Source organism: Eptesicus fuscus, chromosome 16 (genome assembly GCF_027574615.1).
Source record: "Eptesicus fuscus isolate TK198812 chromosome 16, DD_ASM_mEF_20220401, whole genome shotgun sequence".
Lineage (NCBI taxonomy): Eukaryota > Metazoa > Chordata > Mammalia > Chiroptera > Vespertilionidae > Eptesicus > Eptesicus fuscus.
Window position 1 is genome coordinate 2,603,122 of NC_072488.1, and position 136,879 is coordinate 2,740,000.

Genomic DNA, 136,879 nt, shown 5'->3' on the forward strand with positions numbered 1-136,879 from the left:
CCCCTTCATCCTGTAAGTCAGTGACCTCCACCTGACTCTCAAGTCCCCTTAGGCCAGTGGTCGGCAAACTCATTAGTCAACAGAGCCAGATATCAACAGTACAACGACTGAAATTTCTTTTGAGAGCCACATTTTTTAAACTTAAACTTCTTCTAACGCCACTTCTTCAAAATAGACGTGCCCAGGCCGTGGTGTTTTGTGGAAGAGCCACACTCAAGGGGCCAGAGAACCGCATGTGGCTCGCGAGCCGCAGTTTGCCGGCCACTGGCCTTAGGACGTCACTCCCCGCGCCAAGGTCCAGGGAGAAGGGAGGTGTGGAGGGGGTTTTTTAAGAGCCGTTTCCTCCTCTGGGGGTGAGAATGCTGTCGGCAGCAGAGAGAAAAGAAATGAATGATCTTACCTAACAAGACGTTCCAAGGAGAGGTGGGTCCGGAGTTGGTCAGCTCAGGGACTGGATGCCCTCCGACACCCCGTGCTGCCCACCGCCCCCCCCCCCCCACGCACTCAGCAGGTGGACCTGCCTCCACCCGGCTCTCCTGGTGGCCAGAGGGCTGCGGCGGTCCGGGCATCACCTCCGAACCAAGCCAGGCTCTCATTGGCCAGGGTTGCTCCTCAGGCCTGCCGCCTAAACCAATCACGAGCAAGGGGAATGAGACCCCAGCGACGGGCCTCGGCCTCCCCTGAATCCTGTGGGCACGGCGAACATGTATTTTATTTTATTTCTTAAATATATTTTTACTGATTTCAGAGAGGAGGGGAGGGGAGAGAGAGAGAGAAACATCAATGGTGAGAGAGGAGCATGGATCGGCTGCCTCCTGCACGCCCCCTTCTGGGGACAGAGCCCGCACCCCGGACCTGTGCCCTTGACCGGAATCGAACCTGGGACCCTTCAGTCCCCAGGCCGACGCTCTATCCCCGGAGCCACACCAGCCAGGGCCAGAGCGGACATTTAGACACAATCAGCCAGGAGAAAGGAGAAATGAAGATGAGATGCGGAGCCAGCTGCCCACGGCTATGGGGTTTCCCTGTTCCACTTCCTTCTTAGTCACTCGGAGCGGAGCGAGGGGTTTGGATCCGGACAGCACCGTCCTCCTCACAAAGGAATTGGGCTGCGGAGACAAGAGCAGGCCCTGCGGGGCTGATGGTAATGGGCTCCAATTCCACTTCAAATTGTGGAAACGTCACCTTCAAGCTCACATCCCCCCCCCCCCCCCACCCCCAGGGGCTCCACTGCTCAGGAACAGCCTGTCAGTCACCCAGAGGGAACGGAGAACAGGGCCGTTCTGTGCCGTTTGTCCGGAGCCGGGGCCGGGCTCGCTTGTTTGTTGGAGACAATATTGCGGCTTGCCAAGCGTGTGAATGCTCCCTGCGCTCTGAAAGCCCCAATAAATGCAGCTCTTACCAGTAAAACTCTGCGGAACCGAGTTCCTCTGTTGTTCTGTAGCTTTAACGAAACTAACAGACACAAAGAACGGTGCCTCTGGCTGCAGCCCCGGGTGGTTTTCCTGTGGGCGCCGCAGTGTAAGACGCTGTTTCCCAAAACGTGCAAAAAACGGTGACAACGGCCCACTTTGCAAGAGCACTGTGTGCGTGTACGTGCGCATGTATGTGTGTGTGTGTGTGTGAGAGAGTGAGAGAGAGAGAGAGAGAGAGAGAGAGAGAGAGAGAAAGGAGAGAGAGAGAGAGAGAATGCACATTATCTGCCCTGGCCGGGCTGGAGCATCATCCGTGCACCAAAAGGTTTAGGGTTCAACTCCAGATCAGAACACATACCCAGGTTGTGAGTTCAGTCCCCGGGCCATGACGCCTGGGGGAGGCCACTGGTCAATGTTTCTCTCTCCCTCCTCTCTCTCTCTCAAATCAATAAAGAGCCCTGGCTGGTGTGGCTCAGTGGATAGAGCGTCGGCCGGCAGACTGAAGGGTCCCGGGTTCAATTACGGTCAAGGGCACATGCTGGGGTTGTGGGCTCCATCCCCAGTCGGGGGCGTGCAGGAGGCAGCCGAGCCATGGTTCTCTCTCATCATTGATGTTTCTATCTCCTTCTCCCTTCCTCTCTGAGATCAATAAAAACATTTGTAAACAAATAAAAAGAAACCAATTTTTAAAATCAATAAAGACATGTCCTCAGGTGAGAAAAACACACACAACCTGTTGAGCAAGGACACGCTGACCCCTCCTCCTGTGGACAGTGTGGGTGACACGGACCCCTCCTCCTGTGGACAGTGTGGGGGACGCTGACCCTCCTCCTGTGGACAGTGTGGGGGACACTGACCCTCCTCCTCCTGTGGACAGTGTGGGGGACGCTGACCCTCCTCCTGTGGACAGTGTGGCTTTAACTTCCTGACACACACCCTTCCCTGATTGCCCTCCCGTTCGGGGTGATGTCCAGAGGGCCCGTCGCTCACGGCCCCCTGCGCCCCATCCCACCCTCACACCTCGTGGGCCAGGTGTCTCCTCTCTCCCTGCTCCTTGGCGTAGATTTCCCCTCGGTCTAGAACACCCGCCCCCCTCCCTCCTCGGCCTGGATGCCGCGCCCGCAGGTTGGAGGAAGGGCTTCCGCTGAAAGCCCGCAAGAAGCCTCGGGCCCTGCCTCCCCCTCCAAGGCGTCAGGGTCAGGGGTCAGGAGTCAGGGTCGCTCCGGCAGCGGCGCTCTTCCCAGTTGTAAGCAAAGGCCTGGCGGCCGCGCTCAGCCACCAGGGACGCGGTGATGGCGGGGGCTGAGCGAGAGCGTGCCGCTCCGGCTGCCGGCCCTGCAGCAATCACCAGGCCGTTATCCGCGGGGAACGCCCTCCTTCCATCAGCGGCTCTGTCTCAGGGGGAGCGCGGGGAAGCGTTCAAAGCCTCGAGCGCGAACACGTGAGTTTCCTCTTAAAGACGGTCCCCAGGTGAACGCTCTGCTCCGAGCGCGGTCCCCAGACGCGGGTGTTTTGCCGTTAATTCCACAGCCACCGCGCACCGGCCCGTCTCCCACGCCCCCCCCCCCCCCCCCCCCCCGAGAGAGCCAGCGCCAGCGCGTGCGGTCAGGGAGGACCCGGGAGGTGAGACCTGCTTTTACGCATTTATTTTTTAAAATATATTTTCATTGATGTCAGAGAGGAAGGGAGAGGGAGAGAGAAACATCAACGATGAGAGAGAATCGTGGACCGGCTGCCTCCTGCACGCCCCCCACTGGGGACGGAGCCCACAACCCGGGCCATGTGCCCTGACCGGGAATCAAACCGTGACCTCCTGGGTCCTAGGTCGACGCTCACCCCCTGAGCCGCGCCGGCCGGGCTGTTCTTTGTCTCCTTTAAAAGCAATAGAGCGTGAGTGACCCTCTGAGACCACAGTGCCCCATCCCCTCCTTCAGAAAGCTGACTCCTGAGGATGACGGCTCTTTCCGACCCGCGCCCTGGTGATCTGAGCGGCAAGGGGAGAGAGAGAGCAGCCGTCTGGTGGCACGTCTGGGACCACCTGCGTCCCCGACCGCAGCCCCCAGACCTACTGGTCAGCGGGGACCACAGAGGAGGGGGGAGCCCCTGGCCAGCTCACAGCTGTGGCGGGGAACCACCCCCCGCGGCTTCCCCGGGCCCAGTCTCCTCGCCCGGCGGGAGGAGTCGTGGGTCCCTCTGAGGTCGAACGCTCGGGTCGTTACGGTCGGAAACAGCGACAGGAGCCATGGCTCGGGTCACATGTTCACCGAGGGGAGGCCCCCGCGTGCGCGTGGTCAGAGGAGTGGGAAGGCGTGGCCGGCGCCCGACAGGGACTCCCGCTGACTCCCCTGGGCGGTGGGCCGTGCTCAGTGCGGCAGGGACACGGCCCGCCCTCGAGATGAACTTCGCAGCCGCCTCCCACTGTCCCCACGGCAACAGCCACAGGCTTGCTCTCCGGGACTGGTTGTCTATGACCAAGTAGACCTTCTATGGGGCGGGCGTTAGCATCTCATCAGCGCCGCAGAGCCGGGACTAACCTGCTCTTGGTCCCTCCCATCGCCTCCCCAGGTCCCCTCACGGGTCTAGAGTCAAAGGGGTGGGCGGTAACCATCCCCTGTCCTCGGGGCTAACGCAGCGGAGAGGCCAAGGAGATGGCTACACCCAGGTCTGAGCAGGGACCAGGTCTGAGCAGGGGCCAGGCCTGAGCAGGGACCAGGCCTGAGCAGGGACCAGGCCTGAGCAGGGATCAGGCATGAACAGGGACCAGGCCTGATCAGGGACCGGGTCTGAGCAGGGATCAGGTCTGAGCAGGGACCAGGACTGAGCAGGGACCAGGTCTGAGCAGGGACCAGGCCTGAGCAGGGACCGGGCCTGAGCAGGGACCAGGCCTGAGCAGGGACCAGGTCTGAGCAGGGGCCAGGTCTGAGCAGGGACCAGGTCTGAGCAGGGACCGGGCCTGAGCAGGGACCAGGTCTGAGCAGGGACCAGGTCTGAGCAGGGACCAGGTCTGAGCAGGGACCAGGACTGAGCAGGGACCAGGTCTGAGCAGGGACCAGGCCTGAGCAGGGACCGAGTCTGAGCAGGGACCAGGTCTGAGCAGGGACCAGGTCTGAGCAGGGACCAGGTCTGAGCAGGGACCAGGTCTGAGCAGGGACCGGGCCTGAGCAGGGACCGGGCCTGAGCAGGGACCAGGTCTGAGCAGGGACCGGGCCTGAGCAGGGACCAGGCCTGAGCAGGGACCAGGCCTGAGCAGAGACCAGGTCTGAGCAGGGACCAGGTCTGAGCAGGGACCAGGCCTGAGCAGGGGCCAGTGCAGTGATGGCGGCTGCCTGGGCCCTTTCCAAAAGCAGTCTCGCGTAGCTACGGAACTTGGTGGAATAGTATACAGCTGTAAAAACGAATGGGATTTTCCTATCTGGGCCTTGAAAATGTGGTGAGTAAAGTAAGCCGGACACAGACAAACACGGCACGCTCCCACTTCTGTGGGTTCTTAGCGTAGCCAAGGTACAGGGACAGAAGGCAGACCAGAGGTCCCCGGGCCCAGGAGGCAGGGGAAGGGTTGGGGCAGGGGGAGGGTTAGGGCCCGGGAGGCAGGGGAAGGGCTGGGGCAGGGGAAGGGTTGGGGCAGGGGAAGGGCTGGGGCAGGGGAAGGGCTGGGGCAGGGGGAGGGTTGGGCCAGGGAGGCAGGGGGAGGGTTGGGGCAGGGGGAGGGTTGGGGCAGGGGGAGGACTGGGGCAGGGGAAGGGTTGGGGCCCGGGAGGCAGGGGGAGGGTTGGGGCAGGGGGAGGGTTGGGCCCGGGAGGCAGGGGAAGGGTTGGGGCAGGGGAAGGGCTGGGGCAGGGGGAGGACTGGGGCAGGGGGAGGGTTGGGGCCCGGGAGGCAGGGGAAGGGTTGGGGCCCAGGAGGCAGGGGGAGGGTTGGGGCAGGGGGAGGGTTGGGCCCGGGAGGCAGGGGGAGGGTTGGGGCAGGGGGAGGGTTGGGGCAGGGGGAGGGTTGGGCCCAGGAGGCAGGGGGAGGGTTGGGCCCGGGAGGCAGGGGGAGGGTTGGGGCAGGGGGAGGGTTGGGGCAGGGGGAGGGCTGGGGCAGGGGGAGGGTTGGGGCAGGGGGAGGGCTGGGGCAGGGGAAGGTTTGGGGCAGGGGGAGGGTTGGGGCAGGGGGAGGGCTGGGGCAGGGGAAGGTTTGGGGCAGGGGGAGGGTTGGGACAGGGGAAGGGTTGGGGCAGGGGGAGGACTGGGGCAGGGGGAGGGTTAGGGCCTGGGAGGCAGGGGAAGGGTTGGGGCCCAGGAGGCAGGGGGAGGGTTGGGGCCCAGGAGGCAGGGGGGAGGGTTAGGGCCCGGGAGGCAGGGGAAGGGTTGGGGCCCAGGAGGCAGGGGGAGGGTTGGGGCAGAGGGAGGGTTGGGCCCGGGAAGCAGGGGGAGGGTTGGGGCAGGGGGAGGGTTGGGCCAGGGAGGCAGGGGGAGGGTTGGGGCAGGGGGAGGGTTGGGGCAGGGGGAGGGTTGGGGCAGGGGGAGGGTTGGGGCAGGGGGAGGGTTGGGGCAGGGGGAGGGTTGGGGCCTGTGTTCAGTGGCACGGGCTCCATGCTGGGACGATAACCGTCTCCGGGATGATCGTGGTGATGGTTGCACAACACTGAGTGTCCTCATGCCGGTGACTGTACACCGACAGATGGTTAGATCGTACACACCACGTTATGTATATTTTACGATGATTTGTAAAAAACCTGCTGGGCCAAGAATGGGCGCTCGGTCCTGGCCTCAGAAATGAGAAGTGGGGAGAGGGGCCGTCTGCTGGGATGGGAAGGTCAGGCCTGGGCACGGACTCCCGGCCTGTGGCGGGCGGAGGCCTCAGAGGCAGTGCCCTGGGCACAGCTGTGGGCCAGACGTGGCGTCCAGGTGCCCCGGCCGCGGCGCTTACAGCTCACCCTGCCCGTCATCTTTATCCCCCGCAGATCAGGCGAACCAGCAGCCGGCCGCTCCTCCGCCACCGGCCGGTGACAAACGCTCGCGATCGAGGACGAGAGCCGGATCCATTTGTCACGCTGACATGACGAGTCCAGCAGGTCTTGTTGAGCGCGGGGCCCCCGTCCCACCGGACGGGACAGGCCGTTTACCAGCCGGCACCGAGGTCTTTCACAGTCACTCAATTTCCACGCAGCGAGCACAGCCTGGGGGATTGAAGCAATAGAATGTTAACACTTAATTACTCTGCTTCCTCACCGACAAGACAGCTACATGCCATGCAATTTGTCATGTCATTAGGCAATAAACATGGAAAGCGGCAAACAGACCGCTGGGAGCCAGCAGAGCGCACTCGGCCCAGCAGCAGGGCCTGAGCTGGTGCCACGGGGCCACTGTGGCCTTGCCCCTCACCTCTCACGCGGAACAAGGTGAAACCCCGGGCTGGGGCTGCAGCAGGCGCTCTGTCATCAGGAGGTGCCTACCGTCTGAGAACCCGGTCAGTCAAATTCTGCTCCGCTCCCCGACGCTGGCCTTCGGACCCTCCCGGCCGGCTCCTGCCCCAGGGCCTTTGCACTGGCTGTTCCCGCTCCCGACTGCTCTTTCCCCCCTCCGCACATCGCTCCCTCATGTCATCCAGGCCCGTCCTGCCGTGTCACTTCATCAGACTTCGCCCAGTCCCCTGACCTAACCACGCCGGCGCCCGCCCTCGCTCTCCATCCCTTCGCCCTGCACACTCCTTGGCACCGCTTCTCACCACCCGGCCTCTTGTGGGTATGATGTGCTCAGGTCGATGCCTGTTGGCTGTTTGTCTTATTCTGCTGCCCCCGCTCCACGTGAGCTCCGTGAGAGCAAGTCCCTTGGTATCCACTGCCTCGCGCGGTGCCTGGCGTGGAGACGGTACTTGAGAGGACGTGTTAAACGAATAGCTCGTGGCCTAACCGGTGTGGCTCAGTGGATAGAGCGTCAGCCTGCGGACGGAAGGGTCCCAGGTTCGATTCCCGTCAAGGGCGTGTACCTTGGTTGCGGGCACATCCCCAGTAGGAGGTGGGCAGGAGGCAGCTGATCGATGTTTCTCTCTCCCCGATGTTTCTAGCTCTCAATCCCTCTCCCTTCCTTTCTGTAAAAAATCAATAAGAAATATATTTTTTTAAATGAACAGCTCGCGTCCTTCCCGTCGTCACCCCGCATTGCCACGAACGATGCCGGCCTGCTGTCCGAATCAAGTCAGCGATGTTAGGCGACATCACCAGAGCGACTGTCAGACGCCTGAGGGATGCCCATCACCACGCCAACGTGGCTCTGGGCGGCAAACACGGGACCGAAATGTGCGGAGGGCCTGCCAGCCCCGCAGACAAGCACCCACCCACGTGCCCGCCGCCTCCCGCCTCGCGGCTCCCGGGCTGTGAGCACCACGGCTGTGCCCCAGCAGCAGCTCAGCCGCGGGCAGAGCCTGGGATGAAGGCGTCTCTCCTTTCCCTCAGCCGATGGTGGTTCTCACGACAGCCCGGGCCGGCCGCTGTTTACTCCCTCACCGCGGCCGGGCCGAGAAGTGAGAGTTCGTGCGTCTGCCTTGAGGTGGTGACAACGATGGCCGTGAGCTCTGGGCCGTACGGTTAGCGCAGGGGGCTGAGGAGCTCGGGGTGCCACCCGCTCCCACGTGATGCCAGTGTGCTGCATCTGAGCTGCACGCCCGGGACCCCGGGACCCCGGCACGGGCAGGGAATGGGCCTGCCGGGTAGGTTCCCGGGACAGGAAGCAGGTGCGTGCGGGGGCAGCCAGGGCGGGCGCTGGGAGTCCTCGGGCCGGGCCCGGCCCAGCCCCCTGGCCGGTGACGCCAGAGAAGCAGCTAGCATCTGGCTGGGGCTCAGGACCCCTCCTTCCGGAGCCGTTTGTTTTAATCCTCACCCGAGGATATGTTCCCCCTGATTTTTAGGGAGAATAGAAGAGAGGGAAAGACAGAAACATCGATGTGAGAGAAACCCATCGATGGGTTGCCGCCTGCACGCGCCCCGACCAGGGCTCAGGCCAGGGAGGAGCCTAAAACCGAGGTACGTGCCCTTGACCGGATAGAACCCGGGACCCTTTGGACTGCAGGCTGACGCTCTGTCCACTGGGCCACACCGGCCGGGGCCTTGGTGAGCCTTCATCTGACCTTCAGCTTCGCAAACAGCAGCTGCGCAGGAAGTGGCTGTGACGTGAAGGAGTGTGGCCGAAGGAACGCACGGAGGCGAGGCACGCGGTCCCCTGTGGATTCGCACCGTGACAGCATCGCTGACCGGTCAGGACGGCCCCGAGGCCGAGGCTCTCCCCCACCCCCAGCCCTCGGGGCCCCGGAGACACGGAGTCTGCAGAGGCTCCGAGCACGCGGAGGCGAGTGTGCAGCAGGGAGAGGGAGCAGAGAACATTCTGGGGGCACGGGCCAGCGAGAGGCCACGCAGGTCACGGGCACCGTCCCGCTCCCAGGGCCGGGCACCCAAGGCGAGCCCAGCGCTTTCTCCTCTGGCCTCCCTCTCCCAGGCCCTGCTGCCTCCCTCTCCCAGGCCCTGCTGGCCTCCCTCTCCCAGGCCCTGCGGCCTCCCTCTCCCAGGCCCTGCGGCCTCCCTCTCCCAGGCCCTGCGGCCTCCCTCTCCCAGGCCCTGCCGGCCTCCCTCTCCCAGGCCCTGCGGCCTCCCTCTCCCAGGCCCTGCTGGCCTCCCTCTCCCAGGCCCTGCGGCCTCCCTCTCCCAGGCCCTGCGGCCTCCCTCTCCCAGGCCCTGCTGGCCTCCCTCTCCCAGGCCCTGCGGCCTCCCTCTCCCAGGCCCTGCTGGCCTCCCTCTCCCAGGCCCTGCGGCCTCCCTCTCCCAGGCCCTGCGGCCTCCCTCTCCCAGGCCCTGCTGCCTCCCTCGGGGCACCTGCCATGCCGCTCACTTTCTGCTGGGAAGGAAAGGGTCTCCCATCTCCCAGGCGCCTGGCTCCTCGCGGTGCCCTGGGCTGGAGAGGCAGACCAGATGGAGCGTGCGAAGCTACAGGCTGCCCCCTGCTGGCCCACACGTGTTGCTGCGATCACTCCCAATGCAACTCCTTTCCTAAGACGCACCCAGCTGCAGAGTCAAGGTCACCAAGCTGAGGCCCTGCCCGCTGTCCAGCGCCCCGCCCCGGGGCCCAGAGTCCTCAGAACGTAAACACTGAGTGATGCGTTCGGGGGCCGGAGTCAAACCGTTTATGTGGGTGCTCTTCCTGGGCACGGAACAACTTCAGAGACCAGGACTCGCGGGGGTCCGGTCCTGGCACCGCATTCCCTGCCCGTGTGACTGGTGAGGGTCCTGGTGTCCTGAGCCCCCAGGTTCTGCACCCAAACCCAGATATGACCCCCCGCCCCTGCCAGGCTGTTGGAGAGCACCCCGCCCAGGTGGGCCCGCTCTCAAACCTGAGTGCAGAGCGACTCCTACTTGTAAGTGTGGAGTCTGTCAGGGAGGTTAACTGATGCCGAGGAGGCGAGGCTGGGGTTGGCTACCTGGGATCGCCCTGACCGGTTCGGCTCAGTGGATAGAGCGTCGGCCTGCGGACTGAAAGGTCCCAGGTTCGATTCCGGTCAAGGGCATGTACCTTGGTTGCGGGTACATCCCCAGTGGGGGGTGTGCAAGAGGCAGCTGATCGATGTTTCTCTCTCATCGATGTTTCTGGCTCTCTGTCCCTCTCCCTTCCTCTCTGTTAAAAAATCAATAAAATATATTTTAAAAACAACAAACAAAAAAACACCTGGGATCTAACAGCTGGAAGTTACGGAGGAGGCTCCTGGGGCGCGGCGGGGAGGAGGTACGTGCAGGCAGCCGAGTCCCAGCCGGGCAGTGACAGCGACAGGACCTCAGGGCCCGGACCCGAGGCCTGCTGGGTTCCACCCCGCTTCACTGGCTGCCTCCGTCCTGGCTTTAGTTTTCTCCTCCGTAAAATGGAGCCAATACGATTCGCCTGAGGAGACGGGGTGACAGGGAGTTGGGGTGAAACACTTCGTAAGCGAATCCCAGCCTCAGAGGGCGCCGCCGCCGATGTATCCTAGCGAAGTCATTTTCCTGAACTGCAAACACGGCCCTCTCTCTCCGGCTTCAAGCTCTTCAATAAGACTGTTGTGTGTTTTTTAGACTTATAGCGGGATTTTGATCCTGCCTCCCTTGCTTGCCCCGCACTGAACACTCCCTTCCCCATGGCTTTGTGCATGCTGTTCCTGCCGGAATGCCCTTCCCACCTTGTCGGCCTGATGGACTCCTGCTCATCCTTCAAGACCCCGCTCCAGGGATCTCCTCACCGGGGGCCTCTCCCCTTCCCGATGGGCGTGACCAGCGTGTCTACCCCCTTCCTGGGTGAAGCACGCCGTGCTGCAGTGACCCGTCTCCCCAGGCCGTGGGCTCCCTACGAGAAAGGACAATGACGTCATTCCTGCCCCCCACGCCCAGCACCCAGGGAAATGACGTTCAGTTGTGCCGGACGAATGAGCGAAGGGGAGAAGGAATCTGGCCAAAAGAAGAGTGGTCAGCCCTAGCTGGTGTGGCTCCGTGGATAAGAGCGTCGGCCTGTGGACTGAAGGGTCCTGGGTTCGATTCCAGTCAAGGGCACATGCCCGGGTTGTGAGCTCGATCCCCAGTAGGGGGCATGCAGGAGGCAGCCGATCAATGATTCTCTCTCATCATTGATGTTTCTACCTCTCTATCCCTCTCCCTTCCTCTCTGAAATCAATAAAAATATTTTTTAAAAGAAGAAGAAGAAGAGTGGTCAGAGGACCACCTGGAAGATGGGCAGGCAGCGAGTCGACCAAGGCGCTGGCCACACCGACGGGGACCTTGTGAGGTTTAGGGAAGGTTTCGCGTCGGCGCTGCTGGCCTTGGCGGGCTTCGGTCTGTTCCGGGAGAGAACGTTCCGTGCCCGGGACCTGGAATCCTACACCGCGCTCCTGGTCCGGGCTTCCAGCCCACGGGGTCTCTCTGTGCCGCGGCCTCCGAGCAGCCTGACCAGGGGGGACACCCACACCGCCCAGCAGTGTGGCCCCTGGGCCGGACTCTCCGGGTGAGAGCCGGGGTCTCGTTCCACAGCTGGTCCTGTCACTTCTCGACACAGAGAAGCAGAGCGTGAACCGCACGTATCTTGGCTCTCTTTTTTCTACGCTCTAAGGTTCCCAGGAGACTTGCCACGAGGGGACCGGCGGGCAGCGGCACCTCGTCCCAGCCTAACCCCCGAACCGGTCCCCACCCTGTAACTGCTTCCAGGACACGTCTGCCTGTGACTTCCTCTCTAAGAGGCCGAGGCAGCGCTCCGAGCAGCCGCGCGGACCCCGCTCGGATCCTCGTCCAGGGTCCTTTCACTTTGCATGTTCGATTAACTTCCTCTGGCGCCAGCGTTTTGGGCTCTGAATTCTCAAAGCCGGCATTGCCGGTAACACGGGTAGGCTGCCGAGAACCAATCCCAGCGTGTAATAATTACAAGAGTTTTACCAAAAGGTTGGTGAAGCTTGGGGAGCTCAACAGGGTGGAGTCACATGTAGTTTACCTGTTGGAAATGGCTACATGGCACTTCCCCCAAACCTGAATAGGATTGTCTGCTGCCAGACAGCTCAGGGCAGTTCATTGCCTCCTGTTGGCCAAACACCTGAACAGCTGTAGGCTGTTCCCCAAACTGACAATCTCTGTAAACCCTTTGATACTGTACCCTTTGAAGGGTATATGTCCACCTTGCCTTGGGACAGATTGTGTTAATAAAAGCTCGGGTCCTGGGACAAGGAGAGTCTTCAGCTCCTTCAGCTGAAGCTCCTCTGACCCCCAATGCCTATCAAAAATATCTTTCGTCCACGGACTCCTTCTTCATCATCTACGCGCAGCCCTTTCTCCCGAATGCCGCACCCTCTGTGAGGCTGGGGAAAGAACCCCACAGTAGGTGATTCAGCATACTGCCTAATGCTCCGTGGTGTAATTAATACTCACTGAAGAGGAAGACTGTACGGTCTGTAATCGAATGCTCATCAATACACTCTCCTTGACAGAGATCTTTCTGGCCCCTCATCCTTCCAGAACATTCCATTGTCTCCTAGGACCCTGTCCAGGTGGCTCACCTAGGACCCGTTTTGAAATTACCATAGCGATGGAGCTCTCCAGTGTGCACATCTGTGACCCAATGAAGAGTGGTGTCGCCCGGCTGGCTTAGCTCAGCGGTTGAACGTCAACCTATGAACCTGGAGGTCACGGTTCAATTCCGGGTCAGGGCACATTTTTTTTAAAAAAGAGAAGAGTGGCGTTGACTCTGACCTTCCCAGGGGCTGTGCTGAAAGCGGGCAGCCTGCTCTCGAGGCCACTCAAGTTTTATAAGACGATGCCACCGGCTGTCGGTGCAGCCAACGGTGAGGAAGACACGCCTGCACGCGGGCACCTGGCTGCCTTTGCCAATTAGGGGCATTTTATTGTATTTATTATTTTTTAAAAATATATTTTCATTGATTTCAGAGAGGAAGGGAGAGAGAAACATCAGTGATGAGAGAGAATCATTGATCAACTGCCTCCTACACACCCCCAACTGGGGATCGAGCCTGCAACCCAGGCCTGTGCCCTTGACTGGAATCGAACCTGGGCTGACACTCTACCCACGGAGCCAAACCAGCGAGGGTAATTAGGTGCATTTTAAACCCGTGTCAGGGATGGCATTTCAACCTCACTGCCATCCTTGGCAAAAGCCTCGCCGAGAGAACCAGACTTGATGAGAGCGACCAGCAGGGGGCCCAGTCATGCTCCCTAATTGGTGCGCATGCAATGCGCTTGGGAGTTTTGTTAAAAGGAAGGTTCTGGGTCAGTGTGTGTGTGTGTGTGTGTGTGTGTGTGTGTGTTATACATTATATACATGAGGTATGTGAATATATACAGAAAATGTATATATATGGCTGAATTATGTCCCACATTATTGCCATAGTTGTCTTCAAAAATGTTCACCTCACACTAATCTTATTTCATCTACATCTCCACCCTCTCACCCAAACCCTCAGCATTTTAAGGGAAATTCCAGACATCGTATTCAGCCTGTAAACATTTCAGGATGGATGTCTAAAAGATAAGGACTAAACACACACACACAGGCATAAGCTTTGTTTTCCTCTTAAAAGTTTCCTTCTACACATCCTGTTCTCCTTCAGCTGTGGAGGGAGGACTCGAAACCAGCTGGTTTTTTGCCAGGTGAGGCCAGGTGGAGGAGGGAGGAGGGAGGATGGGGCACAGAGAGGCTGAGGTTCAGAGCACAAAGCCAGCCATCCTGGATGCTGGCGCTGCCTGGTGTGTGTTTTCTCTGCTCCATAACCTGGATTCCATACCCATGCAATTTTGAGAGTTTGAAAAATGCACCCCATCCCTCCTTTTGTGTCATCTAAGCTGCCTTCTTTTATCAACAGAAGTCCCCTTTACCTCCTTAAGGAAACGTCCCCTGTGGAGTGCCGCCGTGCGAGGCGTGGGTGGGGGCGGGTTCCTGTCTAAGGCCCTAGCCCCCGGGAAGGAGGTTTCAGGGGCAGGGGCGCTCCCATTCTCAGCCGGGGGAGTCTCTGTCCCCCCAGGACGGTGGCCAGTCCTCCAGCTTCCCCGGGCCTGTTTCCCGTCTCTAAAGGGAGGAGGATGCGCATCCACAAAGGTGGGTAGTAAAGGTGGTTACAAGCGTTAATCTCTGCAACGTGCAGTCAGAAAACCAAAGAAAAACCCTTTTAGGAGTGAAAAACCCCAACAACATGGTCCGTCTGCTGTCGGCAGTTAGACCGATGGGAGCAGAGCAAGGACGTGGGCCTGGCAGGGAAGGTCGCCAGGGCGGAAGCCCCCAGGTCCTGGCAGGGGACAATCGATTGTAGGGCGGGGCCTCGCCCCCAGGGTGACCTTTCCCTCCCTCGCTATCGCTGGACCCCCTGACCTTTGCTCCCTGGAGATAACATCCAGGCCTCAGTTGTCTGGCAGCTCTGGGCCCAGATAAGCAGCCAAATCAGCCACGGCTGACCTCCGGCCCAGCTGCATGGAATGGTGACCCCGCCTGGTGCCTGCCAAGCCATCAGTGCAGACCGAAACCCGACAAGGACGCACCTAGAAAACTTCAGAACATTCCACTGAGGTCTTCCCTGGAGCTGCCCTGCAATCTCCGCCCTTAACACCAGGAGGAGGGAGGACCCAGTGTGCTCTCCCTCCTAGGAGCGGGCCCACAGCTTTCCTCTCCCTTCCCTTCGGGGATACCGCCCCCCCCCCCACCCCAACCTCCCAGGCACCTTACCACTAGCTTCCTCACTCCCAGGTTCCAAGGGCCCTTCTTTACCTCCGTAACTCATTCCCTAAGCCCATTTCTTCTAGGAATTACTGCTTCTGCTGGATCGCAAATCAGGGAGCTGGACCAGACGCCGAATGAGCCCATTCATTAGGAGTCATCCTTATTGCGTGCAGGTTCAGAGCAGATTACCTCTGTCAAATTCTGAACAGACACAGGAGGGAGTATTTTCTTCTTATACCCTTCTAGTTCTTTGTGTAAGACAGCTTGTAACCTTGAATACATAGTATACCTAATCAAACACCTGTCATATCTACACAGACAACTTGTAACTTTTGAGTACATATTATATCTAATCAAACACCTGTAACCTTGGATGAACAAACACTTGGCAGAATATGTGAATTAATAGAGTGTATCAGCCCCTTTAGATGGCTAGCTTGCAAGGTCAGACAGTTAAGTTTATCTTTTCTTATTAAAAAAAAAAAGTTATTTTACAGTCTGAAAATAAGAGTTGACCCACGGAATAAGAGACTGTCTAAGAATAACAGAGTAGTTCACACAGCAGTTTTTCCGAAGGAGGGACCACTCCGCTTCACTTCTACCTCTGAGATTCACCGAATAGCTGTTCTCTTGTAGTTTGGGTCTTGGCTCTGAGTTCCTTCCTGAACTGAACCTCAAGCAGGGAGGTTGCTAAACCCAGCTTTGGCCTGACCCCACCGGTCAGACACCTGGAGCCGTTCAGCCGCCTACAATACATCCCCCTGCGAGGGGTGCCCGTCTGCCCTTCCGGGGTCTGCCCACCCAACCCGTGCGGAGGCGGGGCTGCGGGGGAGGCGGGCTCCCGGGGCTCAGAACGCGCGGGCTGACTTCACGCGGAAAAGTGAATCAGCAGCGGGCGTAGGGCTGACTCATTGCGGGCCTGGGCGGGGCCTGGGCGGGGCGACCCGGGAGCGGGGTGGAATCGGATTGGACCATTCGGACGTGGGCGGGGCGTCCCAGACCAATTGGGTCTCTTGGTGGGCGTGGTCAGTCAGGGAGGGGCGGGGTCGGTGGGAGGAGTAGACACTAGCTGGGCGGGGTGAACCCGGCGGGAGCGCCGACCCAGTCCGACTGGGAGGACCCCGACTGGGCGGGATCGGACTGGGCGGACCCGGACTGGGCGGACCCCGACTGGGCGGACCCCGACTGGGCGGACCCCGACTGGGCGGGCTCGGGCGGGGCCGGGGCACCGCGGAGGCCTGCGGCCAGGGAAGGCGGAAGGACTGGGCAAGCCCCGCATCCGAGCGCTGAGCGGCTCCCCCTCGCGCTGCGGCCGGACCCGCGGAGCCCGCGCCCCGACCCGAGCCGCCGGCGCCATGGGCTCGGCGCTGCTGTGGTTCTGCAACTGGAGCACCCTGGGCGTGTGCGCGGCGCTCAAGCTGCCGCAGATCTCCGCCCTGCTGGCGGCGCGCAGCGCGCGGGGCCTCAGCCTCCCGAGTCTGCTGCTGGAGCTGGCGGGGTAGGTGCCCTGGCGCCGGCCTTGCCCTCGCCTCTGCCGGCGGGGCCCGAGAGCCGCGGGCGCGGTGGAGCCGGGGAGGGGGCGGAGCCGTGAGGGGCACCTCCCGGGCCAGCACTGCCCCCCGCCATTTGTGCCACCACCTGCGTGGCACACCCACTTTGCGGATGAGGAAGCCGACACCCGGTCACCGTCACTCGCTCCCGCCAGTGACGGAGCGGCCGGGCTGTGAGCCAGGCCGTCTGCGCCCGGAGGCGCTCGGATGCCGGCCCCGGTCACACGGCGGCGTCTGGGTCCGCCGCGCACCGCGCCGCCGCGGCGGTTCGGGTGAACATGGAGCCGGAATAGCTCCATCGCCCAGCGGGTGGGCCCTCGCCGGGGACCTGGCCCAGGACGCCGCATCCCTCCGGCTGTGGCGATGCTGGTGTGAGCCCCGCACCCGCGCCGCCCGGGAGGACCGCGCCCACCCCGCCCCCCGCCCGGCGCGGCCACGCCCCGGCTTTGTCTGCGTGACGGGCACCCGGCGCCCCTGTGCGGTCCCGGGGCGCACCTGCCTCGGGGTGCATCTCCCAGCACCCCCTAAAGGGCCTGACGGACCTCACCCCTAACCACGCCCCGCCTCACCCCGCGGCTCAGACCTCGGTTTCCTCACCTGTCAGACGAGGGCTTGGGCTTTTCCAAGGACGCTGTGACTTTAAACTCCACGTTTTGGGGTGGTGGGGGGGGTGTAAATGGGGGGAATGGAGGGCTCTTTGGAGCCGCGGAGGGGGCCCTGGGTTGAAGGGCGGGCGGAGCCCAGCAGAGGCCGCTCCTGGAGAGGGGGGCTCCCCATCAGGGTGGGAGTGGGTGCCCTGACTCCGGGGGTAAGGCCTAAAGGAGGTCGCAGACTAGGGAGACTGGGTGGGGAGATTCGAGTGAGGGGGACCACCTGACCCAGCAAACCTGGGGGTCTGGCCCCTCCCCTCGGCTGGGCCCTCCCTTCCCTGCTCCCCCCCCCCCCATCTCCCGGGAGGTTCTGCGGGCCTGTCCTGGCACCAGCACCCCAGGAGGGGCAGCCCGGGGCACCCCTGGGACCGGAGGGGGAGGACAGTCTGGGAAGGAGGCAGGCAGAGGAGGCCGGAGGTGGAGGGTGAGGCCCAGCCAATGAGAGGCTCTGTCCGGAAAGGCCTGGCCGAGGGGAGGGGAGTGACCCACCCTCTGGGCCCTGCACTTGGTGGAAGACCAGGAGCCTGCCCCCTCCCTGCCACCTTCTGAGATAAAGGAGGTCAGGGCGTGACCTTCACCCAGCCCCTGCCCTGTCACTCCATCTAACAGTTACCTGAGCCAAAACCAGCCCTCGGGCCGGTGCGGCTCCTCTGGCCCCGGGAGCCTGCGGTGGGGCTGAGGTGGGGCGTGGAGCGGGAGGTGGCTGGGCTCGGTGATGCCAGTGAGAGGACTGGGCACAGAGAGGACCCGGAGCTGGGGGGGGGGGGGTTGGGGATGGGGGGGGGGGGGCCCGGACAGACCTCTGCTGTCACTTTCGCTGTTCCTGGAACAGCTGTCCAGACAGGTGTCCAGCTTTGGGGACAGGCAGACTGTCTATCGCTAACCCTGGTCCGCCCACTGCCCTCCGTAAGAGTCGGTGTAGGTGGCCATCCTGACGCCCTGAGGTACACCCAGAGCCCCGCCAGAGGGGTGCTCCAGCCACCTCAGGTCCTGAAGTGAACATCCCTCCCCGTGCTCTGGGCGTGGCGGGCTCCCTGACGGGGCAGCGAGGTCAGGGGTGCCCTCCCTCTCCCCAGGTTCCTGGTGTTCCTCCGGTACCAGGTTTACTACGAGTACCCGCTGCTGACCTACCTGGAGTACCCCATTCTCATCGCACAAGGTAACGAGCCCCCTCCCCTTCCCCTTTCCCCCCTCTCCTCCCCCCCTGCACCCACCCACCCGCCTGTCACCGCCCTGGGCCCCGCCTCCCTCACGCAGAGCCTTTCCCCCCAGATTTCATCCTGCTGCTCTGCGTGTTCCGTTTCAACGGGAACGTGTACCGGGCGGCGCCCTACATCGCCCTGTATCCTTCTGCATTTTGGGGGGGGGGGGGGGGAGATGGGTCTTATTCAGCGGCCGTCACCCCTCGCGCCTTTCGGTCGCACCAACGAGAATCCCCAGTGCAGACTCCGTGCGAGCCAGTGTCTCCCCGGCCAGGGGTGCCCGCCCCGCCCCGGCCAGGGCGCTGGATGTGGGCGGTGGATGGGGGCTCACCGCGGGGCTGCTGAGCAGAAGCACCCCTGCTCCGAGGCCTACCTTTCCTTTAGGGGGCGCTGTCTTTCTTCCCCCGCAAACATCCCCCCAGAATCTAAGTCAGGGGGACGAGGACGTCTGACATGAACCCAGCGCGCTGACACACCCGGTCACCTGTTGGCGGCTGGTGCGGCTCCTGGCAGCTTGTCCCAGGCCACGGTCAGGCCCCTCGTGCAGACTTCAGGGGGGTCTCCGTGGGGGTGCGGTCCTCACACAGACACGGCCCATCTGCCCAGCCCGGTCCTGGCTTTCAACTCTTTGTGGAAACTCACTCTCCTGTTGACTTCCACCCCTTAAAGGGCCAGGCCAGCCTTTGACGGGCAGTCGTTAAACCTGCCACACCTGGGACCTGGGACCTGGTGTTCCCCAGAGAGGACCTTGCGCCCCCTCCGCCCGGGCAGCCCCGGCCAGGGCCCGTGCCCGCTCTGAGCTGCCGCTGCCGGCCTGTGCGGTGGGCTAGCGAGGCCTCTTCAGGGTTTTGAGGGAACTAGCAAGTCCCGGGAGCACAGGACCGGCGGAGGGCCTGGACAGGCGGCGTGGCTGTTTTCCCAGAAGCCCCTCTGCAGAGTGGAGCTGGGTGTGCACCGTCCCGGCCCTCTGCTGTTCGGTCGCGTTCCCCCCTGACTCAGTTTCCCTCTGCACACCCAGGGGTCGCAGTCCTCCTGCCCTTGGGCGCTTCAACGTTAGCCCCAGCTGCTCACAGGTTTTGAGCACGGAGTCCTCTGACGATGAGAAGCGTGGCGTGATCTACTATTTAAATAAAATGCAGCAACTCACCTCGGTGCCCGTGGGGAGGCTGCAGATTCGAAAACACGGGTGCCCTCGGCGCCTCAGGAGCATCAGCGGGATGTTCGTCATCAACGGGTCCCAGATATTGCGGGGGACGTGCTTCCGAGAACCCATTGTTACGGGCCTGAAATCCACATTTAGCTGGGTGCCCTGTCATTTTACTTGCTACACCTGGCCGCCCTACAGAAAAGTCACCTCTAGGGTCTCGGTAGCGGCTAGCGTAGGTCACGTTTTATAAAACGTCCATCGGGGCTGAACGGGGTGAGGTGCAGCGGTAGAATATCGGGCCAAGGTCACTGCAGATTTCTTTCTAAAAACGGAGCCCGCTTCCATCCACCGAGTCAGGCGGCCTCTCTGGGGTTGCCCGGGTTGCAGTAGCTCGTCGACTGGCTTTCAGCACAGAACATTGTCTATTTCGGCCCCTCCTTTAACTCATGTTCTTCACTAAGCTCACAGCCACCTGCGGGGTCCCTCCAATGAGCCACGGAGCACGGAGCAGGGAGAGGGGGCAGAGAATGCTAAGTCCGTTTGGCAGATGAGCAAACCCAGGCGGAGAGACGGACCTGAACTTGCCCGTGGTCGCAGCAGAGGCCCGGCGGTCCTCAGGGCCTGGCCTTGCTCCAGCTTCCCTAGCTGAGCTGTCTGTCCCTCAGCATCCTCGGAAGTCAGACGTCGCTCCTCCTGTCGGCCGGCTCTGCTGCCCGCTGCCGTCACCCCATGTTCACACAGGGGTTCGTGAAGAGGGGAAAGCGGAGAGAGTTTCACGTGACACGGGTTTTGCAGGATGTTGGCCCCTTGTAAGAGCTGAGCTCGGGCCATCACACAGGCCGGGAACGAAGCCGGAAGCTAAAATCAATCTCCTGGGAATTCCCAGCCCTACGGCAGGCCATGGGGGCGCTGTGCCTTCTCCCATCAGCTGCTTCCGTGCTTAGGGCTCCTGGCTCCCAGCGGGAGGCCGGCCTTGTCTTTGCCAAGTCTGCCAGTTCCCCTGGGGTCGGGGTTAGTTTCCAAGGCACCGGCCACTTCCTTAACTCGGCAAGGTTTGTGGCGTCCTGGTTCCTCCTCTCCCTGCGGAAGTGGATCATGGACCTGGCCATGGTGAGTGCGCCCCGAGACAGCAGCCCCTCCCTCCCCTCTCCCTGTCCCCTGCTCCCCCACCCCACCCCCCAGCACCGGATAGACCAAAGGTTCCACCTGCTCATTCCACCGGCACCGAAGGGGAGGGAAGCGAGTGCAGCTCCCCCCACAGGGAGCCTTTTACTTCCCTTTGGCCCCGGAGAACCAGACCGGGGCCTGAGCAGAAGTTAAAGAGCTTCCGGGCCGGTTAGCCATGACACAGTGGCCACTTGCGCGTTCTTTTTGTCCTCCTGGAAGGGGGTCATACGCCCCGTCCTGGCACTCTGCCTTCCCGGTTAAGGGCCCAAATGCGCATGCTGTGAGAACAGGGTGCCGGCGGGGGTCAGGGAGCATCGGACCACAGATCTCTCCAGGCGACAGAGTGGAGGGCTCCACCCAGGGGCAGAGAGGGCACAAGGCACCGCCTGCCACACCCAACTCCTGCGCTTCGCCCCCTCCCCCAACATCTAAGCACCCTTCCTTCCCGACCCGCTCTGGGTTGGACCCTGTGCCGGGAAAGCCGGCTCACCGGCAGCTGCATCTGTATCGTGAGACTGTCCAGGCCTTGGCTGTGTCCCCAAGGAAACGCCCGGCTCCACCCGCAGCCCAAGTGGGTTTGTAGAGGCCCGGGGTGGGCGCAGCCAGGCAGCGGCTCGCCGCTCAGTCGCCCGGCGGGTGCAGGGCCTGATGCGTCACCACGCGGGCCCCTCACAGAGCCAGAAGCCAGAGGTGGCGCCCCAGCCGCTGCTGGGACTCTGTGAGCCTGTAGGTCAACGCGGCATGGCCCCCCTGGGCTCTGAAACACAGTCTCTCTCTCTTTTTTAATATCTTTTTTTTTTTATTGATGTCAGAGAGGAAGGGAGAGGGAGAGGAGAGAGAAACATCAATGATGAGAGAACCATGGATTGGCTGCCTCCTGCACGCCCCCCCACTGGGGATCGAGCCCGCACCCAGGCGTGTGACTGGGAATTGAACCAGTGACCTCTCGGTTCCTAGGTGTGAGACTCAACCACTGAGCTCAGCCGGCCGGGCCGGGCCTCTCTTTTTTGTTGCGGGTGGCCCAGCCGTGACCTTTCTTACTCTCTCTTCTCACCAGCTCCAGGCAGCAGGTGCTCACCCAGGACTAGGTGACCCCATCGCGTGGCCTTTGTCACCAGCCTGGGCCTCGCCCTGGTACACACGGGCTCCCCGTTCACCTGGAACGGTGGCTCCCAGGGCTTCCCGTCTCCGGTGCCTTTTCTCCCGGGGGCACTCCTAACGCTCCCGTTTATCTGCCACAGAACCTGTGCACCCTCCTCAGCGCCGCCAGCAAGTTCGCGCAGCTGCAGTGCCTGTGGGCGGCCCGGGACGCGGGGGCCGTGAGCGCGCTCACCTGGGGCCTGGCCGCCTACACCAGCGCCAGTAAGAACGGGAGCCCTTCCCGCCCGCATCCGCCCATCCACCGGGGCCGTTTCCTGTATTTATAAAACCAGGGGGTAGACTGCAGTGACTTAACACGGATTGTACTGCGTGGGAGCCTTTCCCTCAATGAACCCTTCCAGGGGCTGACTATGTAAATGAGATTTTCGGAAAGTTGGGTTGGGTTTGGGGTGGGGGAGTGTGAGCTGCCACAGGGCGGAAGGGGAGCGGGCGGGCATGGCTGGCTTTGCTGCTCTATGAAACACAGCACGTGTGAGTGTTCGGTGCCGGCAAAGTCTTTCAGGAACAGCGAGCATCCAGTCCTGTCTTTAAAATGGAACATTAGCTAAACACCCAGCTGTCTGAGAAGCGAGTTGGTACTTACTGCCGAAACCTTTCTGTTGCAGCAAGAATAATAACCACCTTAATGACCACCAATGACCTTACAAGTAAGCAAAATGTTTTTCTGCCCTCTTCCTTGTTAAATGTGCCTTTTGCCGCCTTCGTCTGTCAATGTCGCAGGGGTCAGCAGGTCCCCTGGCTCCCCCGTGTGATACGTGTAGAGGCCATACCAGGCATAGGCTCCTGGTCTCGGTTTTGGTACTGAGCATCTCCTTTTGTGGTAGCCGGCAGTCAATGCCTACCTTGGTGGAGCGTCCGCACGGCCAGCGGACAGGGACAGGAAAGCAGCCACCCCGTAGCCGGTGAAGAATGTTGAGCTGTGTTTGAAGGAGTAGGACGGGTGGGCACCTGCAGGGAGCCTGCGGGCTGGAGGGAGCTGGGAAGGTCCACTGGAAGGTGGGCGACCTGGAGAAGGTGGGAAGAGACTGTCACAAGCAGCAGCGTGTGGAGGTCACACGGGACCCAAGAGGATGCAAGGCCTGGTCTGGGAGGGTCAGAAGGGCGGACTGCGCGGGGGGCGCCTGAGGAGGGGAGGGACGAGGTGGCAGGATGGTCCAGCCCCTCAAACAGCCCTCAAGCAGCGGAGGGCCCTTTACAGCAGGCGGGGGGCAGGGGGGGAGTGGACAGACCCTTTTGACTCCATGTCCTTGCTTTCCTTAAAAGGGGTCCTGTGATGGGGAGAAGGCTTGGGTCACCCTAAGAGTTTTTACCTCCCAAACTGTGCATGTGAAAACGTTTTGGGAAATGCTTACAACAGATGGGGGTCACCTGGTCCTGAAACACGCCCCCGGGCACAGAGCCTGCTTGCAGCGAGCTCACCATCAGTGAGAAGCACTGCTGCAGAGAGCGGTGCATGGCGGTCCCTTCCCCGTGCAGCTTTGGACACTTGGTCGCTCCGAGAGGGGGAAAGCGAGCTGTGGTCGCAGCACAAACTTGGCCGCGAGAGGATGGGGAGGCGGCCTTCCTCACGGACCGCCGTCCCCGCGCGGAAGGAAGGGCCGAACCATAACCCAACAAAGCCATCTGCCCGTTGAAAATTAAGTTTAAAGATTGAGAATTGTTTTGTGGCACCGGAGGCCGCCTCAGGGACACCTGTCCCCGAAGGCATCCCTGTCTCTGTGGGACACCCTTCGAAAGCCCGTTAGGCTCATTAATACCGCACCAGGGCTCACAGCCAGACACCGCTCATCAGCCTTCCTCCCCAGGCGTGCTCCGCACCAGCACTTTTTGGGAAAGAGCCACGTTCCCATGGTTACCTCACTACAGACGGGGCTTTGACGTCTGTGCATCTTTTCAGGATTACCTCAGCAGAGGGCGCCCCGCCTTTCCTTCCCACGCGGTGCTGAGACTCCCCTCCCTGCCCTCAAGACTTAAAAATGACTAAAGTGTGTGTGTGTGTGGGGGGTGAACAGTTGTTATATTTCTTATCAGCCAGAGCCAGATTCCTCCCAGTTACACATTGAAGATGATACATTATTATTCATGAAGTCAGGCCAAGTGGCCGATGGTAGTCATGATGGGAAGATCGTTTTCCCAGAAATATTTGGAACCACATTGGGGACCAACGTTGTTCAGAAGTTCTCATGATCTGTCGTTCCAAGTCTCATTTCTTTGAGGGGGAGGGGTGTGTGTGTGAAGCTTTCTTTAGGCTTTCAGAGCAGAATGGTTTTGTTCTCTGATGTGAAAACAGTATTTAACATCACTTTTTCTCTTCTTGCCTGACCTCAGTCCTTGTCCGTTTTGTGATCATGCTGGCTTTAAACCTGTGGGTGACGGCGACCGTACTCCGCTACCGGAAGACGGGGGTAAAGGCTGAATGATGGATGCGTAATTCTGACACACAGAGTGGATTTTGAGCAACCGAACCAAAGGAAAGAAGAGCTCATTGCTAAATTGAGGTCTTTTATAAACTAGTCAATCGTTTCTGAAACTCTGGAGCCAAAGGTATTTTAGACTTGAGCCATTCAAACACGTGTTTAAAAATGATCCCCTCCCCCCACTTTACTAGGTCAAGTTGGGACTGACATCTGCAGTGTTGAGGTTGGTGGTTAATGGAAACCATCCAAGAACCACTGTGAGATTGCTTTGCCTCTTCAAAGTCATGATTAAGTTCTCTCCAAAGAGCTGACTACATCTATTTTTCAGCTTTCAGAATCTTTTAAGAAATAAGTCCTCTCCACAGCACAAATGAGCGTTCAGTGGGGTTCTGCTGGGTCAGAAGAAGAGTTGTAATCAATTACTAGGGGTTCCCTTTCTGGGACTAGTGTCCAATTGCAGCAGATATGACAGGATGGCTTTGTTGTATCATAACACAGTATAATACCCGCTTAGGCATCACAAGTCTATCAGGGCAAGCAGAAATGTAACTGGCTTGAATTCATATGCCAATGCAGTCCTTTAACTTCATACTGTGCCTTTAAGTAATTCCTAACAAAATGTGCTATTGGATGCAATCTCTGTGATGAAGCCATTCATGTTCTGATTTAAGATAAGCACAATGCTGCCTTTTTTAACAACTGCTTTTGAGATATATATATATACTAGTACTTATACACACACACACACACACACACATATACATACATACATATATTATTGATTCCGGAGAGGGAGCTATAGAAACATCAAAAATGAGAAAGAATCATTTCATTGATTGGCTGCCTCCTGCATACCTCCCTCTGGGGATCAAGCCTGCAAGCCGGGCATGTGCCCTGACCAGAAGTCGAACAGTGACCTCCTGGTTCATAGAACAATGCTCAAGCACTGAGTCACACTGGCCAGGCAATGCTGCCGTTTTCATAGGGGCCACAGCCATGCAATTAACCATTCTTAGAATTTGGTACAAAACACAGCTTATCTCGACCAGGTTTTGTGTATTGAAAATATATGTAGTAAAGAGTATTGCTGAGTTCTGGAAATTCTTATGGATTTTATTCTCATTACAGTATCATATTCTAAACATGACAAGATTATTATTGTACATGGTATTTTTCTATAAAAGTTTATAAAGCTTAACACTTAAAAAAACTCTTTTCCCCTTATAACTGAATGGCATTATTTTGGTGTGTATATACATATATGTAGTAAGTAAATGATACTTATTAGATGTTTTGGTTTCCTGTGTAAAATAAACTTTTAAATTTTGAACTCTGCTGAGTCTTAAAACTGTTTCAATGTGATTCATTTTCAATGCTGTAAAGTGTCATTTGAAAACATAGATTGTGGTTAACCCTTTTAGAAAGACTGCTTGGGAACAGCAGGAACAGAAACATGGCATCTAAAAATAAAATCATTCATTCTGTAGTTCCTAAATCATAGTTGTCACTTTTTAAAAATCCAAGTAAGCCCCTTCTCGTGTGTGCAGTTACAATCTGATGATGGGTATACATACACATTGACTTTAGGCCCTCATGTTAGTTCTTACCAGTTCTTTATCATTGTTTGAAGTCACTCCTTTAAGAACGTGCCCGGGGGTGACGGCCCCCATCTTTTCCCTTTGGGAGGAAGGGAGTAACTCAGCCATTGCAGACTCCACACGAGTCTCCTCTCCGATCCCCAAGGGCCTGGCAGCGAACCACTCCCCTTTGCAGCGCAGGGAGTGGCCTGGCCCAGGTGAGGGCCAAGCCGCGTCCTAGGAACGCTGGTCACCAGAGCAATGCTTCCGGACCCCCTCCCCGGCAGCACACTATTCCCGACAGCCCAGGCGCCGGCTCTCCTTTGTCCTCAAACACCGAGATCAAATGACAGTCGGACTCGCGCGAAACTCCACCTTGTGTGTTTCTCTGTGCGCTCAACGACAGGGCCCCAGATTCGCACGTCTGACCAGGTAACTACCACGCGTCCAAAATGGGAACCATCCCCACATGCCACGATATTTTGAATTTAATAAAAAAAAAAAAAAAAAAAACTACTAAATTTGCAATGAATATTATAAAAATAAATATGTTACTCACAATTCGGGTGTTCTTGAATATTTTTCAGCTGCAAATTCTCACGAAAAATGGTTTTAAAGTTGGTCAGGGCTGCCACTTAGGGAAAACTTTTTTTCTATAGACGCGCATGGTGTGTGGGGAAGGCCGGCCGCTTGTGTCTACAGACGCTTATGGTGGACAAGGGGTTAAGTTTAGTTATGACTTATTAGCTATACCCATCTTCTATATCCGTTTTAGGGAAGGCAAATTTGGGGAGTAAATGTTAGGTTGCAGCATGCCAGGAGTACTTCACAGGAAAAGTATAAAAATGCTTATGTCTTAATTATTTATTTTTTAATATAAAAAGCAGGCATAAAATACAATTACATTACTACAAAGATGCAACAAATTTAAAAGAAAGAAAAATCAGGGGGATAGGATTTTTGTTCAAAGGGGACAGCTGATCAAATATTTGTGATTATCTAAATCATGCAGTTCAACTTAGTACAACTTCAAACAAAACTCATTCCGGGGAAGGGAACCAGGAGCGACGTCCCCCAGCTTAACACCCAGCACTGTCACACAGCGCCACCCTCAAAGTGCTTCCCGAACAGAACAGCCTATCCGGAGGACGGGAGTCAGTAGCAGTGTCAGCACAGGCGGAGAGACGCAGGTGTGACCTCCTCCGTCGGAATTTAAACGCGCTTCTCAGAGCGTGCTCCGGCAGGGCCGGTGCCGAGGCCGGTGCACCAGGCCCCGGGCCGGGTTAGCAGCAGCAGCACCTCTGCAGCGGGGCCTGGCCCCGGGCGCTCCTCCTCCGGGACCTGGCAGACGGGAAGGCGCCTGCCGGGCCGGGTTCCTGTGACCAGCGTAGGCTAGCTTTACAAACACTCACCTACATCTGAGATTTTCTGGTACACTTATCCTTTGGCCATAGCATTTTAAATGTTCAGATTTTTTAAAAAAATTCTTCTAGATAACAATTTTTTAATAATTTTCAAAAATTCACTATACACTAATTTTCAACAGTAACACCAGTTTTACTTCTACTTGTCTCGCTTATCCCCACAAAAGTACAAAAATCTAAGAAAACCCCGGCATTCACTACTTCTTAGTTCTCAATAGGAGATATTTATGGCTCTAGGAGAAACCAGGTGTGAGGAAAGAAGCAACTTTTGGTCTCTCATTTATCCTGGAGGCTTTGGAGCCTCCAGAAAAAGAGAAGCTGGCACACAATCTGGCTGTCACACCAAGTCAGTGTCACACGCAGTGAGTGCTGGGAAGAGAACATTTGGGTAGGTGCATGCATCACTCATGTTCGTACATGAAACCAGCAACAGGGTAAAAAGCCAATTCTTACCCAAGGTCAGAATCTTTTATTAAGCACATTTCTGTTAGCTGGACAACTTTAGAAATCTTATGTCAAACCACATAATGTGAATAATCTCCATGGGAGAGATTTGTTTCACCCCTTAGAATATCTTCCCCCAACCCCCAAAAGTCACATTGATCTTCCTCGTATAGTTGCATCACACCATGATTCTCCATATTCTCTAATATATACAGCATTCAAAATTTAAACTTTTGCCATTTTTACTCAAATATTTCAATTACTCATGTGTAAACTTCAAATTATTTCACCTTAATAAAGTTTATTAAAAATATATATATATACTCTCCAATTCAGAATATGATAGAGCCTCCCATAGTGTAACAAAATCTTTATATAAAATATTAATTCAGTCTCCTTTTAACAAGTCTAATGAGTGGAAATATTTATTCTATATAAATTTTATATATTTTTCATTTTAAAATCTTACTTTAAAAAAAATCTGTGTCCCCAAACCAGAACCGCAGAACACACCTGCGAGGGACCGCCTCCCGCACGCCGCCCAGTTTCAGCACAGACGGCATGAGGGGGTGCAGGCCGGACACCGGAAGAGTAACGAGATTCCATTTTAGGACATCGGCAGCCACAGGCCACTCTTCAGTTTCCACAACAGTATCTGTAACTGGGGACCCACCTTTAAACACCTCCACACTGACCCCCCAGGGAACAATGAAAAATGTCTTAGCTCCTTCATTGAAATATCGGATGACGTACTTCAGTATCACACCAAACTGTATGTTTGTGTACAGAGACTGATACAAGACCACAGTTTTCTACCTGATGCTTCTCGCTGATGCACAGTCACAGTGAAACACAGACTTCCGTGGGTGAGAAATCCAGCAGGGATGGCCCTGCCTGTGCTGTCACTTTAACAGCATTTAAATACAAAGCTAAGTGCCTCTGAGGCCACTTCTTCCCAGGCACCAGTTTTCACAACCCAATACTGAAATATTGCCATACACAATTGTGTGGTTAAGGGGTCACATTTCAATACTTAAAATATATCTAGAGTATATTTTAGTTTTCTTTATATTTGAGATAATTTTTGAATGTTGAGTGTGAAATGTAAAAATAGTCACAAATGTCCTTACCAGAAATAAAAACATATCTAGGGTAGTCAGCAAATTCCAAGCAAAGAAAACATTTCAGTCACACACTAATACTGAGGTCTGTAAAAAGGCTTGGATGAATAACAGATATACGTAAAAGATATATTAGTTCTAATACTATCCATTATTGTTTCTATCACCATACTTTAAAAAATTGTTATACAATCAAAATAGGCTGACATTGATAACTATTATATGTAAAAATAGTGCACTATCTTCTTCTGCAAAGCAAATTTGCATCCTAAGAGTTGGTAAACACTTTTTAATACAGAAAAGGGATGAGACTTGGAAAAAATTAAATTAAGGCATTCAAAATGGATAAAGTTGCCTATCATGAAGCAATAGGAAACCGATATAATTAAGTTCAAAGTTTCTGTTACAGCAACATGAACATGCAGCTCCATCAGGTACACACAATGAGTGCTATAACCCAATGTATGGCTTTATACAAGTGCATAGTTGCAACTGTAGTAAGTAATGGTATCTGATTAATGAGTATAAAAAATAAAGTGGGAAGTTAAAAAACCCTCTTGCAGTATTACAGTACTACATATGTGTGTGTGTACATGTACACACACACGCACACACACACGCACACACACAGTATAATGGTCACTTCTTCAAGACGCAGTCTGTCTCACTGTAGTGAAATCCGTTCCCAGATTCTTGCGGCGAACGTGCTGGTGAAACCTCTCTGCTGAAGCTGAGCAGATGACTCCTGTGACTCTTCTCAACCCTCTGTGCCACGTGCTGTGAGTGTGAGTGATGCCAAGACAGCTTTATGGAGCTTTTGGAAGAGTTAACCAATCTCCGCTGGTTCAACCTATTGTTCCAAAGGAGCCTAGAAAAATCTCTCCAAGATTTATAATTTATATTGCGGGAATAAAGGGAATATGTATGTGTGTGTATCAGTCTCTCAGGAAAATACAGCTTTTCAATAAATTTGGGCCATCATATTTCAGTCTTGTTTTAACTGGAAGAATAGGATCACCTTGAATAATGACTGCATTCATAGAAGGCAGTTAGCTGCAAAGAAAAGAAAAATAAAGTTGAGACAGTGAAATAATAAGAGATTGTTAAATTCTTTGAAAAGGCATTCCATGTACACCATTAAACTAGATAGTCTTCCAACTACAATACTTGTAACACCTAAATCATGCATAAAACATATTTATCGTGCTACTTTTTTATTTTTAGGTACATGCAATTATAGTATTTTTCATATTTTCCTATATTGGTTACAAACATGACACACAGTTTTAATACGGTTAACTGACTGGCAGGTTCAGACAATATGTTCATGTGAACGTAAGTGTGACTGGAGTGTAACTGCTAGCTGCCTCAGTAGCTGAAAGAACAGTGAACTTATGGACCAGCCTTTACTTGACTATTTGACCCTTAAAATCATGAAATGGAAACATACACATTGTAGTAAATAAAATGCTCTGTATATCCTGGTTATAAACAGATCCCCAGTATTACATGATTTAAGTATGTTTTGCAATGTGCTTACTTAGATTAAGATAGACCTTTTTAAAAATCCATCCCATGCAAAACATTTAACTCAGGAGGTTATATTTTCACTCGAATCTACTCCAGCCACTATTAACCATTTTTTTTTTTACATTTTCTAAAAGCATAAGAACTCTCACACCATATCATTGACATCCTTCAGCAAGAGAAACATTACATTTCCAAAGAGCAAACATTTCACAGCATCACAAAGCAGCCCAGATCAGAAACAACTATTTCACAGCACTTATTAGACTTACAAAGTTCTAACGGTTTCAATTCTTGCAGTTAGAAGGAAAGAGGAGGAAGGCAGGGAGGTAAGAGAGGATGGAGGGAGAAAAGAACCTCATGCTATGTTCACAAACTAATACATTTGTAGGAACTTGAAAACACTGTAAATTGTACTTCTCTGAATATGGCTTCTTTGGAATAAACAGAAAGTACCATATTTAGTTCCTTTTGTTATTTCTACATGTTTTGTTCCTAAGATAAAAATTATAATTCCAATTGTATTGAAAAGTATATAGCCAAAAAAGAATCTGAACATAGCATTTCACTTTTCTATTTAACATAAAAATTTTAGTTAGGAACTTTCTTGAAAACTACTTTTCAAATATATACTATTAAAAAATTAATAAAATTTCAAAAGTAGCAAAAAAATAATGAAAACCCAGTGCAAACAGCATGCACTACTTGAAAGGACTAAAATAACTCATTTTTCACTTTTTGATTTACCCCATTTATTTCTTCAGAAATCAAAAACATCGTCATCATCATCACCACCATCAACATCATCAAATGACCAATCCCAGTCTTTAAATGCCAAATCAAGCAATCTGTAATGGGAGGTTTGCAAATTTATACTCTAAGAATACTCTTTAGGAACAACAGTTTCATAAACTATGACCTAGAAATCACACTTTGAATGTGCATGAGCATGTTTACTTTCCCTACATCAATAACATGATTAAGATGGAAACAGCCAGGAAATCTTCTTTCTTTTATATATAAACTAGAGGCCCGGTGCACGAATTTGTACAGGGGAGGGAGTCGATCAGGACCTGCTGGCCGGGGGAAGGACCGCAGGAGGTTGGCCAGCAGGCCCTGATCTAGCTGTGTAGATGTGCTGAGGTAGCGGCACGCAAAGACCACAGACAGAGCGCCCCAAAACGGCCTGAACACCAGCTATGCTCTGAGGTGGAAATACAGCTCTACTTCGCTGCCTGCACTCAGGCCGCCTCTCTCTCCCCGGGGCGGAGTGGCTGACAGACAGACAGGTTGTCTCTCCTACCTAAGCCACACATTTTTTCAGGGCTCTGCCCCCAATCATGATAGGGAGCTGACTTCAGCTCATGGTGGCACAACGCCGTAGGAGCACTAGCCAATCAGCAGTTGGGAGCCCGGAAAGGCATGGGGCTGAGCTAGAAGTGGCTGATGGGGGCAGAAGGGCAAGCGGTGCGTGTGCACAGTGCGGTGGCAGAGGTAAGATGGTGGTGGTGCTTACTTTACGTCTTTGCAGTTAGGCTGCTGCCTTGCCCCTTCTGCACCCTCCGAGCTGCTACTCTGTCTCCATCAGGGTTGCTCTCCTCCTACAGGCTTCCCGGACCCAGATTCTCCAGGGCCTGGAGCCTTAGCCGGGGGGGAGGGACCACGGGAGGTTGGCCAGCACAGGAGGTTGACTGTGGAAGCACACTGACCATCAGGGGGCAGTTCCTGCATTGAGTGTCTGCCCCCTGGTGGTCAGTGTGCATCATAGTGACTGGTCGACCGGTTGTTCGGCTGTAACGGTCGCTTAGGCTTTTATATATATAGATGCATATAATCATGTTGGCCAGGTATGTTTTCCAGAATACCAGAGAACTGAAGACAAAGATAGGAAGTAGTAGTATTCAGAATGTAGCTTTCTCCATTCCAGCAGGACCCTACTTGCTCAATGGGTCACCAACAGTTATGCGCTCCATGAAAAACTAGACGAGGGAAAATCCACAGGTATATAAGCAGCATTAGCAACTCATCTTGGCTAAAGAAAATGGACTTACAGCAGAGGTACATGTGGTCTTCTTTCCAACCCAATCCAATAATCTAAAACAGTGCAATCATCTTTATTTTAAAAATAGGAATAGCTTTTGTTCATGCATCAACTTATGTCAAGGAACTCATCTGGTCCCTGAAGTCCCATCTGTGATCACTGTCCTGGGTTCTTAAATTTTAGTATATGTGATTTTCCCAATGCTATTTATAATGTACTAGAGGCCCAGTGCATGATTGAATCACGCACGTGTAGGGTCCCCTACACGCTTACGCTTTCGCTTTCGATCACGGGGGAGCTGGGTGCCTGTCCGCTGGTGCACCAGGCCTTTCAGAAGCCTCTGGCGCGGCGAAGGCTTCTGAAAGGCCTGGTGCCTGAGTGGAGAGGCACCCAGCTCCCACGCTTTTGCTTTCGATCACAGGGGAGCTGGGTATCTGTCCGCTGGTGCACCAGGCCTTTCAGAAGCCTCTGGTGCGGCAAAGGCTTCTGAAAGGCCTGGTGCCTGAGCGGACAGGCACCCAGCTCCCCCGCTTTTGATGGTCCGTGGTGGGACGTGATCTCGCTGCCCCAGAGGCCCCTTCTGTGCCGCAGCACAGCCATGGCGCAGACGCTGAGCTCGAGCCGCCCAATCAGCCACCCCGGCCACCCTGAGTCCCGCCCCCCCGCGCCTCCTGGCCAATCACGGGCATAGCGAAGGTACGGTCAATTTGTATATTTGTCGATTATTAGGTAGGATGTTCCCAGGATATATCCCAGGAGATTCTGATATAATTGGACTGAACAAAAGGAAGGCAAATATTTGCATTTTAAGTAAAATCCCGAGGTAAATACTGATGCAGCTGGTTGGCTCTGAGAATCACTGACAGAGCAGGTTGATGGATGATTACCCTAATTTAAAAGTAAACAAACCAACTCAAATTACTCTATTAAAAAAATGGGCTGAATGCAGAATCATATCTGAAAAAATATACAAACTCAGATATAATTACTCATTTAACAGGTATCACAACCTAACACATACTAACTTTTCTAGGCTTACGCAGAAAATAACTTTTAGCTATGGTTTCAACTCTCCCGCTCGGGAGATTGAGATCAGTGGGCCTTCCTGGGTGTCCACCCAATTTTAGCTATTTTATGAGAAACCTGCACTTTAAATCCTTCCAAACATCTGAAGTGTGTACCTCTCAAATTTTAAAAGTCTAATCACTAGTTCTTGGAGCAATGCATGACAAGCACTTCCCTTAAAACCTCTCCCTCACCCCCTCCCAGTCATCTAATTCTTGTTATTTCAACTTAAGAAATCTTTCTTTAGCCTGGTTTCTCCCACTGTCAGCTCTTCAGGGCAGGACCTCATCAAGTCTAAACATACCAACCTCTTGTTGGAAGACTTCAATCTGAAGAACAAAAGATAAACTCCTACAGCAAAACGTACATGGTTCCTTTCAACCTGGCTCAGCGCTTCCTCTCCAGCACCATTCCCTACCACTCAATAAAAGACCACAAACTCTAAGGAATTCTGACAATCTAGTCCCTCTGCACATCACATTGTGCCTGGAATTTCTTTTCCTGGAAAATTACCGATACTCCATTTTTTGGACATCTTTCTTGATGCCTTCAGGCAAAATTCTCCACACTTTCCTTTGGCCTCCATAACATTAATGAATCTGATAAACATTTAAACTTACTGTAAGTATCTGTTTAATTGTCTCTCTCATTCATTTAATTAATCAATCACTTCAGGCCTGTGAAACTTACTGCCAAAGACTACTTCAGAAAGGGTATAGTTAATTCTGTGTTCTGCTAGCAGAACATGAGAGTGCCCATTTCTTCACACACTGCCAATACTAAGTTTCTTAACCCATACCAGTTTGGCAGGTGAAAATGATTTTAACATTTTAATTTAAATTTCTTCGCTTAATAACCAGGTTGCACTTTTTCATCTTTATGGCAATGCCTGCATATTCCTCACTAATTTTTATATTGGGAAGAGGCAACCTCCTTTTTGTTCATGATTTCTTTGAGAACTATCCATATATATATGGATATATATAAATGCAAATAGATGTTTTTAAAATTTACAAGGCTTTATTTTTGGTTAGTCAATTTTTAACTTCCTTTTTTCTTTGTTTTTATTCTTAGAAAATTCTCCAATCTAAGATTAGATACATTATTTCTTCTAATTTATTTATGGTGTGTTTTATTTTTTGACATTTCAAATTGTATATAACCTTATTCGCTTTCCCCAAAAAATTACTTTTAATTTTCTGATATTTAGAAATGGGGGAAAAAAAGGTAATAATGACATAATAGTTCCCTCCACTCCTAGTTTAAACTGTGTTTGCAATGCCTTACTTCATAAAACTGGAAGAGAATTTTTTGAGTTCTTGCTTTATACTTTTCTTTAAGGCTTAAATACTGCATTTTTAAAAAATATATATTTTATTGATTTTTTTACAGAGAGGAAGGGAGAGGGATAGAGAGTTAGAAACATCGATGAGAGAGAAACATCAATCAGCTGTCTCCTGCACACCCACCACTGGGGATGTGCTTGCAACCAAGGTATATGCCCTTGACCAGAACCGAACCCGGGACCCTTCAGTCCACAGGCCGACGCTCTATCCACTGAGCCAAACCGGTTAGGGCTAAATGTTGCATTTTTAACAAAAGATCTTTGGTGGCGTGAAGAAGACCTAATATATGGTGATGGAAGATTTGATTTTGGATGGTGGACACACAGTGCAATATATAGACCTTGCATCATATAAATCTACACTTGAAACCTATATGAGCCTATTAACCAATGTCACCCCAATAAATTTAAGAAAAAAAGATCTTTAAAAGAAAACCAATTAAAGAGAAATGGTCCTCAGCAGAGACCAGTAATTTGTGTCTGGAACTCAAACAAATTAGAATCTCCCCAGACTATCTTCATCAGAAGTTATCACTTTACTCACAAATTTCCTAATTTTCCAACACAGTATTTTACTTTTAATTCAAAATGACCAAGGAAACATTTCTCCGGAATAGCATTTTTGTACGTCTATAAGCTGTCAATTTATTTCTCCTCAAGTGCCTGAAGCAGTGGAGCATTCCAGCTGAGACGTGGCACTGGGAACGAGACTTCCATCTGAACTCTTGGCTCTGCACTTAGCCGGTGACCTCAGGCACACAATGCTTCCGTGTGTCAGTCTCTCATCGTGAAGCGGAGAAATTAATGGCTGACACACAGGTTGGTTCTGAGGATAATTAGTACAGTTCAAGAAGAGTACCTGGCATATAACATGCCCTCAAAAATATTACCTTATAATAGACAAATATGCAAATTGACCGCACCTTCGCTACGCCCAAGCCATGCCCACCAACCAAGCCACGCCCATCAACCACGCCCACCAGGAAACCGTTGCAGGGAAGCGCCTGCTCCAATCACAGGAGCGAGCCGATCCGGTCGCAGGGACGCTGGGGTGCGGGCGGAGCCCAAGGCCCGGAAAGCCGCCCGGGGCTTTCCGGGCCTTGGGCGCCAGCCGGGTGTGCCTGCTCCGACCTGGGGGGTCGGCTCGCTCCTGCGATCGGGTCACAGGGACGCTAGGGTGCAGTTTTCACCTGCACCAGTTTTCTGCCGGTGCTGGGACCCTGAAAGAAGGTAGAAGGCGGTGGCCACAGCCAAGGCCTGGGTCCCCGGTGCAGGCAGAAAACTGGTGCAGGCAGCCAGGTGAATGAAGGTCTATTGCACGAATCTTCGTGCAAACGGGCTACTAGTATTACTAACAACAACAGCTAACACCCATTTAATTATTACTTTAAAACAATTCACCACAGAAAAAAGGGAAGTGCTGCAAAGAGGAGGATCAGAACCAGGAATGCCACAGAAGCCACAGGGGAAAATGTAATGGTACAAACACTGAAAAAGAAGTTAAAAAATAAAATTAGTTGTGCCCTGGCTGGTGTGGATGGGTTGAGTGTCATCCGGTGCACCAAAAGGTTGCCGTTTCTAGTCCCAGTCAGGGTTGTGGGCTTGATCCCTGGTAGGGCACATGCAGGAGGCAGCTGACTGATGTCTTACTCTCACATGTCTCTCTCTCTCTCTCCCTTTCCATCTCTTCTCTCCAAAAGTAATTTAAAAAATCTTAAAAAAAAAAAATTGGATGTATTTATGGGTATTTTGTTTTAGTGTATGATGGTATCTAACAAAGCCAAACATTTGTTTTAAAAAAGACACCATATAAATTAAAGTATAGCTACACTGAGTAGTGCTAAGACTATTATTAAATAAATACAAATAAAGAGCTAGATATGAAATTACTGCTGCTATACACCAGGAATTCTGTCCCTAAGTTTCTTAGATGACCTTTTAACCGATCGCCCACCTTTCTCCAGGAATGTGCTGTAAGTCAGTAGAACATTAAAGGCCATCTATCAGTGCTTGACTCGCCCCTGGAGCCGTGCTGCACATACAACAGACGGAGGAGCCGGCACGCTAACCGTGTTGCCACGCAGCATCTCAATCAGGTCAACAGTTTATGAACCCTCTTCTTCCCAGTTTAAAACTCTGACTGTCTGATAGCTTTCCCTTCCAAAGTTAAAAATGTGCCTCTCTGCTCGGTTCTTGTTCTAAATCTTCGTTGCTGCCCTAACTGGTTTGGCTCAGTGGATAGAGCATCGGCCTGTGGACTGAATGGTCCCAGGTTCGATACCGGTCAAGGGCATGTACCTTGGTTGTGGGCACATCCCCAGTAGGAGGGTGTGCAGGAGGCAGCTGATCGATGTTTCTCTCTCATCGATGTTTCTAACTCTCTATCCCTCTCCCTTCCTCTCTGTAAAAATCAATAAAATATATTTTAAAAAATACGTTATTTAATAAATAAATAAATAAATAAATAAATAAATAAATAAATCTTCATTGCTATTTATGATCTCCCATCCTTACAAATAATTTCTTCAGAAGACTATCCTTAATTTCTTCCTTGCTACATGAAGATAAATAAATAAATCTTCATTGCTATTTATGATCTCCCATCCTTACAAATAATTTCTTCAGAAGACTATCCTTAATTTCTTCCTTGCTACAAACGAACCACTACTACCTCAGTTATTCTCTTCTGTACACCCTCCAATTTGTGCTACTCTTAAAATGTGACACCCAAAAACTGAGTGCAAACTGTATGGTTATTCACATAAGACAAAACATATACAATTTTATGAGTTAATGAAGCAATGGAGGCATAGATGTTAAAAGCAATGGAAATATTGTTGCAGAGGCATAATAAAAAACAAAATCATATTTTAAATGTGCCCATCTTTACATTTAAAATGTCAGAGTATATTAGATTAAAACTTTTTCACAAAACACCCTATGCATATTATAGTTTTGCTATTAGTTTTATCTACATGCATAGTTGTGAGAGAAAGAAATCCCTACTTACTGTTGGCTATGCAAAATGTATTAAAAAATCAATGAAGAATGATTCGAAGGGCAGGGCCAGAACTAAAACAAAACAAAAAGCAACAAAAATCAAAAGTACAGGTGCTTTTACAAAGACCATGATGCTGAGTTAGGGGGAGAAGGAAACTGAGTGAACAAGAAATGGTTATGGAAGCGAAGTATGCCTCATTTTGTCTGAAAATTGCTTCTTTATATAAATTAATTCTATGTGTTATCATATGTAGTGACAGCATGAACTTGTCCAACAGGACAAAAGAATAAAAAATATAAAAAAAGACTACTGCTCCTACAGTCCTGAAACTAAACGAATTATTTGTCCTTCTAGAGTCTAAATCATAAAGAAAGATAATACCACCCACCTGGCATGGCTCAGTGGTTGAGTGCCGACCTATAAACCAGGAGGTCACAGTTCAATTCCCCATCAGGGCACATGCCTCAGTTGCAGGCTTGATCCCAGTGTGGGAAGCACAGGAGGCAGCCGATCAATGACTCTCTCTCATCATTGATGTTTCTCTCTCTCTCCTCCCTCTCCCTTCCTCTCTGAAATCAATAAAATAATTAAAAAAGAAAAAGATAATACCAAATCTACCCCACAAGAGTATTTTAAAAATCAAATAAAAGAATACATAGTTAAATTATATATGGAAGCACCTCAAAAGCTGTGGAACACGATATAAAGTATTAAAATGCCATTTATGCACTAATAGTTCTATAATATTAATACTAGAAATTTAATCATTTTTAGATGTTTGCTACATGGCACATGGAAATGACCTTGAGCATCTCTGAATTCTTTAAGTTTCTTCAGCTTAATTACTATCATATAATCACTAATTTTGTAATATTTTTAGCATACCTCACATAAAAATTCAACATTTTCACTGCTGAAACACCAATTCTACCTTTGTCATTCTAAATTATTTCCTTGTGATATTAGTTTCAAGAAAAGTCTCATGTAAGATGTTTGTGGTTAGAATGAAAGAGTTCTGATAACACAGCCAATGAACATCATCATTCATACCCTGAAGGTCCCGTGTTAGGGAACAAAAAGGACACCTGAAATTAGATACCTGATCTAAGTGTACCCTTTAGCTAACCAAATCTTCATGTTCACTTTAATAAATAGCAACATTGATAAATGCTGTATCTAGTAAGACAGGATATGGTTTATTCTGAATAAAGAACTACATTACTATAATGTTGCTGTACAAAAATGTTTCCCCCAAATATTTTTGTGCATTAATGATCCTCTCTGAACTTACACCATATTCCCAACTTCACCTCAATTACAAGGAATGTTCACTTCACCCATGTTAATATCTGCATTTTTAAAGCTGATCTATATTGCCCTTTAAGTAAAAGACAAATTATTGTTTTAAACTTAGAAATTTGAATGAAGATTTCAGTCCTACCTCCCAAGTCATCTAACATGAGAGGTTTAAGAAGTTTGCAATATTAAACACAATGGGTGTACCTGACACTTGGAGATCTGTGTGTGCATCCTGTCTACTAAAGCATGAAATTGGTCAATGTGCTTATACACTGAGTGGCCAGATTATGATCATCTCTGAACGCATAATAATCTGGCCACTCAATGTTTGTATATTAGAGGCCCGGTGCATAAATTCGTGCATGGGTGGGGTCTGGCCAGCCTGGCCAGGGGGAGGGGACATGGGTGGTTGGCCGGTCTGCCTGCTGGTGGAACTCCTGGTCGAGGGGACAATTTGCATATTAGCCTTTTATTATATAGGATATACACTGAGTGGCCAGATTATTATGCGTTCAGAGATCATAATAATCTGGCCACTCAGTGTACAACCCTAGAATGCTATGATTACATACCTAAGCATGGCAAAAAATTAGCCCTTTAAATATTTTTGGTTGAGTGTAATATATGTGTGTGATTTAGTAAATAAATTTATATTACATTTACCTAAATCAATGAATGAGACATGCATGCTTAAATAGTTTCAAAGATTTGGTATTCCATAATTCATTAAAAAATCAAGGAAAAGAAAATTGTAATTAGAAAAATCTGTAGTTTGAATATGAATAGTAAAGTATTTCTAAAAACGCTTTCATCTTTACCACATTCTTAGCTATTACCTTGGTTTATTCGGGGCAAGCTGTCGACTTGGCCGTCTAATAGACTGGTTCTGTTGTATCTTCATTGAAGTTCTAGGAGATGACCGTGCAAAAGGGTCTGGAGCTGGAGGCTTTTTAGGTATCTTTTTCACCAACCGACTAACCCACTTTTGCTGCTCTTCTGTAGAGTTTGCTAATACCAACAGATTCTTTGCCGTTGAAATATCATAATAGACTATAAAAAATATTTGAAAAAAATTAATGTGTTTAAAATGATATGAACATAAATATTGATGGAGCAAGTAACTTACTATTTACCTTTGCAAGGTGCTATAATCTCTTCCTTTTTGTCCATGTGGTCTTTATGACATTTAATATGGCAGCGACGGCATTCCAAAGCAGGAGGAGGCTTGAACATATGCCACAATGGCTTCATACAAGCCTCACAGTTGGTTGGAAAATGATAGAGAGTAGGAATAAATTCATGTCCTTTGTGGCAAATATAATTTGACTTTTCTCCCACTGGCTCCACTGGAAATTCTTGTTCCTTCTTACTTTCTCCTTCATTGGCATACAGAATCTATAAATACCAACAAGTACAATGAGTGATTTCTAAACATAAGCTATTTTTTAAATAGTAAATTCTTATAGCATAAATAAAGTAAAATTAACCTAAGCTATTCAATAAGAAGAAAATGCACCTGACGTTCAAACATGAGTAGGTTCTGTCTCATCAAGAGCTTTTATGAGAAAAGTCATTATACAGTCACTTTGGTTAATTTCAAAAGAATCATTCCTGTTCAAATGGTGCCTCTTTTTTTCTCCATGATATCTTACTATGTTCAGCAGTCTTATCAGAACAGGCTAGCAAGAGGTAAATTTGCACGTGATTTGTGTTAGAAAGTTTTTCTGGGAGGTAGTATTCAAAATAATCACCTGAAGAGATGTGGCAATTATATGACTTGATGCTTTTATGATTTTCAAAAACAGACAACTGGTGATAACTGTAAACACAGCTATAACTGAAAAGACTTGTGTTTGGAGAGTTAAGGAAGAAAAAAGAAAAAGATGTATGATATACTCCAAATAAACATGCTAAGCACCAGAAAATAATTTCCCCATAGTACACCAAACACAATGGTTTTTACACAGAAGGAGCTCAATAACTAACTTTTGGTCTAATTTTTTTTTTAAGAAATTTTATTTTTTGTTGTTGTTAATCCTCACCGAGGATATTTTTCTATTGATTTTTAGGGAGAGTGGAAGAGAGAGGGAAAGGCAGAGAAACATCGATGTGAAAGAAATACACATCGACTGGTTGCCTCCTGCACGTGCCCTGATCAGGGCCCAGGCCGGGGAGGAGCCTGCAACCAAGGTACGTGCCCTTGACTAGAATCAAACCCGGGACCCACTGGTCCACAGGCTGATGCTCTATCCACTGAGCCAAACTGGCTAAGGCTGGTCTGACCTATTTTAAAATGGAAGTAGTAAAAAGAAGAAGTAGGCTTTACTTTAAATCAGAAGGAAAGGGCTACTGGGTTCAAAAGCAACTTTTTTCACTTCCTAGAGAGCTGAACATAAAACCACCAACAGAAGAAGAAAGTTTATGCTTAAAAAAATGTCATAAGCAACCTTGAACAAAAGAATAGCAAAGGCCAGAAACATGATAGAAATACACTACAGACTTTAAAATGTAAGATGGAGAGAGAAATGAAGATATATATTCAATAGAACAAGCATGAAAATCACAAAAGAATGAACCACCTTTAAATGGAACTAAAATTGAAAGGTAATCTGAAGATAGCCCAAGAATAAAAAAATTTGGTATGTCACGTCACTCTTAGAATCTCTAAAGGTGAAAAGAAAAAAAAACAAAAAAAAACCAACAACCAAAAACAAAATAAAACTATGTTTACCTGAAATATCCTTGGAATTTCTTTAGCATCTGCTCTATATACATCTGTCTGTGTAACTGGTCGGACATGAAACAACTTGCTATAAAAGATTTTTAATAAAGAAATCAACTATTACCAAAAGATCAAATTACATTAGTTATCCTATACTAGTCAGAAGTTAAAACTGACTACTTTGACCCATGTTAGAAGGTCAGAGAACATCTTGCTAATTCTATTACATCAATCACTCCTTGAGATTTGGAGAAAATTTTAATGTCAGAAAACTTTTTAATTCATTTCAGAAAACAACTAGTAAAAACCCATGAAATAAAAATGTCTTAGCTAACTTATATCTCAGACGTCCATCTATGTGCATGAAGCAAATATAAGAAATATAACCATAGTCCAGCAGCAGCTATACTATATGAGTAAATAGACATACCATGTGACTAATATATGCACTAACTTGACAAAAAAAGTCATGTTACTCTCTTATACTTTAAAAAAGAAGTTCCTAAATGTTCTAATAAAAATACTTACTCTATATCTAAAACCATATACGGATTAGAATGTTCTTTGTCTTGTTCGCTGTCATAGAAAAGAATCTTCTTACTGCTTACGATCACATACTGTTAAAAAGGGAAGAATTAAACACCGATTAAAGCTGATATATAATGATTAAAGTTGTATATAATTTAAATAAGCAAACTGAAAAGGAACTTAAATATTTTTGGACTGATTCAGCTTAAGATCCAGTAACACAGGTAGCCAACCTGTTGCTATGGTTTGAATGTTTATGTTCCCCCAAATCCCTATGTTAAACCCTAACTCCTAATGGGATGGGATGAGGAGGAGGGGCCTCTGGAGGGGGACTAGGTCATGAGAGCCAAGTCCTCATGAATGCGATTAATGGAGTTCCAGAGAGGACCCAGCCCTTCTACCACGTGAGGACACAACGGCAACTCTGCAACCTGAGAGAAGGACTTGGCCAGACCCCAAACAGGCCGGCACTCTGGACTTGCAGCTCCAGAACTGTGAGAAATAAGTTTCTGTTTTTCATAAGCTACCACGTTGCGGTATTTTGTTATACAAGCCTCAATGAACTAAGACACCTCAAAGACGAACATAACATCAATAATCATAGTAACAGAGGAAAATAAATAAATGGGTCTTTCTGTCATATCCAGAGTTGTTTTCCCACCAAAAAAGCAAAAGCACCAAAACCTATTTTATTATTAACAAGATATTAATGATAAAAGTTATTTTTTACAAATATATATAAAACCATGCCATTCCAAATCAGACAGTACAAAAAAGTTTTATGTGTCTGCATGTTCTAGTTATATTACTTCTATGTTCTTTATACCTACAAAAGTGAAATGGCTGTATGTGGCTAACCCAACCAAAAGCAAAGCAGAAGAACCACCATGAAAAGTGCTAATTACCTTTCTAGCCCACCCAAACTTCTTAGTGTTGTTTCTCACAGGCAATGAGAGCCACCCCTCCAGTCTGGATTCTATAAACAAACATATGAGGGTAAATATAACAATTCTAAGAAAATGAGAAATTTAACAACATTTTAATATAAAAGTCACAAAACAAATCAATTCTGTCCTTCAGAATTTACCATTGCTCATTATCTAGGACATAATAACAATGCGGGATCAGTATAAGCAAGTTATGCAATGCAAAACAAAATCCAGGTTATCTCTCATTGGAAATATATGTCCTCTAGTTTATAAAGTCAAATGCCCTGCTGATTAAATTCATGCATTTGCACAGTGCAGCCGAAAAGTTGCAAGAAGAGAAGCAGCTCTGTATGCTCACTGATACACCTGTACTAGATCGAACCCTTTGGTTTTCCTTTGGAAGGAGGCCTAGTCATAGATACACTGCACATTTTCTTTGAAGAGAAAACATTTTAAGGGCGTAATTGCATGTTCAGATAAAGTTATATAAATTACAAATTAAAATTGATTAATGCGTAGCAATATAACCACATGATTTCTATGCCAGCTTAAGGGACTAAATCAGATGACATCTAACACTATGCAGAAGACTGAAATAATTTTATTGCTAAGCTCTAAAACAAATTCAACACGATCACTTATGATTTATATTATATACTGATATATATGCCTGGAAAATGTGACAATGTAAGTAACTATAGTTATTGTACTTTGAATTCAATTAATAAGAGACTAAATTTTACCTTACATTCAACTGCTCATCCATTAATTTCCTGTGGCATTTACATTACATGTTTTTGTACCCAGACTAACTTTATGTTAAACATAATTTCATGTATTTTCTATCCTGTTTCTTCATTTAAACGATAAGAGCAAGGATCAGGTCAAATCGTCTTATACTCTCTTTTAAGGCCTAGCAAAATGTTGCCTAGGCAAGCACTCAATGAAAACCCAAACGCCTTCTCTGAGACAGTCTACATGCTTTTTCTGTACTGTCACTCTTGATATGAAGCCTCAGGAAGAGTTTCTTCTTGGTTGAAAATGGCTGAAACAGGCAGTGAAACCACATGCCCTTAAATGATATGAAGTACTGTAAGCTGACTAAGTCTATCAATTGTCACAGCAATGCCAAGTGCAAATACCCCCTAAAACAAACTCTTTGTCCATGCAGGAGTCTCTTTTTAACTGAGACTAGAGCAATTCGTTAGTTAGTGAATATTAGTTAATGTTACAAAAGTTTTTCACAAGGACTAAAATTAAGGGTAGTCAGAAAAACCTCAAAGGTGAAAGATTTTCAGGATATCACCTGTATCATTAGGTTCCGATGAAATAGGTAAGTAAGGCAAAGATTCTTCTTCTGAGTCAGAACCAGAGTCAAGAAGCATATGAGAACTGGAAGGCTTAGTAGCAATATTGAGAGAGGTAGAGGAACGTTGGTAGGTGAATGACATGGATTCCATAGTGTGTGACTGAGTGATATGAACTAAACACCCAACATAAAGAAAGTAAGAATGCAGAAAAGAGTTAAGAGAAAATAAAATGAAAGCTTAAAAAGAGAGCTACCTATAATATATAATGAGCTAATTCAAATAACTAAATATGTGAAATTTTCTTTTGCATTTTTTTTAATGAAAATTTTTGTCAAAGATCACTAAGTAAAATAAGTTAAAACTGTCGTTTGAATCCCTACTCCAAGGAGTAGGTTTTTGCCTTAAAGAAATGACAAACACTTTTCCTCAAGAACAAAGTCAGTCACGGTTTAAATAATCAACAGATTTAAATTTAAGACAAAAGGCTTTTAATAAAATAAAGATAGGGCTGAAAACAAGTGTGTTGTACCTGGAAACCCGTCATCTGCCTCAGCCTCCCCTGGTCCACTGCCTGTACTGGAACTGTCCATGCCCATATGTAAGGCCTGGAGCTGTGACCGGAGCTGCTCAATGTCACTGTCTTTACTGTCCAGTGTCATCTGCAGTTCAATGCGAATCTGGCTCTCTTCAGCTATTTGCTATGAGGAATTAAATTGTATTAAATTAACTGGATGCCATATATCTCATAATTTTGCTTCTTAGTCCAGTAATTAATAGAAATGTTCTATAATCAATAAAATATATACAGACATGAAAATAATTCTACTTCTTAAAAAAGAAGTCTTTAAACTAGAATTCAAAAAGTATTCTTACAGCCTGCATTTCATTCAGTTCTTTCTGATACTTGATCATCTGCTGGGTCAATTTTTCACGTTCAGATTTAAGCTCCATATGCAGCTTTCTATTCTCCTTCTCTTTTCTCCGCACATCTGTGTCACTACCACGCTTGATAGGTTCTTTTCGATTCATGATCTCAGCCAACTTATTCACAGCCTTAAAAACATAAAAATAAAGTATAAAAACAAAAAAATACATTACGTAGATGGTTTCTTGGTAACTCACCAATAGCAAGTTATATAGCCGCTAATAATCTCCTTCCCTATACACAGGGCCACAAAGAAACACCTTACATATTAGAAAACACACCTCCTTTCATTACTCATTATCCTTCCCCAACCTCTATTCTACTAGTTTTTCACTCATGTTTTCAGAGAACTGTGATTTAAAATGCTTATAGGTCTGATCTGATGTCACTTTCTTCCACTTTGAGTTTGTAGTTTTAAGAGACTTTTACTAGACACATCTTCTTTTATCTGGAAGAGAATTCTGCAGTTGTATTCCATTAATAAAATACATGTCCAACCACAGAGCAAAACATATGGGACTCAAAAGTATTGCTGCTGAATTACACAACCATGAGAGTTGACAGAGTGGTCAATATCACAGGTACCTTTTTTTCAGACTGACCCTTTTTTAGGCTGTCAGCAAATGGTCATTCTCTAAAGTTTCTTAAAAAGCAGAAAAAACTTATCAGATTATAATAAAAAATTAGGAAGGAATGTGATTCTATATGGAAAAATTAACAAAAACTTTAATAAATATTGAACTGAACAATGTTAATCAAATCTAACTTCTATTACCTTGGCAAAAGTCAGATAACTGGGACTGTTCATAATACTGATACATTCACGGACAGCTACGGCCAATTTGTAATGCCAGAAGTCAAGTAGAAAAAACAGAAACTAAAAAAATTTCAAAATCCTATTTAGAGTTTATTATACATACTTGAGTTTTGAGTGTTCTCTCTGTTAATAACTGCTTCTCAAATTGTGCTTTAATAGCTGCTGCACTTATCTCTTCATCTTTCAACCTTGACAGTTCTGAAACACAGAAAAATGTCACCATTATATTGACAACTAAGCCACTGACCACCATTGGGTATATTTAAAATTAACATTCTTCGTTAATACATACGTTCTTGAGCATCTTTCAATTTGTTATTTAATTCTTCTTTCTCATTTGCAAGATTGGCAACATCACTAGTTAATGTCCTATTAGTTTCTTCAAGCTAAGGAATTAAAATAGAATAGATATCATAACCCAATTTACAAATTTAAGTTATCAACCAAGAATTCAAAATAAAAATATCCTAGTATGTTACTAAAACTCCTGTTTTTCTAAGTACATCTATCTCTAAACTTTCTGTCTTTGTGCTACCTTACCAAACTTCACTTTTGAAGAAAATTTAAACCATAGTATACTTCATATGCATCCCAGGAAGCCAAAAAAAATGCCCTCTTCTTAAATATCCTCAGCAGTATTTTTGAGAAAAAAACTTAATAAACAAAAAAAAAAAAAGCGCAATAAGAAAAGCGCAAATACTATAACAAAGCTCTGCATTGCACCGTGCAGAATAAACAAAAAAACTGCAGTCTTTCTTTCAGAACATTATTTTAAAACAGAACATAAAATTTACTAAAGAAGTGGATGTCCTTTTGTATTCTCTCCAAATCCTATTCTTCCTTCCTGAAGGAATTTTTACTGTGAACTTCGTGTTCATCCTTCATTCACGATTGTATACTTTTATTACATACACATGAAATAATATATAGTGGATTTTTATGTGATTTTAAATTGTCCATAAATAGCACCAAGCTGTATTTATCTTTCTGTAACTACTTTCACTCGATATTTAGTTGTTGATATAGAGACCTAATTAATTTATTTTAACTGATATAGTTCCATATTCTACCACATCGCATCCATTCATTCATTCCTCTATTGATAAGACATTTGAATTTTTGCTATTACAAATATATTTACTGCTATGAGTATTTTGCCTAAATTCCTCTAGCATATTTATCTTAATGTTGACTTTCTTTGGATAATATGAACATTTAAAATATACTGGAAATTGCCATACTATTTACAATACTACTATGTCATGCTAAATCTACACTCCCCATAGCAGTCAATACAAATGCCATTTTCCAAACATCCTTCAAACATTTAAAATTAGTCAAGGTACTTAATTTCTGCCAGTGTGATGGGTGGAAACAATACTAGAAGCGGACAGTTAAGTGGATCGAAAATCTTGCAGCCAGCATGTACAATTTTTCATTTGGATCTATGTTATTTTTCTAGACCTTGTAAGGAAGATTTATGATACAGTAATTTAATTATAATAAAAAAGGAACCAAGAATTTTACTTACAGATGCAATTGTAGCATCTTTTTCACTGAGTTCCTGTTTATGCCTAGCCATCATCTCTTTGATCTCCAGCTCTTTCATGATTTTCTCTTTTTCCAAATCAGAATACTGTTCTTCAGCAATTGAACGAGCCAGCTGCTCAGAATCTGCTTTGGTCAAGGTGATCTCCAGTTGAGCAGCCAAGGAGTCCCTACATTTTAGAGACATGGCATCTTCAATTGTCACTCTGAAGTCAAAGTTTACGTCTCATTCACCTCATCAACAATTTTTATCTGGAGTATAGCAGGCCCTCTTCCAGGGGCAGGCCCTCTTCCAGGGGCAGGGCATGTGGTTATGAACAAAAGAGACAGGACCCTGTCCTTACCTTTCATCCTGTAATTCCTGTTTCTTCTGCTGCAATTCTTTACAAAGTTTGGTCTTTTCTTCACACTCTTCTTTAAGTTCCCTAACCTGGGTTTTATAGAGTGTCTAAACAGCAAAATATAACAGACACATATCATCATCATCATCATCATCAAGAATAGTTCTACATTCAAAAATCTATCCAGACAAAAAGTTGATACATACAAATATATTAATAACACTGAGTAATGTTGAGCCCCTGAGCAAATTAATACGCTTTTTTATTTTCGTATAATCAACCAATCCTACCTAATAAAAGAGTAATATGCAAACTGACCCTAACTCCGCTACACCCACAAGCCACACCCACCAGCCAATCAGAGCGAGTATGCAAATTAACCCAACCAAGATGGCTACAGCCACGGAGAAAGTAGGAGGGAGGCTTGGGTTTCCAAGGCGATAGAAGAAGCCAAGCTTTCCCCTGCCTTGGCCGGCCTAAGCCTCCACTCAAGGCTACAAAGTTTCAATTATAGAAGGTAAACAAATCCAAACAGAAATAGCTGCCGGCCACGGAGCGAGCAGGAGGCTTGGCTCCGCTCCAGGATACAAAGTTTCAATTGTAGAAGGTAAATAAATTCCAGATACCAGGGCCTCCGCTTGGGTCGCCAGGGGGCATGGTTGGCCTGCAAACCACCACAGGCCCCTCGCTCAGGCCGCCCCACGCCCCAAGGGAACCCCCACCCTGATCCAGGACACCAGGGCAAACCAACTGGCCCCCACCCTTGCACCAGGCCTCTATCCTATCTAATAAAAGAGTAATATGCAGATTGACCATCACTCCAACACACAATATAGCTGCTCCCATGTGGTCAAAGATCTTGCCCCCATGTGGACACAAAATGGCCACAAGATGGTCAGCAGGGGAGGGCAGTTGGGAGGTACCAGGCCTGCAAGGGAGGGCAGTTGGGAGGGACCAGGCCTACAAGGGAGGGCAGTTGGAGGCGATCAACCCTGCAGGGGAGGGCAGTTAGGGGTGACCAGGCCGGCAGAGGAGGGAAGTTGGGGACAAACAGGCTGGCAGGGGAGCAGTTAGACATCAATCAGGCTGGCAGGGGAGTGGTTAGGGGGTGATCAGGCTGGCAGGCAGAAGCGGTTAGGGGCAATCAGGAAGGCAGGCAGGCGAGCAGTTGGGAGCCAGCAGATCCCAGTGGGATCGGGCCTAAACGGGCAGTCGGACATCCCTCAAGGGGTCCCAGATTGGAGAGGGTGCAGGCTGGGCTGAGGGACACCCCCCCAACCCCCGTGCACGAATTTTGTGCACCGGGCTTCTAGTTAACCAATAAAGTTCAGCTAATAATTTAGAAGTGAGATTTTCAACAGAATATCATACTGAGATTTTTCTCATTAAATAACATAGACTGATAGGGATAAAGAGGCAAAAAAAATATATTACTAATTTAAATAAGAAATTTTGTTGGCTTAAATCAATGAAACAGTTGACATATACTATTTCATATTTTAAAACTGAGCTCAAAAAAGTACAAATGTTAAAATGACAATTTTATTTCTTTCACAGTCTTCCTCTAAAAGCAATGCTTTTAATCAACTTCATAAGATATGGGCATGTGCTTAGAACTATTTTTCTAACAATGATAATACAAACTATTCTAAAGGCAAGAATCATTCTCCTGGCTCTGCAGCAACAATATTTTTAGTTCAATAATTTTTTAATGAATGTGCCTGGAACTTACTGAGAAATACTGTTCTGCTTCCAGCTGATCTTGGAGCTCTTTCATTTGCCCATCTGCATCTTGACGTTCTCTGTGGTAACATTAAGTCAAATGTTTAAATAAGTTATACACATATTAAGCCAGTGACTCTTCAACTGTGTTCTGGGGAAACCCTGGAAGTCCCTGAGACCCTTTCAGACAATCCATGAAGTCATATCATTTTCATAACACTAATAAATAAGCATCATTGTGTTTGTTTTGTTAATCCTCACCCAAGCATATTTTTCCATTGACTTTTTTTTTAGAGTGAAAGGGAGGGGGAGAGAGAGAAACATCAATGTGAGATAGGCACATGGATTATCTCCCACACGTGCCCAATCAGGGCTGCAGCCGAGATGCATGCCCTTGACTGGAATTGAACCCAGGACCCTTCAGTTCAAGGGCCAAAGCTCTATCCACTGAGCCAAACCAACTGGGGCTCATTGGTGTGTTTTTTTTTAACTCTCATTCTCTCACTAGTTGTATATGGACTTTTCTTGAGGATAAAAGACATATCATGATATCATACTCCAACAGCTAATGGAATGTATGTTTTTATGTTTTAAAATGGTTTTAATTTCTAAGACAAAAAATATCATTAGATGTAACTCACATAAACAAACATTCTTTGGCCCTCAATAATTTTTAAGAGTATAAAGGGGTCCTGAGACCAAATAGTGCTATGTTAAACCAGTAACACAAAATTACGTATTTTCATACATGCACTGTTTATCAGCCACTTATGCCAACCAAGTTTTAGAATTAAATGAGCGCCCCCAAATTGGTTATCTTATATGAGTGAAGAAGTGACTGGGAGAGGGCTTAAGTAGACATTAGGAGTGCAGGGTTTCATACCTAAATGTGATGGTAAGTGCAAAGATTTGTAAACACTTTACAAAAACCCAGTAAGTTCTACACTTATTTGTGTACTTTTTCTGTTCATATGTTAATTTTCAATAAAGAAATAAAGTTAAATTAAATTAAAAGCAAGCCTAATTCTAGGCTTATTAAAAAAACCAAATATTATAATTTTTCAAAAATGTATCTTAATATGTTTTCTAGATTCTAATAAATAGGGCATTTAAATTTTTAAAGCTCTTTTTAGAGTATATCCTTAAAAAGAGCTTTAAAAATTTATATGGTATTTTCTTAACAGTGAAACATTTCCAAGTCCTAGGTACTAAGGGACAAACAAAAAATACTTGGGGAGTAAGCTTAGGGACAGTCCCAAGAAGAATCTTAAGAGCATGGGTGAAAATCCAGACGTTTTCTTCGCTCCAATACCACCGCTCTTTGCGTCACTGCATCGTAATGAGGTGGTAGTAATAAAACTTCTTGAAGAACAACAGTGGCACTCAGCACATCACTCATACAACAAAAAGAGACAACATGGTCAGGAAAATAAAATGGTCCAAAAAATCCTCAGGGAAACCAAAATTAAGGTAATTTACATGTAGATAGTTGTGCGTATTAGTAAAACTTTGTCTCAAACAATTAACTTACTTTCGAAGTTCAGCATTCTGTTTTTCCAAGTTCATTTTCATTTCCATGAGATGATTATTCTCTTGTTTTAACTGCTTTTCTGACATTTTTAGTGTGTTAACTTGCTGTGTCTGCATCTTCAAGTCATTTTGTGTGAGGCAGCGCTTTTGAGTTTCCTGCTCTATTTTTAATGTCAAGTTTCTAACCTAAAAAAATAAATTGTGTACTTGGTATGTAAGTAAATTATTTTGATTTTTCTTATCAATGAAGTCTGCAGTATATATGATGATGCAAAACAGATTTTTTTTGCCTCAGGAAGTGAATTCATTTCACAGTAAAATACTTTTGTATTTTTGATAATGTTTTAAAAAATAAAATATGGCTTTTACATTAAAAATAACTTTACAGTTTTTAAAATTATGATTTGTTTAGTATATTATCCAAATTCAGTAAAATTTAAAGGTTATAAAATGTTATTTTATACGAAAACAATTTTACTTATGAAATCATTGTTCCTTTACAAATAAACCTAGTTTCCTACTAATTCATTAAATAATGTTATTTATTAGAAACATACTTACATCTTCGTTGAGCACATCTTTCTGTTTAAGGAGCTCGTTTGTTTTCTGCTGTGACTGTTTGAGGTCACAGTCTAATATCGAGCATTTTTTCTCGGCTTCCAGCAACAGGTTCTCCACTTTCTGTTTTAAAGTCCTTTCCTCCAAGAGCTTTTTTTCCATTTCTATTGCCACAAAATAAACATAACCATGAACGTATAAACAAAAGCAGCATATCAAATACATGATGTAGTGCTAATAAAAATTACAGTAAATGATGCTCCTTAAAAATATTTTTAAATCCCAAGTTTAATATTTTCATCACTCCTGTAAACGTATTTGAAATGTCAACAATTTCATGCTTGAAAACTAGGTATTTCATTGACAGGGTATAAAAATTTACCACACTCTGCAATATTATATGCGTTCTAATGGAAATAAAATAATTCTACCTTTATTTATGGTTCTAAAAGATACTTATATCTTTTAGCCCTGGCTGGGTGGCTCGGTTGGTTGGAGTGTCGTCCCATATACCATAAGGTTGCAGGTTTGATTACCGGTCAGGGCATATACTTAGGAGGGCATATACTTAGGTTTCTTTCAGGGTTCCATCCCCAGTTGGGGCACTCAATGTTTTTCCTTTGAGAACATGTTTCTCTCTATGTTTCTCTCTATGTCTCTCTCTCTCTCTCTCTCTTCCTCTCTAAAAAAAATAAAAATCAATAAACATCCTTGGGTGAGGATTAAAAAAAGATACTTACATCTTTTAAATAAAGATTCCCCCCCCCCCTGCTATTCTGTGCCCCTCAGTGTTACTTGTCTTATCTTCAAACATTGAGGTAGATTCTATGACCTCTATGGTTCTTTCCATATTAGCATATTACCAGGCAGAGGATAAAAACTATGTTTTAGGGAGGTGGTCAAGGACAGGGCTCTGGAACCAAACTCCTGGAGTTTAAACCCTGGCCCTGACACTTTTTAATTATTTGACTGGCCAAGTTAATTAACCTCTCTGAGGCTCAGTTTCCTTATGTCTAGAATGGTGATAATACCTACCCTCATAGAGACATTATACAGATTTGTAGTTAATATATGTATAGCACTTAAATGCTGCCTGAAGTATGGCAAATACTTAATAAGTGCTCACTATTTAAAAAGAGTTTCTAATGACTTAAGGAAATGTTCATAATATTTTTTAAAAGAAAAAAGCAAAACTATACAAAATTAAGAGAATATAAAAGTATAACATTGATTACTAGGACTACGATTAATCATTACTTAGTTTTTTATACTTTCCTATATTTTCTAAATGACTTACCATAGCATGTTTTATTAACAAACTAGAGGCCTGGTACACGGATTCATGCACCAGTGGGGTCCCTCGTCGTGGCCTGCGGGGATTGGGCCGAAACAGGCAGTCCAACCCTGCCTGCCGCTCCTGCTCATGCTGGCCCTGCTGCGCCTGCTGCGGGCTTGCACCCAGTCAGTCCCGATCTGGAGAGGCTTGCGCTGCCACAGCGGCACTCGCCAGCAGTGAGCACTGTGTCTGGCGCCTGTCAGTCAGCTGAGCAGCGCTCCCGCTGTGGGAGTGCACTGACCACCAGGGGCCAGCTCCTGTGTTGAGCACCTGCCCCCTGGTGGTCGGTGCACATCATGGTGACCGGTCAATTGGTCGCTTAGGCTTTTATACATATAGATTTGTTCATTTGAAAAGCCTTTTTCAACCTCAAAGTATACAGTAGGCAAAGTTTTTATCTAATCAAGTGATTCCCTATTAAATGTAAGTTATTATAGTTAAAGGATCACCTTTTAATATTCTGATTAGAAAATCTGTTCTAATCCAACTAGGTTCCTCTGCTCCTTTATATCTAATGCTCAACATCTAATTATCATCCACTACAAAGTTATGTTAAGTAAAAATTAAACCTATGAATATTCAGTTTTTAATTAACTGTCTTCAAAGGTGTGGAAAATGAAACTGTTCTTCACATGCTATTAACAGCTAGCCTTTCTAAGCACTTTCCATGTATCACTGAACTTGGTTTTCACAACAACCTAATACTTTAATTACCTCTTTGTAGGAAACAAGGCACAGAAATTTATGTAACCAGAAAAGGTCACAATAGCTAGTAATTCATTGATGGAGAAGTCATATTCTTAATCAATAAAGGCAATGATCTGCAGTGAGAAGACCCAAGGCTTAGACCTAGGTTTGAGTACCACCTATAACATTTAAGTTTTGTGCACTCCTTCAAACATTAACGTCATCATGCATCTTATGTTAGTGTTATAAGAAGGAGTTTATAAAAAATGGCAGTTATTATTATACTGAATTTCTTTTCATCAGTTCAGAAAATAACCTATGAATGAATATACACATTTTACAAAAAACAATCACCCCGATGTAGGCATAGAAAATAGAAAAGGCATAAGTGATCCGTGGATTTGTTGAGGTGATGAAAAGGTAGATTCGCTACCTTGTTTTGGGTAATAGTCACACGTGTGCACTACAAATGTGAAAAATGTTTGCATTTTATTGCATCAAATTATACTCCAAAAGAAATTCCAATCTGTCTTCTGGGCCACAGACAGAAAAACAGCCATTTCATCTTTTATCATCCAGAATTAGTGCCTTAAAGTAATATTAACAAAAAAATCTCCACCGTGAATACATTAAATAATTAAAAGCCTATTTTTTGCTAAGTTATTCAGAAATGTTATATTTCAATATGAAATAAAGTTTCTATTAAGAGTTTTATGAATCTTTCATAAGAATATTGATTTCCTTTGGAATTGTAAATCCATCATAATTATAAACACAGTTTGGAAAACAAGTAATTAGCCTAAAACAATTCCAAGATACAGGCTAGTTTATGAAAAAGTTAATTTTATTAATCTTACCCTATATTCATTAGTATTATAAGGTTTTGACCAAATCTAACTAATACCTTCATCATGCCAGAGCTCAAAATACTTAGTGAGCTTCTAATCTAGTTAGCTCAGCTATTATTTTAAAATCTTTATCTTGAAGAAAGTGGCAAGAGACATAAGCTGATGAAATGTTAAACTAAGTATTAAAAAAAAAAAAAGCATACCCTCCTGCCCCCCAAACCTGAGAAATTCACATTCTGCATGCCTGTCACTATCGATATCATGAAAGTAGTAATTTCTCTTTGACCTAGTAATTTTTGGGGGGCCTTCCTGTCTTAGAAATTATTGCTAAAGGGGAAGGTGGAGTTATATATGTAAAACTTCCCTAATAGTGTTTCTCCTCCAGTATTTGGCAATAAAATAAAAACAAATATTTTCAAAATCAAATAATTGAATACAGAATTAATTCTTAGTAAGATGATGCTAGAAAACCCTCTTATAAAAATGCATACCTTTCATGGCTTCTGATTTAGCTTCTTCAATCGATTCATAAATCTTATTTTTATCTGCCAGCCTTGCTTTTGTAGTTTTATGCTCAGCTTCTTCTTGTTCTAAGCTCTGTTGTATAACTTTTAGTTGATATGTCATATCTATCTCCATATTGTTCTTTTCCTATTAAAGATGAAAATGGCAGCTATCAACAAATAGACTGTTGACAATTTCAAAAGCTTACAAAGGTTTTTTTAAATAGACTTACCAAGAATGTCCAATATTTCCCCTTTTCTATTCATTAAAATTGCTTGTATACGTAATCTACGTAACTCTACCAAGTTCTCTTCCCACTATATTCACCTCCCACACCTCCACTCTACTATTCTGAGATCTGTACTGAGATGGTTTGATCTCAATAAAATGACCAATGATATTTTCAATATCGAATTCAACAGACACTTTTTAGTCTTTACCTCACTTGAACTCACTGTTGCCCTTGAAACTATTTCCCTGACCTACCTGACACTGAATTCACTTGGTTCTCCCCATCCTGCTCTCATCTTTTCTGTTTCTTGTGAAGTTTACCCCCAAATTGCTGCTTAAACACTGGTGTTTTCTGGAGGCAGTGTTCTTTAGCCAATGCTTCTCCTCTTCCTATATTATTATATCTTAAACTTTTAAAACTTATCAAATGTTTCCTTTTGCTCTATCTTAAAAAAGTCTCAGGATCCTCTACCATTCACACTTATCTTCAACATGTAGGAGACATGTTTTAAGTTGAGAATCTTTAATAATAGAAATCAGTTTATTTTCTCTATATCCTCAAAAGATTTCCTAATTCCTTTTTCTATAGTTGTATCATATAGATTTTTGTGTGTTTTAAGTAAAATATTTAATGCTGAAATATATACATACATACATACATACATATATGTATATATACATATATATATCCCTACACAACCAAGTCTAAATATAAGCATCCATAAATATGGAGAAATAAATGGTTTCCCTTATTTTAGAATAAGTTTTCCAATCTGAAACTCTTACACAAATATAAAGATTAATATCTTTTACCTTTTCCAAATCAGTGAATCTCTCCTGAAGTTGTCTCTTCTCCATCTCAACTTTTGTTAATAAGATTTTGCCATTCTTTACATCTTCTTCTAGGCCAGATATTCTACCTAATATTTGCAACATTAAAAAAACAATAAATCCACAAAGTGTATATGTGTGTGTATATATGTTAAGAGTTAAAAATTTGGATGTCACCTCAAACTTTGAAGTTGGTATTTATGAGCAGAAGTTTTATAATTGCTGGTATAGTTGATATAGTTGAGATATTGCTTTATAGTTAATGTAACTGGAACCCAATCTACTACCTTGGGAGGCAGCTTGATACTTAAAATACTTCAAACTATTTGAAAGTAAATCTTTCGCTCACAAAATTTCATATTAATGTATTTCTAATACTCTAACTTTACATATTCAAAAATGTGCTACTCCAGTACATTATCCATCATCTAAAGTTATTTCCAAAATATAAATCATTAAGATGAATTCAAGTGCAATATCTACGTTAATACCTTGTAAATCATTAATTATCTCTGATCCATGGGTTCGGTCCCTCCTTTCAGATTCTAGAACCGACTGAAGATTGATAAATTCCTTTTCGAGTTTTAACTTGGCAGTCTCCAACAGGCAATTTTTATCTTGTAGATCTCTATTGTTAGATTCCAACTGCTGAATCTGTTTTGAACTTTCTGCCTGGCTTTTTCTTAACCGGGCTGCAGTATCAGATTCTGTTCGCAGCAAAGCATTGGTTTCATCCAGCTGTTATTCCATTCAAATCAAACAACAAAAAACAAACGAACATAGGTGTATATGATGAAAATACTTCAATTTCTTACCCCATTACAAAGTATTTAAAATAAACAAAAACCTAAAAATACTTCCTAATGATTTCACTTTAAAATTAGAGATAAAATCCTCTTGTAACACTGACAATTAAAACTGTTAATGGGAAGTCATAAATAAAATTCAATATCCTTATTACAAACTGAGATCAACTTACTTGTCTCTGGAGCTGATTCACTTTCTCGGTGGATATTTGAGAGTTCTGATTTCTTTTTTTCAAATCTTCAAGTTGATCTTTTAAACTGTTAACTATGATAAAAAGCATTTTAGTGGCAAGAGTCAACACAACACACACATACACACACACTTAATTTTTTTCTTGGTATTTAATATTCTATACCACAAACCATCATTTTCCAAATTTCGTTTCTTGTCTGCTTCATGGTCAGCTTTCCGCTGATATTCTGCATTTTTGTGCTGAAGAAGCGCCTTTTCTCTTTCTAATTGTCTTAATGAAGATTCCACATTTTTCCTTAAAGTAATCTGAAATAGTGCTTGAAGTTATTATCAGAAAAAAGCATGCATAAAAATTTTAATAAAACAAAAACTATTTCAGTTATTTCAAGCAGGTAAGAAAACATAAATAAAAGCTGTATGGCTACATAATTAAAACTACAATAAGGTTTTCCATATTTTAAAAATAGCATACTACTCTTTAACACTGTGTCTTGTTTACTATTGAAAGTCAAACTCGATAACATTCTGTCACCACTGAACCATTTTTACGTGATAAAAGCATGGGTCAAAAATGTTATGAATAAAAATTTAAAAAAAGAAACAATGGTCACTTTCTGTTTTTAAACCATGTCATTAATACAAATGCAATTTTCTTTTTTACTTTAAATATCTACAAATACTAAATTAACTCAAGTTTTCCAAAAACACAACAAAAATGAAGCTTATTACCATGATTATCCTATAATTTTAGTCCTATCCACCCATGCTACAGGTAGGTTTTATTATAAACCAAGATGTATATTAATATGGTACCAAGAGAACACTAGGAATCAAAACTTTTTATGAACAAAAATGTTAATAAAAGTGTAGAGCAACTTTACCTCTTCTTCTAGCTCCTTTGCTACTTTCTCTAGGCGAGTATTAACAGATCTAAAGAATTTCAAAAGAAACAGTAAATAAAGTAACTCCTAATTTACAATAAAATAATTTACTATAAATTTAAAAATAATCATATAATTACATTTTTAGTAATATGTTTAAACTTAAATTTTAGAATATACTATTCTATTATCTACAAAATATACCTGCACTTCTGCTCTATTTCCTCTTTTGCTTGTATCTCAGTGCTAAGGTGTTCTTCTAATGTGTATAGTTTTTTCTGAATCTGTCAGAAAAGAAAAAATTATAATTATAAAATTTGGTCACACTTCAAAGATGAGAGGCTTAAAGAAAACAGTGATCAGCTTCTCTTTTCTTTTAACTTAATATAACCTCCTCTATAGTGGTACCGTATTTATACCTTCTAATGTGGCTTTTATTGACGGGGGCAATCCCCATCTCTTGCTTTCTGTCTAGGACAGTATACATATATGTACAACCACACTATGTAAACTTGCGGATAAGAAGCTTCTGAAACAAGTTCCTCGTTCATTAGGACTAAAGGACAGCCTCCACTGTTCTTCTGCAGACTGTTTATGTAAAAGTACTGTTACCATTTGTGCCGATAAAAGGTCTATAGACAAAACAAATATTCAGAAAATTTGAGCATGCTCAAATACACTAGTATTCTTAAAAATAAGAATATAAGCTCTTCTTTATATCTTTCTACACAGTGCTGGGCACCATACTGTAAAGAATTGTAATCAATAACTTTATTGAGTAAATGACAATAATGACATCTTGTCATTCTTTTAAAAAATAATATATTTTTTTATTTCAGAGGAAGGGAGAGGGCGAGGTAGAAACATCAATGATGAGAGAGAATCACTGATCGGCTGCCTCCTGCACGCCCCCTATTAGGGATCGAGCCCGCAACCCAGGCATATGCCACGACCTGGAATGAACCGTGATCTCCTGGTTCACAGGTCGACAATCAACCACCAAGCCACATGGGCCGGGCCATCCTGCCATTCTTTAAATCTTTCTAGGCCACATCTGTCAGTCTGTAAGCAAACTAAAGTTACAGAAAGTATTAAATAATCCACTTTTGGAGCATTATTACCTTTATAAAGGCTTTAACTTTTGAGTTCCTTTCATGCTTTAGGAACAGAGGCAGGCACTTGACAAATGTGGTTTCATTAATCCTAACAAAAGCCCTAAAAAGATGGTAGTATTATATCTACTCAATAAAGAAGCTAAAATCCAAAAGAGATGAATAACTGGGCCAAGACAACATAGCTAACAAGTGGCAGTACAAAAAACTCAACCTAAGTCTTTGCGATTCCAAGGCCAATATTCTTTCCACTATTTTTTCCAGTGATTAGGTTCTCCACGGTTGTTAAAATATTGTATATACCTTACACAAAACTATATTTTCCCCCTAATAAGAATATATAGGCCAATGAACTAGTCAAATTTAATTACTATTGCTTTAATATAATTTGATCACACTAGTTGTCACATGCTAATCAGAAGGTGTTTTTTTTTTTTATAGTATTTTTAAAAATATATATTTTATTGATTTTTTACAGAGAGGAAGGGAGAGGGATAGAGAGTTAGAAACATCGATCAGCTGCCTCCTGCACACCCCCTACTGGGGATGGCCCACAACCAAGGTACATGCCCTTGACCAGAATCAAACCTGGGACCTTTCAGTCCGCAGGCCGACGCTCTATCCACTGAGCCAAACTGGTTAGGGCTAATCAGAAGTTCTTGCTGCGAATTCTATGTCTTTGATAAATGAAATCATAAAAATAGTAATATACATTTTAAATGACAGATCCATAGGAGCAATAATAAAAGGGATACTTGGTAGAAAAAAAGTGGAGAACGTCTGTCTTGGGAGATGCAGTGTTCCAAACGCTAAGTGGAATAAGGCTGTATCAAACTCTGCTAGAGTAATGAGTCTGTTGTCTCAGTTTTTCAAGATATATGACATCAACATACCTCTTGACTTTCCTATATAACAAAGAAAAAAACACAGAAAATATTAAAATGCTTGTTTTGCTTTATAAGATTCCTAAAACACAAACTGTACCAAAATTATCCAAACAAATTTTTTAGATTTTGTAAGTTTTGAAGAGAAAAATGGTTGGCCTCACAAAATACAGTAAGTTTGATAAAATTATCCTTTATATGAATTTATTGCTACATACTCAAAATTTTAATCTCTCCACTATTTCTGTACTCTTACAATTTATTTTCTGTACTTTCATAGAACTAAGATTATAAAATTTTGTAACTGGTATTATATAGCTGTTCATTAACCTACTGTCACTTTTGGTATTAAAACTAAGCCTAAAGCCATGTATAATTTCATTGTTTTACTAGCCATTGTATCTTATACAATGACGTTTGTCAAAGAAATGAATTAGTTCAATGTTATGCTGAACTATATTGCAAAAGGAATACCATCTAATGATTCAAAAAGTATCATCAAAGAAACTTTAAAAAATTCAAGGTCATTACTAAAATATTTGGACATGTGATTAAAATAGAGAAGTAAAAATTTATACATACTTCATTTTTCCTTGATTGTATTGAATCATTTTCTCTACAAGATGGAAAGTCACTTAATAACCTAGAAGAAAAGGCAGGAAAATAAATTATTTTACATGTCATTTTAATCAATTTTCTAATACCAACTTCTTTTCAGTATTAAATTATAATCACAAAGATCTCTGTCTTTCCACTTCAATTTATTTTAAATGAAGCAACATTTTCCCCTCTGGATATTTAGACTGTTTCAATCATTTAAAATGATAAAACTTTTCTTGCTTCTCACTCTTATCAGATATTCTGTTATTTAACACTATTGAGATTGGAGTCTCTAAATGAAACTATACTTTCTTCCTCTTCATCTCAAGTTCTGTAACTATTTTATTCTTCTTTTCTAGACATTTTCTAGAAAGAGACATCTGTCCTCCTTTTCAAAGATAACATCTCTTGATCTCCAGGGCTTAACACATAAAATGATCACTTTTATCAATCTCTCCCTTAATTGGGTCTTCCTCACTGCCTACACACATTCATGGGATTCTCCCGGCACTGATACCTTCATTTCAGTCAGCGCTACGATAGTTGTGAGAACACTACTGGTAACAGGGTGACCAATTCTTCCTGGTTTGCCTGGATTTTATAAGTTTTGAAGAGAAAAATGTTTTAGGATGAAAGTCCCACGCCACATTCTAGGAAACTACTTAGTCCTGGGCAAATCATGATGGTTGGTCACCCTCATCATTATACATGGAAGGACCAAAGAGTTTCTCCAATGTCTTTAAGGCTTCACTCAACTATTTTAACACTTCAGTGGCTCCTCACTGCCTATAAAGTCAAAAGTCCCTTAGCACACCACAATCATCTACTGCATTATTCTTCCCCTAAACTCCAACTTCAATCTCTTTTCTAATCTTACCCACCAAAAATCACTTCAGTCAACCAACATGTTTGAATGACCTGTGCCAGGCGCATTTGGGCAGGAAAACCACAGTTTTATCAAGTCCTCCAAATGTTCATAAGCAAGTAATATATAGCCTATGTTTGAGCCCCACTGGATTACATTACTCTGCTCTCAATATATGCTTACATTCCAAACTTTTGCTTCCACTACTCACCTCCCCACATCTCAGCCACTCAAAAAACCCTTTCTTGGAAGAGGAACCAAGATGGCGGCATAGTTAAACAACTAATCTGCTGCCTCACACAACAATTTCAAAAATACAACTAAAAGACAAAAACGTCTACCACCCAGAACCACGGGAAAGCTGGCTGAGTGGTAGATTTACAACTAAGAAGAGAAAGAAGCACAATCGCTGAAAAGCTGAGGTACGGAGGCACGCGAATCGGGCCGGCGGCGGGCGGCTGGGTGCGCGGCTTTTCTTCAACCCGCAGGGAGACAAGCTCCCGATCACTCTGAAAGCCAGTTTCTGGGGACACTCGGGGACCCAGACGCCTACGGGGAGAAGCCGGACTCTCGGCCATCGGGTCGGAAAGTGAGAGTGACTTTTTTGCAGAGGTGCGCCCAGCAATCATTGTTTACTGCGCTGGAGCGCGGGGCGCAGGGACTTGGAAACGGGAAAGGCAGAGACAGCTGACGGCAGCCATCGCCGTTGGCCACGCCCCAGCCTAGCGACGCCCTGAGACCCCACCCAGCCCTGAGGCCCCGCCCTGAGGCCCCGCCCTGCACATTCTACAAACCCGCCCAGGCTCCACACAGCAGCTTTTGCATATAAATGGCCTGTTCTGGAGCAGCTTAACCAACTACAGCTCCAGACTGCTCCAAAACCGCCCAAGCAAAGGAGGAGAAAACTAGCCCTTGCTGTAGCTCCTGCTGGGGGACACACAGTACACAAGGGTACACCAAGAGTGTCCACCTCAAGTAACTGGGAGGCTGACCCGTTGAACCAATAGGACACCTAGTACACAAAACTACCCTACCAACTTAGGGAAGCAGAGAATATGAGAAGGCAAGGAAACAGATCACAAACCAAAGAAATGGAGGAGAACAAGCGACTGGACATAGAGTTCAAAACCACGGTTATAAGGTTTTTCAAGAATTTCATGGAAAAGGCCGATAAATTCAATGAGGGCCAACTAGAAATTAAACATACACTGACTGAGATAAAAAATATTATACAGAGACCCAAAAGCAGACTAGAGGATTGCAAGAATCAACTCAAAGATTTGGAATACAAAGAGGCCAAGGACACTCCTCCAGAGAAGCATGAAGAGAAGAGAATTCAGAAAGTTGAAGATAGTGTAAGAAGCCTCTGGGACAACTTCAAGCGAACCAACATCAGAATTATGGGGGTACCAGAAGAAGAGAGAGAGCAAGATGCTGAAAACCTATTTGAAGAAATAATGAATGAAAACTTTCCCCACCTGATGAAAGAAATAGACTTACAAGTCCAGGAAGCACACAGAACCCCAAACAAAAGGAATCCAAAGAGGACCACACCAAGACACATCATAATTAAAATGCCAAGAGCAAAAGACAAAGAGAGAATCTTACAAGCAGCAAGAGAAAAACAGTTAGTTACCTACAAGGGAGCTCCCATACGATTATCAGCTAATTTCTCAACAGAAACCATGCAGGCCAGACGGGAGTGGCAAGAAATATTCAAAGTGATGAATAGCAGGAACCTACAACCAAGACTACTCTACCCAGCAAAGTTATCATTCAGAATTGAAGGGCAGATAAAGAGCTTCACAGATAAGAAAAAGCTAAAGGAGTTCATCACCACCAAACCAGCATTATATGAAATGCTGAAAGGTATTCTTTAAAAAGAGGAAAAAGAAGAAGAAAGATAAAAATTATGAACAACAAAAAAAAAAATATGAACAACAAATACATATCTATCAATAAGTGAATCTAAAAGTCAAGTGAATTAAAAATCTGAGGAACAGAATAAACTGGTGAACTTAATAGAATCAGGCATAGAATGGGAGTGGATTGATAATTCTCAGGGGGAAAGGGGTGTCTGTGTGGGGAGTATGGGAAGAGACTGGACAAAAATCATACACTTATGGATAAGGACAGCGGGGGGGGGGGGGGGAGGTAAGGGAAGAGGGGGGGTAGGAACTGGGTGGTGGGGAGATATGTGGGGAAAAAGGAGAAACAATTGTAATCTGAACAATAAAGATTCATTAAAAAAAAAAAAAAAAACCCTTTCTTATCTTTAAATTTGGCTAAAATGCCATCTCTGCCTTGAGGTCTTGCCTAACTTCTCCCTACCTTCAACCTAAAGAAATATGACTTTTATTTTTCTTCCAAACCATCTTAGTTTTTTGGGTCCCTTTCTTAGAACAAATATCACATTCTACCCTTCATTAGGAGTATATAACCTTCTCATATGCCTCATTAGTCGACAAACTTCAAAAGCAGGTATTTGGTCTTACCTGTTCCCCAAAATAATATAGAGCATCACCTTGCATTAATTCGTAAATGAATGTCATATAGCATTCAGAAATAAAATGAAATGAAATTTAAAATAACTCTTTCAATAGTCCTTTTAGAAAAACTCAAAGTTTAAAACAAATTAATACTTTTTTAAATAATCCAGGCCCAAAGCAAGACAATGCTTTATAGCTAGACTCTGAAACAATAAAAATGTAACAAACCACATACAAATTTTCTCTGTAGTAGGTAAATCCTATAAAAGGCAGCTGATTTCCCACAAAAGCTTTAGGAATTGGGAAGGTTTCTACATCTCCTTTATCGTCTTCAATGTCATCAAAATTGCTGCTGTCTATGTCACTGCTGAGTTCAGGTACTACTGGCGCTGCCGCTATTAAAAGAAAGGAATTATTTCACTCATAATAAAAAAATAAACTACCCCTATTTTGTTTTACATTATGAACAATATATTAATACTAACATGGTATACATTAATAATATATAATAACATATTTTTGTGATTTACTATACAAAATTTTAGTAACATTTTATCATTTCAAAGAATTAAAATTTTTAAGTATTTTATTACTACCTTAGAGCAGTTTTAAATACTGGTAAGTCAATTAAACAAAAAAAGCAATATGATATTACTCTAGGCATTAAAATTGCAAACAGCAATAACTTGCATATACATTCTTTGGTTTTCAGTTTTCTATATTCTTTAAGTATTTCTTACTCTTCAAATTAAAAGTTTATATTTCCCCTTTCTGCAAATTATTGAGATCCATCAAATTTAACATGACAAATAAAGAAACCTATGTTTTTATAAAAGTATTGGAAAATATTGCTAATAAATACATATTTATCGTATGCTTAGTTTGCTAAAATACTGAGGTAATATGAATTTAGTTATAAATATTGCCACTGAACAAATATGAAATGGAACTCTCAATTTTAAAATTAGCGTTAAGTATATGAAACATGCTTGTCAATTCAAATTAGGAATCAATTTAAAATGTGGAATGGAAATATTTAAATGTATTGACTTACTCTCTCTTATGTTATCCCAATTCCATTGATCATTCTTAAAGAAAGGATGTTGTTTGATTTCTTCTACCCCATTTCTCCCAAGCCGTACCTCCCTAAGCAATGCAGTTAAAAATTATATAAAAAGTAAGGTTATGAAAAGACAAAAACATTAACCTTTTATCTAGACAAGAATCAACATAAGGATCACAAATGAGTGTGAGATATCTTTTTTAAAAGTATAACATAAATGTTTCTCAAGAAAAAGCAATCTCCATTTTATAGTATATAATCTCTATAGACCAAGAAGACTGTAGTGTATATAGGAAATGCCATGGAAACTGAAATATATTTCAATCTGTAGTTTGTGCCAAACAAAAAATACACGAGACTTTCAAATGAAAAAATTCACATGTGTCAAAATTGCATAACCAACTTTAAGACGCAAAATGGATGAAGATCTAACTTTTGGCCCAGAACAATTATCAAAACCTTTCCAATAAAAACATTACTTTAAAAATCTCTCCCCTTCTTAAAAAGAAAACACATTTTATATCTGAAGCTATCCATATTTACTCTGATAAATTATATCTCTGAAATAAAAAAAAGTTAATTTCATTCTTTGACACTTTTGAGTCTTCAATTAAGATTGTATGAAAAATGAAATTAAATAGACTGAAAATAAAAAGCACTTGTTTTTTTATATGTCTTGGAGTTATGTTTAATTTAAGAGAAAAAAACCTGTAAACTTTAGAGGGAAGTGCTTCTATCCACACTAATGGCATTAAATTATTTTCAAAATATCTTTTGTCTACCTAGAATCATTTTTTACTGCAACCTCCCTCCCAATAAATTGCTAGGACAAATCTTTCATGAATGATACTCATTTCAATAACATATGCTATATCCTATTTTATATTTGATCTTTCAGCACAAATTATGATCATCCCATCAAGTCAAAACATGATACAGGTTTTGTTTTGAGTTTAACAGCATGGATTGTACATTAATCATATAATTAACAAATCTTAAAGTTTTATTCTACAAATGATTGGTAAACATGTAAAAATGATTAACCTCTTTAATGAGGAACAATAAAAATAACTTTTCTTGCTTCAGATGGAAAAAGGAAAAAATTCATAATATTCAGTTTGATGAGAATGAGGAACAATTATTGTTGAAAATATTCCCTGATGTGGCTTCTCTAGGTCAATTTTGCAACATCACTCAATTCCCAGAATTCCATCTTTAAGATTTTATCCTACAAAAAGTATGCAAAGATGATTGTATGAGGATAATCACTATAAAATTTCTTGTAATAGCAACTAGCTAACAAACATAAGGAATCATAGCATTTTAGAGCGACAAATGCCCTTTCTTTAATCTATTCTGATCCCATGATTTTATGGATGAATAAAATTATTTCCAAAAAGAGTAAAATAATTTCCCTAAGACCATAAAGCTAGCAAGTCAAATTTGGATGGGAGCAAGTACCCTCTTGTATGTGTTGGTCCTCTGATAGGATGACTCACAAATATAGAGGAGAAATGAAAGGAGAGGCCAAGGAAGAAACTCTTAATAACCTTCTAGTTGTTCTCTTTGAGGCAGGTTTTCAAAATGTTGTTCTATTTTGTTTTAAGAAATATAGAATTACTATGACAGACTTGCTCAAATTCAAATGCAAATAAAAACCGGTTGGAAAGGAGGCACTCCCAGCTCAAACAGTTTTTAAGATTATAACCTGTTTAGTATTTATCTGCACAAAATACTCCTTTCAAAAACTGTACAATCAAGGGTAACATGGCTCAAGCCACCTTAGAGGAAATGAGAATATAACAAAAGTTTTATTTCTCGCAAATGCATTATTTTACAAAGTTCTATTTTTTCTTTTTAAACATGAGGGTTAAGGTTAGAGTTAAGTTACAATTGGGCTGCACATACAAAATGATAAGAGTAACCCAACACGAAGCTTAGCAGTAAAAAAAAAAAAAAAAAAAAAAAGGCTAATCCAGAATTAAATGCATTTAGATAAGAAGAGAGACTGATTTCATATGTAAATAAGTTTCATTTCTACAAGTTTAGAAGTAAAAGGAGCCATCTCTACAAAGACATTCAGTGTATATTACCTCTCTGTTAGGAAGGCGCAGATGAGATTCTTCGCATGTTTAGAAATTTCTGCGTCTTCAGGGAAACAGAGTGAGTTTTTATGATCCATAATTTTGCTATATGTTCCTACAAGTGAATCTGCATAAAATGGAGTATCCCCTAAAATTCCAAGAAGTAAGACTTTGAGTATAATAGAGAATGCAAATTAAACACTTTTCATCTAATATTTAAGTATGTTAAGTTTAAATTTGACACATGCATGAAAAAATGAATGTTTATGGGCCAGAAGTTTCAGACAAAATAAAAAGGCGCACACCAATATATTTAAATTTTAACCATACCAATGAATCATCAACCCGTATGAGCAAAAAAAAGAAAAAAATCAATGCTAAGTATAACTCTAGAATTTTGTAGGAAGTTTTAAATAATGGATAGGAAACAATTTACTAAATAATTAGAGAAAAATATTACTAAGTGAGGTCAGATCAGAGTCCTATCTAATGCTTAAGCTAGAGCATGATCAGCTTTTTGAGATTATTCTCCAGAACTCTATTAGTCACACGCACCAATTTAAGTTAACTGCAACTAAACAAAATGAAAAATTCACTTCCCTAGTTCACCAACCACATTTCAAGTGCTCGATGTGGCCAGTGCCTATCACAGTAGACGCAGATATAAACCATTTGCATCATGACAGACGAGACAGTGCAGCTCTAAGAATTAGACCACCTCCATCTATCTATCTATCTATCTATCTATCTATCTATCTATCTATCTATCTATCATGTATGAATGTATGTATGTATGTATTTATTCATCCTCACCAGAAAATATTTTTCCCACTGCTTTTGAGAGGGGTAGGAGGAAGGGAGAGAAGAACAAAGGGAGAGAGAAACATTGATGTGAGAGAGACACTTTGACTGGTTGCCTCCTGCACACCCCCTGACCAGGGGACAGGGAACGAATCTGCAACCCAGGCATACGCCCTTAACCAGAAATCAAACCTGAGACCCTTTAGTACTTGGGCTGACGCCCCAACCACTGAGCCACACTGGCCAGGGCCAGCCCTATTATTTTATACTAGAGGCTCGATGCACGAAATTCATGCAAGGGCCTTGGCCCTCGCAGCCACGGAGGCTTGCCTCTGGCAGCTGCGGAGGCCTTGGCCCTCGCAGCCCCGGCTTCATCCGGAAGGCCGTTCGGCTGTCCGGTCTAATTAGCATATTAAGCTTTTATTATTATAGAAGATATGAGGAAGCCGGGCCCAGAAGGATGACAGGTGATTTGCCTACAATGGCACGAATCTAGAGTTGAAAATGGCAGAAATGGTCTCCAAGTGCAGTGTTCCTGCTAACTGACTACGAGAAAGAGACATTCAAACAAGTGTAAGACAGAAAATGAGGAAAAGTATCATTTTGGCCAGTACTCATCTAAAGCCACAGGGTTCAATGTCCTGCTAGAATACTTCAACTACAAGTCACTTTAGTACAAGACAGACTTTCCCAAAGCAGCCAATCCAAAACTTCAAAAGGGGTATTCAGGTAAGTAGTTTTTATTTGTTTTCAAAGGTGCACGGAGGAAAGCTTTGAATTTGATTCTTCTAGTGACATTTTAAAAAATATGTTTTTATTGCCGAAACCGGTTTGGCTCAGTGGATAGAGCATCGGTCTGCGGACTGAAAGGTCCCAGGTTCGATTCCGGTCAAGGGCATGTACATTGGTTGCGGGCACATCCCCAGTAGGGGGTGTGCAAGAGGCAACTGGTCGATGTTTCTCTCTCATCGATGTTTCTAGCTCTCTGTCCCTCTCCTTTCCTCTCTGTAAAAAAATCAATAAAATATAAAAATAAAAAAATTTAAAAAATATGTTTTTATTGATTTTTTGAGTGAGAGGAAGGGAGAGGGATAGAGAAAAACATCGATAAGAGGGACATCAAGGATTGGCTGCCTCCAGCGCACCCCCTACTAGGGATCAAGCCCACAAGCCAGGCATGTGCCCTGACCGGGATCAAACCATGACCTCTTGGTTCATAGGTAGATGCTCAACCACTGAGCCAGACCAGCTGGGCTTCTAGTGCCGTTTTTAATTGCAACAGAATCCTTTAAATGAACTCCAGTGCCAACCAACCTGAGCAAGCACCAGAGCAAGCTCAGAATACTGCAAATCAATGTCATTCAAACTCATTAAATTCAGCTTTCAGAGTTGAAAACAGTAGCAGAAATTTAAATCTCTTCAAATGAGCTATGAGACTTCCTACAAAATACATTATTTTCTAAATCATTTGGAGAATCTACACAAATAATAGAATATATTCTACTTTCAAATGATTACAAGACACACCTAATGCATCATCAGATCAGGCCAGAGGTGGGGAGAATGGAGCATTTGCCTGGAAGCATATGGTGAACATAAAGAGACTCACTACAAAGACAAAGGTCTAAACAAAGTAGGTCATACTATGCCGTAATACTAAGCATATAGCAAGATCAATGCTACATGCACTGGATGGTCATCAAAAGCAATTTACAAAAGGTCTATTTGAGGAGTATTTCCTAGCAGCATACTTTCCTTTCCTATTCTACTCAACTTGGCAGTATAAGGTTTGGTTTTAATTCTCCAATTAATAATCTGTCATATCAGACATTACTAATTCAAAGTTTTCATAAATTCTACTTCTTTCCTAGGACACATGCAATTAATTTCCTTATAGTCCCACATTTGTGAACTAGAACTAAAGTGTTATAAGAACTAAGTATTATAAGATTTGAAAAAGAATGTTAAATATTTACTTACCCACCAGCATCTCAAAAAGGAAAACACCCACAGACCACCAATCACATTCTCGCCCATAGTAACCATCACCCCCTTGTGATTTCAGAACCTCGGGTGATATATAATCAGGTGTTCCAACTGCCGTATCACAATGCACCATGCCTGTCTGGGTAAATAGTAGAGATAAAGAGAAAAAGATGTGTGTAAAAACACCCACACATAAATGCAACTAATTCATTTATTATTCATATAAGTGATATAAACTGCTACCAACAGAACTTCACTGCTGACATAGCTTTGGCAGGAGAGAGGACAAATGCATTGAGTTATACACAGTAAGCAAAACTAAATTTATCTTTGTTTAAAACTATAAAATCCAAATTTGAAATGTTTCCTTTATTTTTGTTTCTAAAGAACAACAACCCAGCATTTTTACTTGCTTATAACTTACTTCATCCATCTTCATACATGTGCCAAAATCTGCTAATTTTAGATGTCCATGTTTATCCAAAAGCATGTTGTCAGGTTTTACATCTCTGTGAATTAAGCCCATGGAGTGTATGGCATCCAGAGCGAGAACAACTTCAGCAGTATAAAATTTGGCCCATTTTTCAGGTACATCATAGTTACTCATAAGGTTTACAAGGTCTCCACCAGGCATGTACTCCATTACCATGTACAGATATTTATCATCTTGAAAGGCACAAAAGAGCTGAAAAATAAAATGGGAAGAAAAAGAATTTTTAAGAAAACTCAAACCATAAACAGAACAAAACCCCAAAACTGTATTTACTATTGAAAAAAGACAAATTACTTTATATCCAAAACCAACTTGAATTTTATGAAATGTTTGATTTTAGATTTGGACATCTTTAAGGGAAAAATAGTTAGCAGACAAAACTTTGATATGAGTATCTTCTTCATACTTACTAACAAAATATGTATAAATATATCATTTTTCCCTCTTGGAGAATATAGGAATCTATTTAAATAGAAATATTTTAAAAGAGAAAAAGAATAAAACAAAAAACAAATTATTGCACATAACTCACAAGGGGAGCTGAGGAGGTAGGAGCAGTTAAGAAAAACCTGAAAGATACCAGATTCAATGGCCACAAGAAGAGGGAGTAAGCCCCATACCACTGGAAGAGGGAGCAGTTGGTAGCCACATTTGGAACAGGTCCTTCTCCTCTCTTCCCTTCTCTATCTTCTTGCTCATAACAAGCAGCAAGTGGCAGTGCTACCTGCATCCACACTAAAAATAGTGATATTGGGACCAGAGAAATAATATACCAAGCTAGGTTGCTACTCACTCCCAAGGAGACAGAGAAATCACAAATTCAGAAGGAAAGCTACCCACATTCCGTCCTAAAACATCTCCCACTCCACCCAGAAGCAAGCAATTGCAAACAGAAAAGGTTTCCACAAAGAGAACAAAACCAAGAAATTAACATTTTAGAAAAACCAATACCATGACATACAGATAAAGCAATTCAAGAAACAACAAAATTGCCCATATTTGCATGAATCTATATTGGGGTTTTCTATTCCATGTAATTGTTGTTGTTGTTTTTAATTCTTGCCACCAAGTACCAGTGTTTTTGATAGATCCTCCCTTCCCCCAACTGATGGACGGAGTATGACGTAAACTCCACCTGCAGCCCGAACATTCCTGAACACCTTATATGGACTGTACATTGAACCACCAATCAGCACCTGCCAAATACCCTAAGCCCCCAATTCCTAAGTCCCTAGGTGCCTAATCATGTGCCTTACATGAAACCACCAATCAGCGTGTGCTGAGTGCCCTAAGCCCCGGCCCCTCCTTCCCTCCCCTCAAAAGGCGCTTTCACCCCGGCACGCCCTCTCTTTCTCCTCTGGAAGGCAGCCGGCAGGGTCTTCTCTCCAATAAAGCCTGTGTCTTGGTATCCAGGTTCTCCGGCCTCTGTTTCATCTTTCAGTTTTTATTAGTTCTGTTTAACTTGCTTGATATTGATTGAGGTTCTTAGATCTATAGGTTTATAGATTTCATCAAGTTTGGAAAACTTTTGGCCATTTTTTTCTCTCTCAGCTCCTGCCCCAGCCCCTTTCTCAGATTGTAGTTACACATATATAATCTGTTTGGTGTTGTCCTATGGGTAACTGATATTCTCTCTGAGTTTTCTTTTAGTCATTTTTTTAAAACCCTGATATGCCTCATCTTGCCGTTGTTATGCTCTGTCTAAACAAATAAAATAAAAGACTTGTATGCAAATGTTCACTGTTTATAACAGCCCCAAAGTTGAAACAATTCAAATGTCCATCAATCAGTAAATGGACAAACAAAACTGAGTTTAGGCATATACTGTGTTTCCATCCAACCAGGTATATTGCAATACAATTCTGATGCTAAACACCTAGGGTTAGCATCAGATCCCACAAGAGCTCAGTCCTCTACAAGACTGCCCTCACTTCAAACATTAGTCATACTTCCAGAGTCCCCAGGCCTGCATTTCTGACGAAAAACTCAGGAATTTCATGACCCCCTACGGTTCAATAACTCACCAGGATGACTCACAGAACTCAGGGAAGCACTATGCTTATGATTACAGTTTATTATAACGGATGCACATAGGGTGAAGTCTGGAAGACAGCACACAGCTTCTGGGCCTTTTCCTTGTGGAATCAGGGTGCATCAACTCTGCACATCAATGTGTTAACCAATCAGGAAGCTCCACTGAGTGCCAATGCCCAGAATTTCAATTAAGGTCTCATTACATAGGCATCATTAAATAAGTCATTGCCCATGTGATTAAACTCAATCTTCAACTATCTTCCCCTCCCTGGAGGTTGAGCAGCTTGTGCTTTCTGGTGACCAATCCACGCCTCAAAGCTATCAAAAGGCTACCAGGAGTTGCCTCATTAACATAACAAAGATACTCCTATCACTCTGGAAATTCAAGCAGTTTTAAAAGTTCTGTGTTAGGAACTGGGGACAAAGAGAATAAATCCTTTACTATTCCACACCATACAATGGAATATTATTTAGCACTAAAAAGAAATGAAGTACAATACATACTACAATATGCATGGACTTCAAAACAGTATGCAAAGGGAAACAGACCAGATCCAAAAGACAACTACTGTATGATTCCATTGACCTGAAATGGCCAGAAAAGGCAAATCTATAGAGACAGTAAGCACATTAGTGGTTGCCTGGGGCTGGGAGGAAATGGGAAATAACTCTACATGGGTACAAGTTATCATTTGGAGATAGTAAAAATGTTTTAAAATCAGATTTCAGTGATGGGTGTACTACTGTAAATTTCCTAAAAAACATCACTGAATTATACGAGTTGATCTGCAAATAACTTAATAATGCAGCTTTATACACAAGGGACAAAAATTGGAAACAACTCAAATGTCCTTGAACAGATGAATAGATAAATAAATTATCATATATCATGTAATGGAATACTATTTAGCATTAAAAAGGAATAAATTATTGATATACTGCATCATGGAAAAATCTCAATAACAATTTTGCTAAATGAAGAACCAAGTAGGATGGGATTAAAGTTAGAATGAGCACTGTAGCAGAAAAGATAAGCGAACTTAAAGACATAGCACAAAAAAATAATACAAAATGAGGCACACCAGAGCAACAACTACAAAAGACTAGGAAAAAATAAAACAACAAATAAAGAGACTATCAGGACAATACCAAGCAGATGATATACGTTTAACTCAAGTCTGAGAAAGAGGCTGAGAGTTATGAGATAGGAGCTGAGACAGAAAAAAAATACTTGAAGAAATAATGGCCAAAATTTTTCCAAATTTTATGAAATCTCTAAACCCATAGATCTAAAATGCTCAATCAATATCAAGCAATTTAAACAGAACTAATTAAAACGCTGTGGTACTTGGTGGCAAGAATAGACAAATAAAACAACGAAATGGAACAGAAAACCCCAATACAAACCCATGCATACATAGACAATTGTATTACAAAAGGAGGCAAACTATACCAATAGGAAAAGGAAAGTTGTTTTTTTTTTCAATGTGATGTTGGAACAACTAGATATCCACAAGGAAACAAATAAAACATAATCCTTGCCCTACCCGGTTTGGCTCAGTGGATAGAGTGTCAGCCTATGGACCCAAGGGTCCTGGGTTCAATTCTGATCAAGGGCATGTACCTCAGTTGCAGGCTCCTCCCTGGCCTGGGCCCTGGTCAGGGCTTGTGCAGGAGGCAACCCATGGATGTGTTTCTCTCACATTGATGTTTCTCTCTGTCTTTCCTTCTCTCTTCCACTCTCTTAAAAACAAAACAAAACAAAACAAAAAAAAAAAACACACACCATAATTCTTATGTAACACCCTATTTAAAAAAAAAAAAATCAATCCTGCTGTGATCACAGACAAAAATAAAAAGTCAAAAAGATAACATAGCCCTAGCTGGTTTGGCTCAGTGGATAGAGTGTTGGCCTGTGGACGGAAGGGTCCAGGGTTCGATTCCGGTCAAGGGCACATGCCTGGGTTGCGAGCTCGGTCCCCAGTGGGGAGGCATGCAAAAGGCAGCCAATCAATGATTCTCTCTCTCTCTCTCTCTCTCTCTCTCTCTCTCTCTCTCTGAAATCAATAAAAAAAAATGTTTAAAAAAGATAACATAACAGACTATCTTCATCAAGTTTAAGGTAAGATATTATCAAGATAGTAAAAAAATTCTTAAATGCACCAGAAGGTATTCATCATAAAACTTTTATTAAATTGTACTACATAAGAGTTACACATTTCTATTCATCAAAACATGCTATTAAAGGAGTCGAAAGATGAGCTGCACATAGGTATCAGAGCTCTACAGTGTAAGGAGGAAAGCTCCTGCATGAGGATGGCTGCCATGGGTATTAAAACCCAAGCAGGGTGATCAGGACATCCAGGCAGAGGGGCAGTCTGACATGGGATATCAGAGCCTAAAAGGGATGAGAAGGGACGAGATATCCAGGAAGGAAGAATCAGAGCCCAAGTAGAGAAAAGAGGGTGGGGGTTCATGGAGGAGGAGATCAGGGCAGCAAAGACAGACACTGGTTATGCAGGTTGCACCAGGTGGACTGATCAACTAATTTAAATGTATTAAAGGTAATGGAAGCCTCATTTCCCACAATTGGAGAAAAAAGTCACATATACAGAGAGGAATAAAACTAAAATGAACCCGATGGAGTTAGATTAAGAAGTATCAATGTGAACTTATAATTTTCAATATCTACAGTGGACATAGAAAACAATAGAGGTGTGTGTGCGTGTGTACACACTCAGTCCACTGAGAATGCCCGGGAGCACTGACATTCCAATAGCCACGAGCACACAATACCAATGAACATTTTATAAAGGTCCATTTAGCAGAATGAAAGATTAAAGATATCAATTTACAAAATTATAAACCAGAAATGTCAATGACTCTGATACTATGAAAGCAATTTAAAGTTAAAAATGGAATAATTTATTACAATTATTCCTTAATCAGGTAAATTACCATGATATATGACTTGCTATAATCATATATCAGTTTTAGCTGCACATTACCAGAATTTCTATTCACTGAATATAATAAAAAAATAAAGGAGGAGAAGGGTTGAGGATCAACATAATAAAAAAAGCAATAATAATAAGTTTTTAAATTATATATTCATCAATGTGGCAATTTTTTTTAACATCCAAATTGCCTTTCATAAGCAAGATATCAAACTTCCAGATCATTTAAGCATTCTGTACATGCATTGGTATATACCTAATCTTACTCATGACATTTGTTCAAAATGTTTGTAAAATTAGGTATTAGTATAAAAAATCTTTAGACAAAGTTGGTGAGGAATATAATAGAAAAGAATATAAAATAGAACATTAGTTCCTTACTTAAGAGTCAAATATGAGGCTGAATTAGGAACCTCAAGACTGTCTTACATTATAGGTAATATACCCTGAGTGGCCAGATTATTATGATCTCTGAATGCATAATAATCTGGCCACTCAGTGTGTGTGTGTGTGTGTGTGTGTGTGTGTGTGTGTGTGTGCATATATATATATATATATATATTAGAGGCCCAGTGAATGAATTCATGCATGGGAGGGGTCTGGCCAGCCTGGCCAGGGGGAGGGAACATGGGCGGTTGGCCGGCCTGCCTGCCTGCTGGTCGAACTCCTGGTCGAGGGGACAATTTGCATATTAGCCTTTTATTATATAGGATATACACTGAGTGGCCAGATTATTATGTGTTCAGAGATCATCATAATCTGGCCACTCAGTGTATAAAGGACTGTAGAAACAGAATTTTCAAAATCCTCATTGCATTAAATCTTTTTTTCTTTTAAGATAGTCCGACTATTGTTTTTATTACATAAATCAGAACAAAGAATAGGCATACTTTTAACCAACCCAACACAATTCTTTATAAAAGAATTAAAAAATAAAAAGTTGCAAGTAATACTTGCTTCCATACACAAATGTAAGTATTATATGTCATACTCTTTAGAAACATTAAACAAGTGTATTAAATCAGATTTTATTAAAAAATAACTGCATTGTCACTATGTATAAGAGATGCACACAAAATCAATAATTAAGAATGATAAGCACTTATAAAAGAAGAAAATAAACTTATAAAAGTTAGTATGCTTACCTGAACCACCCAGGGACTGTTGGCAAAGGCCATAATATCTCTTTCTTCCCAGAAAAAAGCAGAATCTGATCTTTTTATCATTTCAAACTTACTAAGAAGCTTCATAGCATAAACCTTCTGTGATGCTTTATGACGAACCTATTGATTTTTAAAACACAAACATTATTAACATTTCAATTTTATGAGAAAGGTGAACAAATCATTATAATGCTATTATTAAGAGACTTTAGTTACAAAACAAAATGATCCTTAGCTAACTAATAAAAAGTACAAACATAACTTTTTGTTGTTACTCCTCACCTGAGGATATTTTTCCACTGATTTTTAGAGAGAGTAGAAGGGGGGAGGACGAGAGAGGGAAAGAGAGAGACAGAGACATTGATGTGAGAGAGACATGTCGACTGGTTGCCTCCCACATGTGCCCTTCTTCACTCAGCTGAAATATAAACCCCTCAAATGGGTGACCACCCTATCCAAAGCAGGAATTCACTGTTCCCTACCCTAGAACTCTACATGTTTCCTTCCTAGCAGATACCATACTTAATAATATTTTTTGATGTTGTTTCCTTGTATTTATTGTCTGTCTCCCATTAGAATGTAAGCTCAATGAAGGTAAAGATTATTCATGCCTGTTTTATTCTCCATTGTACTCTTAGTGCCAAGTACAATGTCATCACTAGCAATTAAAATAGACACTAAATATTTAATGAATAAAGTAATGTCTGTGTGCCCTGACCGGTTTGGTTCAATGGATAGCACGTCGGCCTGTGGACTGAAGGGTCCCAGGTTCGATTCCGGTCAAGGGCATGTACCTTGGTTGCGGGCACATCCCCAGTAGGGGGTGTGCAGGAGGCAGCTGATCGATGTTTCTCTCTCATCGATGTTTCTAACTCTCTATCCCTCTCCCTTCCTCTCTGGAAAAAATCAATAAAATATACTTTAAAAAAAAAAAAAGTAATGTCTGTGAAAAAAATTATATTGTATTGCTGGCCAAACTATAAATTTCCAGTTATAAGAAAATAATCAACAGGAAACATTTCCAGAAAGTACCAAAGATTTACCAGAGAGTGACTGCTATGGGTTAATAACAGAATAGAGACACTCACTAAATATTTGATGAATAAATAAATGTCTGGGGAAAATTTTTGTATTTGAAAATTGGCCAAACTATAAATAATTTCCAGTTGTAAGAAAATAACAGGTAATATTTCTAGTTATTTTTCGTTAAGTACTATCCACATAGAGAATCAATATTTTTATAATATTGATTAAAATAAGGTCAACCAAAGGAATGCTCATGTCCTCCCTAGCAAAGACATGATACTTTATAGATGTGGTACTTTATAACATGCAGTAAAACTTTAGAAAATCATACAATGCTGTACCTCTTTAGTAAAGAGAACCCCCTCAACCCACATAAGAAATGTTATTGGTTGAATGGACCTGAACATATCACTGATGAAAGAGATAGACAGGTTTTAGCATGAAACAATAAATACAAATATGTTATCACTCAGAACCACGCACTTCTGTCCAGGGTAGAGTAACTAGTACCTGCTAGCTTTCCCACTGTAAACAACCATCCAAACGGCAAAACATGTGAATCAACTGCTTTCAGACTTTGTCAAATAGGCAGCACAAGACTATAATTCCTGAGAGAAGAGAAATGCACCAAGTCAACACCATAATTACCCAAATACTGGCTCAACCAGCATTCAAGTGATCACCTAAGCTAAGCACAGTGGTCCTGCTGAGTTGAGGAAGCAGAGATCAGAGTTCAAGACAGGTGAGGCACATGGGTTATGCTAGCAAGAAACAGGAAAGTGAAGAGTTGTGGAGGGAGGTCCCTAGGAATACCATGTGGGTCCTTGGCTAAGGGCTGAACTATCCAAAGAGCAAGTACCCAAGGTCTCTGTTCTGCTAGGGGGCTGATAGCAGAACAGAGACACTAGCTTTGGAGGGACGTTTGATTTCCAGCCACAGAGTGGAGAAACCTTGCCAATTTTCTGGACATCCAGGTACGATTAGGAGAAAAAGCCATGCTCTCAACCAAGGCCTACTCTAGAACTCCCTAACAAAGCTTAATAATACCATGCCCTAAAGAACAAAAGGGGATTAGAGTTGAGAGGTTCACTCCTGCCAATGAAAGGAATTTGGGAAACAACTTGGTCTTTTCACTCATCTACATTTATAAAGTATAAAACTACACCTGCACAAGGTAAGGGTGATCAGCAACTGGACAGCTTGTTAGAATAAAAATAAACATCAAAGAAAAAAAAATCCAGAGTCTCCATCACATATCAATGAGGACCAGTATATAAGTTTAAAAATTACTTGATAGGCAAAAAGGAAAGTATGATTCATCCTCAAAAAAAAAAAAGCAGTTAATAGAAAAGCCCATTAGATGTTGAACTTAGCTAGCAAATACTTAAAAAATTTAAAAATAGCCTTGAATGAACTAAAGGAAATATCCACAGAGAAATGGAAACTACAAAAAAGAACCAGCTGGAAATCCTATAACTGAAAAAAAACTAAAATGGAAAATTCATTGGTAGGGCTAAACAGAGAATGGAGATGGAAGGAACCAGTGAACACAAATCAATCTGAAGAATAAAGAGAAAGATGAATACCTGAAAATAAACAAAGATTCGGGGGCTTGCAAGACCATTTTAAACCATCTAAAATATGTGTCAATATAAATGGACTAAACACTCCAATTCATAGGCAAAAATTATAAGAATTAATTAAAAAGCAAAACCTAACCTTATATATTTTAAATATAAGACCAAATAGGTTGAAAATGAAAGGATGGAAAAAGATATACCATGCAAACAGTAAGGTAAGAAAGTGGACAGAGCCCTAGCTGGTTTGGCTCCGTTGGCCTGCAGACTGAAGGGTCCCAAGGTTCAATTCCGGTTAAGGGCACATGCCTGGGTTGCGGGCTCGATCCCCAATAGGGGGTGTGCATGGGGCAGCCGATCGATGATTCTCTCTCCCCCTCTCCCTGCCTCTCTGAAATCACTAAAAAATCCTATATAATAAAAGCCTAATATGCTACGTGTGCAGTCGTCTGTTCAACCAATCAAAGCATAATATGCTAATGATATGCTAAGGCAGCTCAACTGCTTACTATGACATGCACTGACCACCAGGGGGCAGACACTCTGACTGGTAGGTTGGCTTGCTAATAGGGTCCGGCTGATCGGGACTGAGAGATGGGCCGGTCACGTCCTGGAGCCCTCCCGTGGTCGCTCCCCGGCTGGCCAACCTCCCGCGTCCCTCCCTGACATGGCAATTGTGCACCAGTGGGGTCCCTAGGCCTGGCCTGCCAGCACCCTCTCGCAATCCAGGACCCCTCGGAGAATGTCGGAGAGCTCGTTTTGGCCCGATCCCACTCAATCCAAGAGCTGTCCCCTGGTGGTCAGTGCACTCCCACAGGGAGAGCGACGCTCAGCCAGAAGCCAGGCTCACAGCTGGCAACTGCAGCGGCGGTGGCAGGAGCCTCTCCGGCCTCCACAGCGGCGCTAAGGATGTCCGACTGCAGGCTTAGGCCCGCACCCTGGACTGCAAAAGGGCACAGGCCAGGCTGAGGGACCACCCCCCACCCTCCAAGTGCTTCGCTCTGGCCGCAGGAAGCCCTATTCTTGCAGGAATAGGCCCGAGGAAGCCCTATTCTTGCAGGAATCTTCCTGCAACGGGACTCTAGTATATATGTATATATATTAGAGGCCTGGTGCATGAATTCGTGCATGGGTGGGGTCCGGCCAGCCTGGCCAGGGGGAGGGAACATGGGCAGTTGGCCGGCCTGCCTGCCTGCTGGTCGAACTCCTGGTCGAGGGGACAATTTGCATATTAGACAGCTGGACAATTTGCATATTAGACTTTTATTATATAGGATACACACTGAGTAGCCAGACAATTATGCGTTCAGAGATCATAATAATCTGGCCACTCAGTGTATATATAAAAAAAGAAAGGAAGTGGACAGAGCAATATTAATAACTCACAAAGTAGACTTCAAAACAAAGAGAATAAAAGGGTAATTCAGAGAAAAGGAGTATAACATATTAGGAAGACATAAAAATTCTAAAAATGTATGCACCTAATAAATGAGCTTGAAAATTCATGAAGCAAAAATTGACAGAATTAAAGAAAAAAAAAGACAAATCCATGGTTTCAATTGGAAATTTTAATATCCCCTCAGTACCTTATATAAGTAAACAAAACTTTGATATGGCTATGAAGAAAATACAGCCCCAGAATGAAAACTGCCTAATCAAATTACAAGTATAAAGGTTATTACATCAATAGGTTATATCACTTATCATTGAAGTACTTTGATACACTGTAACTGTACATGAAAAGAACCAACTCATACATGCAAAGAGCTAAATAAATTATGATGAGAATCAAAGATTACATTCATCTTCTATATTAACTTATTAAACTGGAATAACAATTACTTTGATTTAGTGTTATAACATTTATAGAGTGCTGAAAATAAACGCATGGGAAAGCAATATGAAAACATGGGTAGGTAGATTAAGGGATAAAGGATCCTAGCCTTAAAACTAGAAATACCTTCCACAGCAGATAGACCAGATGTTTAATTGATTTATGTTGAATTAGCAAATTATGTCAAAGCAAATGCTCATTCCAGCACTGCTGTTATATGTTGTTTTAAAAAATATTTAAAGTGATGTTAAAAAGGTTGCTAAGGTACTCCCTCTTCCACATTTATGCCACTCTTCAACCCTTCACTTAATCTAAGAACAAATTAAATTTTGAGTGTTTCCTAACTTCATTAGAAAAAACATTCCATATAACATGATGAGTCAATCAATTAATTTATGCTGTAATATTATTTATGCTTGACTCAGACCATAAAAGAGTTTTAAGAATTCTGCTGTAAGATACAGTTATGAACAGAAACTAAAAGATATTTGTCAGCTGGTAAAAAATAGTTGAAAATAAAAAGCTTCTTATCAGCAAAAGAAACCATCAACAAAATGAAAAGAGAGCCCACTGAATGGGAGAACATATTTTGCAATAATACATCTGATAAAGGGTTAATATCCAAAATATATAAGGAACTCATACAACTTAACAAAAGGAAGACAATCCAGTTTAAAAATGGGCAAAGAACCCCCTGGCAATGGGCAAGGAGACACCTGATTGGTGCTGTTGTTCTTTTATATCAATCAGGGACAAAGCAGATGTACAGTCCTTAGTTCATCCTAGCTTGATGCCTGTGTCGGTGGCCAGAGCTGTTTCATGACTGAGGCACATAAAAAAAAAAAAAAAATGAGCAAAGGACCTAAACAGACACTTCTCCAAAGTGGATATGCAGATGGCCAAGAGATTTATGAAAAAATGCTCAAAGTCACTGATTATCAGAGAAATGCAAATTAAAATGACAATGAAGTATCACCTCACACCCACTAGAATGGCTACCATCAACAAGTCAACAAATGACAAGTGCTAGCAAAAATGTAGAGAAAAGGGAACCCTAGTGCACTGCTGGTGGGAATGCAGACTGGTGCAGCCATTATGGAAAACAGTATGGAGTTTCCTCAAAAAAATTAAATATGGAACTGCCATTTGACCCAGTGACCCACTTCTAGGAATATATCGTAAGAAACCCGAAACACCAATCAGAAAGAATGTATGCACCCCTATGCTCATAGCAGCACAATTTACAATCGCTAAGACCTGGAAACAGCCCAAGTGCCCATCAGTAGATGAGTGAATAAAAAAGCTGTGGTACATTTATACCATGGAATACTATGCAGCAGCAAAAAAGGACCCCTTACCCTTTAACACAACATGGAGGGGCCTGAAGAGCATTATGCTAAGCAAAATAAGCCAGTCAGAGAAAGACAAGTATCACATGATCTCACTCATATGTGGAATCTAATGAACAAAATAAACTGAGGAACAAAATAGATCCAGAGACAGAAGCAGAGAACAGATGACTGAATCTCAGACGGAAGGCGGGGGAGGGTAGATGGGTAGGAAGAGATCAACCAAAGAATTGTAGGCATATATGAATAACCCATGGACACAGGAATAGGGTAGTGAAGGCTTGGGGCGGGTGTGTGGGTGGGCTAGAAGGAGTCAATGGGGGGAAAAGGGGAACATATGTAATACTTTCAATAATATTTAATTTAAAAAATAGTTAACTGTTGGTATGTTTAACCTTTTATAGGTGAACTAGAGGCCTGGTACATGAAAGTTGTGCACTAGGTGGGGAGGGGGGAGAGGGAGGAGTACCTCAGCCCAGACTGCGCCATCTTGCAGTCTGGGAGCCCTTGGGGAGTGGGCTTAAGTCGGCAGTCGGACATCCTTAGCGCTGCCACAGAGGCGGGAGAGGCTCCCGCCACTGCTGCTATGCTCGCCAGCTGTGAGCCTGCTGGCTTCTGGCTGAGCAGCGCTACCCCTGTGGTAGTGCACTGACCACCAGGGGGCAGCTCCTACATTGAGCGTCTGCCCCCTGGTGGTCAGTGCACACATAGTGACCGGCTGTTCTGACGTTTGGTCGATTTGCATATTATCCTTTTATTATATAGGATTAACTAAACAACAAACAAAAACAAAACTAAAAGAAAAAGGGCATTTTATTCAAATAAACAAAAAGTAACACAACACAGGCATAAGATAATTTTCTAAACCTGAGAAAAATGCTTACTGACCTTAGTTTTGGTGATTATACAAAACTATTTCCCTCTCTGTGCTTCCATAGTACTTATAATAAACTAATATTAGTTGAGTACATGTCTGTTCCATAAATTCCTTTAGGAACAAAATACAAACTTTCATATGTAGGGATGACTAGTGATTGGCATAACGCTGAATTGTCCAACAAATTCAACCAAGCCATATCTATATGTATATCTACATAAGATCTATAAAACTTTTAATAAATAAAGGCTATTTGGGGTAGATGCTGTAGTTAATGAGGCCTGAATTCCATTTAAACACTGTGATAGGAACCTAAGTGGCTCATGGCACAGTAGTCAGGAACCATCAGCTTAGAGTCTTTCACTTGAACTACAGAACAAACATTAAGAAGCAATAGTTGCATTCATGCCAAACGTCCACCTTTGAAATTCATTAGCACTAGTATTAACAAGTACTACAATAAAGCACTGTCACTTTAGGAAAGCTGCTTTTTCTTTTTTTAATATATTTTATTGATATTTTTACAGAGAGGAAGGGAGAGGGATAGATAGCTAGAAATATCCATGAGAGAGAAACATCAATCAGCTGCCTCCTGCGCACTCCCTACTGGGGATGTGCTCGCAACCAAGGTACATGCCCTTGACCGGAATCGAACCTGGGACCCTGGAGTCCGCAGGCTGACACTCTATCCAGTGAGCCAAACCGGTTAGGGCGGAAAGCTGCTTTCTACTGATATCGTTCTGAAGATGTTCCTTTCTGAATGATTCTTATAATCTCCCTCAGACTCTCTGTACATTCCCCTTTGTTCTTTAGCTCCTTCTCTCCTATTCAACATGGATGGATAAACAGATGTGGTAGCTATTCATTATCACACTGTATAGAGTACTGTCTAGAAGCATTGCTGCTTTACATTTCAACAAACCTGGGCAAAAGTCCTAGCTATTTATGAACTATTTGACAAATTAACTCAATTTATCTATATAAGAATCTCATAGAAAAGTTGCAAAGATAATATGAGATGAAGAATATAATGACTGCCCAGCCAGCGTAGCTCAGTGGTTGAGCATCGACCTATGAACCACGCTGGGGATCGAGCTTGTAACCCAGGCATGTGCCCTTGACTAGAATCGAACCTGGGACCCTTCAGTCCACAGGCCGATGCTCTGTCCACTGAGCCAAACCGGCTAGAGCAAGAGCCAAGAGTTAACAGTAGTTCTAGCTGGTTTGGCTCAGTGGACAGAGCGTCTGCCTGTGGACTGAAGGGTCCCAGGTTCAATTGGTCAAGGGCACATGCCCAGGTTGTGGACTCAATCCCCAGTGGGGGGCATGTAGGAGGCAGCCAATCCATGATTCTCTCATCACTGATGTTTCTCTCTCTCCCTCTCCCTTCCTCTCTGAAATCAATAAAAATATATTATAAAAAAAAAAAAAAAAAAGTTAGCAGTAGTTTCATCTCAACTGATGGAATTCTGTGTGATTTGTATTTTCTACAGCTAATATGTATTTCTTATTTTTAAATATACTTTTACTGATTTCAGAGAGGAAGGGAGAGGGAAAGAGAGAAACATCAATGATGATAGAGAATCACTGATTGGCTGCCTCCTGCACACCTGGGGATTGAACCGTAACCCGGGCATGTGCCCTTGACCGGAATCAAACCTGTGACCTTTCAGTCCACAGGCCGACACTCTATCCACTGAGCCAAACCAGGGTTATATCCAAGATAAATTAGTAAAATAAATAAATAAATAAATAAATAAATAAGCAAGCCATTCATATTGTGGTCAAAAGGGTGATGTCATCCCAACATCTATATATATAAAAGGCTAATATGCAAAGTGTCCCCTCACAAGTTCCACTGGGAGACTGGGAGTTTGCTCGCTATGACGTGCACTGACCACCAGGAGGTGGCACGGAACGAAGGAAGGCCCTGGCCGGCAGCCGGAAGGCCCCAATTGGCCCTGATTGCCAGTCAGGCATTGGGACCCTACCCGTGCACGAATTTCAGGCACCAGGCCTCTAGTATCTATACACTTTTATGGGATGAGTTATGTATTGTTCTTTCCCTACCACCACCACCAAGGTCATATTTTGAAGCCCTAACCTGCAGTACCTCAGAATGTGACTGTATTTGAACATTCAAGGAAAATTGTTCTTTTATCCATAATTACTATTAACCAATCTATTCCTGAGTTCTTCACATCCCACGATAGGTCATTACTCTGGTTAAATTTCACTTCTATCTAGCCAATTATCTTCCCAACTGATGATTTCTGAATTGGGGCTCATCATCTAAAATTATTTCAGGTTTAGCTCATTTGCAAAAAGATTCAACATTCCATCACTACCTCCACAAAATGTACTAATAAAATATTTAATAAGAGAGTAGAGAACCCTAGAACCTGTCCCTGGGGATCTCTGTCCAAGGTACCATTCATGCTTTCATCAGCCTCATTAGAATACAGCTATTAAATTAGTATAAACATATGCTTATTAACATTTCTCCTTATCATCCCCATGTATGTCAGACTTTTCTCAGTGCTCAGTCAAAAAGAATAAAACACTATTGAGTGAAATACAAAATTTGACTCCACAATTAAACTGTAAGGACGCAGAGGAGTTTCATACACAGGTGATGGAAACAGGAATATTATTATAGTTCCTCATGTAATACTATAAATGAAATACTTATTACAAACATTACAATATTTCTAGTTGGTACCACTTTGCCTTGTAAAGATGAATTTCAGTTATTAAAGAGTCTTTGCTGGGCTTCTCATATATCTAAATAAACCTTAGTTAATTAAGCAGAAAACACAGGAATATTCACTAGAAGATCATGTGTGAAGCCTTCTTCTAAATCTCATTGTTTCAGAGCTAGTAAGAGACCCAGTGTTTATAGCACAACTAGAGGCCCAGTGCACGAATTCGTACACAGGTGAGGTCCCTCGGCGTGGCCCAGCTCGCGCCCACAGGCTCGCACCCCAGCTCGTGCCCCCAGCCTCACAGCCGCACCGTGGCCTGGTGCCACCCCCCCACCTGCTCCACCATCCCACCTGTGGGACCATTGGTCAGGGCCGAGCCCCCGTCCCAGCTCCTTCAGGGCCTGGGAGCCAGGCGGCAGCCCCACCCCCTACTGCTGGTCGCTGTCTGTGGGGCAATGGGCGGGGCGATCAGGCCCCCGCTCGCACCCGCCTTGGCCTGGCACCACCCGCTCACCTACTCCACCATCCTGCCACGGTCCCGCTCTCATCAGGGCCCATCGGGGCCGGCAGCGCCTCCACTGGCGCCCGCTGTCAGTGCCACATCGCCGACGCCAGCCATGTTCCGCACCACCCCCTGGTGGTCAGCACACATCATAGCAAGCAGTTGAACTCCCGGTCAAACAATTTGCATATTAGGCTTTTATTATATAGGAGAATTGCCTCCTTTTATAGATGAGCACACTGAGGCTCTCAGAGAAGGAATGACTTGACTAACCTCAGAAAGCTAACTCTGGCCTGGCTGGGCAAAGAAATTAGACCTACTCCAGGGCTACAGATAATGCTTTACAAACTATCTGGTCAAAATAATAAGAACAATACAAATATTTTCTTACCAATTGGACTTCGCCAAAAGCACCTCTTCCAATAACTTTTACAACCTCGTAGTCTTCTGCCTTCATCTGCAAACCTCTGATTTTTTTCACAATTTTCTCATCTACAATAAAAAGGTCACCATATTTGTAATATTAATCATCATATTTATAAACAATATTTTAAAATAATCAGCATATTTGTAAACAAATTTTTATTCCAAGAAATTTGGCTTAGTTTTCAGCTATATCTGTCAGTTTTTAAAGGTTGCTATTTAAAAATCTAAGATATACATTAACTTCACGTCAAAGAATCAAAACACTACCGTTTATTAACATATATAAACAAACACTACTGATTACCAAAAGGTAGCAGTTAAGCTATTCTGTTTCTGACTCTGTTGCTTGGCAAGTTAGATGACAGCTGAAACAGTGATGACCCAAGCGGTCCTGAGTGCATTCTAAGTCATGGAAGAAAGTTGCTATAAAATTACTTGCAAGGCTAATCTTAATAATGAATTTTTGGAAGCCTACTTCTTTAGTAATCACATATAGATATTGTAACTATAGACAAGATTGTGGAATTAGGAAAACAGTCCAGTCTCTGACAATTCCAAATTAAAAAGCTTATTGATATAAAATATGTATTAGTTATTTAAAAATTTCTTCTTCTTGGAATTCAACTTCATTTACACCTTCATGGCAACATCAATACCAACGAATATTAAGAGTTACCACATATATGGCAATAATTGTTATTACATTATCTTTCACTAACTAGATTGAAATGTCTACATTTATGCAAATATAAAGCTCATTAAGTCTTCCAGATAATGTAAAGGTCTTAGTGTTGTTAATATTAATTTAAAACTTCTCTTGGAACTGCCATAAATAATCTGTCCTGAAACCACTAGTCTTAATAATTTATACAAAATCTTGAACTCTACCTATATTATATGCTACAATTGGTTCTGCAGTTTTGCTTTGAAAATAAAGAATATTAGTATTTAGCCCAGCTGGTGTGTTTCAGTGGTTGAGCATTGATCTACGAACCAGGAGGTCACAGTTCGATTCTCGGTCAGGGCACATGCCCAGCTTTCGGGCTCGATCCTCAGTGTGGGGTGTGCAGGAGGCAGCCAATCAATGATTCTCTCTCATCATTGATGTTTTTCTCTCTCTTTCTGCCTTCCTCTCTAAATCAATAAAAGTATATTAAATAAAGTGGCAAGCTAAAAATTACTTAAGTTTAATAAGTTAATAAGTTTATGGACTTTAATAACATTAATCAAACATAAATCTCTCATCGAAGTATAGTCATGGGATCAAATATGAAGTTTAACATACTTACATCTATTTAAGAAATTATCTATATTCTTGTTTTTCCTCAAAGCAGGAAAATCCAAATCAAGGACCAAGGAATTTAAGCCATCCTATTTAACAAAAAATTTAAAAAGGAAAAAGAAAATTGTTACAATTTCCAAGCATTTAAAAAAAAGGTCTTTACATTTTATCATATGTTATTCTTGCTGAGTAAATGTCAACCCATTTTGATATGAAACTGCCAAGTGGATCAATATCTAATACCTTTAACTGGTTTCCTAACTTTGTCAGACTATTAAGATTGACCCTATCATGTGTTCCTTTGTCCTTTTAGCCAACAGAAACAGTCATTTTAAAATATGCACCCACTATTACTTTTGTTGGTTAGATGTCTTTTCTCTCTTCAAATGCCCAGTAAAATTTCACCAAGCTTTCGACTTTAAGAAATACACCCAGACTAAGGAAGTTGCTATTCACTCAACAATCATTAATTTTGTGCTTAGTGCAGAGTAGAAAATTCAAAAATAAATAAGACACTAACTATCCTTACCTTCAGGAAACTCAGCCTCAAAACTAAACTTCCCATAAAAATATGAAAACAGGATGATGCATTTTTCAGATTTCTATTTTCTTCTTTAAGTTTTCTATACTTTTCAGACTTTCTACAAGAATGCATTAAATTGCCCAATCAGCGTGGCTCAGTGGTTGAGTGTTGACCTATGAACCAGGAGGTCACGGTTTGGTTCCCCGTCAGGGTACATGCCCAGGTTGCATGCTCAATCCAAAGGGTGGGGCATGCAGGAGGCAGCCGATCAATGATTCTCTCTCATCACTGATGTTTCTATTTCTCTCTCTCTCTCCCATCCTCTCTGAAATCAATAAAAACGTATTTTTAGAACACATTAAATTTAAAATCAAAATAGGAAAAAGTGTATACATATAACTTGGTGGGGGTGAAAAATACTAAGAAACAAATGACTCAGTGGATGTGCTGTGTAGGAAACCATGTTTCTAAAGCACTATCATATATACTGTCTCATCCTCAGGTAACTCTGAGGAGGGCAGGATGAAATATATTCATTTTAAAAATAAACAAAGTAAGGCTTAGATTAAGTGACTTAGACTTGCCCAAGATCATGCTATTAGGAAATGACTCGCAGGATACTACCTAAATCTTAAAAGGGCCAATATACTTCATTCATCTCCCTAGTCTCAATGACCCGACTAACACCAACAGGAGCTTGGAAGGGTAAAGAAGTAAGCTGGAGGATTGCAGGGGGAAAAACAGCAATAGAGAGACCTTTTAGGGATCTGGGTAGGGGGAAAATCACATGCAAAACTTAGAAAGGTAACTTGGGTCTTTAAGTTACTAATTCTAGAAGAATTGCACATACTATATATATTTTAATATGTTTTTATTGATTTCAGAGATGAAGGGAGAAGGAGAGATAGAAACACCAATGATGAGAGAGAATCACTGATAGGTTGCCTCCTGCAAGCTCCCTACTGGGGATGGAGCCCACAACCCGGGCATGTGCTCTTGACCGGAATTGAACCTGGGACCCTTCTGTCCACAGGCTGACACTCTATCCACTGAGCCAAACCAGCAAGGGCTGCACACAGTATATTTTACCATTCAGTTATACTTCATAAATTTTGATATTTTAAAAAGTTTAAAATGTAAAATCCAAATCACTTATATTTTTAGACTAGAGGCCCAGTGCATGAAAATTCATGCACTGGAGGGGGGGGGGGCCCTCAACCCACCTGCCCCCTCTCACAGGGGCAGGAGGCGACCTGGCAATCAGGAGAAAGCGACTCCCCATCACACCTCTGCTGCTGCCACTGCCAGCAGTGCAAGCCTCAGCCAGCCCTGGTTATCTGAGCCTCAGGCGGCCCTGGACGGCTGGGCAGCCGCCATCCGAGGCTTGCCTGCGTCTCAGGCCGGCGCTGGGCGGCTGGGGGGCTGAGGAGACTGGGGCACTCCGGAGGCAGGCACGCAGAGCGGCCAGGCCCACCTGGGGGTGGGCCCGGTCTTGCTGCGCACCTGCCGCCCCAGTGGGGCTGAGGGGACTGGGCGCTGCCTTCTTGTGGCTGTGGGTACCACCATCTTTGAGGGTGGGGCAGTCAATTAGCATATTCCCTCCTTATTGGCTGTGGGTGCCGCCATCTTTGTGATGGTGTGAGGGTCAATTAGCATATTCCCTCTTCATTAGATAGGAGGATATACCCATATTTATGCTCTTAATTAAATTTTCAAATCAAAGAAAGGTGCTTTCATGTGAAAAACATTCTCCTATGCCTCCATTAATCTCCAAAGGAAGAAAAATTTAAATTGATAAGGCATAAGCTATTATTACAAGAATATTAATAAAGTTACATGGCCTCAGTATTTTGATATTACAATAATGACATAGTTCACCGGTATCTTTTTCTTAAGCCAAGTGGTTTCAACATCAATATTCTAAGTTCACTGGTGGCAAGGTCTGTTTATACTGTACTCCATCAAAGAGGCACTCCAGAGAAGACTGGATTACTTAAAAGGAAAATTTTGGAGCCAAAGAGAGGGGGAAAAAAGAAAAAGAAAAATGGCTTTTACTGCAAAGTCTATTAGTAAGTAAGGATGATGCCAACCATCAACACAAAACAACATTTGCTTATTATCTCTTTGTGTGTGGGGAAGGAGGAAGCCACTTTGACAACAGAGCTGTTCCAGCCTTTTTTTAATTTTGAAAGTAAAATAAACAGATAAACCAAGTTTTGTTTACTAGTGCTTTGTTTAGAGAAGGTAAAACAACTTGGTTACATTTCCACTCCATGACAAAAAAACAGTCCTCCAAACCAGTTTCCAGTCAATTGTTCCGATAATTAAACCAATAGAACCTTCTCTTTCATTTTATAACTAGAAGTCTGCCCATATGATTTCCACCCACCAAGAACCTAATTGTAGAAAATCATTTTCCCCAAGTGATGAAGTTATATTTCAGTTTTTTCTACAAAGAGTCCCTAAAATAAGATCAATCACTCAATAAATGTTGGTTTTTATTTCCATTATTTTCAATATTACCTAAATACAAACTTTGCATTTAAGGATTAAGTAATTAAAGAGATATAGAGTTTAAAGGGGTTTTAAATTTAACTTTAACATCTAAATCTATCAGCACATCTTTGATACTAACAGATGAGGCCAAAAACCATTTCCTCACTAATTTAATGTGTTCCATGAAGAAAACTATTTTACTTCTTAAGTTATTATTCTCAATATCTTTACCACAGTGCTAGTCTGGCAACTAATCAAGTACTGTTTATGAAGCCAAATGAAATAAAGGTAAATCTGAAAAGTACTAGTTGCTACCTTCTTTTGTTATAAATGTTCTTAGATTGTAACCAATTTTTAAAACTCTTTTCAATCTTACTTCAGTTTTATATAGCTTGAAATTTTATTTCAGCCAATTAAAATCTGGGAGAGATTGCATACAACACATAAGCATTTCGAGCAACATTATTTACAAGAGCAAAAATTCAAAACAACCTAAAAATCTTGAAAAATATAGTAAAATCTAAGTGGACAAGATCTAAGGTATTAGAGAACACACCTTAATAAATTCATACTTTAAAAAATATTTCATGTAGAATTTACAGCTCTCCCTATATCTACTGAAACATAGCCTATTTTAAATTCCTATAAAGATCGCAATAAAGATTCAAGTTTTGGGCAGAAGCAACATTTATTTGAGAACTCTGGAGAAAGGAGGGGGAAACATATGATTTGTAGGAGGCAGAGAACAGTGATATCTTAATATCTAATATTATGGACACTCACTCCTGTGGTCCAGTAACTGCAACCTGCATAATGTCAATTTTAAACATTCTACTCATTGATCATCACCTTCTTATCTTTGCAGCTCACTCTCACTAATACTTCAACTCCAACAATCTCCTGACTCACCAGGAACCTTCAATCCAAACCTTATCATTTTCCAGTCTTTTACCATCCCCTCCTTTGTTATACTCTTTTTAAAAAATATGTTTTTAATGATTTTAGAGAGGAAGGAAGAAGGATAAAGAGAGAGAAACATCCATCAGCTGCCTCCTGCACACCCTTTACTGGAGATGGAGGCCGCAACCTGGGCATGTGCCCTGAGACAACACGGGGTGTCCTGACCAGGAAATGAACCAGTGACCTCTTGGTTCCCGGGTCGATACTCAACCACTGAGCCACAGTGGCCAGACTGCTTTACTCTTTATATACTTACATTCCAGTCTATCATAATAACCACTGCCCTGCACTTACTCTTTTGTTCTTCTCATTAATCAGACTCTTCTGAAAAAGCACATCACTGGTTAAATCCAATTATCTTTCTACTCAGTATTTGAACCTCCTAAAGCTAAATCTGACTTAAGCACAGAACCATGTTCAAGTGAACCTTAGCTGACTGGCAATACTAGACTATTTACCTGGTCCATTTTCTCTCCCATTCTCCTCAAATCTCAAAAATCTCCTCTCCTAGTCTCATTCTCAGCTATAGTCCTGACTTCTTATCTCATTAAGAACGTGAACAAGTTCTCATCACCAAATCTGTCTATATTCCTGCATCTGTATCCATATATTCTACTTTCTTTCCTCCTATTATATTATAGTGCTAGCCACAACCAATCTCTCCATCTGTGCACCGAATCTCTCCTCCCCTCTTGCCTACTAAAAGACAACACTACAGCAATTCTTCTGTTCCTCTACCGTAGCCATCCATCCTCTCCTCATCTCTTATTCTATCTCTCTCACATGGTTACTGCCATTGGCATGTTATTTCTCTTACCCTTAAAAAAATAAAATCCCTTTGATTCCACTTCCCATACAGCTATCATATCATTTCTCCCTTTCCCTTTACAGGGAAATTCCTTGAAAGAGATTATCTATGCTGTTTTTAGCTTTTTCTCCTCCTATCTCATTAGAACTAACTGCAATCAGTTTTCCCCCTTCCCCACCACCACATCCATAACCAAACCATCTAAACTGTTCTTCTCAAGTCTACCAATGACTCCACATTGCGAAACCAATTATTATTTCTCGGTCCACATTTTACTTGACCTATAAACATCTTTGAACCATCTTTCACTATCTACTTCTTGAAAAGCTTTCTTCAGTTGACTTTGATGACAATGCATTCACATGATTTGCCATTTTTCAGTCTTCGCTGGTTTTCTCCAGTCCTTGGGCCTCTTCTCTTTCAAATCCATTCATTCCATAAGAAATCTCATCTTGTCTCTAAGTGCTGATGGCTTCCAAATTCATTCTCTCTATCCCAGATACCTAAAATCCTGAATTCTAGAACCTTATCTCCACTTGCCCAGGTGCCATCCAGCTTATCTCAATGTCTAATAAATATTTCAAATGCTGATGTCCAAAACTGTGCCCTACCCATTTCCACTGTAACCACTTCATCCTTCAGTCTTCCACATCTCAGTTACTGGCAATTTCATCCTTCCAAATACTCAGGCCAACATCTCTAGTATCAACCTTGACTTTTTCTCTCCTTCAAGAACCTAAATCCAAGCACCTACAAATCCTGCGAGCATTCTCTTCAAAATAAATTCAGAACTCCACCAGTTTTCACTCCCCTCACTACCACCACCCTAGTTCAAGACTTCATCATTTTACTTGAATTACTGCAAAAGCCTACTATCATTTCTCCCTACTTGCAGCTTGCCCTTCCCTTCCCCTTCAGATTCTTGTCAATGCAGCAGAGATGTCCCATCACTCCTCTGTTCAAAACCTCCAATGGCTTTCACATCATTGAGAGTAAAGCAGAAATCCCCAGCTATAACCTATGAAGCTCTTTATGATCAGCCCTTACCCACTTAATTAACTCTCAACCCTCATCCCCTATTACTTTCTTTCTCATTCATTTTGCTCCAACTACGCTGGCCTTCCAAATGTTGTGTGTGTTTTTTAATATATTTTATTGATTTTTTTACAGAGAGGAAGAGAGAGGGATAGAGAGTTAGAAACATCGATGAGAGAGAAACATCGATCAGCTGCCTCTTGCACACCCCTTACTGGGGATGTGCCCGCAACCAAGGTACATGCCCTTGACCGGAATCGAACCTGGGACCCCTGAGTCCGCAGGCCGACGCTCTATCCACTGAGCCAAACCGGTTTCGGCCAAATGTTTTAAAACCTCAACAGGGGTCTACACCAGGAGTAAGTGGGAATGGAGGAGGAAGGTAACTCAGTAGCAGCCTTCACAAGAAGGGACATCTGAACAGCATCACAGTTCTATGGGGTGGGAAGCTGGCTCTATGTGGAGGAACTGAGCAAATTAGTAACCATATGATAACAGATGCCAGCTCTTACTACTGGAAGAAGTACAAATATGGATGGGTGGAGCTAGAATGAACACATGGTGTTGGCCTGAAATTGGAGGTATCAGTCTAAATTTATGGTTTTCACTACATAAAGATATAGATATTTAGGTGTAGGTTCCTGTGTGGGTCTTAAGCACAGAGACACTCCAACAACAGTGAACCCACCTAGCACCCAGATTGTGATTTTGAAATACCACTCTCTAGCCCTAACCGGTTTGGCTCAGTGGATAGAGCTTTGTCCTGCAGACTCAAGGGTCCCAGGTTCGATTCCGGCCAAGGGCATGTACCTTGGTTGCGGGCACATCCCCAGTGGGGGGTGTGCAGGAGGCAGCTGATTGATGTTTCTCTCTCATCAATGTTTCTAACTCTCTCTCCCTCTCCCTTCCTCTCTGTAAAAAAATCAATGAAATAAATTTTTTTTAAAAAATGAAATACCACTCTCCACTAAAAGAAATTAGGGATCCTTGGAGAAATGGCCAATACCAGAACTGAACAGGAAAACCTATAGCATCTTGTGCCCAAAGTTAAGGAGGTGCATGGGGGATAAAATGACATAGAACTACACATAAACAGTGCATCAATGCCAATATCCTGATTTTGGTTATGTACTATATTTATGTAAAATATAGCATTGGGAGAAATTGGGGGAAGGGTACACAGGACTATTCTGTATTATTTTTGCAACTTCCTATGAACTTAAAATTATTTCAAGATAAGTTTTCTTGAAAAGTGAAGAAGTACACAAAGGTTGATGGCAACATGTCAAAAGGACATACAAATACAAGCCAGCTTGAAATGGCTCCCAGTGGCAAATTTGGGACAATTTGAGTATTAAAATAAATAATGATAGTAATGGAATATAACCCATTGAATAAAACAAGAATTCCTGATGTAAATGAATATATTAATTAATTCTCTTTCTTACAGTAAAATGTCAATAAATGTAGAAGGAATACTTGAGTCAAAATATCACCATTTGTCAACCATCTTGGTAAAAATTAACTTAGTTGAAAAATATCAATGGATATTTAAACTTCTGGGTAAAAGTACAAATAGAAACACAATTTTACATAGTCTCAAAGTAACCCCCCACAAAAATACTTATTAATTACAAAGGAAGAGGAGGAATAATAGATACTTGGTAGACATCACCTTTAATTAAGTAATCGAAGTTAACACTACCTAATGAAGTAAACTGTATGCCACCAAATAGGATTCATTAAGAACATATCACTTCTGTGAAATTGTAGCCAAAACCACATTATTTTGGGCCTAATCATCAAGCAACATTAAACAAACCCCAACTGAGGGATATTCTACAAAATGAGTGGCTTGTAATCTTCAAAATTGTGAACAGAATGAAAAACCGAAGGAGATTAAAGAAGCATGAGAGCTGGATGCAATGCATGATCCTGGATTAGATATTTTTGACTTAAAGAACGTTGCTATTTGGGCAATTAACAAAACTTGAATGAGGTCTTTAAGCAAAGTGTATACAGAATTTGTTAAAAACTTTTCTATAAATTTTAAATTCTTTCCAATAAAAAGTTGGGTTTTGCTTGTTTGTTTTTAAATCACATCGAGGTATGTTCCTGACTCAGGGCCTTTGAATTTACTACTTCCTTCTGTCTGAAAAGCTCACATCTATGGATCTGTATGGCTAGCTCTCCTACCTCCACCAGGGCTTTACTTAAAAGTCACCTTTTCAGGAGTATCTTATTATCTTAACTGTGAACCCCTTTAGAGTCATATCTTTCTTTTTTACTTTTTTTCTCCTTACCATAAATCATCATCTTACATACAATTAACTTAATTTTTTTTATTATTCTCCAGCTCCCCATTAAAATGGAAACTGATGGCAGGGAATTAATTTTTGTTCACTGCTACATTCCCAGGGTCTAATCCAGGGCTGGAACCAGGGCCTGGCATGCGGTAGTTGCTAAATAAATATTTATTAAATGACAATGTACACAAAGTACTTGGAACACAAAGGACTTAAGGTACAATTACAAAATAAGTTCACTTTCCAATCATAGCAAGGGAATATTGAAACAGGTAAAAAGAACTCTACCGTTAATCTGATAGCTCTGGGACATCGGGCCAACAACTATGTCTCCAGCATAAATGAATGAGCTAATGTCCCTGGCTCCAAAGAGATTAGTGAGCAAACCTATTTCCAGCAGAAAGCAAAGCTGTAACACTGCAGCCAGCTAATAAAACAAGAAAATATCTATCAATAGCCTGTGAGAAGTACAGTAGAAACAATCCAAATGCCGACAAATAAGAATTAACTGTATCAGACTTGACTGAAAAATACTGACACACAGAGAAAGCAAATTTTCTCCAGGAAAAAAGGATAAAGTCGGTGGTGCAAACCAAGGGACATATAATCGAGGTCTCATATTTTACTACCCCATTTCCTTGAAAAACTACCGAGAGTATCATTAAAGCTAACTACAATGATCTCAAGTAACGTGTTGAAAACATACTAAATAGGTCATATTTAAGAAAGAAGTATAATCCAAAAGTATGCAAAATGATCTTACGGTTTCTACACATGAAGTGGCCAAACAGTAGCATCTCATTTTATAAAGGCTTTTTTCTCCTATGCCACCAGATAATACAACTGACTTTCCTATCTTGCATAACTGTAACCAAAATGACAGGCTATATTATCTTAAAAGAAATTCTATAAGCAAACATTTATAAATCTAGCATGCCTTTTTTTGCAACAATCCTGCAATGTTGTAATATTTTCTCTGTTTACTGATCCTATTGAGGTTAAGAAGTTATGTAAGCAGTAGTGGTGGTAGAGTTCATATTCCATTTCAAGTCTTTCTAACTCCAAATCACACAATTTTCTCACTAAGCCATGACTTTTCTAATGCCTTTGTTTTAAATCTTTATTCTTGAGGCACCTTCTGATTGATAAATTAATCTCTTTACTTAGAGAGTGCTCTACACAAGTGACTAAATTAATTGTTTCAGGGTACTTATTTTTGTTTGCTCATTAATAAGAAGAATGAGATAATAAGAAGAATGAGAAGTTAAACTTCTGAATCTGCAAAGTTGAAAACCACCATTAACCCTAGGCTCATGGTCAACACAACCATCAATGATGGTTATACTGAAGACTTCAACCTAGCCTTTGCTTAAGTCTTTTAACTATGCTAGCATCCTTCATCAATTGAGATTTAGTTTTAGGTATAGTTTTTTTCTTTGTTTTTATTTTTTTAAATTGATTTCAGAGAAGAAGGAAAGGGAGAGATAGAAACATCAATGATGAAAAGAAACATCAATGATGAGAGAGAACCATAGATTGGCTGCCTCCTGCACGCCCCCCACTGGGGATGAACCTTCCACCCAGGCATGTGACCTGACAAGGAATGGAACAGCTGACCTCCTGGTTCATAGGTGCATGCTCAACCACTGAGCCACACTGGCCGTACTAAGTATGATTAGTTTTAACTTGTTGTGCTTAAGATCTGAGGAAAACAGCTTGATTCTTCTAGTCAATTCTAAATCTCTTAATTCATTAAGAAATTTTATGTGTTTTTGGAGGTTATTCTTATTATTTTGTTTTAGCCTATTCTTACTGTTTTGTAGTGACATAATTGCAGTCACAGGACAAACATCACATCCTAGGAGTATAAGAGTGCCAAGAATTACTTAAAGTACATAATCACATAAAACATTTACTTCTTGGAGAAATTTAATTTTTATACTCAGTTATGGCAAAATAATTTTAAAGCCTGGGTGTTTTAGAACCTGTTTTACCTGTTATCTCTTAAGTGAAATGAGGACTGATTGCATACCTGGAAATAGAAATTCACTGGTGGGAGAGACAGATGCCAGAACCATTGAGAATAAGTCCTTGTTTGTGTAACCTTTTAGTTTGTCGAGTCTTTCCTTTTTTTGGAGCACAGGAAATTAAATACTATGGAAGAATTTGCCATTCCCAGTTGGTCACATGTTCATTATGCTCTAGGATTTCACAATGCTACTTTTATTATTTTATAAATTTAGCATGCTTTTTTTATTTAGTGACAATGTATGGATGTAAATTTAACAAGGAAAATCATTTAAAACTGGTAATATTATATATACAATTGTATAAATTCTGAATTTTCTTGAGCTTTAAAACATATCCACTGCCTCCCTTCTCACCAACCTTTGATATTGGATATATGTTGTATTTTTTTTCCTCTCTGCTTTTACAGTACTTATCTACTTTTCCAACTTTTTAAGTTTGACTGTTACCAGTTGAGGGTAGTTGTATTCAGTAAATTTTTTAAAAAAAGAGCTGTCTCAGAATGTATCGAAATATACCTCTGCCCAATATGGTAGCTGTTAGCTACACATGGCTAAGTTAATTAAAATAATTACGATAAAATAAGTTTAGTTTTTCAGTTGCACTAGCCTTTTGATTTCAAGTGCTCAATAGTCACATGTGACTAGGGGCTACCATATTGGACAACACAGAAATAGCACATCTGTTGAGTATCTGAAATGTAGCCAATCAGATTGCGACCTGAAGAAGGTACCAGGTTGTAATCATTAAGTGTCTGTTACATACAACTTATGATTCTTGTTATATTTTTGCTGATAAGGGGAGTGGGCTGAAGCTAGAAAGAATTGATATTTATTTCTGGGGGTAATTTGGTTATTGGTTTTTGTTTGTTTTAGATGAGGCATTTGAACAAGTTTAGCAAGATGAGAAAGAATCAGAATTAAGAGAAAGATTAAAGACAAACAGACAAAGCACAGTTGGAGAATCAGCCTGAGACAAAAATATGGGATCTCATCCACTGGAACAGAAGGAAAAGGAAGAACAAATGGTACAGAAGAGATAATAAACTGGTGAGTCAAGTAACAGGAAATTTAAGGGATCTCTTTTTGATGGCTTCTATTTTCTCATGAAGTAGAAATACCATCTGCGGAGAATACTTTGTTTCTGAAGTTTAAAGAAAGAAAAGAATGTTTAAAATAGCCCCAATAGAAATAATGGATATATAGCATTGTATAAGTTCTTTCAGCTCATGCAAGAACTGAAGACCATGAGTTTGAAGCACCACTAATCTGGGTACTTGTGTGATTTCTCTCCATTAGTACTCAACAAACACCTCTTATGTAGGCCAGAGAGACAAACTGATCAAAATCTAGGCTTTGCCAGATGCATCTGATAGAAATTCAATAGGGTAAGAAAACTTTCAGGAGTCAGCCAGTGCCTAGAGAAGTCTGGCAAGAGGTAAGAAGTGATGGACAAGGAATTCTTGCCTATTTACACAGGAAGCATTTGGTGGACAGAGGTATCAAAGAATTACATATCTCAAAAGCATCAATGAATAGGTTTAGAAAAAAGAATAGTGTCAGGAGCAGAATGTTTAATAATCTCAAAGGTAAAGCTGATTTGGGGTGAGATCCGAGTAGCTTCATGGAAGTAAATGAATTACGTGAAGGTAAAAACCACTAGAGATGAGAAAACTGTGAAGCCAAGGTCCTAGGTACTCTGTTTACATAAACACTGAATTCACCTGGAATGGTGGCATAGCCTTGAATGGAAAGAAACACACTGCCAGAAGCCCATGACTTCAACGAGCAAGAGATGTATATTCCAACTACACAGGACTCAACAGGAATTTTAACAGGAAGGTTTTACTAGCACAGGCACCATGGTGCGAAGCAAGAAACCCCCTCGTACCCTTTCCTAGCCTGAGATAGGTATGTAGAGAGTAAAAGAAGGCCCAAGTTCCACTAGAGAGGGCTTCCCCTCAGGAGAAAGATTGGTGTTATTTAAGCAAATATAAAGTAACATTCAGTAAAGAGTTTGAAGATACAATTACGTTAACCTTAGAACAAGGGTGAGAGATGTTTGAAAACGAGGGGAAGAATGGGTGGAACAAGAGTAAGATGAGAAGTGCATTAAGGGCTTGTATCTTGGGCAGGAAAATGCAACAATGAAATGAGATTTGGTGAGGTCACTTCATGTGAAGGTGGCTACTGGATAGGTTTCAAGAGTTCTCTGGAAGAAAGTTATCAGCCCTCTCAGGAGTCAGCCAGTGCCTGGGATAATTAGGATTAGAAGACTCATACCTCTTTGGAAGGAGCCAAATAAAGTCTGAATGAATTGTGCTGGCCTAAGTCTACATACTAAGGCCACCCGGCAAAAGCCTCATTTGTTAGCCCTAGTCTGTAAGAACTAAAAAATGCTCACCCTCTATCTAAAACTGTAGAAATCAACATTTGTTCTTGACCCTAAGTGACCCCAGTTTGGAACTTTGCTATGTTTTGTAACACCCAGTACGGTGTGGCAAAGAAATAAAAACATCTCATCCTATATAATAAAGAGGTAATATGCAAATTGACCATCACACCCTCACACAAGATGGCCACCACAAGATGGCCGGCAGGGGAGGGCAGATGTGGGCGATCAGGCCAGCAGGGGAGGGCAGTTGGGGGTGACCAGGCCAGCAGGGGAGGGCAGTTGGAAGTTGGGGGGGACCAGGCCTGTAGGGGAGGGCAGTTGGGGGTGACCGGGTCAGCAGGGGAGCAGTTAGGTGTTGATCAGGTTGGCAGGGGAGTGGTTAGGGGGTGATCAGGCTGGCAGGCAGAAGCGGTTAGGAGCAATCAGGCACGCAGGCAGGCGAGCAGTTGGGAGCCAGCAGTCCTGGATTGTGAGAGGGATGTCTGACTGCTGGTTTAGGTCCGATCCCTGTGGAATCGGGCCTAAACCGGCAGTTGGACATCCCCCAAGGCATCCCAGATTGGAGAGGGTACAAGCTGGGCTGAGGGACAAACCCCCCCCCACCCCCTCCCCCGCGAATTTCGTGCACTGGGACTCTAGTAACTAAATAAGACATTCCTCCTTTTGACTTGATTCCTCTTTTGTAAAATGAAAGAATAGAACTAGAAGTACTACCATTAAGTTAAGAGCCAACCTTCTCCCTCCCCCAAAAAGGAGGAGGCAACAAACTTTACATATAGACATCCAGTTGGAAATCAAACTAACTACTTGATAAAGTTTCCTAAACCCATACTAAGTGTTATAGGTTCTGTGCTAGATACTGGGAAGAGATACAAAGATGACTACTACAGCCCTAACTGGTTTGGCTCAGTGGATAGAGCGTCAGCCTGCAGACTGAAAGGTCCCAGGTTCGATTCCGGTCAAGGGCATGTACCTTGGTTGCAGGCACATCCTCAGTAGGAAGTGTGCAGGAGGCAGCTGATCAATGTTTCTCTCTCATCAATGTTTCTAACTCTCTATCCCTCTCCCTTCCTCTCTGTAAAAAATCAATAAAATATATATTTTTTAAAAAGATGACTACTACATAACTACATGAGATGATGGATATTAACTAAACTTATTGTGGCAATCATTTTGCAACATATGTAAATCAAGTCATGCTGTGGACCTTACACTTACACAATGCTATATATCCATTATATCTCAATAAAACTGAAAAAAAAAAAGAAAGAATATTTAAAGCACTATGTCCCATTACCCTAAAACCTAGGAGGTTTAGGCCCCATGTTGCCAATAAACTGAGATGTAGAAGTTTTTAAAAGTGAGTACTACATGTTCACAACCCTAGAGGACTTCCTAGAGTATCTATACTAATAAATCTATACTAATAAAAGAGTAATATGCTAATTAGACCGGGAGGCCTGCAAACGGCCCTCAGCCCCTCGCCCAGGCTGGCCACGGCCCCCAGCAGGGACCCTCACCCCGATGGGGGTGTGGCCAGCCTGCAAACGGCCATCAGCCCCTCACCCAGGCTGGCCACACCCCCCAGCAGAGACCCCCCCACCCTGAAAACAGCCCTCAGCCCCTTGCCCAGACCAGCCACGCCCCCCGCAGAGACCTTCACCACAATGGGGGCATGGTCAGCCTGCAAATGGCCTCAACCCCTTGCCCAGGCCGGCCATCCCCCTCAAGAGGACCCCACCCTGATCTAGGACCCCCTTCAGGGCAGACCAGCCAGCTCCCACCAGTGCACCAGGCCTCTATCTATAATAATATAAGGTTAATATGCTAATTAGACCAGGAGACCTTCCGGGAGTCCTTCCAGACAAAGCCATGGTGGCAGGGCTGAGGCAGAGGCAGTTAGGGGAGATCAGGCCAGCAGGGGGGGTGGGCAGTTGGGGCGAGAAGGCCAGCAGGCAGAGTGGGTAGGGGCGATCAGGCAGGGGAGCAGTTAGGAGCCAGCGGTCCCAGATTGTGAGATGGTGCAGGCTGTGCTGAGGACCACCCCCCCCCCCGTGCACAAATTTCGTGCACTGGGCCACTAGCCTATATATATAAAAGCCTAAGTGAGCAGTCAACCGGTCACTATGATGTGCACTGACCACCAGGGGGCAGATGCTCAACACAGGAGCTGCCCCCTGGTAGTCAGTGTGTTCCCACAGCCAACCTCCCGCAGTCCCTCCCCACAGCCAGCCAGCCCAGATCGGGACTGGGCGAGACGGGACAGCCCCCATTGGCCCCAATCACCGGCCGGGCCAAGGGACCCCACCCGTGCACGAATTCGTACACCGGGCCTCTAGTAAGTAAATAATCTAATACAATATTCACATATACGCACAAAAATATTTACAATTATGTTCACTGCAGCAATGTTTATAACAGAAGAAAACAACCCAAATGCCTATCAATATTGTTATATTAAAATAAATTATGATAATCCAGATAATGGAACACTCCACAGCCCTTAAAAACAACTGGGTGAATTATAATGTCTAACTGGACAACCTCAAAAATAAATTTAAAAAGCAAATTCACACACACAAAAACAAATACAGAAGAATAGATATGGTATATTTGCATTTTGGTATTTAAAAAACAGCCTACAAATATTAGTATTTTTTATATGCAATGAAAATGGGTATATCATTATGTTGTTATTTAGAAAAGGGTAAGTGGTACACTACAGGTTACAAAGTGGTTGTCGCCAAAGATGGACATTGAGAGAGGGCTAAGAAAAGAACTTGTATGTTATGTACATTTCTGTAACTTTTAATTTTTTAAATAGGCACATATTACTTTTGTAACTTCAAACATGAAGTTTGTTTTTTGTAAGCTGACAAAGCAGAGAGAGATCATTCCAGGTGGAGACAAAAGCAAAGATACATGGTATTCAGTTGTAAGCCACAGGATGTTTGCCTCTACCCTGGTCCTGCTCACTCTCTTTTCACATCTCTGAAGAAGCCTCTATCCCCCAAAGCCCATCATTCACAAGCCATAAACCCCACCAAGACTTTGCCCTGCTATTTTCTCCTGATCCTAAGGGTCTTTCAAAAAAAACCCCAACCCCTTCCTTTATCTCTAATGAAGGAGACAGAGAGGCAGGTGAGCATAGACAAACAAGAGAAAGTAGTCTCCACTGAAGTCTCTATTCTGAAAACCACTGAACTACATTTTTTAGAAATAGTAGATAAAATGCATTTCTTAATTCATAAACGCCACAACAGGAAAAGTGTGTATCATTTAACAGTGGCTACCAATGGGCTTCTCCCCATATTCATTTTAATTATACTGGGTACTAATCCAGTTTTTCCTAGCCTACAGAAGTACAAATTCTAATCCCATGAGGATATTAAATGGTTGGCAACAGATTTAAGACCCGGCTCTGTTACCAAATCCTAAACTAAAATCAGCTTTAAAATTACACGATCCAAGAAATCTAAAGTTACTGATTACTGCAATGGCCATCAATGCAGACCGATCATATCACATACAATATTTGTATATATTTTTCTACATGATAAAACTACAATTACCCTGGTATGCCTAAGGACCAAATCTGTATCAGAGGTAAGACAGCGTAACATAAGCAGTTTGCATCTTCCAAACTATTCTTCACAGTTGTTCCAAAACTTACCTTTCTTACTAAATGTAGGACAAAAGTTGCTTAATTCAGCCGTAGATAAGAACGGTTGATACAACCCAAGTGTTCTTTCAAGCCTTATATAAAGCATGATTAACATTTTTGCAAGTGAATAATGCAAAGGTTTAAAAATTCTTTGTGACTTTTCCTTATATTTATATATTAGGATTGCTAAAAGTTTATATTAATAAGAACACCAGATTCTGTTTTGATTGTTCAAAATCATGACTACTCAAAAAGAATAAACTTTGCCCTAGCTGGTTTGGCTCAGTGGATAGAGCATTGGCCTGTGGACTGAAGGGTCCCGGGTTCGATTCCGGCCAAGGACACATGCCTGGGTTGGGGGCTTGGTCACCAGTAGGGGGCATGCAGGAGACAGCCAGTCAATGATTCGCTCTCATCATTGATGTTTCTATTTCTCCCTCTCCCTTCCTCTCTGAAATCAATAAAAATATATATTTAAAAAAAAAGAATAAACTTTAGCTGGGAAAAAGTAACATTTGGAATGTAACAGAATAATCCAAAAAATGAATGTAAGCCAATATTCACCCAATGCAACTAATTATTCTCAGTGAACTAAAACATAAAAATGTCAACTTTCATTGACTTTATACTTTAGAGAACCTAGTATGTGCCAAGCAACATGCCACCTCTCTGAGGAAAAAACAGGGTAACATCAGAAGCTTGATTCTGTGTGCAGGTACCTTTCAAAGGCACTTACAGGCATATGCAGTGTATGCTGTTTTACAAGCAGTTCTTCAACAAGATGTAAAAAGCTCAAGTTCAGTGCAGTTTATAAAACACTAGCACATACTAGTATAGTTTCTCACTGGATTCAAATACACGTCTTGAGGCAGACATATATAGACTTATAAAATGTCACTTGTAGTCAAGAAGATAACTAATACAACTAATTAATACCAGTCTTAGCGCTTCTGACTCCAAAGTCACCGTTCTTTCCATTATACTACACTTCTCTTTTTAAAATACTCCAGAAAATAATCAAGTCATTTCCCTTCATTTTTATCCATCTTTACTATCCCAGACCCCAAAAAATTCTTAAGAAAAATAATTAACTTATATCTTCATGTTAATTAACACAGTTTAAACAAGATCTATTTGGGCTTATTTTAATGGAATTTTATTTATAAAAATGACTTGAAATAAGCAAGCCATTGTTCAGATTCTTAAGCTTTTATTTAATAGATGTGTTGTAACTTGAACCAAACAAAGTGAAGAATTTTGTTTATAAGAGAAAAAAAAAAGCACAGTAAAACACTATACTAGGAAGTTACACTCACCACATCATCTTGAAAAACAAAACTTCCCTATGCTAAAACTTATATCACCTCTTCCCAATCCAAAAAATTAGTAATTAACTTTTTAAAAATTTATTCAGTGTTTTACATTATGACTTTCCTTTAAAGGCAATCTCATAAGCTAATTTTGTATGAGAGTTTCCTTTTATTAGTTCTAAATTTAGTTTTTATTTGTATCATCCGTTGTTCTCCTATTATGGAAATGTCTCAAATATGGAAAACAAATATGTTTTCAACAATGTCTTCAATTTGTAATATTACAGCTTCCCCCTATTTACAAAAATATATGGTTGCAGAAGAAATTGTGTTTTAGAACTACCAGCAAACCCTTTCAGTGAGTTTTCTCATTCTTCTATAGCGTATCATCTTTCTTTTGTGACTAAATTCTTCTTTAGCCTAAATATAACATTAACAAAACATATACTCGAATTTTAAATGTTGCAATCATGAATTATATATTCCATGTAAGCCATAGTCAGAAGTAATGCCTTAGAATATTTTAGTATGGACATGCCATAACAAATCATGAAGTATCAAGATTAAACTGCATTTTGTCAAATATTTTTAAACTAGAGGCTGTGTGAATGGAAAATCATGCACTGGAGCGGTGGGGGGTGGGGGGTCCCTCAGCCCGACCTGCCCCCTCTCACAGTCCAGAAGCCCTCAGGGGCAGGAGGCGACACGACAATCGGGGAAGGCGACGTCCCCATCACACCTCTGCTGCTGCCACTGCCGGCAGCACAAGCCTCGGCCGGCCCTGATTACCTGAGCCTCAGGAGGCCCTGGGCGGCTGAGCAGCCGCCATCCGAGGCTTTCCTGCGCCTTGGGCCGGCCCTGAGCAGCTGGGGGGCTGAGGGCGGGTCCAGCTGCACCGTGCGCCTGCCGCTCCCCACCCGCCCCCGGTTGGGCTGAAAGGACTGGGGGACTCCGGCGGGGCTGAGGGGACTGGGCACCACCATCTTTGTCACGGCGTGATGGTCAATTTGCATAGTCCCTCTTTATTAGATAGTATACTGGCACATCTTGTACACTGAAGTGTTATGGAATAGGGATTCTAATCACTAATTGTAAAATGTTTCTAAATCAGAAAAGCACTTCTAATGAAATGTTAGAACATGTAACAGTCTTCTAAAGATAACTGCAGTTTATTAAGTCATTGAAAGAAGGGCCACCGAGTTTCAAATGTTTCACATTTTACTTTTCTATTCAACAATAGTTTTGAAAGAATTGATACATTTAAAAAGATAAACTGTGACAAATCTAGAAAGATCCTCTTACTATGTCATAAATATTGATTGGTCACAGTATATGCAATTTTATTAGCCACAAAATAAGGTCTTCAAAAAGTAAGTTGGTAAATATATCAAATATTTAAAAATACAAAAATTACAACTCATAACTATTATCACAAGAATTAAATGTACGTTTTAATTTTCAAATTTCTGAAATATGTGCATACCCCTTAACCACCAAAATTAAGATGGCCAAAGAACAGGAAATCTGACACTCAAATATTTTAGAAGATGAAAAATATGAATACTTTATCTATTGCCTATAAATCATTTGGTCATCTCTCAATTTTAAATGATGTGAAAAAATGATTGCAGAGAATACAAATGTTAAAAAATCTAAACAGTAGCATGTTAATGATTATGTAATGTAACCAATAACTTAAAAGCTGCTTTGAAAATAAAATTTCAAAATAGTTTAATAGAAGGGTTTTGAAGATTTTACATTTTTTTGCTTGCTTTTAAAAACACCACAAAATTTCTGATTTTATTATTTTTTAAAAACAGGCACAATAACATTTATACATATACCATCCTGCTTTAGGTGCTATGCTCTGAAAGACAATGCTTTTCTAAATTATATCAACTGTCAATGATTAAACAAACTATCACTATTTTCCCATCGCCATTTATTAAATGTGAAACAACAAAATTATATATTTCCAGGCCAATAAGTCTCTGCAGACTATATTTTTCACATAAGGATAAAATGTAATAACATTTCTATATTGAAAATGTATATTGTATTTTACCACAATAAAAAAGTTTTTCCATTTCTATTTGGTGTATATCTTGTCTGATTCTCTTTTCATAAAAGTTTGGCAAGTTAAATTTTCTTCTGAAATAAGAAAAAGAGCCTTGGTCTGATTCCTACTGAGCACTAAAAGAAGATATAAAATGTAATGACCCTTGATAGTTCAAAAAATCTTGCATCTCTCCATATGCCAGCCTTTTCCACATATACAATTCTGTGTGCCAAAGAGATCTCAAGTAATATTTGTTTTTGGTTTTCTCCATCAGTCAGTACAACAAAGAAACAATATTTCTCAAACTGTGACCTATTACTGCATCAGAATCATTTGAGATGCTTTTTTAAATGCAAATTCCTGGCCCTACAGACCATCTAAATCAAAAGATCTGACACCATTTCCACCAAGCATCCTGAGGGTGATTCTGGCTTCCATCAGATAATTCTGACTTTCTGGCTTCATCCAAGCCTCAGTGTACCACAAAAATAAAGGAGGAAAAAAATGAGTGTTCTCCTTTTCTCAGATACATTTGGGACACCCCACCACCACCACCAATCTTTGAATTACAATATTGCACCCCTCAGCTCAGTGGCTCCCACACTTCCATGAACTTGAGAATCACCTGTGAAACTCTTAAAACTCCTAATCCCCAGGTCACATCACATAGCAATTATATTAGAACTAGGGGCCTTGTGCACGAAATTCGTGCACTGGGGAGGGGTCCCTCAGCCCAGCCTGCCCCCTGTCACATACTGGGAACCATCAGGGGATGTCCTATGGATGGCTTAAGCCCACTCCCCATTGGGAGCGTACCTAAGCCGAAGTCTGGCTTCCCTTTGCTTGAGGCAACCCGGCTGATCAGGGGAAGGCACCCGCACCATCACCCCTCTGCTGCAGCCACTGCCAGTCACCGCAGCTGCCCAGGTATTTTCATCACCACAGACCCCAGTCCCTTCACCATGAAAAAATGACAACTTTCTTTAAGCATTTTCAAGATGTGTCTTTCATAGAATATGGCATTTCTTTATTTTTCTTTTTATCCTCATCTGAGGATATGTTTCCATTGATTTTTTTCCCCTTCCCTCTGATCCCAAGCTCAGCTCCTTCCCAAGCCAAAAGCCTCCTCCCCAGGTTTAGGCTTGGGAAGGGGTTCCCCCCAGCACTTCCCCAAGCCTAAAGCCTCTGCCCCAGGCTTTAGGCTTGGGAAGGGGTCCCCGCCTGGAACCTCCGATCGCAGGCTCGGCCCCTTCCCAAGCCTAAAGCCTCCACCCCAGGTTTTAGGTTTGGGAAGGGGTTCCCCCCTCCCGCCCCCGCACCTCCAATTGCATGTTTGGCCCCTCCCCAAGCCTAAAGCCTCTGCCCCAGGTTTTGGCTTGGGAAGTGGTTCCCCCCACCTCTACCCTCCCCCGACCCCTCCCATCGCAGGCTTGGCCCCTTCCCAAGCCTAAAGCCTCTGCCTGATGGCCAGCTGGGAGTGACCTGGGTGCCGAGGAGGTTCCCTGGACCCAGGTATGTATGCAAATTAACCACCATCTTGGTTGGGTTAATTTGCATACTTGCCCTGATTTGGCTGGTGGGCGTGGCTTGGGCATAGCAAAGGTGTGGTCAATTTGCATATTACTCTTTTATTAGGTAGGATGTCTGGGGGTGAAAGCCAGTCTTTAATATTTCTAAAAGATCTCCAGTTGAGACCTATGTATACCAAGGTTTGGAAATCACTGCCTAAGTTACTAGATTTAGCAGATATAGATTTAAGAAAATCGTAACTTAAAAAGAGCCAGGATATAAACTACATTGGTATTAAATTACGTTTTTAAACAGACACACACACACACACACACACACACAGTATTTTTTTATTTCAATCCAATAGGAAAACTTTTTCAATGCACTTACTCAATTAAAGTGCCTTTACAATGAACTTTTTTGAATGTAAGACCAAAAAAAATGTTTCCTATTGAATGCAATATAGGATCATAGCATGCATCTAAAGTTCAGAGAAAAGTTCATCATTATTTCATTTGCACATTAATTGCAGTGATTATATTTTAAGAAATATAATCATTAAGCCAAAATTCAAAGTCCCTGTTTTAGATATTTAAAAGCAACTGAATATTCAAACATGTTTCTAAATTTGCAATATTGTTATTAACACTAACTTTGTATTTTGCATTATCTCTTTTCCCAGTTTCTGACTAGGTATCTCATTTCCTTGAAAGAAAAACATTATCTTAATACTAGAGGCCCAGTGCACGAAATTCGTGCATGGGGGGGGGGGGGTCCCTCAGCCCAGCCTGCACCCTCTCCAATCTGGGACCCCTCGGGGGATGTTCAACTGCCCATTTACAGGGATTGGGCCATGGGGGTGTGGCCAGCCTGGGTGAGGGGCTGAGGGTGTTTTCAGGCTGGCCACAGCCCCTTCAGGGTGGGGGGTCCCGCTGGGGTGCTTGGCCAGCCTGGGTGAGGGGCTGATGGCTGTTTGCAGGCTGGCCACACCCCCTGGCGACTCAAGCTCCCAGCCCCTCCTTTTTTCTTTTTCTTTTTCTTCAGCACCTCCTTGAGCAGAGGCCAGGGCCGGCTGGAAGCAGGTATCTGGGATTTATTTATCTTCTATAATTGAAACTTTGTAGCCTTGAGCGGAGGCCAGGGCCGGTCAGGGTGGGCGGGAAGCTTGGCTTCCTCTATCACCGGGGGCAACCCAAGCCTCCTGCTCGCTCCAGCTCTGTGGCCGCCGCCATCTTTGGTGGGTTAATTTGCATACTCACTCCTGATTGGCTGGTGGGTGTAGCAGAGTGATGGTCAATTTGCATATTGCTCTTTTATTAGTGTAGATATTTTCCCTCTAATCTGTACTAATTCCCATAGATGCTGATTGTATGACCTATTAGCACTTGATGAAATCTAATGGCTCACACAAAGAAAAAATTTTTAAATCTTGATTCTTTTAACAAAGGCAAACTAGTCATTTTTAACCATTCAACTTCAACCTGAATTTAATTCACTATTTAACACAATAAAATATGGCTACATATTTTCAAATGTATAAAAGTCCAAAGTGCCACAAATGTAACTTTATAATAACATTATTCCAAAATGGTGAAACATTTTTCAAAATCATACTAATGTTTAGACATTTAATACTTTTAAGTACTTCTGTGGAGGTTTCACATACAAAACACATTTCACTAGATCTTGCAGGCCTCAAAGTTCATGACAACTGTGCTAGTGCATTTTCCTTTTAGAAAAATAAATATCACTACAACCAAAAATGTTATTGTTTTTAAATACATTTAGGCATCTTAAATTTTAAAGGAATTATGTCCTAAAATTTCCTTCACTGCTCAAATAACTCATAAAAACCTACTTTTGCCCGCCACTGCATTTTAAAGCTAAATAAAACTGCTAGTGCCCTGGCCAATCGATGTTTTTCTCTTACATCAATGTTTCTCTCTCACACTGATGTTTCTCACTCTCTCTCACGCTCGCTCGCTCTCTTCCTCCATCTCTTCCTCCTCCTTCCCCTCCCCCCTTCCTTTCTTTCTCTAAAATCAATAAAACAAATCCTCAGGTGAGGATTAAAACAAAACAAACTGCTAACAATCTGAATGCTTGATAATATATGATACATTTTCAAAACAGTTCATTCATACTGACTTATAATAACACTTTTGACTTCTGATCAAAATCTCGCATGTCCTTTGGGGTTGGTTTTACTTGGAAATATTGTGTTATTATTAATAACAGCCAATATGCCGCTTTAAAGAATTTCATCCTATGAATACATCACCAGCATTTCATCTGCTCTTACTCATAAGTATGGTTTCAACACAGACATCACTTAGGTATATAAGGAACTGGATATGTTTAAACAGAAGAAAAGTTAGGGGGTAGAGGGAACAGATGACACATTATAAACAATAAAGGCTATACAGTCCACTATACGAGGTGTTTTTACTTCACCTAAAACACTAAATAAAATTAGCTTAAATCCTTTCCAAGACAAACTGTTTCAGCACAATCCAGAAAATATCCAAATCACAATTTGTTTTTCCTGCTTGACCTCCAATTAATTCTACCACCCAAACCTACCCTCTCTGCATATACAGATGTTTACTTATCTGTCTTCCTATAGGTAAGAAGTAAGTGAACACAGATCAAAATGTTTATTTGGGAAGTACCTTAGTATCTCTTCAAGTAGGGATATATTTCTACAGGTAACTCCTGTTACTTAAAAAATAATTGTTAGTTCATTCAACAAATATTTACAATAATAGGAAGACAAAAAAGATCCATCTCCTAAAAGAGCCTGTATTCAATCCATTAAATAAACTAAACACACACACACACACACACACACACACACACACACACACACAATAAGTATGTATATAAGAAGACAACACTTAGTACATTAAGCATTCCTCATCACAATCACCCAGGTCATTAAGGTGAAGCCAACTCTGCTTCCTGTTTCCATCTCTGATATTCATTTCTATGGCATAAAAAACAACCCCAATAATGAATTGTCAGCAATTAGTTCCAAGTCTATAATCTCTTTAAAATAATAAAGGAAATTAGACATTGAATACTAAGTGATCAATTAAGTATAAGAAACAACTGTAAAGCCCTTTGATACCTGAACAACCCAAATCTTACCAAAATGAACCAACAAACCATGTAACACTCTTGGACTTAGAAACATTCCCCAAAAGATTATCAATGATGAGCCAATAACAATCTTAATATTTCCATTTTGTCACACAAACATACGTGTGAAGATAAATGCTAACCATTGTGACCCAAATGCTTTCCCAAAAATAAGTGAGGGTCATTTGGGACAACCAACTGCAGAATTCACAAATACGTCTCTATAACTTAATCATACTTTAAAGAGGGGAGCGAGAGAATACAGATGAAAGGACAAGAGAATGACTCCAATCAAGGATAAAATAAGACAGTTTTAGTAGATTCCCAAATGCCACCATGACTTCACATCAATTTAAATATTAAGCTTCATATAAGCTAACCTACCAATGGGAAATGTCACTTCGTGTTTTTCCCCAAAAACTGTAACAAAATTGCTCTGAGTCATTTACATTCTCCTCACCAGTAACTCTTATCACTAACAGCTCATATATGTTTTTAATGTCAACACAGAATAGGATTTTAAATATAGCTGTAGAGCAGTATTTCCTGAAGAAACTCAAAGAGGCCCCAACGGAGACCAAACCCAAAATCATTACTCTTTCTCTCCCCACCCCAAACACCCCAATTTTTATGACAAGAACACAGTTATAAACAGAGGTCCCCAATTGATGTTCTGGGAATTCTAATACTTAGTCAAATCTTCTGATAAAATTTCTGTACCCCTACTTCATACTTTCCATCAGCCCTGGCCAGTGTTGGCTGGAGCATAGTCCCAAAGTGTTTCCGGTGCACTGAAAGGTCACAGGTTCAATTCCCAGTCAAGGGCACATACCTCCTACCCTCCCTCTTCCTTCCTCTCTAAAATCAATAAAAACACATTAAACAAACCAACCAACCATTATTGTACTAAAAGAAAGTTCGGGCACATGATATCATAATCTTGGTCATGGAGAATGTCTAAGCATGACATCTACGTCAGAAATCACTCAATGATGAGAAGACTGATAAATTTGACTACATGAAAGTTTCTACTATTGATTAAGTATTTAAAAAAAGTGACAAAGCACGTGTACAGTGTAATTTTACCTTCTTTACATTTTAATTTTTTTAGACATAAATTTATAGCAAAATGTTAACTTAAACAATGGCTATCTCTATGTGAGGAGACTATACTGGGTGGGGCAAAAACAGGTTTACATTGTATTATTATTTATTAATTATAGTATTATTTCCCATACAACTGTAAGCCTGCTTTTCCCCCACCCTGCAAACAACCCCACCCTGTAAACAACTAAAAACAGCAATGACAAAGTCTGATGTCAACTCTCATACCAGTACTATTCACCTTAACAAAAGTGTGAAGTGTGTTGGCTGTATATGTTGATTACTGGTCATCAAATGAATGGACCAAATTGTTTCCTGAGCATGTGTAATGTTTCATTTAAAGCAATCTTAATTTTGATAATTTAGAAAACACTTTAATAAAAGAGAATGTATATTATATGTACAAATAGCTTAGGTTCAAGCTCAGAATAACCCTAATAATTATTAACATCAGTTAAAGACCCCAAAAATGAAGTGTAAAAAATTTCTATCTGGAATTGAACCTGATGAATACTTGAGATTTGCTGTACTATTTTTAACTGAACTTTCTGGCCTTAGGTCAAAGTTTTGCTAGCAAAATACCACAGTGAAAATGCTGGGAGTGAAGCCCAGAGTCTCCGCTTGGGCCAATCCTACCCCCAACGGAAGACGCCTACAGGCTGTCCAGGGTGTCACGACCCCAGGCGAACACACCAACAACACACCCGTGTGAAAAGCCAGTGGAAGAAGACGTCAGCCGCCCTGACAGCACACAGTAGCACATCCTACAGTCTGCGCACGGAGTGTGCGCGCTCCGGTCCGTCCCTGCACTTTGGCCAAACAGCACTGAGTCACTCTGCAAACGATTCCAGAAACCTCAAAGGATAAGCAACTGCTTCGGAAGAAAAGTCAGTCCCTGGAAAGGGAGGGACGCCCTTTTTCTCATCATACAGTCATGGGTTTCTCCCAGCCGGGAGAGACTATCTTAAAAAAAAAAAAATCAAAAAAATCTAAGGATCACCCACCCGGATTCAGGTCCTCCTGAGTCCATTTAACAGGCAGAGCATCTTCCCCGCTTTCTCCTCCTCCCCGGGAAAGACCCACACGCCTGCCCCATAAATGCATCTCCAGGGCACGCTGATCCAGGTGTCTGGGAAGCCCAGTCGCCTATCCTAACAGAAAGGAGAAATGTGCAAGCTTTCTACCGGGCCTTTCTAATCTAAAAACACGGTCCTTTCTTCACCAGGAGCCCAGCGGCGGGCGCTCCGCGGCGGCCGATCTGGACTTCACAGGCCGGTGGGAGGGAGATACAGTGAACAAGATTCGCTCCGCTCTAAACCCCAGATTGACTCTTGGGCTCTGGCGCACATCACCTGGGGAAACCTAATTTACAGACATTAAAATGCACGACATGGCAACTATGGATGTTCAAAGGCAACTGAGAACAGGCCCACTCTTAGCTCCGCGTTTCAGAATTGCAGGCTCGGCGGCGGGCGCGAGGGCAGCCAGCTCTTTGTCGTGCACCCAGGTAGGTGGGTGCTCCCAGCGGGGGCAGCCTCGGCTTCCTCCCCCGCCGGGACCCACGTCCCACGCCGCGTGACACCCTCGCAAACGGACTGGTCTGGCTGGGGGTGCAGGGCAGCGACGCCCCCGCCCCACCTCCCCACGCCGAGAAGGTGGGGAGGAAGGAGAAAAGGGGTGTTTCCTCCCCGCGCTCCCAGAAAGGGGCAGCCGGGTCTGACACCAGCCCCGGGGGTCCGGGGCGGGCTCCGAGGTGGGCTCCCCTCCCGGAACCTGGAGGCAGGAGCGCAGGGTCGCCGGCACGGCCCGGCCCGGCCCGGCTGCCGGAAGCGGGGCAGGGTGGGGCGAGACCTCCCCCACGGACGGGTGGGCACCCAGAAGTGGACGGAGGGGAAGACTGGGGGTCCGAGCCGTCGCGGGGAGGGCCCCGGGCCCCGGGCCCCGGCCACCTACCAGCAAGCTCTCCACGTTGATGGGCGAGCGCGGGTCTCGGATCAGCGCCTCCAGCTTCCTCTGGCGGCTCGCGCCCGCCCCGTCCCCCGGCACGTCCTCGGGGGCGCCGGGCATTTTCCCCGTCGGCGGGGGCCGGCTCATGCCGCCGCCGGGCCCGCACTCCCGCTCCCCGCGCTCCGGCCCGGCCGCCTCGGGGCCTAGCGCCGCCCCCGAGCCGCCGGCTCCGGGCGGGGCTCCGCCCGGGCCCACCGCCGCCTCTAGACCGGCTGCGGGTCTCAGCGCCGGTCCGGGGCCTGGGGCTGTCCGAGGGGCCGGCCCGGCCCAGCCCGAGCCGCGAGGAGCAGGCGGCGGCGTCCCCGCCCCTCAGTCAGATTCGCGCCGCCCGGTCCGCTCGTCCGCCGCGAGCTCGCTCCTTCAGGCTCCGAGAGCGGGAGCGGGGAAGCGGCGCCTCCGCCGCCGCCGCCGCGGGGCCCGGGCGCCCCGCCCTCCGGGGCTCCGGGAGGCTGCAGCCCAGGTCAGGCCGCTACGGCTGCCGCCAGCCCGCGCCCATGACCGCGGCCGCCTGGGTCCCACCAGCCCGCTGCCCTCGCACACTCCCGCGCGGCGCCCGTCTCCGGCCGCGCGCAGCCGCTACCCACAAGCCCCTCGGCCCGCGGCCGCCGGCGCGCGCCCCCGCTGGCCCCGCCCCGCCCTGCGCGCGCCTCCGCTGGCCCCGCCCCGCCCTGCGCGCGCGCCCCGTCCTGCCCCGCCCTGCGCGTGCGCGCGCGCCTCGCCCCCGCCCGCGGGCCGCCGCCGCCGCCGCCTCTCGCCCCCTTTCCTCCTTTTTTTCGTTTCCTCGGGTCTGCCCCGCGAAGCGTTTCTCCATTTCGAGCCTCCCTTCTCCCCCAATGCCTCCCCCCTTTTTTGCGTTCCCCGAGGGTAGACGGCCGGGCGTGGGGTCACCGCCCGCCTTGACCCGCCGAGCTCCGCGGGCGGGGGGGCGGGGGGCGGGGAGGGGAGAGCGCGCCCCGGACTTGGATCGGCCGGCCGCTCCGCTCCCGCCAGACCCGGCCCAGGCGGGCGTCCCGCAGGCTCAGAGGCCGGCCCGCCCACCCCCACCGGCCCGGCCCGGCCCGACCCGGCCCGACCCGGCCCGAAGCCGCTGTTCCCGGGGCGGGGGGGGGGGGGGTTGGGTCCGCGCCCCCCACCCCCCCCGGCCCGGCCCGGCTGACTCAGCGCGCAGCTATGCGGGTCTTGCATCACCCGCGCCAAAATAATAGCGACTGCTGGTCGCTGCCCTCGCCTGCCGAGCTCTGCGCTCGCGAGGGGCCTGCCCGGGCCGGGAAGAGCGCCCCGGGAAGGCGGGGAGGCCGTGCAGTGGGAGTCGGAAACGGGAAGAGGGCCGGCGGTTGGAATCCAGGTCCTGGGGCGGGAGCGCCTGGCCGGGTTCCCGTGGCCCCGGGGCACCAGTCCTGGAATCCCGAAAGGCTTTCTGCCCTGCAAGCCTCTCCCGGCCTGGGCTGCAGCCCTAATCACAAGACAGCGGGGCAACAGAAAAATGCTTTCCATCTGCAAGGCCTTCGCAAGGTCCTTGACTTTGGGGGGGGGGGCGGGCGGAAGAGGGGGCGGTTATTGGGGCCGCTCCCCCACATTCCTGGCCCGTGCCATTGGCCAGATCCACCCAGGGCGCAATCTGAAAAATATGTGCCAAGAGCTATAAAACTGTTCATTGAGCCCTTTTGACCCAGTAAACCCATTTAAGGAAGTACATTTCCAAGGAAATGATCCAACGCGGGGAGGAGGAGGGGGAACTGTATAAAGATGTTTACAGCAGGGCTATTCAGAGTGTTCAGAATGGCCATAACCCGGGGATGGACCCGGTGGTCCAGCCACTTGGGGAAGAATCCCAACCAGCTCCGCCCCACGAGCAGAAAGGGCCCTGGCACGGATGCAGGAGGCATGGCAAGCACACGGAAAGATGTGTCGGAAATAAGATTAAATAAAACAACAAATATGAAATGTACGCACTATTTAAAACGGTGTGAAATGAGCAGCTGTAAGAACAGAAGGGGAATACAGTTGTTTTTTTAAGTGGGATATTTTTTTTTCCTGTAAAGATGCTCAAGAGAACATTAAAACGTCAATAATTGAAAAACTGTATGAAGTTCGATGGCCCACTCCAAAAAAAAGCTCCAATCTGATGCCCACTCAGTAATGAACCTTAAGAACCACGCTCAGTGGCATGCCGGAGATAAGCCCGCACTTGGCCACTTCGTTCCAAACCCAGGCCCTGTCAAAGTAACGTTTTAATCAGCCCGTGTTCCCGAGCCTCCTATTTGTTTTGTGTTAAAGCCACCCTCACTTGGGCTTGGGCAGGAGGAGGCCCTGGGCGGGATCCAATTCGTACAGCTTTTTTTTTTTTTTTCTGCCCTGGCCTGTTTGGCTCAGTGGTTAGAGTGTCAGTCAGCCAATGCACCGGAGAGTCACGGGTTCAGTTCCAGTCAAGGGCCGGTACCTGGGTTGCAGGTTCAATCCCAGCCCGAGTTCAGGGTGCGTGTGGGAGGCAACCGATCAATGTGACTTTCTCACATGGATGTTTCGATGTTTCACTCTCTCTCCTCTCTCTCTCTGTCTCTGTCTTCTCTCTCTCTCTCTCTCTCCTTCCCTCCTCCCCACTCCCTTCCACTCTCTCTAAAACTCAATGGAAAAATATCCTCGGGTGAGGATTAAAAAAAAAAAAAAAAAAAAAAAAAGGTACGTCCTTTAGGTCTTTATGGCCAGTGACTCATTCATACCTCCATAGACCACACCAAAAGGAGAGTGAGCTTACATCCTGCTTAGGCACTGAGGCAAAATAATGAGATAATCCGTGATTACAGATCCTTTTTCCTAAAGACAACATAACATGCAAAGCAGAAGGGACACCATGTGGTTCTCAGGTTCCCAACTGATGTTTTCAGGGACGGCCTGTGTATGTTTATGGAACTTGGTGGCCTAGCAGGAAGCCACGAACCCAAATACTGGACATGAAAACTTTATGTAAAAAGGGAAAAAAATGGTGATCAGCAAGATACAGCTAATGGGCACTTTCTACTGCTCGTTTAATTAGGTTAGAAAGACCATCGTGTAGAAGATTTTTTTAATCCAAGACCTCACCATTGTCTACATGGAAGAAAAAAAACAAAACCCACACTAATCTCTTGATAGGAGTTAGACGTTTTTTATTTTATTTTATTTCATTCTTGGTCAGTAAAACAGTTCTTGTTTTACCAAAGTAATCGCAAATGCATTCTTGTAAAAGACCAGCAATATATAGAACATCCCTTAAAAAGGACTCTCCCACATCTCGTCACACATATAATACATTCTCTTATCTTTCCAGACCTCTGTCATTCCCATACATATGTATTTGTGGACACACATATATGTCTTTTCCCCACGTATTCGGCATTGAACCATATCATAGTGTTTTGCAGCTTGATCTTTCCCCTTGATTAATAATATGCCTTAGAGATGCCTTTGTGTCTGTGCACAGAAATCTGCCTTATTCTTTTCATTCTTTTTAACTTCTTTATTTTCCACTTTTTTTTATTTAGGTATTATATGTGTACATATCTTACCATTGTCCCCCCCACCCCACTCCCATACGTGCCCTCACCCCCCAGAGTTTTGCGTCCATTGGTTATGCTTACATGCATGCATACAAGTCCTTCGGTTGATCTCTTATCTCCCCCACCTCTCCCTAACCTTCCCCCTGTAATTTGACAGTCTGTTTGATGCTTTACTGTCTCTGTATCTATATTTTTATTCATCAGTTTATAATGTTCTTTATTATCCACAAATGAGTGAGATCATGTGGTATTTTTCTTTCATTGACTGGCTTATTTCACTCAGCATAATGTTCTCCAATTCCATCCAGGTTGCTGCACATGATGAGAATTCCTTCTTTTTTATGGCAGCGTAGTATTCCATTGTGTAGATGTACCACAGTTTTCTGATCCAGTCATCTGCTGACGGGCACCTAGGCTGTTTCCAAATCTTAGCTATTGTGAATTGTGCTGCTATGTCTTTTTAACTTCTGTATGATATTGTGTGGTACGGATATAGCATACGCTTCTTCGCTCTCTATTAGAGAGCATAGTCGTTAAGAACAGACTCTGGAGACAAAGTGTCTGGGTTAAAACCCTGCCACCTCCAAACGCTAGCTCTGTGTGTGTCCGTTTCCTCATAATGTTTGTTGTAAAGTGCTTAGGAGACTACTGGCCCTCAATAAGTATTAGTTATTACTAATATATTATTAATATTTTCTTACTGTCACAAACATTGCTGCAGTTGGCATCCTTGTATTTTTGCCTTCGGGTGGACATATGTAAATAGTATTGGCTCCTAAAAGTGAAATTATTGTGCCCAGCTGGCATGGCTCAGCGGTTGAGTATCGACCTATGAAGCAGGAGGTCAGGGTTTGATTCCCAGTCAGGGCACATGCCTGGGTTGCAGGTTCGATCCCCAGTGTGGGGCGCGCAGGAGGCAGCCAATTAATGATTCTCTGTCATCATTGATGTTTCTATCTCTCTATCCTTCTACCTTCCTCTCTGAAATCAATAAAAATAATAAGTTTTTTAAAAGTGAAATTGTTGTAACGAAGGGGTAGCATACTTTACATAGTTGCAGATACTGCCCAACTATCCTTTAAAAGACTACAGCGGTTTATATTTCCACCCTCAGTAGAGAAACTGCCAATTTCCCTTTAGCTTTGGCAATATTAAATACTGTAAATCTTTTTAATTTGTGCCAATTTCATGGGCAAACAAACTGGCACCTTGTTTTCATTTGTATTCCCTTAATGACTGCTGGCGATGAGCATTTCCTGTTTCTATTTCTTCTGAAATTACCTGTGTATACCTTTTGTTCATTAGATTTCCCTTTCTCTTCCTAATTTATAGGAGCTCTTTATCTATTATGAATATTCCTCCTTATTACAATATAATGTTAAAATGTGTGTCATAAATGGCAGTATTTTTTTTCTTCCAGTCTGCTGTTCGTTATTTAATTTTTTTTCAGTACCATTGGTCGCACAAACGTTTTTACCTTTTATGAATTCAGATCTACCAGTGTTTTCCTTTACATCTTCTGGGGTTCACGCCCAGATCGGGAAGGATTTTAAACCCAGTTTTCAGAACACACGGCGGACTGACGCTGCAGTAGGGAATAGTTTCCTAATAATATCAACTCCTCTCACCCCCAAGGAGCCTCAGAAAGAGGGTCTCCGTGCTTGCGCTTCTCGGGGCGATCCCTCTGCCGCTCGGTGGCTCTGTCCCAGGTGGGTGGCCGCCTTTATAACACTGTTCCATCTGTGTCCTGAGCACGGGTGGGGCGGGTGGGAATTCGGCAAAAAGCTTTGTCGGGTACTAGGGCGGAGTGATGGGGAAGTGAGCACAGAGCGCAGAGGGCGTCTGACCCGGCCGGCCTGCCTGTGTCTCAGGCTTTAATTCTCCCGTAACTGGCTGGATCCGCAGGGCTTGGACGTGCCCCCACATTTCCTGTGCATTGTGTCTGTTTCTTTTTCTCTGTATTCCCAGCCCATCTCTAAGCGGTTGGTGTCGATTTAACAGCGACCACCGAGCAACGCCTTCCTAGCCGTGGGGACGCTTCACAGTCTAAGCTGGAAGAACGGGGCTCCCTCTCCCGTCTACCTGAGCCCCCCACCTGCTCTGTGCCAGTTTTTAGTGTGTGGGATCTACGTCTCGCCCAGGAATGAACCCTCCCTTCAGATGCCACCTGGCCCTCTGCTCCCATAAATGGACCTTTTTTTTTGCGCCTCTTTATGTGGTACTTGCAATGACTTGCTTAATGGTAACAATAACTATGATGTAAAAGGGTTTACTATGTGCTGGGCAGTGTGCTTTATGGAAATTATCTGACTTCTCCAAACAGCCTTTTGCGAATGGTAATAGGACTATGCCCATTTTCCAGTGACGTCACAGGGACTCGGCTGTGTAATAATGGGATGAAGACGTGAATTAATGAATGAAACAATGAGCTCTGAATGGCCCGGGCATCACCCACACACGCACCAGCTTTTCCCACCTCGCTTCCCATTGCAGAGCAACCCGAGCTGGGGGTGCAGCGAGATACCCCTGCCCCTTACCAGCCGAGGTTTAATGGCAGAATAAAGGCAGGCGCTCTCAATTCAAAGGTGTCATTATTTTCGTAAACTCCACTACTATAAAGGGTGCGGGTCTCCTAGCTTATGAGATAGAGTTCTGTCCCATGTTTCATTCACGGTACGGGTAGTAACGCCCAGCCTGAACGAGGAAATTGCTGTAGCCCTCTGTGAGTCAGGTGCTTCACACACAAAACAGCGGTAATGAAGCTTGGTTGTCATTAAGGCTCCTTAAGATCTCCAGATGAAAAGATACTGGATGCGTCCAAGACGAATTATTCACCAGGATACTATGAAAGGCTCTCAGAGGAGACAGAGTTGGTCACAGCCCACAGATACCCATGGAAGTAAATGGTAAGTCAGTCCAAAAATATATACATACTAGAGGCCCAGTGCATGAAAATTCGTGCACTGGGCAGGGAGGGGAGGGGGATCCTCAGCCCGGCCTGCCCCCTCTCACAGTCCAGGAGCCCTCAGGGGATGTCCTACTGATGGCTTAGGCCCACTTCCCTAAGCCGCAGTCTGGCCTCCCTCTGCGGGAGGCAACGGCTGATTGGGAAGGCGATGCCCCCATCATGCCTCTGCTGCTGCCACTGCCGGCCACCACGGCTGCCTGAGCCTCGGGCCCTCCCAGCAGCAGCCGCCATCCATGGCCTGCCTGAGCCTCGGGCCCTCCCAGCAGCAGCCGCCATCCATGGCCTGCCTGAGCCTCGGGAAGCCACTGGGGCTTTGTCCGGATGGACATCCTGAAGGACGTCCGGAAGACGTCCACCCTAATTAGCACATTACCCTTTTATTAGTAGAGATATGGAGTTTCCTCAAAAAATAAAAAAATGGAACTGCCATTTGACCCAGTGATCCCACTTCTAGGAATGTCTCCTAAGAAACCCGAAACACCAATCAGAAAGAATGTGTGCACCCCTATGTTCATAGCGGCGTTACTTACAGATCTGGAAACAGCCCAAGTGCCCATCAGCAGGTGAGTGGATAAAAAGGCTGTGGCATAGCCCAGCCGGTGTGGCTCAGTGGTTGGGCGTTGACCCATGAACCAGGAGATTACCTAGTCAGGACACATGCCTGGGTTTCGGGCTCGATCCCATTGCGGGGCATGGACAGCAGGACGTTCCGGCGAGCAGAGGCTGCGGGACGGAGGAGGGGGAGGCCAGCCAATCCTGGTGACTAAGAATAAACACCCGATTGGAACCGAGGTGGCCGTGGGGACTTCCGGGGCCTGGAACGCCAGGCTGGGGAGCCGGCGTTGCCAAGGGAAGACTTGGGGCTGCTTCAGGCTTGTCGTCTCCTCTGCTCCCCCCTCCGACTCGCCACCAGGTCCCTGTCTGCGTCTCCTGGTGGCAGCTGCCCGTTCCCCTCGCGGTTCCTTCTTTGAAAGTCACTTGTCCAATTAGGAGGAGGGAAGATGCGCCGGTGAGGAAGCCATTTGGTAAGTTATTTCGGGCACTGCTCAAATCTTGGCGAAGGGCTTGTTCCTGTCATTATCCTGCTTGCATTTAACAATCTGTTAGTTTGCAGGAAAGTCAAAGGCAAGATAATCAAAAGAAAGTGAGTTTTTAAAAATATATATATTGCAGCCCTAGTTGATTTGGCCCAGTGGCTAGAGTGTTGGCCTGCGGACTGAAGGGTCCCAGGTTCAATTCCAGTCAAGGGCACATGACTGGGTTTTGGGCTCAATCCCCAGTAAGGGAGCGTGCAGGAGGCAGCCTATCAATGATTCTTTCTCATCATTGATGTTTCTCTCTCTCTCCCTCTCCCTTCCTTCCTGAAATCAATATACATATCTATAATAATAAGAGGGTAATATGCTAAGTGGATGGAATACCTTCCAGACATCCTTCCTTACGAAGCCGGGGCCAGAGGGAAGCCAGCTGGGTCCTGGGTGCTGGAGGGAAGCCGGTGCCGGCTACCAGAGGAAGGAAGGCCTACTCTTGCACGAATTTTCGTCCATCGGGCCTTTAGTATATATATACACTGAGTGCCAGATTATGATGATCTCTGAACGCATAATAATCTGGCCACTTAGTGTATATCCTATATAATAAAAGGCTAATATGCAAATTGTCCCCTCAACCAGGAGTTCGACCAGCAGGCAGGCCGGCCAACCGCCCATGTCCCCTCGCCCTGGCCAGGCTGGCCAGACCCCACGAATTCATGCACCGGGCCTCTAAAATATATATATATATATATACTGAGTGGCCAGATTATTATGCGTTCCAGTGTGTGTGTGTGTGTGTGTGTGTGTGTGTGTTGCAAAAACGTACATCCAAGAAAAAAATGTTAATGGCCCTTGAGCAAGAAGGATGCTAGGTATGAAGGCAAAATCCTTGGAAAAATTATAAAAATGAACAGGAAGCATAATAATACAAAACCACTGTAAGGCACAGGGAGTTACTTGGAAATGTGGCAGCTGTGTGAGCTTAGGCATGTCCCTGCATCCTCCGGCCTCAGTCTCCCCATATGTCAACTAGAGGCATTAGACCCGATGGTGGCTCTAGTAGCCTCTCCCTCCCGGCATCACTTTGCCTCCGCCTCGCTTGACCCCTGTCCCCTGCATGGCCTCTCGGAGCGCAGGGGCCGGCCAGGCAGCTGCTCAGCGCTGGGCCTGTGTGTGGCTTTGGCCGGAGATGAAAGGGCGCCCGCCAGCCGGCGTCAGGCCGGGCCTCTGTGAGGGGCTCACCAGACATGAGCCAGCCTCGCCGCGCTGCGGGGACAGGCTCGTCACCCCTGGTGGATGTCCCCCAGGGAGGCCCCTGGCCCCTGAGCCACACCCACACAGCGGGGCAGCCGTCCTTCTAAGTGCTCCTCCGTTTTCCGTGTCCTTCTGCAGCTAAAATATGTGGGCGAAACCCCGTTGTTGAGCCACCGCAGGGGCCCCCGGAGACACCTGTCCTGTGAGCGGCTCCTCAGAAACGGGGCGTCGCTTGGGTTTGGGGAACGCAGCCTGCTCTGCCCCCTCCTCGCTCCAGAGGCCCCGGAGGCAAGGGACCCGCTCAGACTCGGGGAACCCAGCGTATTTCCAAAGCCTCTGGTTGTTTAGCAGCTCCAAGCGATGTCCCTCCGAACTGCAGCGCCCCAATGTGCTCCGGGGAGCGCTGCCTGATGGGCTAACGCCCGGACGTTCTAGCATCCCGACAAGGCCGCCTCGGTCTGCTCTCTGACAACACTCAGCCCCACTTGTGGTGGTTGTTGTTAATCCTCACCCAAGGGTAGATTTTTCCCATTGATTTGGGAGAGAGGGAGGGAGGGGGACACAAGGGTGGGAGGAAGGGGGGGAGAGAGAGAGAGAGAGAAAGAGAGAGAGAGAGAGAGAGAGGTGAAAGGGACCGTTGATGGGTAGTGTGCAAGAGCCATGCTGGTTAAAACAGTAAAGACAGCCCTGTCCGCTGTGTTTCTGGGTCCCCTCCCCTGTCTGGGAGCCCCTCGGGTCACACCTTGGGAACCTTCTCCCAGACACCCCTCCATCGGAGTCTGTCTCAGACACATTGGTGGGCCTTATGCGTCTACTTGCCTCGTAGCAAGAAAAATCTGTTGAAATCAGAAAGAAAATTGCTCTGAGCCCCGAAAGGAAAGAACGTGAGGCATTAACTAGCCATATTTCCCAAGTTGGGGGTCCCGTTGTCTGCCGCTCCAAGAGCCAGGAAGGGCATTGCGCGCAAGGACACGAACAGGCCGGGTCCCACCTGGATGGGCCGGCCGGGCGTCCTCACCGCGGCTCTGGAGGTGCGGCTTCTGCTCAAGCCGTTCTCTCCGGGCCCAGTCCCAGCGCGGCAGTGACATGAGGACACGGCAGATGGCAGGTGTGGGTGGCGGTGCAGAGACGCCGCCTGAGTCAGCAGGAAGCAATAGCTGCTGGCGACACGGGATCTGTGCGACAGGAAAACAGATTCGGGCCATTGGGTGGAGGGCAAGCAGTGCTCAGCCCTCAGCGGGCCCCGCCCCGTGGCCGCCGCGGCCCAGCATGGGTGGCCACAGAGATGCCCACGGGCCAAGGCCACGGGGACCACCCACCCCCTCTCCTAGAAGCCAGCGAGGCGTGCACAGGCTACTTGGGAAGTTGTCCTTTTAAAATTCTGTGTTCGTTCAAAAGGTCGAGATTTCCCCCAAGCTATCCTCACGGTTCATTCTTGTCATCAGTTATTTGCTCAAATGTCACCTTCCCAAACACCTTGATTTGAATTGCGGTCCACTCACCCCTTAGCTTCCTTTCTTCTTTGAAAAAAAAATATATATATATATATATATTTATATATATATATATCTTTCTTGATTTCAGAGAGGAAGGGAGAGGGAGAGAGAGATAGAAACATCAATGATGAGAGAGAACCATCAATCAGTTGCCTCCTGCACACCCCCTACTGGGGATGGAGCCCGCAACCCGGGCCTGTGCCCTGACTGGGAATCAGGAATCGAACCGTGACCTCCTGGTTCATAGGTCGATGCTCAACCACTGAGCCACACCAGCCAGGCTTAGCTTCCTTTCCTACTATACATTTCTTCATACCAGTTATCGCTAATATAACATGTTCCTTACCGCTGGGTTATCATCCTCCCCTCCTGCCCCAAAGGAATGTCAACTCCCCGAGGAGTCGGTTTGTTCTGTCCACGGCTGTGTCGTGGGGAGCACGTGTCTGGCATGTAGTGGGCATTCATTCTTCACTGAATGACAGCATGGAGGAATAGATTTATTATTTAGAAAACACATTTCATTTTTGAACAGTCATACTACGGAAATACGGGCTAATGCGGAAACACTATAGGAGGATTTTTTAACGTGAGGCACATTAATTCAGTGGCAAATATTTATTAAGTTCAGACATAGTGCAATAGGGGTTTGCTTATTGTGTCCACACTCACACTCTTTAAAATTGACTTGAGAGACGAGAGAGAGAGAGAGAGAGAGAGAGAGAGAGAGAGAGAGAGAGAGAGGGAGAGAGAGAGAGAGAGGAACATCGATTTGTTGTTCCACTTATTTGTGCACTCATGGGCTGGTTCTTGTACGTGCCCTGACCAGGGGTCAAACCCGCCACCTGGGCGTATCGGAAGGACGCTCTGACCAGCCGAGCTCCCGGCCAGGGCCCGCAGCCCCTCACTGAAAGAGCCAGCGTTGCAGGCGTAGTCACTGACAGCTCGAGGCGTGTGCACACGGGACCCTGGTTCTCCCCGCAGGCTAGGCTGCCTCAGATCTTATCGGCTCCCTGCTGTCAAGGTCTGACAAGTCTGGCCTACGCCTTCTGAAAATTCTTAGAAGTAGGAAGTGATGCTATTGATTAGAAATTCAAGTGCTGCCACGGGTGAGCCTAGAATCAATCTGTGACCGCTGTTGACTGTGCCGTCTGCGGTTTGCAGGCAGACGCTGTATCCTGCAGAGGCCGCGGAGGCCGAGGCAGAACGAGGGTGGCCCCGGGGCCGGAGCCCAGGGATCTTGGCAGGTGCCTAACCACAAAGACATCGCTCCTCCGTCTTTGTTTTTTATGGGACTTTGTAAACTGTGAAGTGCTCTACAATTTTATGGAATCATAATTCTTTTGTTAAGAAGTAAAAAGTTCCCTAGCCGACGTAGCTCAGTGGTTAGAGTGTCGCTCAGGGCGGGGGGGGGGGGGAGGTGGGCGGGGATCTGTGGTCAGGAGGGCGGGCTTCACCCCAAGGGAAGCCGGGGTGGATTTAAGCAGGGGCCTGCCAGGGGCAGATTTAAAATTCGGATATGCGTGTCTACGTCCATGTCGTTGACATTTCTCACGTCTCCAGCGTGGTAGACGAAATACAGGCATCCTTCCTTAATATTCACATCTTAATGCCCAGGCCCCCTCCCTTTCCCCCCAGATTAGAAGAAAGACTCTATCTCCAAGATTCTCTTGCCCAAATATTTCTAAAGACCTCCCTCCCCTCCAGTCGGCCCTCTCGCGGCACAGCTCCTAGCCAAACCCAGGCGGACGGCACATCCACCTGACCGTGCTGATCACCGAGAACGTACCGTCCATATTGTTCTCCATGAGGCCACAGTAAGACAAGCCCACAATATGTACACTGAAGTGAATATACGTGATCACAAAAGAGGCGTTTTTTGTAAAAAGAGAGCCTCTTAGGCAGGGTGCTATGCGTCCGACTCTTCTCACACAACAATACCTTCTGGACATCCCTCGTCATCCAGCAAAGCTCTGATTTTAATGGCTGCCTGCGTCGTGATGTGGAAACAACACACTTTCTTCACCTGCTCCTGTGTTTACTGATATTCACTTTGTGCCTGGCTTTTGCCACCGTGAACAGTGCTAACACACACACACACACACACACACACACACACACACACACGGGCACACACACACACACACACACACACACACGCATACCCCTTTGTTACAGAGGCAATTTTCTTTCTTCGCAATAGATTCGCAGGAGTGGGATGTCTGGGCGAAATAGATACAGCCAAGTCAACACTCTTTCTAATGTCTGCTACGCGCTTGGTGAGTGCCTGCTACGTAGTAAACCCCCGATAAAGTGATATGGCTATGATTCTCGTTCTTAGCGAAGGAGTCCCATTCTGGAAAAAGCGTCTTCCTTTGTTAGATCTCCACCGAGATAAACCGCGTTTACTTTAAAGGCCCGGTTATCTGCCATCACCCAGCCAACCGCTGTCCTTTGTTTACAGAAGTCCAAAGGAAGCGGGGCTTCCCTGGGAAACTGAAATAGACGCAACCGTCTTCCTCCCCACGTCCTCCCTCACCTCACATCCCTTCCTCGGGCGGGCGGGCGGCAGGAGGTGGGGAGCCCCCGGCTCTGCTCCTGTCCTCGGAGATGCTGGTTTGTGTTTTGGTTCCTCTGTTATCAGCTAGTTTGTCCATCTGATTTGAAAAAGAAAAAGAGGGCTCATTGAAGTGGGTCCCCTGTTGTGAGAAAGGAACCCGTCGGCAGCCTTCGGAGGAGGTGCATGAATGCGGCCCCTGTCAATGCGGTAAACGGTGTGTGCGTGCGTGTGCATGTGCGTGCATGTGTGTGCATGTGTGTGTGCGTGTGTGTGTGTGTGTGTGTGTGTGTGCCCTCACTGCCCAGGGCAGAGGCTGGCGGGGGCACAGCGGGCAGTTTCTGGTCGGAAGGTTCTCCTGACGTCCAGGCGCCCACTGGTGGGTTCAGGACGCGGGGTGCCTCCGTTGGACCAAGCGGGGTGGACGTGCCACAGATTTCGAAGTCGCGACCGCCGCGGCATCTGGCAGGGTGGCCGAGGGCCGGGGCCGCGTCTCCGAGGGGCTCTGCGAGTGAGCAGCCGCACGCACCGTGGTGAGCAAACGGAAACAGGAACCTCGGTGTCTGCGCTTTGTTCCGCTCCCGTCTGGACACCAGTGAGCCGGGGAGGCCCGAGTGGGTGTCCTCGCTTCGGAGCTGCCCAGGGGGGTGCCCGGGCCACAGAGTAAACGCGGCTTTGGGTCACCGTCTCTCGGGCATCGGCTCTGCCCCCCTGCCCTCTGGTCCACATGCCTGACTTCTGACTGGCTCGATGTTTTTGTTTTTGTTTTTTTGTTGTTGTTAATATATTTTTGTTGATTTCAGAGAGGAAGGGAGAGGGAGAGAGAGATAGAATCATCAATGATGAGAGAGAATCATGGGTCGGCCGCCTCCTTCCTGCACGCCCCCTACGCGGACTTGAGCCCCCAGCCCGGGCGTGTGCCCTGACCGGGAATTGAACCCCAACCTCCTGGTTCATAGGTTGGCGCTCAGCCACTGAGCCCCGCCGGCCGGCCGGGCCTGGAGTGAGGGCATTTCCAACTGGTGCTGGAGCCTGACCCTGAGTCTGACCCCGGTGCCAGCGCGGTGCTGATACCATTCACCTCTGAGCCCACCTGCGCGGCCTCTGCCTGCGGGTGCTAGGCCTCCGTCTGCCATGGGACGGCCGAAGGGCTCAGCTTCCTTCACGAGCCCCAAGTTCCAGAACAGGCCGGCCGGGTGAAGCTGCTCCTCCGGTCTCCCCGCTCTCCTCAGGGGGCGTTCCCCGCTCCCTCCCCCCTCCTGGCGGGGTGCTGCGTGTCTGTCACCCCAGGGCGGATGCACCTCCTCCCTCCCAGGAGACTCCCTCGGGGCGCCCAGGGCAGGTCCCCTCCAGCCCAGCTCCTGAAGCATCCACTCCCCTGCTCCAGCCCAGGGTCCCCACTTTCCGAGCGCCCTTCGCCGTCCGGGATGTCCTTCTCCCTCTGGCCAGACTCCGAGCTGACCTCGCTCCCGCGGGTTATCGCGGCCCTGCCCTTCCCTAACCTCCTGTGGCTACAGGCGTGTTTCGCTCTGACTCCTAGTGCCCCAGCGATTTTTGTGATGAACTCTTTCTCCCCGCACCGCCCCCAAATCCCCACTGGACTCTGTCCTGTTCTCCATCACATCCGGTGGCACCTAGGCCAGTGCTCGGCACACAGTAGGTCCTCACAGCACTGAATGAATGAGCATGATCTTACCTCCCACACCCTCAGCCTGACTTGCACCCGGTCTCCCACGTGGAACCGGGGCCTCTGCAGCTCTCACCCGACCCCTCCCTGGGAACCCTCTGTCCCCAGGCTGCCCCTTCACTGCCTCTGGCACCTGAACTGGGCTTCCCTGCGGGCCTGCTTCTTCCTTCCCGTCTGTCTCTTGCTCGGCTGGCCATCACCGTGGTGCGGGAGGGACGTCTGAAACACAGGCCATGGGGGTGCGTGCCAGGCTGGGGCCAGGGTGGCGGAGGGAGCCCGGTGCAGGGAGCTAGCTCACAGGATTGTCAGATGGCTGCCTCCATGCCTCCCTGCGAGGATCTCAGAGATGAATAAATCAGAGCCTAGCTGGAGGGTCTGGGGGTGGGAGACAGAACTCACGCACGGGGCAGTTCAAGAATGAAGGCCAGCCCTAGCTGGTTTGGCTCGGTGGATGGAGCGTCGGCCTGCGGAGTGAGGGGTTCCGGGTTCGATTCCATGCCTGGGTTGCAGGGTCGATCCCAGGTGGGGGGGAGGGGGTGCGGTGCAGGAGGCAGCCAATCAGTGATTCCCTCTCATCATTGATGTTTCTATCTCTCTCCCTCTCCCTTCCTCTCTGAAATCAATAAAAAAATGCATTAAAAAGAAAAAGAAGAATGAATGCCAATAGTAGTATTTGTTAAGCACCTACTATGCGGGGGGCACTTAATGCTCCCCACCTTTCAGGTGTATAACGGCCTTACAGTCTGTGAGTCAGTACTATTCTATAGGCTACCAACTTCAGACACGGGAGCTGCCCTATGTGTCAGGGGGTAGAAGCTTCTGGCCCAGGATTTGAAACCAGACCTTGGCAAAGAATGGCCACAACTTACTCCTTACCAAGATGTCCCCGGGGCCCTGGCCGGGTGGCTCAGTGGGTTAGAGCGTCATCCGGATAATCCAAGGCTGTGGGTTCGATCCCCAGTCAGGGCACAAACAAGAAGCAACCATGAATGAATCCGTAAGTGGAACAACAAATTGATGTTTCTCTCTCTCTCAAATCTATAAATTAAATTAAATTAAATTAAACTAAAGAACACATCCCTCGGGGGCTGACTCTTAAGAGTGCCTGTGTGCCCCCCTCCCAGTCTCCTCCTCTCTGGGGCCCCCACACAGCAGAGCCGGGGGGCCGGGCCTCGGCCACGGCTCTCAGCTCTCTGTTCTGCCAAGAACACCTGCGTCTAATTTAGAGGGTGACTCAGAAGTCCCGTTCCCAAAATAGGCGCCACGGGCCCACACACGCTGTGGCCCCCTCTCCCAGCTCGTCACAGGAACCCCCACTCCCCACCCTGTTTTCGGAGCCCGGGAAGGAGCAAAGCGGGCAGCGGAGCAGCTGTTCCCAACCTCAGCCCTGGACCCCGGCACGGCGCGGGCACGGGTCACGGTGCCGATGTTTGGTGAGAGGACAACTCGCCGAGACGTCGTCGGTGGCCGGGCGGTGTGTGTTTGGTTTGTTAGTGAGAGAGCTGCCCGCCCGGCCGGCGCGGCTCAGGGCTTGAGTGTTGATCCATGAGCCAGGAGGTCACGGTTCGATTCCAGGTCAGGGCATGTGCCCGGGTTTCGGGCTCCAGCCCCAGAGGGGGGCGTGCGTGAGGCAGCTGATCAATGGCTCTCTTTCATCATTGATGTTTCTATCTCTAAAATCAATGAAAAAAAATATTTTTTAAAAAAGTCTATCTGCAGAGTTTTCACCTTTGTGTTCTCAAACCAAAGACACCACACCGAGGTGCCAATCACACGGAGGTGCCAATCACACGGAGATGCCAGCCAGCTGGGAGGACTTGACCCCTCCCACTCCAGGGGGAGGCCCAGAAGCAGGGACTTCGCTTTCCTCTCGTACAACGCGGTGCCAACAGAGTTTTCTTTTCCCCACTGAGTGAATACTCTAACCTGCGGTGAGCAGCAGGCTCCACCCCAGATGCACTTGGGGAGACACCCTATTTGCCCGGAAAGGATTCTGCTTAACACTCACACCAGCCACACGCCCCGTGGATTTTGAGCAACCGGATGTCTTCGGAATCCACTCCTAGGGACACATGGTGGCAAAATCCCACTGTTTTAGAGGAGAGAGACCACGATGTCGGGGAGCACCCTGGCGTGAGATGGAGGGCTGCCCTGCCCGGCTCCGGCTCCGGCTCCAGCTCCGGGGCGCCCTCTGTGAGCTGGCCGGCCCTCCCCGTCTGGCGTCTGGCTGGCCCTGCCCCTCCGCTGCAGCCCGTCTCTCAGGCAGGGCTCCCTCCAGCAGACGCGGCCTTGTGCTGTTTTGAGGTCTCGCTGTGGCATCCCTGGAATGTCCGTCTTCCCGGTTCTGCTGTTCTTTCCCGGGAGCGGGAAGGCAGGGGAATAAAGAGCCCATTTATGCCGGCCGGCCTTCCAAGCTGCGCATCTCACTGCTGAGCACTGAAGGCCGTTAATGTCTCAGGGACAACCTGTGAATAGCCTGCTGCCTCTCCCAGGGGGTGGATGAGGTGACCCGGGCTGGGCACAGCCTCCGGCCGGCCCGGGGTGCCTGCAGCTGCCCAGTGCTGGGCGCCTCCCGCTAGCAGAGCCACCAGCACCGAGGGCCCTGGCACCGAGGGCCCTGAGCTCACGGCTGGCTTTGCGGGGTCAGTGCCAAGCTGGCAGCGGCGACTTCTCTAACGAGACTGGTCACCAGCCTGCAGACAGCCCCCCAGAGCGGACAGCACGCTTTCATATGCAACAAGCCACCCATTCTCCCCTCACAAACTCAGCGATGTGGGTCTCACTCTCCATATATATACACACACATACTAGAGGCCCGGTGCATGAAATTCGTTCACTGGGGGTGGGGGGCATCCCTCAGCCTGGCCTGTGCCCTCTCACAGTCCAAGAACCCTCAGGGGACGTTCTTAGCGCTACTGTGGAGACGGGAGAGGCTCTCGCCACTGCCACTGCACTCACCAGCCATGAGCCCAGCTTCTGGCTGAGCGTCGCTCCCCCTGTGGGAGCGCACTGACCACCAGGGGGCAGCTCTTGTGTTGGGTGTCTGCCCCCTGGTGGTCAGTGCGTATCATAGCAACCAGTTGTTCTGCTGTTTGGTCGATTTGCATATTAGCCTTTTATTATATAGGATATATATATGTATATATATACATATATATTGATATTGATATTGATATTGATTTCAGAGAGGAAGTGAGAGGGAGGGAGAGACAGAAACATCAATGATGAGAGAGAATCATGGATCGGCTGCCTCCTGCACCCCTTACTGGGGATCGAGCCCGCAAGCCATGCATGTGCCTGACAGGGAATCAAACCGGGAACCTCTTGGTTCCTGGGTTGAAGCTCACCCACCGAGCCACACCGGCTGGGCTCAAAGTTTCTGTTCTTGAGGCAGAGCTTGATGCTTCTCATCTTCTGCTAGGCCCTGGGATGGGAGGCCCGTACTGGCGGGCGCGGGGCAGCTATGCTTGCCACGTGCAAACAGAGCCACGGAACTCGGGACAAACACTGAAACCGTCAGGCGATGCCCCAGGAGCCGGCGAGACGGCTCTGGCAGCTTCCCTCTGTCTAGTTCAGGGACTCTCGAGGCCCTTTGGCCTCTGAAATATCCCTGTATCTTTGTGTAACAAGATGTTCTATTAGAACACAATGACCTATTAGAATTAAAACAATTTTTTAAATGAAAAAACCTAGCAGCTGCTATGTAGAGAGACGAAGATGGCACAGCAGCCACAGGCCAGCTCTGACTGGGCAAAGCCAGGCCTCAGGATGTCTGCAGAGCTCCGGGCAGGCACAGGGCCCCGGGCGGGGGAGAGGGCCCCGGGCAGGGGGAGGGCCCCAGGGAGGGGCGGGGGAGAGGGCCCCGGGCAGGGGGAGGGCCCCAGGTGGGGAGAGGGCCCCAGGCGGGCACAGGGCCCCGGGCGGGGAGAGGGCCCTGGGCAGGGGGAGGGCCCCGGGTGGGGAGAGGGCCCCGGGCGGGCGGGGAGAGGGTCCCAGGCGGGGAGAGGGTCCCAGGCAGGCACAGGGCTCCGGGCGGGCACAGGGCCCCGGGCAGGGAGAGGCCCCTTCTCCCCACCAGCCGGGAAGGGGGGCTGCGGAGGGCATGGGGGATGTCCCAGGCAGAGCCGGCGTGGGAGCAGGACAGCGAGGCCGGGAGCAGCGGCGGCGTCTGCGAGCTCCGGGCTTCCTCCCGCTTCCACGAAGGGCACCAGGTCAGCTTCTCCGTCCGGTGAAGGGCAGCCCAGCACCCCGCCCCTCCCGCTGCCCTCCCCCAGCAGCAGGCCTTTGTGGACACAGGAGAGGAGCCGGACTGCAAACTCGGGGGAGAGCCCCCAGCTCCGCTCCCAGTGCCCCCCTCTTCCCGCTGAAGCTAGTTTGGGCGACTTTGTCCCGCGGAGGCGAGGGCGGGACGCTGGGCCCCGGTCCAGGTCGGGCTCCAGCGAGGGACGTCAGCCCAGAGGCCTTGCCTTCAGCGCATCGGCCCCCGTGCTGCCGTGTGGCTTGGACCCCTTGTTCTTGAACGGGGCGCCTGGGAGCCATGGAGAGCCCTCCCCATTTCAACAGTTTCCCTAGAAGCTTCGGGAAGCAGAGCCCACGGTCCCTGTCCCCGCGTCCCTGCAGCTCAGAGCGGGAAGTAAAGAGGACGGACGGCCCTGAAGGGCCACAGCGGGGGACGGGCGCTGCCAGCTGGCAGGGCTGGGACTTCTGTTGACGTCATGAAACGTTCCGGAACCGGATGGTGGGGATGGCTGTACAGCTCTGTGACACTGAAGCCCCGAGTCACACACTTCATTTTACTAGTATTTTGTGTTGTTGTTTGTCCTCACCCAGGGATCTTTCTTTCCATTGATTTCTAGAGAGAGTGGAAGGGCGGGGGAGTGACACAGAGAGAGAAACATGGATGTGAGACAGACACATCGATTGGTTGCCTCCCGCATGCCCCCGACCAGAGCCAGGGATTGAGAATGCAACGTAGGTGCGTGCCCTTGACCGGAATTGAACCCGAGACCCTTCAGTCCGCGCGCCAACACGCTACCCACTGAGCCAAACCGGCCAGGGCGAGTTATTCACGTTAGACGGGCACATTGGAGGGTAGGTGGATTATAGCTCAGTACAACTATTTTTTAAAAAATGGTACAGGTGTTGAGAAAGAGAAACCACCTCAGGCCCAGCGTTTCCCGCAGAGACCCGCGCGTTCTCCCAGGAAGCTGTGCCCGCCCGTGCCCCCTGGGCACGGGGCTGGCAGGGAGCGCGGTGGCTGGGAAGCGACTTGGGTTCGAGGCAGCAGCCCCTCTCGGCAGCCATCCCGTGTCCCCCTGCCTCTCAGCCCTCCCTGCCTGCCTCGCCCCGACCCCCCTACCACCTCCTCCGACACCAGACAGTTTGGGGGGAACGTGCGTAAATTTGGCAATTCTCTGCAGAGCCACCTGCAGCGGGCGGGACACGGAGGGCATTAATATTCATAAAGAATGTCAGACACAGAGCGGCCGCAAACCGAGGGCCAGTCCCTGAGACCCTCGGGCCCGGGAGCGGGCGGGCACGTGGGGACCCGGCCTTTGAGATCCCAGGCCCAGCCACACCTGGCCCAGGGGCCCCCCTGACACCCCCCCCCCGCCCCCCCAAGGTTGACTCCTGTCCCAGGCTGCCCGGGCAGGCGTGAGTAATGGTTCCTGAACGTGCGATTGTTGCCCAAGCTCAGAGTTTTCAGCAAAGGAGACATTTAAGGAAATGAGAAGATTCGGGAAGAAATGGATCCCGGGCCTGGGGAGGGCTCCACTCACGTCCTCATTCCGAGGAGCCTGGCCACAGGCTTCCCTGGGGAACTGCATGTTCCCCTCCAGGTTACAAACATCCATGAAACGTGTCGCCACCCTCGGCGCCCGGAGCCACCCAGGAAGGGCGCCCACAGGCGTGGCCTCGGGGCTGCGGGCTCGCCGCCCCCACCCCCCACCGTTCTCCTTATTAGTTTGCCTGTTGAGCAGACAGAATCCACCCAAGATTAGCGCTTCGCCGGAGTTTCTGGGCCGCGTGATAAAGCACAAATATTTCCCTTTCCAAGACTCTCTGAGCTCCCAGCAATATTTCTAGGGCTGTCAGGCTGCTATTCACAGAAATAAACCAGCTAAACTCAGCTTCCCCCCGCCCTCTGCTCGTCCAGGCCTCGGGACGTCGGAAATAGCCTTGTTTGTTGCCGCAGCTCGTGGCTGTGATCAATGCTCCCCTCCCCAAAACCGGCGCGGGACCTTCTGGGAACTTTCAGTGCTCTGATGAGGGGGCGTCCGGGATGATCATGCGCGTGGGTCCCGGGCAGGGACCGCCTGCCCTCAGGCTGTCTCCTTCTCCTTTAAAGTGGACAGAGCCTGGCCGGTGTGGCTCAGTGGTTGAGCGTCGACCTATGAACCAGGAGGTCACCGTTGGATCCCCGGTCAGGGCACAGGCCCGGGTTGCTGGCTCGATCCCCAGTGGGGGGCGTGCAGGAGGCCGCCGATCCGTGATTCTCTCTCATCATGGATGTGTCTATCTCTCTCTCCTTCTCCCTTCCTCTCTGAGATCAATAAAAAGGTGTAAAAAATAAACACATAAAGTGGACTGAGAACACGTTTCAGAGCCGGATGGGGCCTCCACGCCTTAGTCCGTTCTGGCTGCTGTAACGGGAATACCGTGGGCGGGTGGCACACTCCACAGACAGGTCCCCTCACAGTGTGGAGGCTGGACGGCCAGGATCCAGGTGCTCTGCAGGGTCGGTGTCTGGTGGGACCCCGCCTCCTGGTTCTGGGAGGGACGTCCTCTCGCTGCGTCCTCAGGTGGCGAAGGGGTGAGGGAGCTCGGGGGGGGGGGGGGGGGTCTCCTGTCTAAGCACATGCGTCCCACTCCTGAGGGCTCCACCCTCCGCCCTGAC

At 45.2% G+C, this 136,879-nt stretch overlaps 2 protein-coding genes and 1 pseudogene across 2 annotated transcripts; 2 read left to right on the plus strand and 1 right to left on the minus strand.

The window, feature by feature from the left end:
• The first annotated feature begins 15,823 nt into the window (after nt 1-15,823).
• Nucleotides 15,824-25,243, plus strand: SLC66A3 (solute carrier family 66 member 3). The gene is made up of 7 exons (XM_008162410.3): nt 15,824-16,112; nt 17,891-17,973; nt 18,087-18,156; nt 20,216-20,273; nt 21,572-21,692; nt 22,097-22,138; nt 23,820-25,243. Exons 1-7 carry the CDS (start codon nt 15,970-15,972, stop codon nt 23,909-23,911), a joined length of 609 nt encoding a protein of 202 aa, XP_008160632.1. The 5' UTR covers nt 15,824-15,969; the 3' UTR covers nt 23,912-25,243.
• A 1,084-nt stretch (nt 25,244-26,327) lies between these two features.
• On the minus strand, nt 26,328-116,039 carry ROCK2 (Rho associated coiled-coil containing protein kinase 2). Its single transcript, XM_028140382.2, has 34 exons — nt 115,399-116,039; nt 88,116-88,197; nt 86,792-86,892; nt 76,513-76,650; nt 70,308-70,568; nt 69,878-70,022; nt 67,106-67,244; nt 65,004-65,095; nt 64,185-64,344; nt 60,578-60,638; nt 60,005-60,016; nt 58,204-58,283; nt 58,000-58,048; nt 57,289-57,424; nt 57,099-57,190; nt 56,611-56,857; nt 56,102-56,208; nt 55,045-55,204; nt 51,686-51,846; nt 51,126-51,310; nt 49,605-49,674; nt 47,876-47,979; nt 47,515-47,701; nt 46,276-46,369; nt 46,087-46,181; nt 45,115-45,294; nt 44,771-44,939; nt 42,908-42,978; nt 42,003-42,091; nt 41,484-41,562; nt 39,886-40,147; nt 39,589-39,802; nt 30,749-30,849; nt 26,328-29,527 (listed from the first exon to the last, which is right to left on the minus strand). Exons 1-33 carry the CDS (start codon nt 115,537-115,539, stop codon nt 30,762-30,764), a joined length of 4,251 nt encoding a protein of 1,416 aa, XP_027996183.1. The 5' UTR covers nt 115,540-116,039; the 3' UTR covers nt 26,328-29,527; nt 30,749-30,761.
• LOC114230349 (small nucleolar RNA SNORA48) lies at nt 81,657-81,803 on the plus strand (annotated as a pseudogene).
• Nucleotides 116,040-136,879: the final 20,840 nt, after the last annotated feature.

Coding starts and splice junctions, on each gene's coding strand:
- SLC66A3 (XM_008162410.3), top strand. CDS start 15,970: ATGGGCTCGGCGCTGCTGTGGTTCTGCAACTGGAGCACCCTGGGCGTG. Junction 18,157..20,215: donor GCGGCGCCCTACATCGCCCT/GTATCCTTCTGC, acceptor TAACTCGGCAAG/GTTTGTGGCGTCCTGGTTCC. Junction 20,274..21,571: donor GGATCATGGACCTGGCCATG/GTGAGTGCGCCC, acceptor TATCTGCCACAG/AACCTGTGCACCCTCCTCAG.
- ROCK2 (XM_028140382.2), bottom strand. CDS start 115,539: ATGAGCCGGCCCCCGCCGACGGGGAAAATGCCCGGCGCCCCCGAGGAC. Junction 58,049..58,203: donor GAAATAGAGCAGAAGTGCAG/GTATATTTTGTA, acceptor GAAATTCTTTAG/ATCTGTTAATACTCGCCTAG. Junction 41,563..42,002: donor TATATGGTTTTAGATATAGA/GTAAGTATTTTT, acceptor AATCTTTTATAG/CAAGTTGTTTCATGTCCGAC.